Source organism: Agelaius phoeniceus, chromosome 24 (assembly GCF_051311805.1).
Source record: "Agelaius phoeniceus isolate bAgePho1 chromosome 24, bAgePho1.hap1, whole genome shotgun sequence".
In the NCBI taxonomy this organism is placed as follows: Eukaryota; Metazoa; Chordata; class Aves; order Passeriformes; family Icteridae; genus Agelaius; species Agelaius phoeniceus.
This window is the reverse complement of record NC_135288.1, coordinates 8,057,265-8,169,094: the sequence shown is the minus strand read 5'-3', so window position 1 is coordinate 8,169,094 and position 111,830 is coordinate 8,057,265. Positions and strand designations below refer to the sequence as shown.

The window sequence follows — 111,830 nt, the reverse complement described above, 5'->3', positions numbered from 1 at the left end:
TTTTCCTTAAACCCCTCAAGGATTCATCCCATTAATTTCCTGCGATTATTTCAATATCCCAAATAAAAATCTGGGAATTTGAAGGATCTGGAAAACCACGGGAACGGGAGGGAAAAACTGCTCGGAATTCCAGAGGGATTTCCCCATTTCTTCATTCTTTTATCTTTAAACACCTCAAGGATTTATCCTGTTACTTTCCCTTATTGTTTGAATATCCCATATAAATATTTTGGAATCTGAAGGATCTGGAAAAAGGAAAACCACAGGGAAAGGGAGGGAATTTCAGAGGGATTTCCCCATTTCTTCATTCTTTTATCCTTAAAATCCCTCAAGGATTCATCCCATTAATTTCCTGCGATTATTTCAATATCCCAAATAAAAATCAGAGAATTTGAAGGATCTGAAAAACCACAGGGAAAGGGAGAGAAAAACTGCCCAGAATTCCAGAGGGATCTCCCCATTTCTTTATTCTTTTATCTTTAAACACCTCAAGGATTTATCCCGTTATTTTCCCTGGATTGTCTGAATATCCCAAATAAAAATCTGGGAATTTAAAGGAATTCTGAAGGAAGAACACAGAACAGGAGGGTGAAACTGCCCAGAATTCCAGAGGGATTTCCCAATTTCTTCACTCTTTTATCCTTAAAACCCCTCACGGATTTATCCCATTAATTTCCTGGGATTATTTCAATATCCCAAATAAATTTCCCTGCACTCGTTTCACTTGCAAAGGAAATCAGGGAAGCTTTAAATCCCAGCAGGAAGATGGAATTCCAGGCAAAATTATTCAAATCCACATTTTTCCCTGCCCAAATGCTCATCCCTGGCACCTGCCACCCTTTCTTTTTGCCACGTGCTGCCCTAATTAATATTTAGTTATGCAAAATCCGATGTTAATTAGGGGAGCCGATGATTGCTTCTGCTGCTTCCCAAAGGTGAGTTCAAAAATCCCAGGAAAAGGAAGAAAAGTGAAAAGAAAATGGAATTTCTCTGCCCTGGGAGTTTTAAGGCAGATAAAATTCATTATTAAATTCCAAATCATGGAATTAGGGTGGGGTTTGGGAATTTTTCCTGTTGGGATTTGGGATTTTGGGAATTCATCTTTGGGATAAGCAGAAAACAGAGCAGAGGAAGCGAAATTCAGTGAAAATGGAGCTGGGGGATAGGAAAAATTCCCGAATTTTGAGATCTCAGCCTTGAAATCGGCATCTCCCCCCTCCCAAATATTCCCAAAGATTTTCCCAAAGATCCAGCCTGGATCTGGGTTGAGCTGCCCCTGCCCAGGGCCCAAAACCATTCCCAAATTTCCTCTTCCATCCCTTCCAACTCCATCCCACAGCAGGAATTACCAGGAATTTCCAGGAATTATGAGGAATAATCAGGAATTTCCAGGAATGATCAGGAAAAGTCACTAATTTCCAGGAATTATCAGGAATGATCAGGAATGCTCACCCCAGGCCCCAAACCCATTCCCAAATCTTCTTTTCCATTCTTTAAATCTCTATTCCACTGCAGAAATTACCAGGAATTGTCAGGAATTTCCAGAAATTCTCAGGAATTTCCAGGATTTCCATCCCACAGCTCCTGACCTGGCACGAGGCTCTGGGATGGATCCCAAAACCCCCAACCCTCCGGCTCCATCCCAAAAAAAGCATTCCCAGAAAAGCTCGGGAAGCAGGTGCTGCCTAACCCCAGCAGGATTTAAAAGGAAAAATTGGGAATTTTCAGCTCCCATCCGCCTGGACAGGGATCCAACCCCAAAAAACAGGAAAAGGCCGGATCCCAAAAACTGGGAGGGATTTTTGGCTCCTTCCCCATCCCGAAATTCCAGAAATTCAGGAGTTAACTCTGTGCCTGCACCTTTTATTTGCCTTGGATTTGCCCCAAGTTTGAGTCACGGAGTTCAAACAAAAGGAAAAAAAAAACCAACAAAAAACCCCAACCCTTTGTGTTTCATATCCCAGATATCCCTGGGAAAGGAGAATTTTGGGAATAATGAGGGCACATCTTTGTTTTATCCCAAAAAAAAACCCCAGGATGTGTTCAGAGCATTAAATAACCCCAATTTTCAGGTGCTGGAATTAATAAATTATGGCAAAATTCTGAATTTTCAGCAGCTCCATGGAAGTGCTGGAGGTGGGAGCGGGGTTTTTATAGGATCATGCTCCCAAAGGAACGTCAGGAATGTGGGGTGGAAACAGAGAGAAAAATAGAGAAAAATATGGATTTTTTTTTCCTCTGAAAGAGAGCAGAAAAACAGAGAAAAATACGGATTTTTTTGCTCTTCTCCCCATGAAACAGAGCAGAAAATCAGAGAAAAATCCGGATTTTTTTTCCCTGAAACAGAGTGGAAAACCAGAGAAAAATCTGGATTTTTCCCCGGAGAGAGAGCAGAAAAATAGAGAAAAATCCGGATTTCCCCCCTTTTTTCCTCTGAAAGAGATCAGAAAACCAGAGAAAAATGCCGATTTTTTCGCCCTTTCCCGCCTAAAACAGAGCAGAAGACCGAGAAAAATCCGTATTTTTCCCGCTGAAACAGAGCAGAAAAATAGAGAAAAATCCGGATTTTTTTTTTTTCCTCTGAAAGAGATCAGAAAACCAGAGAAAAATGGGATTTTTCCGGACTTTTCCTGCCGAAACAGAGCAGAAAAGCGATAAAAGCGCGGGTTTCCCCTTCCCCTCAGGGATCCCATGGAAACCGCGCCCGGCGCCGCTCCCGGATCCGGAGCCCGCGGCCTTTTCCGGCTCCCTCAGGAGCTCCGGGAGCGGCTCCGGCGGCGCTTGGGGCTTGGGCTGAGGGGAAAGAGCCCAAAGAGCCTTGAACCCTGCAGGGTTTGGTCCTCATTTATCCCGCAGAGCCCAAAGAAGCCCAAAGAGCCTTGAACCCTGCAGGGTTTTGTCCTCATTTATCCCGCAGAGCCCAAAGAAACCCGGCCTGCGTGGGGAATAACCGGGGCCGCCTTGGGGCTGCACCCCGGCTGTGAATTCAGGGGTCTGGGCGGGGATTGGAGGGACTTTTGGAAGGATTGTAGGGAACCTCTGGATTTTTTGAGGGATTTTTTTAGGATTTTAAGGATTTTTGCAGGATTTAAGGGAGCCTCTGGGTGATTTGAGGAGGATTTGAGGGATTTTTTGGATGATTTTAGGGAACATCTGGATGATTTCAGGGATTTTTAAAAATTATTTTAGGGATCTTTGGAGGATTTTAGTGATTTTTGGAGGATTTTAGGGGTTTTTTGATGATTTTAAGGATTTAAAAATTATTTTACAGAATTTTAGAGGATTTTAGGGACTTTCAGATGATTTTAGGGACCCCTGGATTGTTTTAGGAACCTTTGGAGCATTTTAGGGACCGTCTGGATCATTTTAGGAACTTTTGGATGAATTTAGGGAAATTCAATCGTGCCAAACGTCACAATAATTATTGTTATTGTTTTTCATCCCTAGGCTTTCAGCCCTTTCAGCAAATCCCGAAAAATCCAAGATTTCAATAAAATTCCCTCTTCTCCAGGCACATTTTAAGAAAGATTCCCACTTTTTTTTTGGCTCTGCAGGAAGAGCAGGGATTTGGGATTGTTCCAGGTTCCCACCAAAGTGGAAATCCCTGATTTTCCACCAGCTCCGAGACCCCTCAGAATGCTAAAATCCGGGAATATTCCAACACTCCAAGTTCCCTACAAACCACCCAAGATGTGATCCCAGACAACACCAACTACAACATATCCCCAGGATTCCAAACAACTGGGAAATAAGTGATTTATCCTAATAAATTTTCCAATGGGAATTCCCTCTCAAACAGCTGCATCCATGGCTGGGAATTTCCAGGAATCACCAGAAAACTGGGAAATACCTCTTTTAACCATTTTGCCCCCAAGAAGTTTCCCTGTTACAATTCACCCCAAGCACCTCAAAATCCAGGATTTGTCACCCATTTTGCTCCTAAACGCCCTATAAAAAATCCCAATCCAAGAATCCCTCAGAAAAAAAAAAATATCCTTCCTTAGGAGGGGATAAAGTCCAACACTTACTTGTGGCGCCCAGATCTCTTTGTCCTTGAAACTCCAACAAAACCCAGGAGAAGAGGTCAAATCCTGATCCCAAAAGGAGAAAAAGGAGGGAAAACGAGGTGGGAATAGGAGCTGCCGATGGAATTTGGGATTTCCTCCTACTCTGTTATCTCCAGGGAACGCTGGTGGAAATCTTTGCCTGGTACAGTCGGAGCCTCTGCTTCACAGGCCAGGAATTTTTACTTTGAATAATTTTTAACTTCGGCTCCCGGCGAGGAAAATGCTCCAAGGCTCTGCTTGGTTGGGTTTGTTATTTATTTCATGGGAGAGGATTTTTTATTGAGGGGGGAAATGCGGGAAATTCTCCTTTTTTTCCCATCGTTTCCCAGCTTCCAGGGGTGGAAGGGATGAGGGAAAAGGATTGGAACAATTTTCCTGGAAAAATGAGGAGATAACAGAGCTGGGAGAGAGGATCTTCAGGAACTTTAATCCTCTGAGCTCCATTTGTTTTCTGCTTTGTTTTAAAATAGAAATAATTTTCCTGGCCTGTGGCTGAAGCAGCGCAGTCCCCTCAGAGGTGCTGAAACAAAAGTAATTCACAATTGTGATACTGAAATTGATAAAAACGCCAATTTATTGTTATTCTTATTCTTTTTACCTCTTTGAGGATTGAAATTCAGACACGTTCCCCTCACAAACTGGGAGAAATCACCTTAAAACACAAAGGAAATTTTAAAAACTCCAGGCCAAGGAAAAGGCCCAAATCCCCTCAGAAGGGCTGAAATGAAACTGATTAACAATTCTGATCACTGAAATTGGTAAAAACAACAATTTACTGCTATTTTTACCTCTTTGAGGGTTGAAATTTAGACACATTCCCCTCACAAACGGGGAGAATTCACCTTAAAACAAAAAGAAAGTTCTAAAAACTCAAGGCCAAGAAAAAGGGCCCAAATCCCCTCAGAGGTGCTGAAATGAAACTAATTCACAATTGTGATCACTGAAATTGGTAGAAACGCCAATTTACTGTTATTTACATTCTTTTTACCTCTTTGAGGGTTGAAATTCAGGCACATTCCCCTCACAAATGGGGAGAATAAAACCTTAAAACACAAAGGAAATTTTAAAATAACTCCGGGCCAAGGAAAAGGCCCAAATCCCCTCAGAAGGGCTGAAACAAAACTAATTAACAAATGTGACCATTGAAATTGGAAAAAAACGCCAATTTACTGTTAACTTTATTGTTTTTACCTCTCTGAGGTTTGAAATTCAGGCACATTCCCCTCACAAACGGGGAGAATTCACCTTCAAACACAAAGGAAATTTTTAAAAATCCCAGCCAAAAAAAAGAGGCCCAAATCCCCTCAGCTCCCTGAGGAAGTCAAAAAAAAGTGGGAAAATTGGGATTAGACCTCAAACTGCACCCAGACACCTCAAAAAACAACTTTTAAACCAACTGAGGTGGAAACAACTGTGTAATTTTCCCACCTGGGAACAGGAAATTGAGGAAGGAGCTGGAACAAAGCACAGCAGGAAAATGGAGCGGGTTGATTTTTGTGGGGATTTTCCAGGGTTCTCTGATGAATTCCATGAAAAAATTGGATTTCTAAGGGATGTTTTCTTCCCAGGGTGAGGAGCCCTCAGCAAATCCCCCCAAAAATCAAAATACCCCATCCAAAGCTTGAAGAATTTCTGCCCCATCCCCGTTTTTTACCCTCACGCTCCTTCCTGGATGAGAAATTGATTTATTTTGTTTATTCCCACCCCAAATCCCAATAGAAAAACTCCTTTTTTTTTTTTGCTGGCACTGCCAGCTGAGCCCCACCACAAATATCCTGATGTTTTTATGGTGTTTGTCCTTGTTAAAGTCAAATTTAGCCCTTTTTTTTTCCTCTCAGCACCTGCCCTTTTCCACCCTGGGAGCTGCCAAGCACCTGCACAATTAAAGCTTCATTAAAACCGACTTTTTAATTGCCTCTGGGTCGTTGGAGCAGGAAAAACAGCTGGAAAAAAGCCTTGGACATTGTGAGGAAGCAGCAAAAATTCCATGTTTTCTTGTCAGTTTTACTGTTTTGTTATTTTTATTTTATATACTTGCCTTGGTGAACATGGAATTCACCAAATCGGAAGTGTCCGTCCTCAATAATGAACTGGAAATAGAGAATAAATAAAGATATTCCAGAGAAAAAGGGGAGAATGATAATGATAAATAAGGAATAATAATAAGTAAAATTCAATAATAATAATCATCATCAGGATATTCCAGAGAAAAAGGGAAGAATACTACTAATAAATAAGGAATAATAATAAATAAAATGTAATAATAATAATAATAAATAAAATGTAATAATAATAATAGTAGTGGAATAATAAATAAAATTTAATAACAATAATCAGGATATTCCAGAGAAAAAGGGAACTATCCCCTCAAAATACAAATTATCACCGCTCTTAACATTTACTCAGAGTTTTGTGATTAATTAAAGATATTTTTAAAGGTTTTTCTAAGCCTTGGGCAAACTTTTTTCTTACGCCAGGAATTTTTTTGGAGCTGGATTTGTCCCGGCCGAGCAAACAGCCCCAGCAGAGCGCAGCTTTTCATCAGGACCCATAAAATTGAAGATTTTTTATTGGGTTTCTGGCAACGCCCGGGAACGTTTGGTGCTTATCAGGCCCAGATAAGATAGCGGAGCTTGGGCTCGGCTCATTAAAGCCCGGCCTGGCAGCAGCAATTAACGAACTGGTTTTTTCCAGGGATGAGCAGCTCCAGAGCATTCCCGGGAAAAGCGCGGGAAAAGCTCCAAGCCCTGGGCCAGAATCCTGGGATTGCTGAGCCAGAGGCAAAATCCTGGGATTTGCTGAGCCAGAGGCAAAATCCTGGGATTTGCTGAGCCAGAGGCAAAATCCTGGGATTTGCTGAGCCAAAGCCAATAAACAAATTGGTTTTTCCCAGGGATTCTCTGGGACGAGCAGCTCCACAAGGCTTTCCCAAAAATTATTGGAAAATCCTGGTTCCAGCTCAATTTACCTGGGCCAAAATCCTGGGATTTTTCTGATCCAAAAGCAATGGACAAATTGGTTTTTTTCCAGGAATCCCAGAGGATGAGCAGCTCCAGAAAGGTTCACCTGTTCTTGGGAATCGTTGGGAAATTGAGCTCCCAGTTCAACTTCCCTGGACTCTCTTTGGCCTTTACTCCCCCCAGTGGCCACAGCTCCAGCGATTTCCAGAGATGAAATGAAATTAAATTAACAAGAAATCCATGAAACAAAATTAAAAAAAATGCGTGGAATGAAAGGAAATCAGTGGAATTGAAAAGAGATAAAAAGGAAATCCATGAAATTAAAAGGAAATCCACGAAATTAAAAGGAAATCTGTAGAGTGAAAAAGAAATCCAAAAGAAATCGGTGAAATTAAAAAGAAATCCATGAAATTCAAAGGAAATCCAAAAGAAATCCATGGAATTAAAAGGAAATCCATGAGATTCAAAAGAAATCAGCCAAAAATCGACAGTGGAAATGACATCACTGGGGACTGGGAATTGCAGTGGGAATTTCCCCAATCCCAACCCCAAAACCCCAAATCCAACCCCAGTGGGGAATTGGGAGGGAAAAAGGGAATTAAAGCCCAGCTTTACCTGCTTGATGTAAACATCTTAATTAAGCCCATGCTAATTGCTCGCTCCTAATTAAAGCTCTCCCAATTCCAGAGCCTCTGGAATTGCAGCTCCTGGAATTCTGGGATTTTCCACCAGGGAATTTCCCTGCTCAGCTCTCCCTGAGGGGCAGCACAGGCTTGGAATTGGATTTTTCCCAACATTTTTTCCCCAAAATCAACCCCCAAAAAAGCTGAAAAGCCAAACAAGAAAAGTTTAAATCTCTTTATTTTGGCACTGTTTACAAAGATACAAATGCAGGAAATATCGGGGGGTTAAAACCGAGTTTTAAACACAATTTTATTGTTTTCAACCCAAAGCAGCACTTTGGAAGAGGAACTTGATGGTGGAAAGGAAGGAGAAACCCAGAAAACTCAAATTAAACCCACAGAACCAAAACTGAAACCCAAACCCAAACCAACCCCACAAAGCTCAACCCCAAACCCAAACTAAACCCATAAAACCAAACTAAACCCACGAAATTCAGCCACAAAGCCCCAAATTAAACCCAAACCTTCACCCCAAATCCAAATCTAAACCCACCAACCTCAAGCACAAACCCAACCCCAAAACCCAAACCTACAAAACCCAAACTCCAAACCCCACAAAACTCAACCCCAACCAAACCTAAACTCAAAAAATCAAACGCCAAAACCCAAAATGAAACCCACAAAACCCAGACTTAAATCCAAACCCAAAGCTCAACCCCAAACCCAAACTAAACCCATAAAACCAAACCTAAACCCACAAAACCCAAAACCCAAACCCCATAAACTCAACCAGGAGTTCACAGCAATGACAAAGCTGAACCACACCCCAAAAATGAGTAAAAATTTGGGGATTTTAACATTTTCTGGGTATAAATCACTGAGAAAAACTCGATTTTAATCACACACAGAATTAGATTTTTAGATGTTTACACAAATCCCACTTTTAATGTCACAAATCCCATTTTTAATGACAAAAATCCCATTATTAGACAACAATTAAAGCAAATCCCACACAAGAAGAGACAGAAAAAGGAGCTGATCCTTCAATAAATTAAAATTTCAGCAATTAAGCAGGACAGGAATTAACACACAGGAATTCCCAGCTCCAGAGGTGTAATTCCTTGGAATTATTTGCATAGTTCCTCCTTTTTTTTTTCCCCTTTGGAATTCAGAAAATCCTCCGGAATTTGGAAAATCCTCAGGAATTCTGAATTCCAGGATAAAACCTTCCTGCTTGGGAAGGGAAAAAAATCTCAGCAGCACAAAAAAAAATGGAAATGATCAAAATTCCAAGTTGGAATTTCCCAAATCCTAAAAAAAAATGGGAATTTCAACTGGAATTCCTTGGCCAGGAGGAAAAGAATTTTATTTCTCATAATAAAGAGGAAAAATTTGGAATTTTTTGGCACAGGAGCCTCCCCATGATTTGGGTTTTATCCCTAAAAATTCCACCAAAATCTCATTGTTTTTTTAAGGAGATAAAAGCAAATCCAGCTGCCCCAAAATTCCCAGAAGAAATGGGAATATTCCATGGGATAAACGGATTTGTTCCCATCCCAAACTCTCCTCCTGGGAGGTTTGAAGCCCAGGGCAATGTGGATTCTCCAGGGAGGCAGAGCCAAGAGTTCTGTTCCCATTTTCCCATTCAAAAATTGGGGGAAAAGGGGAGAACCAAAGTTCCCATTCCCATCCCTGGCAGGGAATGCTGAGGAGCCAAAGGATTTCCCTGGGAATGCTCAGAGCTGGAGTTCAGGGGTGACACAGGAATTCCAGGGATTTGGGATGGATTTGGGATGGATTTGGGATGGATTTGGGATGGATTTGGGATGGATTTGGGATGGATCCCAAACCAGCCCAGCCAGGGGTAAAAGAGTTGGAATTCCAGGGGGTGACAGTGACTTTTCCATGGATTTAGGATGGATTTAGGACTTCTCCATGGATTTAGGACCCTCAGGCTTGGATGGAAATTCTGCAGGAGAGAGACCCAGCCAGGACAAAAAATCCTTTTCCAGCTCTTTGAACTTCCCAAAATCCCTCAGGCAGGAATGAGATCCATGCCTGGAATTGGGGAATGTCTCTGGAGCTCCAATTCCAGGCATTTCCCACCCCAAAAATCCCATTTTCCACTGGCAGGAGTTGTCCCAACCCCTGTGGCTCATCCCAAAAATCCCCGAGTGCCCCCAGAGCAGGAATTCCCAATTCCAGGAATGGATTCCCCCTTGGAGAACGTTGAATCCAAGGATTGAGCTGGAAAAATTCCCAAAAAATCCCAAGATTTGGGATCAGGCCTGGATTGAGCAGCAGGAGAGCTCCCAGTGGGATCTGGGATTTGCTTCCAAAGGATTCTGTCATAGTTAATTAGCATGGTTAGTTAGCATAATTAATTGCTGTCCCAGGTTAAAGCAGTGGCACTCGAGAGCATCCCTTGGCCAAGTGTCCAGCCCAGGATGGATCCACATCCCAAATCCCAGCGCCAGTTTTGGGCTCACATCCCAAGGAAAGTCCCCAAATTCCTGAAGGATTCTCTCCACAAGTCCCCAAATCCCTCAGGAATCCTCCCCAAACACCAAAAATCCCCCAAATCCTTCAGGAGTTCCCCCATCCTTGGGCAGGAACCCCCGGAGCAGCACCAGGACCCTCCAAAGGCCCCAGACGTCCCCGGGGCGGCGCCGCCGTGAGCTGGGGGTGAGACCAGGCACAGACCCTTGGGGTCGGGCACAGACCCTTTGGGATCAGGCACAGACCCTTGGGGTTCAGCACAGACCCTTTGGGATCAGGCACAGACCCTTTGGGATCAGGCACAGACCCTTGGGGTTGGGCACAAACCCTTTGGGATCAGGCACAGACCCTTTGGGATCAGGCACAGACCCTTGGGGTTGGGCACAGACCCTTTGGGATCAGGCACAGACCCTTGGGGTTCAGGCACAGACCCTTTGGGATCAGCACAGACCCTTGGGGTTGGGCACAGACCCTTGGGGTTGGGCACAAACCCTTTGGGGTTGGGCACAAACCCTTTGGGATCAGGCACAGACCCTTGGGGTTTGGCATAAACCCTTTGGGATCAGGCACAGACCCTTAGGGTTCGGCACAGACCCTTGGGGTTGGGCACAGACCCTTGGGGTTCGGCACAGACCCTTGGGGTTCGGCACAGACCCTTGGGGTTCGGCACAGACCCTCTGGGATCAGGCACAGACCCTCTGGGGTTCAGTACAGACCCTTGGGGTTCAGCACAGACCCTTTGGGATCAGGCACAGACCCTTGGGGATCAGGCACAGACCCTTTGGGGTTCCTGTGGGATCAGAGGCTCCCAGGGGATCAGCACAGACCCTTTGGGATCAGCACAGACCCTTTGGGGTTCCTGTGGGATCAGGCACAGACCCTTTGGGGTTCCTGTGGGATCAGAGGCTCCCAGGGGATCAGGCACAGACCCTTTGGGGATCAGCACAGACCCTTTGGGGTTCCTGTGGGATCAGAGGCTCCCAGGGGTTCAGCACAGACCCTGTGGGATCAGCACAGACCCTCTGGGGTTCCTGTGGGATCAGCACAGACCCTTTGGGTTCCTGTGGGATCAGAGGCTCCCAGGGTTTCCCGGCACGCTCCGGGCTCGCGCTCACACGTTGCTGACCCGGCTGTCGGCGGGGCCGGGCGGGACCGGGGCGCGCTCGCGGCGGACGTAGCGCGGCTTCCGCACTGCCGGGACAAAACACCCCAAAAACATCCCTGGGAATGGGGTCCCACAGGGAATTCCCAGAGGGACAGGGAGGTGGGATGTGGGGATTGAGGCGCAGCGGGGTTTGGGGTTTGGGCGTTTAGGGTTGGGATTTGGGATTGCGGTTGGGTTTCGGGTTTGAGCGCGGGTTCCACGCTGCCAGAGACAAAATATCCCAAAAAAAATCCCTGGGAATGGGACTGGGGAGGGAAATCCCACAGGGAGGAGGGGGCGGGATGTGGGGATTGAGCTGTGGGAGGGTTTGGGGTTGTGTTTTGTGGTTTTTAACCCCACAAAACCCAAACCTAAAACCCACAAACCCAAGTGTAAATCCCCAAACCCCAACGCCCCAAACTAAACCCACCAAACTCAACTCCAAACCCAAACTTAAACCCACAAAACTCAACCAAAAACCCAAAATTAAACCCACAAAACCCAAAATTAAACCCACAAAACCCAACCACAAACCCCAAACTAAGCCCACAAAACCCAGTCCCAACCCCAAAAAAACTCAAGCAGAACCCCAAGAATGGATTTCCCACCAGAAATCCCATCAATATTTTGCCCTGCATGAATTAAAGCAACAAATCCCATTAGAAAAATCAAATCCCACTGATTTCTGTTCCTTATCCCGGGAATTTTTGGGATTTTCTGTTTATTTTTAGCACATTCCAGGGGAAATTTCCTCACCTGAAGAAGCTGGAGGAGAGATCATGGATGCCTGTGGAATAGAAGGATAACGTCAAAAACAAACCCCCAAATTTTAACAGTTTTTCTTTTAAAAATCCAGGAATTTTTTAGGATTCCTATAATTTTCACTGAGTACAGAGTTTTTTCTTGGAAAAATCTCTTTTTTTTCCATTTCTGTCCCGGTTTGGATCCAAAGAACCCCAAAATATCTTTAATTTTATTTCAGCCTCATTCATCAATTAAGGAGTTGCTTAATAAAGTCCCAATTTAGTTAATTAAAATGGAAATTCTTGTTTATTTAATGTTCCTATAAAAGCAGAATTCACTCACTGTTTCACTGGGCTGGAGGACGGATGCTAAAAAAGAAGGAAAAAAAAAAAAGATTAATTAACATCATTTTAATTAATTGACGGCTGGAATTGTTCATTTTCCAAAAATACAGCCATGAAGGGAATATTTTCTTGTTTAAAAAGGAATTTTGTCTCAAAATCCAACCAAAATACTCAAAAATCCCATTTGGAGAATTTATTTGGTATAGGACTCTCAAGACTGGAGAATTTATTGGCACAAAATGGGGATTTTTCCACAGAAAATGGGAATTTTCTCCACAGAAAATGGGAATTTATTGGCACAAAATGGGAATTTTCAAGGAAAAAACCCCCATGTCAGTCAATGAACAGAGTGAAATTCATTAATTAATGGACAATTAAAGGGTTTTTTACCTTTGTTCCTTCTGTAGAAAATCTTTGGGAGTTTGTTGGCTCGTTTGAGGTAGAAGAAAGAAGCCACGGAAAGGATCAGGAACAAACTGAGGAAAAACGTGCCCAGAATCAGAGAAGCGGCGACTTCAGGGCCCCCTGGAAATGAAAAATGACCGAAAAAGAGAGAAAACCTGGTTTTGAGCAAAATTCTCTTTTTATTAAAGGATTAAACCCAAATAAAGAGCAAATTCCTGATTTTTGGGAGCTGTGGGATCATCCCCAGCGCCTGAAATTGAGCTTCAGTTTCAATGGCAGCTGCCAGGGACTCAATCAGTTTGAAAAAACTTTAATCAATTAAATCAGTTTTGACAAATTAAATCACTTTTTAAACTCATTAAATCCCTTTATAAAAACTCATTTTAACAAATGAAAACACTTTCATTGGTTAAACTCTTTTTGAAGCCATTAAATCACCATTAAAACTCATTTTAACAAATTCAAACACTTTTAACTCATAAAATCCCTTTATAAACTCATTTTAACACATTTAATCCTTTTAAATTCATTAAATCCCTTTTTAAACTCAATAAGTCACTTTTTAAAATCATTTTAAGAAATTCAATTGCTTTTAGACTCATTAAATTCCCTTTTAGACTCGTTAAATTCCTTTTTAAACTAATTTTAACATATTTAACTCATCAAATCCCTTCTTTCAGACCCGAAATCCTCCCAAAATCCCAGGTTCTCACCAAAGTTCTGGATGAAAGGAGAGCTCATGTTCACATGGGAATTCATCCCTCTGCTCCCAGCTGGGGAAAAAAGCAGAAAATGCACACCAAAAATTAAAATTAATTAAATTCAAATGAATTCCAGGACGTGGAGTAAAAATCTCCATTTTTTGCTGCCTTTTGGGGGAGTTTTTGCAGTCACTGGTACCAATTGATTAGGAAGAAATATTCCAATGAATTCCGATGAATTCCAATGAATTCCAATGAATTCCAATGAATTCCAATGAATTCCCATGAATTGAATTGAATGGATCGGATAAAAACGGGTGGAAAACTCACGGTTCCTGCACTCGCTGAGGTTGTGCCCGGAGGGGCTGGGCAGGGTCTCATTCCTGCACCTGATGCAGCTGCTGCTCCCATCCTCGTTCCACCTCCTGTAGCATCCTGCCCAAAAACCATGGAAAATGGATGAGACCAAGAGAATTCCCATTTCCTGGCAATTCCCAGGTTTTAGAGGGGGAAGAAAAGCAGAAATTCCCTTTTTTGGGGTGACAAACAGCACCTGATTCCCCTTTTCCCCACAATGAAGAGGTTTTAGTCTCAAATTTTATTCCCAATTTTTATCCCAGGAAAAACAAAAATTTCCCAAAGGGAAAAAGGAGAAGGAATTATGAGGAAATAATATTACTTAATTAATGAATTAATTAGCACTCCCCAGCTGCTGGATTTTGGTATTAAAGTCCAGAAAATCTGGAAGATTTTTATCCCTGGAATTCTCCAAGGCTCCAATGATTATCCCAGAAAAATAAAATTTCCAAGGGGAAAAAAGGAGCACAAATGAAAAGGGAATAACAAAAGTCTGGGGAACTTTGATCCCTGGAATTCTCCCAGTGATTATCCCAGAAAAACAAAATTTCCAAAGGGACAGAAGGAGGAGCAATTAGAAGGGAATGATAATTAATGGATTAATTAGCACTCCCCAGCTGCTGGATTTCGGTATTGAAGTCCAGAAAATCTGGGAATTTTCATTCCCTGGAATTGCCAAGGCCAGCTGGGTCTGTGCCCATGGAATAAATGACCCTGAAGGGCTTTTCCATGGATTTATCCCAAATAATTCCCTACCTGGGCTGCACTGGTGGGTGACTGGGCAGGAGCTGTTGGAATCCAACATTTCCACACAACATTCTGGGTCTGGCACCTGAGGAGAGAAATCCCCAGGGAATTCCCACTTTTCCATCGAGGAAATGACAATAAATATAACAAATAAATTTAAAATCTCCACAGAAATTAAGGGATGATACACTTAAAACCCACTGGAATTTTTTTCCAGCAAGAAGGAGAAAACTTGGTTTATTTTTAATTTTATTTTTATTTTATAAATTAATTTTATTTTTCTAAATCCATTTTATTTTTATTTTAGATATAAATTTTATTTTAAAAAATCGATTTTATTTTGCTGTTAGAAATCAATTTTATTTTTCTTTTCTAAATCCATCTGATTTTTAGTTTCCAAATAAAAATATAGAAAATTTGGAATAAAAAATAAAATAAAAATAAAATTAAAAAAAATTAGTAATAATGAAAATTAAATTAAATTCCTGGAGCACCCACTGAGTTTTCCGTGGATTTTCCTGCAACTTCTGCCACGAGCCTGGTCAGGAGAAGCACGAAGGGCACCTCCATTCCCAGGGAAACACAGATCTGGAGAAAATTTGGGAATAAATTCAAATTATTTATTCATGACACCGGAAGTCTGCTTCCCTTTAAAGAAGTTTAGGGAAAAAAGGGGAGGAAAAAAGGGGTGGGAAGAGTAGGAAACACAGATGAAAAAGGATTATTTATTATAAAATATAATAAAATTAAATTATTTAGATTTTTGTCAATATCTGAATATTCAAAGAATAAGGAAACACAGATGGAAAAAAAGGATTATTGATTATAAAACCATAATAAAATTAAATTAGCATTTAGATTTTTGTCAATGCCTGCTTATTCAAAGAGTAAGAAAGTACAGATGAGGAAGGATTATTGATTTAAACAACATACTAAAATTAAATTCTTATTTAAACAATCGATTGTTCTTACCTAGAAGAATCCCCTCGAGGAACAGGTCATAATAAAAGGGAAAACTTGGGTGGGAAAAGCCACTGGAAGTGCTGGATGCTCCTGGTGAGGGCTCAGCTCCCTCAGCTCAGTCCTGCTCGGGTTCCCATCCCTGGAACGGATCCGGACACAGAGGATGCCTGAGCCCAGCCCTGCAGCTCCCCAGCCCCTGGGCAATCACTGGATTCCAGCCACCAATAAATTTGGATTTCCAGCCACCAATAAATTTGATTTCCATCCGCCAATAATTTTGATTTCCATCAGCCAGAGAGAATTTGGAAACATTTGATGGATCTGGAGCTGTTGGGCTTTTTTATTGAACCAGTTTGAGAGCAAAGCTGAGCTCAAAACCTGCTCTAAAGCTTCTAAACATTTACAATATTCGGGGTTTTTTTACTTCATTTTCACTTAACTTTTAAAATTACTTCATTCCTACTTAATTCCTTCCAAGCCATCCCAAAATTGACAAATTTCCCACAAATTTGCTCAGGATCAAACATCCACAGCAAACTAAATTTGCCCAAAAATCTGTTCCATGTTTGGCAGCATTTTTTATGTGGATTTGGAAAAAAATAATTTTATATATATATATATATGTATATGTATATAGCCTCTGCCTGAATTAGAAGATATTTTTCCCTCAGGATTTTCCCGCCAGGGCAGGAAAATGTTGGAATTCCAACAAAGATTTCACAGCCTGGTAAGGAACAACATTTTCTGGCCAGACACAACATTTTGCTGCCTCCATGGAGGAGGTTTCACCTCATAAATTGAAATTTAGAGAGAAAAAAACAAACCCTAAAACCTTCAGGAGATTGAGGATCCAGGAGATGGAGGATCCAGCAACCCTGAGGAGAAGTGAAGCGTAAGGGGAGGTTTGGGCAGGAAATTGGGAAGGGATTGTGAGGGCCTGGGATGGAATTCAGAGAATTTGTGGCTCCCCCATCGCCGGAATTGTCCCAGGCCAGGTGGGAAAAACCTGGGATATTGGAAAGGATGAGTTTTAAATTCTCTCCATCCCATCCCAAAACTCTGTGCTACACAAATTTCCCACAAGTGTCCTCAGGATCAAACACCCACAGCAAAATAAAAATCTCTTCCATGTTTGGCAGTGTTTTCCCTGTGGGTTTTGGGGGAAAAAAAATTAATATATTATATTATATATACAATAACATACAATAATATTACATTATATTATTAATTATATTAATTAAATATATTATATATAATTGATTATATAAGACTATATTAGCTATTATACATATTTATATATATATTATATATAATTGATTATATAAGACTATATTATCTATGATACATATTTTTATATATATTATATATATATTTTTAAATATACCTTTATTTTTATATATATAAAAAGCCTCTGCCTGAATTAGAAGATATTTTTCCCTCAGGATTTTCCTGACAGCTCAGCTTGGGGCAGGCAGATTTCAGAATTCCAGCAAGGATTTCCCAGCCTGGGAGTCAGCTTTGGAACAAATCCCAGATCTCTGCCAGCCCAGACCCCATGGGAGTGAATCCCACGAGGGAATTCTGCCTCTTGTTGTGTCTCAGAAGCAACACAAACAGCTCAGGAACACCCAGGGCTTTCCTCCCACTCCTGCAGGCAAAATGTTCTCATTATCTCCACAGTTTCCAGTTGTTTCTGCTGCATTGGCAGCATTTTTCTTGTGGGAGCTTGGGAATTCCTTCAGTAGCTGGGAAAGGCTGGAAGTGGAGAGAAACTGTGCCTGAAATTCAGGTGGTTTCACAATTCCCTGCGTTTGGAACCACATCACACCCAAAAGCTGCTTAATTCTGGAGAGATAAGAAAGCTGGGAGCAGGACCAGAGAGGGCTGGAAAAGCTGAAAGGAAAAAAACTGAGGAGAAAAGCTGGAATGATAAAACTGAGAGAAGAATTAAAGGGTTTTAAATATTGAAATTATAAAGCTGAGAGAAGAATCGAGGGTTGGAAAGGCTGAAATGATAAAATAGAGCAGAATCAGAGAGGTTTTAAAAGTAGAAATGATAAAACTGAGGAGAAAAGTTGAAATGATAAAACTGAGAGAAGAATTTTAAAAGCTGAAATTATAAAACTGAGAAGAATGAAAGGGTTTTAAAAGCTAAAGTAACAAAACTGAAAACAGAACCAGAGAGGTTTTGAAAGTTGAAATGATGAAGCTGAGAGAAGAACTAAAGGGTTGGAAAAGCAGAACCAGAGAGGTTTTAAATCCTGAAACGATAAAACTGAGAGAAGAATGGAAGGGTTTTAAACACTGAAATGATAAAATTGAGAGAAGAATGGAAGGGTTTTAAACACTGAAATGATAAACCAGAGAAGAATGGAAGGGTTATGAACATTTAAATGATAAACCAGAGAAGAATGGAAGGGTTATGAACATTTAAATGATAACCCAAAGAAGAATGGAAGGGTTATGAACATTTAAATGGCAAACCAGAGAGGAATGGAAGGGTTATGAACATTTAAATGGCAAACCAGAGAGGAATGGAAGGTTTTAAACATTTAAACAATAAACCAGAGAGGAATGGAAGGTTTTAAACATTTAAATGACAAACCAGAGAGGAATGGAAGGTTTTAAACATTTAAATGACAAACCAGAGAGGAATGGAAGGTTTTAAACATTTAAATGACAAACCAGAGAGGAATGGAAGGGTTATGAACATTTAAACAATAAACCAGAGAGGAATGGAAGGTTTTGGGAGCTGTGAGTGTCACTCACCTGCAGGCTGCCGGGAGCCCTGTGCACCTTGCCCAGCTGCCAGCAAACACCTGAGGCTCCGGCTTTGCTGCTCATTTCACCAGGAACCTGCACAGGTTCAACAAAACAATCTTTTATCAGTCCCAGCTGGAGCAGGACTCGTTTTTCCAGCTTGGAGCTCAGTCCTGCCCTTTCCACGGCTGGGGTTTTGTAACAGCGCTCAGCAATTACAAGCTGGGTTTAATCAGAGCCACCTTGAGCCAGGCTTTGCTGTAAAAGCTGCTCCACACCTGCCTTGAGCAAACATTCATTCATATTCACTGCTGGGACACCTTCTGCTCTTACAGCGCTTGCTGCAGCATGGAAAATCAGGAGGGGAGATGAATATTCCACAGGGAAAAGTGAATATTCTGCAGGGAAAAGTGGTTTGGGGAAGAAGAAATGAATATTATACAAGGAAAAGTGATTTTGGGAAAGGAGAAATTCATATTCCACAGGGAAAAGTGGTTTGGGAAGGAGAAATTCATATTATACAGGGAAAAGTGGTATTGGGAAGGAGAAGTGAAAATTCCACAGGGAAAAGTGTTTTAGGAATGGGATAAAGGAATGGGTTGGGAGGGATTTAAAGGGTTCTCGGTGTCACCTTGCTGTGCCCCAGGCGGCTCCAAGCCCTGTCCAGCCTGGCCTGGGGCATTCCAGGGATGGGAAATCCTTGGGATAAGCAGTGCCAGGATCCCAGCAGCCTCACAGGGACGGAATTCTCCCCAAAATCCAACCTAAACCCACTCCTTGTGGCTTGGAATTAATCCCTCCTTGTCGTGTCCCTCCATCCCATGGAAATTCCCCTTCCTGCAGCTCGGGAAGGTCACAGTGAGGTCGCCCCAAAGCTTCCCCTCTCCAGGCTCAACAATCTCAGTGTTTCTATGATAAATTTGGGGTTTTTCACCCCTAAACGGTGCACCAAAACCCGTATTATTGGGATGTGCATTTGGGGGAAGCTCAGCCACGAAAAACACACCAAAATAATATCACCAAATCCCCACCACCCCAACAAGCTCAGATCGGCAAAAAATCCTCTTCAACCGAGTTAAATTATTAGGAAATAAAAGTTTCGGGGGGGTGGGACAAGTAGAGAATTCCTTTCCAAACGCAGCTGGCCCCAAAAGCGCTGGGGAAGGAGCAGGAACAAGGGGCGACTTTTAATCCCAAAGCCTTTTAATCCTAAAGCTTTTTAATCCCAAAGCCAAACCCCTCCGACCCCGCTGGTGCCGATCTCCCTGCAGAACTCGGTGACTCCATGAGGAACCGCTGCCCACCGCGAACAATGGGGCCCCACCCGGGGCTCGCCGCTCGCCCCGGGGCTCGCCGCCCGTTCTCCCTCCCGCTTCCTCGTCCTCCTCCTCCTCACCTGAGAGCTCCCCCGAGCATCCCCCCGCCACCGCCGAGGTTCCCGTTCGTACCCCCCGCCCTCCACCGGCGCCCAGCCCGCTGCACCCCGCGCCACCCTGGGAGTTGTAGTCCCGCGGCCACGCCCGCCTCGCCGCTTGGCTTAGCGGCCCCTCCGCTAAAAACCACAAATCCCAATAGCACCCGCGGCGCGCCCCACCTGTGCTCCGCTCCCCGCAGGTAAATGCGCTCTCTCAGCCTTTTCGCGCGGCGCCGCGATGCCTGCTGGGAAAGCCAGTCCCGCGCTGCCGGCGGCGCGCGGGGGCGGTGGGGCGTTCGCACTACAACTCCCGGCGTGCCCCGCGCGCGCGCCGCCATTTTAGGCGTTGCCTGGCAACGCTGACGCGGCGGGGTCGAGGCCTGTGCGCCCCAAAATCCCGGGAATTCGGGAAAATCGGGAAAATGGGGAAAAACAGCTGTGCCGGATGTGGCTGCCCCATCCCTGGCAGGGCCCGAGCCCAGCCTGGAGCAACCTGGGACAGGGGGAGGTGTCCCTGCCCAGGGAAAGGGGTGGGACTGGATGGGATTTAAGATCCCACCCAAACCATTCCATAATTCCATAAAGGAAACCGTGGGGTTTATTTCCCCTAAAAACCTCCTTCTTCTATGGTTTATTTCCCCCTACAAATCTCCTTTCATGTGATATTTTCCCTAAAAATCTCCTTTTAATGTGGTTTATTTCCCCTAAAGATCTCCTTTCATGTGGTTTATTTCCCCTTTTAACCCCTTGTTATTTTGCATTCGGATGAGGAGCAGCTCCTTCCGCAATCCCAGAATTTTCCTCATTCCTTGGAGCACAAATCCATTTAAATTTGGCATTTCCAAGCCAGCTCCTGAATTCCCTCAGGGTTTTTTTTTCTGACGAAAGCGTAAATAAACCTCAAAGGCCTCATTTAGACAAATTTGGAGCTGCTCCTCACCTTTATTTTGAGGGAAATCTGTTTTTTCTGCTTAAATTATCATGGAAAACATTCCTGGAGGTTTTGGATGTCTTCCTTAAACTTTTTTAGTATTGGAAGTTGCAAATTATACACAAAATATGGATTGGCTTTGTCAGATTTTTCTTTATTTCAAATCAAGACTGCCTCGAAATGCAAATATTTGTAAAGGTAGGAGGTAAAAAATGCCATGAATATTCATGAAATATGATAATTATCCCAATTACAGCTAACAAGGTAATCTTGCTTCATTTCCATAGCTTTGTAAATATTATTTTTTAAAATAAAAGGGAAGGAGGGAGAAAAGGAGATGGGGAATCCCTCCTGAAGCTCCAAAATGAAATCTAAAAAAATTATAAATATAAAAATAAAAAAATCCATGAAGGATTTCCCAACTTATTTCCCTGAATAAAGGGGGAAAAATCCCTGGAAGTGGGAGAGGCTCGAAATTCCAGGGGTTTGGGGTCGACCAGGAATTCCTGGATGGATTTCCGTGTTGCTTCATGTGCTGGAACTTTTAATTTTTAATTTTTTTTTCAGGAAAAATCCATCCCTTGGGGCTGGAAAGGGCTGGGTTGAGCAGGGATTGGGATTGTCCCAACATTTGTGTCCAGTTGTAGGAACGGGAATATGGGAATGGGAAATGGGAAAGGGAATGGGAATATGGGAAATTGGGAATGTGGGAATGGGATTGGGAATTGATGGGGATGGGAATATGGGAAAGGGAATGGAGAATTCCTGAATTCACGGAATTCCTGATCCCTTGGAATCCCAGCTCCTCCTTCCTACCTGGGTGTGCTCTGGGCAGTGCAAACCATCCTGGGAATCCTTGGGCTGTGAGGATCCCATGGATCCAGGCTGGAAAAGTGGGAATGGGGAATCCTTGGCTGTGAGGATCCCATGGATCCAGGCTGGAAAAGCAGGAATGGGGAATCCTTGGCTGTGAGGATCCCATGGATCCAGGCTGGAAAAGCGGGAATGGGGAATCCTCGGCTGTGAGGATCCCATGGATCCAGGCTGGAAGAGCAGGAATGGGGAATCCTTGGCTGTGAGGATCCCGTGGATCCAGGCTGGAAAAGCAGGAATGGGGAATCCTTTTGCCAGGAGAATCCCATGGATCCAGGCTGGAAGAGCAGGAATTCTGCCAGCAGAGGGCCGGAGGGTTTGGCTGGGGCAGGAAAAGCGGGAGAGGAGCGGCGGGAGGGCCCCGGAGGCATCGCGGGCTCTGCCGGCGCATTCCCGGGCCCGGAGTCATTCCCGGGCCATTCCCGAGCCATTCCCGAGCCATTCCCGAGCCCGGAGTCATTCCCGAGCCATGCCCGGGCAGAGGGAAGTGACTCAGAGCCGCGGGATGGCACCGGGACAGGCACGGGACAGGCACGGGACAATGAGAGAGCTCCCAGCGCCTCAGAGATCCAGGGTTTAGGAGGAGTTGAAATGTCATGGATAGATCCTATTAATAAACAACAACATCATAAATATTTTGTACCGATTCTATATTTAATATTTCTGATTTATTTCTGATTTCTCAGCTGCATCCACGCTCCCCAGCTCCTGGAATCCAGGGACACCACACAGGAAATTTCCAGGGAAAACTCTGAGCTCTCCTCCTCCCCCTTGGCAGCTTCTCCCGAGGCACCATTCCCACCTCTGTCCCTGCAGCATTCCCGGGAATTCCGTCTGCAGGGAATTCCCAGAGAAACAATTCCCTGAGCTCAGCTCCTCACCCCCGCGTCATTCCTGGGAATTCCCGCTCCGGGCTGGACACAGGGAACGGCTCCCGGCCTTGTTCTGCTCCTGCCTCCAGAGGAAAATCCCCTGAGCTCAGGTCCGTCCTCGCAGCATTCCCGGGAATTCCAGGGGCTCAGCTCCATCCGGGAACGGCTCCCGGCCTTGTTCTGCTCCTGCCTCCAGAGGAAAATCCCCTGAGCTCAGGTCCGTCCTCGCAGCATTCCCGGGAATTCCAGGGGCTCAGCTCCATCCGGGAACGGCTCCCGGCCTTGTTCTGCTCCCGGCTCCAGATAAACAATTCCCAGCTCTGTCCCCGCAGCATTCCCAGGAATCTGGGGCCAGGAATTCCCGCTCCAGGCTGGAAGCAGGGAATGGTTCCCGGCCTTGTTCTGCTCCCGGCTCCAGATAAACAATTCCCAGCTCTGTCCCTGCAGCGCTCCCAGAAACCCGAGGCCGGGACTTCCCCGCTCCAGGAGTGGAACCAGGGAAAGGTTCCCAAACTTTCTCCTCCTGGCCCGGACAGACAATTCCCGGCTTTGCTGGAATTCCAGCCCCGCGTACACAGATCTGTGAGGGAATGGATCCCAGCCTTGTTCTGCTCCTGGCTCCAGAGAAACAATTCCCAGCTCTGTCCCTGCAGCATTCCCAGGAATCTGAGGCCGGGAATTCCCGCTCCAGGCTGGAAGCAGGGAATGGATCCCAGCCTTGTTCTGCTCCCAGCTCCAGATAAACAATTCCCAGCTCTGTCCCCGCAGCATTCCCGGAATTCCCGGTGCTCCAGCAGGGAACGGTTCCCAGGCTTTCCCCTCCTGGCTGGGGTTGGCTCTGCAGGTCCCAGGATGCCAAATTCCAATGGGAATTCCAGAGGCTGTGCTGGCTCCTGGCAGGAAGGAGCTGGTGAGTCACCAGATCAACCTGGAGCTGGCCCTGGCATGGATTTTATTTATTTTATTTATTTTATTTTATTTTATTTTATTTTATTTTATTTTATTTTATTTTATTTTATTTTATTTTAATGTTATGTTTTATTATTTTATTATTTTATTCTATTTTAATATTTTATTTTATTTTATTTTATTTTTTCTTTTATTTTTTTTATTTCTAACATTTATTTTATATTATTTTTATTTTTTATTTTACTTTACTTTAGATTTTATATTATATATATATTTTAAACTTTATTGTATTGTATATTATATTGTATATTTTAATTTATTTTCCCCTGCTCTGTTCCTGCCAGACAATCTCAAGAGGGATCAATGAAACTGAATTTTCCATCAATGGAAATTGATGGAAAACAACAGAAAATTTTGAAAACCTCTCAAAAGCAGAATTTCCCAGCCTTTGACTTCCAGGGACTCTGGAAGAAAAGGATAAATTATGGAAATTTTAAAAAATCCTTAAAATTTGAATTTCCCAACCTGGAAAAGAGGGATCAATGATGGACATTGACAGAAAGTTTGGAAAACCCCTGGAAACCAGAATTTCCAACCTGGAAAAGAGGGATAAATTATGGAAAATAACAATAATAATTAAAAACAAAAACAAACCAAAAAATCCCCTCAAAAATCAAATATCCCCACCTGGAAAGGAGGGATCATGATGGAAAATTTTTTAAAATCTGAATTTCCCAGGCTGGAAAAGAGGGCTCAGTGATGGAAATTGATAAAAAAATGAGAGAAAATTTTTTTAAACCCTCAAAAATCGAATTTTCCAGGCTGGGAAAGAGGGACCCCAGAGGAAATGTTTCAAACCCCCCAAACTGGGATTTCCTGAAAAAGAGGGAATAAATCAGGGAAAATTTTAAAAAACCCTTCAAAAATCGAATATCCCCGCCTGGAAAAGAGGGCTCAGTGATGGAAACTGATGAAAAATGAGAGAAAAATCTATAAAACCCCTCAAAACGCGAATTTCCTAGGCTGGAAAAGAGGGAATAAATCAGGGAAAATTTAAAAAAACCCTTCAAACATCGAATTTCCTAGGCTGGAAAAGAGGGAATAAATTAGGGAAAATTTTAAAAAACCCTCAGAAATCGAATTTCCCAGGCTGGGAAAGAGGCACCCCAGAGGGAAATGGATGGGGAAGGAGAGGAAATGTTCCAGACCCCCCAAACTGGGATTTCCCAGCCTGAAAAAGAGGGAATAAATCAGGGAAAATTAAAAAAAAAACCCTCAGAAATCGAATTTCCCGGGCTGGGAAAGAGGCACCCCAGAGGGAAATGGATGGGGAAGGAGAGGGGATGTTTCAGACCCCCCAAATTGGGATTTCCCAGCCTGAAAAAGAGGGAATAAATCAGGGAAATTTTAAAAAACCCCTCAGAAATCGAATTTCCCGGGCTGGAAAAGAGGGACCCAGAGGGAAATGGATGGGGAAGGAGAGGGAATGTTCCGGAGCCCCCGAGCCGGGTCCCGGTGCCCCCAGCGCTCCCGGGCGGCTCCGGCCGCGATCCCGGCCGTGATTCAGCCCCGGGGCCGGGCAGGCGGAGCAGGAAAAGTCACCTGGGCAGGAAGGGACGGATAAAATCAGCCGGGCGGGCAGCGCTGGGGTTTCCTGCTCGGGAGAGCCTCAGCACAGCCCGGCCCGGCCCGGGACACAGCCCCGCGGGATTCGGGGGGATTCGGGGGCATTCCGGGGGATTCCGGGGATTCCTGAGGATCCCGGGGCATTCCTGAGGATCCCGGGGCGCTGGCAGAGCAGGAGATGCTTCGGTTCCTCTGACAGCACCTGGACAGGTACTGATGGGGCTGGGGGGGAAATCCCACTGAGCCATCGCTGGGACTGGGAATTGCTGGGACTGGGATCAGTGGGACTGGGAGAGCTGGGACTGGGATCACTGGGACTGGGGAACTGGGATTGGGACTGTTGGGACTGGGATTGCTGGAACTGGGATCTGTGGGACTGGGAGAGCTGGGACCGGGATTGTAGGACAGGGATTGTTGGAACTGGGATCGCTGGGACTGGGGAACTGGGACTGGGGAACTGGAATAGGGACTGTTGGGACTGGGATTGCTGGAACTGGGATCAGTGGAATTTGGATTGTTGGAACTGGGATTGCTGGGACCAGGATCACTGGGACTGGGATCTGTGGAACTGGGGAACTGGAATTGGGATTGCTGGGGCTTAACTGGGATCACTGGGACAGGGATTTTTGGAACTGGGATCAGTGGAACTGGGACTGGTGGGACTGGGATCACTGGGACGGGGATTTTTGGAACTGGGATTGTAGGAGTAGGATCAGTGGAACTGGGATTGTAGGAACTGGGATTGCTGGTACAGGGATCGTTGGAACTGAGCTGGGATTGTTGGAATGGGAATCTGGGACTGGGGTCACTGGGACAGGGCAAATCCTAAATCCTGAGTCCTAAACCCCGTCCAAACCGTGGCCCCTCTCTCTGCTCTTGTGGTGCAAAAAGATCCCTGGAATTTACAAAAATCATGGAATTCCTCCCTCTGTATCCCTCTCCTGGATGGTTTCGTTATTTCCCAAAGCTCCTGGAAATTCCCAGTAAATACCTGGGAAAAGGGGAGGCTCTGAATTGAAAAAAGATCAGAAAATCAAACAAAAAGCCCCTAAAATTCAAATAATTCTGTTAAAAAGGTGCAGGAGGGGGAAGTTATGGAATTTAAAATGTCCCATCCTCAGCTTGATCCAAATCCCTGCATTCCAACTGGTCCACAAGCCCCAAAAATCAAAATATCAAACAAAAAATAAGCAGAATAAAAGGATAAAAATGAGGAAAATCTCAATTTAATCAAACCAAGAAACTTCTGTAATGGCCCAATTGCATTTAGCAAATAGCAAAGTTTGAATTTTTATTTAAAAGCAAATTTTGGGGTAAATTTAAGGTTTAATTCAGGATTCTGCTGGGCTGGAGCTGACGTAGGCCAGACCAATAAAAAGCTCCTGAGAGCAGCTGAAATTTCATAATTCATCATTAATAATTTCATAATTCATAATTGTGCAATAAGAGCTCGGGCAAGCCAAGGCTTCTCCCTTTCTCAGCTGCTCAGAATTCCTGAAAATCCCTGAAAAACTCCCAGGAACTGCAAAAAAAGTGCATTTAGGGGATGGGGAAAAAGGGAATATTTAGCAAAAAAAATAAAGATAAAAAGGAAAAAACTCCCTCAGGTTTTCCTCATCTTTGGGCCAGTTTGGGCTTGGATTTGGGATTTATCTGTAAGCAGGAAAAAAAATTTTAAAATAGATTAAAACCCATTAAAATTAGCTGGAAATGCAGAAAATTTAACCTCAGGAGAAGCTGCACCCTAAAAAAAAATTTTAAAAATCCATTTTTAAATGAAGGGAAGCACAAAAAAGGGGAATTATATAATAAATAAATATATAAATATATAATTAGAAATCTATAAATATATAAATAGGTATTTGAATATATTTGAATATATTTAAATATATGCACTATACATAAATAAATAAATAGAAATATCTTTTATATAAATGTGTAAATAAATATACACACTATATAAATATATAAACAATTTAGATTAATAAATAGATATCGAGATAATAATAGAAATAATGGGAAAATAATATAATTATTATAAATTTAAAAATATAAATTGCAATAATTATAAATAATGCACTATAAATAATGGAGGTTTATTTTTTTTTCCATTTTTTCCTTGTGGAATGTCAGGAATATTTGGTGTTTCCCAATTTAAATTCAGGTTTAATTGCTGGGGCAGGCTGTAATTACAGGAACCAGCTGAGCATTGCAAACCTCGGTGACGCAGCCCAGGGAAATCCAGCCCGGAGCCGTCACCAGGAATTTCCTGCAGCTCTCGGGGACAGGAGCTGCAGGGGTCCCGAAATGATCGGAATTCAGGGGCATCTCAAAAAGGGTGAAACTCAAAATTCGGGTCTGGGTGCAGGTGGTCCCTAAAATACCCCAAATTTTGGGACATTCCAGGAAAGATGAAGGGACAGGAGCTGAAATTCTGGGTCTGGGTGCAGATGTTGCTGAAATAATCTGAATTTTGGGTGATTCCAAGAGGGATGAAGGAGCAGGAGCTGAAATTTGGCTCTGGATGCCGATGTTGCCTAAAATACCCCAAATTCTGGAGGATTCTGAGGGGGGTGAAGGGACAGGAGCCTTTTCCTCCTCACAGTCACAGCCCAGAGCTGCAGCTCCGGGCTGAGAATTCCACACTTTTAACGGGAAAAACCTGAATTTCCTTCCTTCCCTGGGTGGTTTTTCTGGAATTCCAGCTCCCCAGAGCCAGGACCACAAATCTCCCCCAAAAAAGCTTTTTTTTCCCCCATTATCTCCCTCCCCACTGAAAACGTTGTCTGTCTCTTAGGCCGGGCTCAGCTCCATAAGCCCAGAATTAAGAGATTCCCCATGGAATCCTCTGCTCTCCTCCCAGCTCCCAGCACCCGGGGTAGGTCCAGTTCTGGTTTTTCTGCCCCAAAAGGAGGAACTGGGTGGGAATTTCGCTCCTGTCCCTGCAATCCCAGCGGATTTCCTGCTGGGAAGGCTCTGGGGGCATCTCTGAGGCTTCTTGGCTTTTCTTGATGGGATTTTTGGGGCTGCCTAAGAGTGAGGCCAGATAAAATTAGGAGAATTAAAGGAAAAAAATAAGTACATTAAATTAAATTAAAAGTGGGTGATTCTGAATAAATAAGATAATAAAATAAAATAACATAGAATAAATAAAATAGAAAGTGGGTGATGCTGAATAAATAAGGAAATAAAATAAAATAAAATAAAATAAAATAAATAAAATAAAAAGTGGATGATTCTGAATAGATAAATAGAATAGAATAAAATAAATAAAAGAAAATAAAAAGTGGGTTATTCTGAGTAAATAAATAGATAAATAAAATAAAAAGTGGGTGATTCTGAATAAATAAATAAAATTAATTTAAAAAATAAAATAAATAAAAGGAAATAAAAAGTGGGTGATTCTAAATAAATTATATAAATAAAGAATTAATAAATATATAAATCTAAATAAATAAATATACAAATATAAATAAATATATAAATAAAGAATAAATATAATATAAATAAAGAATAAATAAATAAAGAAATAAATAGACTAGAAGAATAAAATAAATAATAAAATAATGTAAAATAAAATAATAAAATAAATAAAAATAAATTAAATAAATTAGAATAGAATAGAATAGAATAGAATAGAATAGAATAGAATAAAATAGAATAAAATAAAATAAAATAATGAGACAAAATTAAAAAAATGCAATGACACGAATGCCATTCTGTTGTTCTCTTGCAGAGCCTGCCCGGGCTCCGTTCCCCTCGGGGGGCTCCATCATGTCCTGCTTCCCTCAGCTCTGGCACTCCAGCACCCCGGAGTCGCCGTCCAGCCCCGCTCCGGCCCCGCCGGGCTCGGTGCCGGTGCCGCTGAGCCCCCTCGTGCTGCCGTCGCCGGGCGATGCCCGCAGGAAGGGCCGGTCCCCCGCGGGCTCCCCGAGCTGCGCCAGCCCCGGCTCGCCCAAGCCGGCCTCGCCCGTCGAGTGCTCCATCTGCTTCAACACCTACGACAACACCTTCAAGACGCCCAAGCTGCTGCAGTGCTCGCACGTGTTCTGCCTGGAGTGCGTGGCGCGGCTGAGCGCGGCGCTGGGCGCCGGCCAGGAGCTGCTGCCGTGCCCCTTCTGCCGCCAGCCCACCAGCCTGCCCAGCCAGGGCGCGCCCGGCCTGCGCACCAGCAAGGAGCTGCTGGCCACGCTGCCGCCCGAGCTGCAGCGCGAACGCGAGCTCTGGATGGACGGCACCAAGCTCTGCTGCCGCCGCGCCTCCGACGGCGACGCCGAGAACCCCGAGTCCTGCGTGTCCATCGACGTGGCCCTGAGCAAGGCCGAGAGCGCCGAGGCGGCCCCGGCGGGGCTGGCGGGGCGGCTGTCGCGCTGCGAGCTCTGCGACGACTGGAAGCGCATCGTGCTGCTCTCGGCGCTCCTCATCATCCTCTTCTGCATCATCCTGTGGCCCGTGCAGTGCGCGCTCAAGACGGGCAACCTGCGCTGCTTCACGCGGACTGCGGCCGTCAGCCGGCCCGAGCTGCTGCCCCCCAAAGCCACCGCGGGCCCCATGGCCGTGACACGGCCGCTGTTCCAATAGGGACCACTGGGGCTGCTCGGGGATGGCACCTGCTGTGACACGGCTGCCGTTCCAATAGGGACCACTGGGGCTGCTCGGGGATGGGGACAGGGACAGGACCTGCTGTCCTGACAGGATCTGTCACACAGCCACCGTTCCAATAGGGACCACTGGGGCTGCTCAGGGATGGCACCTGCGGTGACACGGCCGCTGTTCCAATAGGGACCACTGGGGCTGCTCAGGGATGGGGACAGGGACAGGTTCTGCTGTCCTGACAGGATCTGTCACACAGCCACCGTTCCAATAGGGGCTACTGGGGCTGCTCAGGGATGGCACCTGCTGAGCCCTGGCAGCTGCAGTGACACGGCCACCGTTCCAATAGGGACAGGGCCCTGAGGCTGCTCAGGGACGGGGACAAGGACGGGACCTTCTGTCCTGACCACTTCAGTGACACGGCCACCGTTCCAGTAGGGACAGGGCTCTGGGGCTGCTCAGGGATGGAACCTTTTGTCCTGACAGAATCTGTCACATGGATGCCCTTCCATAGTGCCAGAGCCCCTGGATCTGCTCAGGGATGGGGACAGGGACAGGACCTGTTGTCCTCACAGAATCTGGGGCAAAATCCCCATTCCAGTAGAGCCAGAGTCCCTAGATCTGCTCAGCTCCATGGGGACAAGGGACAGGACCTGCAGTCCTTTCAGGATTTGGGACAAAACCCCTCTGGATCTGCTCAGCTCCATGGGGACAAGGGACAGGACAAAGCCTTTCCTGGATCTCGGCTCCATCCGGTGCCAAGCAGGACCTGCTGCATTCCTGGGATTGCCGGCAGATCCCGCATCCCGCTCACCGCGCTCCCGTGCCTCTGGAATGTCCTTCCCTGCCTCTGGAATGTCCTTGTGCCACTGGAATGTCCTTCCCGTGCCTCTGGAATGTCCTTCCCGTGCCTCCATCCCGCTGCTCTCCACGGAATCCAGGGCTGGGAATGCACCCAGAGCTCCCCAGGCTCCCCCTTCCTCCTGCTCCTGAGGGAATAAAGGGATTTTTTTTTCCTGGAGCAGCTCCGTGATTATTCCTGTGAGGAGCTGGGATGGGAGGGCTGGATGGACAGATGGGAAACAGCAGAATTCCAGAGGCTGGGAGGGTGAGTCCTGAATTCCAGAGGTTGGGAAGGTGAAACCCAAATTCCAGAGGTTGGGAAGGTGAAACCCAAATTCCAGAGGCTGGGAAGGCTCCCTGGTGCTGAGGGGGATAAAAGAGACAAAGAAGGAAATGTGGAGACTCCCACCAGCTGAAACCACAGAGGAGGGGAAGGAAAGACACAAAAATCCTGCAAAACCCTGGGACTGGGGTTGGAATTCCTGGAAAAACTGAATTTAGGAGATGCAGGAGCTTCCCCCGCCTCTGCCCAGCAAACAGCACCAAGAAAAGCAGGATTCTCCTTTACCTAGGGAAAAAAGGAAAGAAGCAGAAGGCCCCTTAAAAACCTCTTTAATCGTTTCCAACCTTTATTTCTGGGTGATTTGACGAAAGACACGAGTTAGTAATGGTTACATCATGCTGCTCCTCTACTGCGCATCGCCCGCCACAGCTCAGCCAGCAGCTCCCCAAGGCAGGGATTCACCCTCTCCACAGACACCTCAGGGGTTTCAATTAAAAAAAAAAAAAGCCAAAAAAAATCAAATCCAGAAAAAAAACCCCAACCTTATGTTCTCTTTTTCTCTTTTTTTTTTTTGGTTATTTTTTTGCATGTTCTGTGGTAGAAATGTTGATAAAAATAAAGCCCAGGTGAATGTGCTGCTGGAAATTCCAAATGCTCCCCCATGAGGACACAAAATCCCGGTTTAAGGCATTTCCAAGCCCCAGCAAAAGCAAAATGAGTTTTTATATTTATTTTTGTTCAATTCTTGGGGTTTGTTTTTTTTGCTCTTTCTTGACTTTATCCTGGAAATCAGCAGCTTCCCCATCCCTGTGGAGCTGGAACACCAGCCCAGCTGGGAATGCCACTCCAAACTCCCAAAATAGGGACTGGGGGGCTCCCAGCCCAGCCCAGCCCAGCATTTCCCACCAGGAATCCCAGTTTGGACCCAGCAGCCCCAAAAAATGGGAATTTTGGCACTCAGGGAACGCCCCAGGCACAGCAGAGCCCCCATCCCACGCAGGGCACAGCCCCCCATGGAATGTTTAACCCTGCATTTTCCACAGGAATGTCACAGGTTGGGAATATTTATTTTTTTAAAAATCAAATAAACTAAATCAAAGCAGATCCAAGTGGTTTTTCCATTGGTTTTCCCTCTTGGTTCCACCTTTGTTCAGAGCTCACCCTGAGAGAAGAAATTTGACCTTTCCTGGCTCAAAAGTTGGTGCCAAAACTCCCATTTCAAAGGGTGCCCTGCAAGGCGGGGTAGAAATTTAGGGAAAAAAAAGCCAAATTCCGGCACCTTGGGCAGGAACTCCCACCCAGCACCTGGTGGGGTCCTGCAGATGAATCCCCAAAGTTGTTTTTCCACAGAGAAATCCCAGCTGAGGGTGGGGAAGGGACACAGAGGCCACAAACCGGCAGGAACTCCTTCCATGGAGAAGGAATCCCATGGAAGATGGGATTTCTTCCAGGGCTGGGACCCATCTGTTCTTCTCCACATCCAGGAGACCCCGAGCTGCAGCCAGAGGTGCAGCCACACCCCAGAAACTTCACAACTGGCCCCAAAATTTTCCTGTCCTGGAAGAAAATGCTTCAAATTCCCCCCAAATCCTCCCCAGCCCTGCTCCTGCTCCTGTTGGAGCCGTTCCTGCTGGGCTGGCAGCATCCAGAGGATGTGGAAGACCCAAAAACTCCCAAGTCCAAGGTGAAAAATTCCCAATTTTCTTGGTGGGAGAGGCTCCAGTGGCAGCTCTGCATTCCCAGGCTGGGAGCCAGAGGCTGGAGAAGGCTGTGGGGCGTGGAGGACACATCCAGGAGACCTCTGAGGAGGGGACAGGGAATCTCCTGGTCCTCTTGGGAGAGGGAGAGAATTCCCAGCTCTGGGACAGGAGCTCCGAGTGATCCCCAGCATGAGGGAGGCCAAGGCTCGGGGGCCGGGGAGGGTCAGGACGCGTCTGGATGAACACAAAATGTGGGAATGAGGTTTCACAGCTGCTCCTGCACGTGTCCAAGAGGAAGAGGAGGAGGAGAACCGCTGGAAAAATCCACATTTTTGCCTCTCCCCAGCACCTCTGAGTCCAGCAAAGAGTCCCGAGGCGAGCGCAGAGCGAAGCTTGGGCCTGGCTCTCTCCCTTCCAGTGCGTGGCATCCCTGATTTGAGCAGAGCTCGGAGGAGAAAAGCACTTGAGATCCTTACACACATAAATTACAGTGAGAGGAACGGGGGGCAGCAGGAATCAGGTGAACACGGGGCCAGGAGAAGGTTTGGAAGAGCCAGAGCCCGGAGCAGGGTGGGAATTCCCACCCCGCAAATCCGTGAAGGCCTCGCCAGCACCAGCAGCGTTTCCCCCACAGGAAAACAGGGTTGTTTTGGGAACAAACCCCCCAGAAACACCAGGAAAAAAGGGGGAAAACGACCCCAAAACAAAAGAAGCTTCAAGTATGAAGAAGATCGACGCTGCAGTGGGAGAGTTCTGGTGTCACTTCTCGAGCTTTGTTCCGTTGCTCGGGCCGAGAGCCCGAAAGCAAAAAGGGTTTCCTGCCCTCCCTGTCCCCCCCAAAAATATAAAAAGCAATAAGTTTACAAAAATAGAAAATAATTACAGCAATAGGCAGGAGGGAGGGAGGAGGGAGGCGGGAGGGAGGTCCCTGGGCTCATTTGGCCGAGCAGTGCAATATCCGGGGCTGGTTCAGGGCATCCTCCAGCAGGTGCAGCTCCCGCCGGTCCACGAGCACGTCCCGCATGCAGCCCACGAAACCCGTGCTGAACGCCTTGGGCAGGCGCTGGGGCACGCTCAGCTTGTCCAGGCCCCCTGGAACAGAGCAGGGCTCAGCTGGGGCGGGGACAGAGCTGGGGACAGGGGACAGAGCTGGGGACAGAGCTGGGGACAGAGCTGGGGACAGAGCTGGGGACAGGGACAGAGCTGGGGACAGAGCTGGGGACAGAGCTGGGGACAGGGGACAGAGCTGGGGACAGGGGACAGAGCTGGGGACAGAGCTGGGGACAGGGACAGAGCTGGGGACAGGGGACAGAGCTGGGGACAGGGACAGAGCTGGGGACGGGGGACAGAGCTGGGGACAGAGCTGGGGACAGAGCTGGGGACGGGGGACAGAGCTGAGGACAGAGCTGGGGACAGAGCTGGGGACTGGGGACAGAGCTGGGGACAGAGCTGGGGACAGAGCTGGGGACTGGGGACAGAGCTGGGGACAGAGCTGGGGACAGAGCTGGGGACGGGGACAGAGCTGGGGACAGAGCTGGGGACAGAGCTGGGGACAGGGGACAGAGCTGGGGACAGAGCTGGGGACAGAGCTGGGGACAGAGCTGGGGACAGCACCCCTGGGAATGGCACAGGGTCAGCTGGGATTGAGGACAGAGCAGGGATGGCACAGGGGGCAGGGGACAGTGCAGGGGACAGGGGACAGTGCAGGGGACAGGGACAGCCCCCCTGCAATGGCAGGGGATAGGGGACAGGGCATTTTTCAGCCACCTGAGAGGGCTGAAGGGAGGGAGGGAGGGACATCCCCAACGTCCCCACCCCGCTGCAGCCCCCAGGGGACACGGGCCTGTCCCTCCCCAGACTCACCCAGCCACAGCGCCCCGTCCGTGTCCAGCTGGGTGGCCCCGAGGGGCGAGGAGCCGGCGATGGGGGCCTCGTTCCCAACCTGCAGGGAGCCTTCCCTCTGCACCCTGCTCCCGAGGGGCAACAGCAGGGATTCAGCAACAGCAGGGATTCAGCAATGGCCCCCAGAGCCAGCCCAGAGCTGCTCCCTGCAAATCCTGACCCTGGGAACCACTGGGGGGCAGATTTTGGGATAATCTCCACCCCATTCCTGGGATATCCCCACCAGTAGGGCTGTAGTTACTTTATTTTTTCTGTATCTTAAACTCTAAAACTCTAAACTTTCCTTTACTTAACGTGTCTGTGCTTTAAACTCTAAATCCACATTCTCGCTTCTGGCACCTAAGTCTGGAAGCCTTTTCCACGGTCTCAGATCAAATCCTGAGTTTAATTCTAATCTTTGGCTTCCAGACCCAAAGTTCTGAGAGTTCTTATGCAAAGAGAGCTCCTTGGGGATCATGGGGCTCACCTGCCTCATTCCCAGCTTTTCCACCCTGATCCCAATCCCAATCCAGATCCTGACCCCAATCCCAATCCAGATCCCGATCCCAATCCCAATCCCAATCCCGATCCCGATCCCGATCCCGATCCCAGTGCAGACCCTGCCCGCAGTCCCGGCCCCACTGATGCTGTGGCCATGCTGACCTGGAGGCCCTGATGTGCACCCACTGGTTGGTGTTGACGGGCACGCTGGAGCGCAGGGTGACGGCCTTGGAGCCCAGGTCGTAGCTGAGCTGCACGCGGCCGTCCACGATGGCCAGGGCGATGTAATCCGAGCGCTCCAGCCCCTTCCCGCTCCACAGCAGCAGCCCCTGCGTCGCCTCCGTCTTGATGCTCAGCTCAAAGTGGTTGGACTGCAGGGCCTTCTCACTGCGGGGAAAGGCCATGGGCAGCTCCTCCTCCTCCTCCTCCTCCCTGGGAGATGAACCCCCCGCCTGTCCCCACCTGCTGCCCTAAAGGTGCCAGATTCTGGGATAATCTCCATCCTGTTCCTGGGATACACAGGAAGGGGCTAAGCCCACCTGCTGCCCTAAAAGTGGCAGATTCTGGGATAATCTCCATCCCAACCCTGGGATACACAAGAAGGGTCTGTCCCCATCTGCTGCCCTAGAGGAGCCAGATTTTGGGATAATCTCCATCCTACTCCTGGGGTTGGGATACACAGGAAGGAGATTCTTTGGAGATTCCTTGCTTTTATCCTCATGGAGCACAAGGATCAATCCCTGCCAGCTGTGGCACAGCAGCCATGGCACCCTGGGGATGGTCACAGGAAGGGCATGGAGGCAACAAAACCTTTTCCCAAGGGAGGAGGAGGGAAGGACAGATGGGATTTTCCCCAGGTTGGAATCCTGATTCTTGCCTCTGGAACAGGCACGAGGCTCCTGGCCACAGCTGGAGTGGGACACACAGAGACACCACAGAGAGCTTTTTATTGCTGAGGGATGCTGCATGCAGGGGGTGGGACACAGCCCTGCTGTCCCTGCAGGGTCCCTCAGCCTTGGTGGCTCTTTGCTGTCCCTGCAGGGTCCCTCAGGCTGGGGCTGGTGGCTCTTTGCCACCCCCCTGTGCAGAGCTCATCCCTCACGGATAAAAGGCCAGGACAGGGACACAGAGGACACACACAGGGACATAGGGACATGCTGAGGCACAGGCAGAGCAGGGGACAGGCACACCTGGGCACTCACCTGGGCTCCGAGGGGAAATCCAGCGCCTCGGGACTCGGATGGGAGAAAAGGGGAGCGAGCCATAAGCGAGGGGCAGCGAGGAGGCCCTTCCTGCCTTCCCTTTTCCCTTTTCCCTTTCCTTTCCTTTCCCTTCCTTTCCCTAGAGCTTCCCCAGAGGAGGAAAAATCCACTTTTATGGGCAGCCAAATCCAGCATAGGGGTGTGGGAGAAGCACAGCCCAAAGTGGCTGGGAAAAGCCTGGGAAAAGGCTGGGAATGGTGACATTCCCTCTGCAGGGACACAAGGCAGCAGGGATGTGGCTCCGGGAGGGGACACAGGGACAGTTCTGAGCTCACATTGCTGGAGGGCACTGCCCAGCTTAGGAGGATGCTCAGGATAATCCTGAAATTCCTAAAAATCCCTTTGCAGCCCTTCCCAATGGTTTGGACATGCAGGTGGTGGCTCTGCAGCCCCCATGCACAGGCACAGCTCAGCCCCCAGAGCCCTGAGGGCACACAATGAGGTGGGATGGGATGGGATGGGACAGGCAGGGATCCCCCCCCCAAATCCCCCAAATTCCCCCCTTCCCACAGCAGGGAATGCTCTGCATGGAGCAGGGAATTTTAGGATTCCTTTTAGGGCTTCCCTTCCACGCAGGACAGACCCACAGCAAATCTCAGCTGTGCAGGGATTGGGATTTCTCCCCATCCTCCTTCCCTGACCCTTTTTCTGACCCCTCATCCACACTGGAGATGTTCTGAGGGGTTCCACATCCACACTGAAAAAATCAAGGATCAGCACCCCCAGTTTTCCATCTCCAACACCTCAGGCTGCTGCTGCAGCAGGAAACCACAGGGATTCTCCTTCCCTGTGCTCATCCTTATTAAAACCATGCTTAAAAATTCCTCCCCCAGCCCTACCCTGAGCTGCCCCGGGGTTTGGGGTGACAATGGGGACGTGGGGTGAGGGTGGCAGGGCCGTACTTACGCTGGGATCTCATTGCTCAGGTGGCTTGGAAACAGAGAAACAGTGACATTGAGAAGGGACAGACAGACAGACAGAGACAGACACCCAGGGAGGGACAGACAGCAGCTCCACACGGACACCCCCCCCAGCAGGGCTGGGACACCGGGAATGGGACAGGCAGAAGGACCCAGGAGTCTCCTGAAGGAGGAAATTCCAGCCTGGAGGAGCTCAGGGGGAGCTCTGCTCATTCCCAGAGGGAATTCCCAAGGACAAGGAGGAATTCCCAGCCTGGAGCAGCTCTGCTCATTCCCAGAGGGAGCTCCCAAGGAGCAGCACATCCATGGCCAGCCCAGGGTCCTCCCCAGCGCGGGGTTGGGACAGTCCCACGTGTCCCATCCCTGAGGGACACTCAGGATCCACCCCCACCCCATTCCCAGCCAGGCCTGGAGCTGGGAACCTGGGGGAAATCAAGAGGGGAGAGCCAGGAACATCCAGCCCCGTTTGGAGCTCCTGGATCCCAGCTTTTCCTCCCCAGATCAGCCCTGGTGGGGCAGGTACCTCTTGGTGATGCTGTTGTGGTACTCCAGGTACGTGCGGCCATCGAAGGCCACGGCCTCGGTGTCCCCGGCTGCCTTCTCGATGATCACTGGGGAGAGACAGGGAGGTGGGAAAGGAACAGCCAGGAAACCCAGGGAATTCCTGGGAGATGGGAAAGGAACAGCCAGGAAACCCAGGGAATTCCTGGGAGATGGGAAAGGAACAGCCAGGAAACCCAGGGAATTCCTGGGAGATGGGAAAGGAGCAGCCAGGAAACCCAGGGAATTCCTGGGAGATGGGAAAGGAACAGCCAGGAAACCCAGGGAATTTCTGGGAGATGGGAAAGGAACAGCCAGGAAACCCAGGGAATTCCTGGGAGGTGGGAAAGGAACAGCCAGGAAACCCAGGGAATTCCTGGGAGATGGGAAAGGAACAGCCAGGAAACCCAGGGAATTCCTGGGAGATGGGAAAGGAACGGCCAGGAAACCCAGGGAATTCCTGGGAGGTGGGAAAGGAACAGCCAGGAAAGGCTCCCCATGGCCACCTCCAACCCCCTGTGCCACCTCCACATTTCCTGTGGCATCTCCAGCTCCCCATGGCCACCTCCAACCTTGTGGGCCATCCCCAGCCCCCTGTGGCCCCCTCCAGCCTCCTGTGCCACCTCCACTTTGCCATGGCCACCTCCACCTTCCCTGTGGCACCCTCCTGTCGCTGTGGCACCCCAGCCCTGGTGGCACCCCAGCCCTGGTGGCACCCCAGCCCTGGTGGCACTCACCCTTCTCGCAGTGTGCCCCCGAGAAGCCCCTGTGGCAGGAGCACTGGTAGCTGCCCAGGCTGGGGCTGCAGGTGCCCCCGTGCTGGCACGGGTTGGGTTTCTGGGTGCAGGGGTGCCCCCGGAACGGGGACACCTCCCTGGCACTGCGGATGTTCTGCTCCTTCAGCACGGGCACGCCACCCACGGAGATCTGAGGGGCAGGAAGGGTCAGCCAGGAGCTGCTCAGGGCCAAAAAATCCAAAAACGGGGAATTCCCGTCCCTGGCAGGGCTGGATGGGCTGGGATGGTGGAAGGCGTCCCTGCCCATGGCACACGGGGAGCCTGAACGTTCCTCCAACCCAAACCAGGCTGGGATCTTCTGAGGGTCCATGGCCACCCACCTCTGGTGAGCCAGGGACACCGGGGGACACCAGGCAGTGGGGACAAGAGGAGATGCAAACCCATCCCTGAGGTGGGAACCCATTCCTGAGGTGAGAAACCACCCCTAAGATGATGGGAATCTATCCATAAAGTGGGAGTCCATCCCTAAGATGATGGAAATCCATCCCTAAGATGATGGAAATCCATCCCTGAAATGGGAATCCATCCCTAGGGTGGGAATCCATCCAAGTGTTCCCAACCTCCCCTTCTGTTCCCCACTGGTGCCACTTTCCCATCACCAGGACAGCTCCCAGGTCCATCCCAGGACAGGTGGGACACTGGAATGACCAGCAGGACACTGGGCTGTCCCAGCTGGACACTGGGCTGACCAGCAGGACCTCACCCTCTGCACAGCTCCCTCGAAGCCGCTGGAGATGGCAGCTGCTCGGGCCAGCCTGGAGAAGTCGGGGGCTCCCCCCACGTAGAAAGGCTCCTTCAGGTTCAGCACCATGTGAGGCACCTGGGGGAACAGGGGCAGCAAGGACAAGGTGTCAGCTCGTCCCTGCTGCCCCACGCAGGGCCAGGAGCTGGCCTTGATGGTCCTCGTGGCTCCCTCCGTTTGGGAGACTGATGATAATTTATTTTATGGTAATTTATTTGATGATATTTTATTTATGATTCCACAGATGGAGCCTCCAGGGAACCTCCTCATGCCAAGGACTGCCAGGTCCCTCCCCCAGCAGGCACCTGGGAAAGGTTTCCCCTGGATTGAATTTTTGGGGAGAGGCTCTTCCCGCACCCTCAGGCCTGGAGGGGGGGCTCTGCTCTCGTGTGCCCCCCAAAATTGGGGTCCCCAGGCCTTGCTGAGAGCCCCTGTGGGGCTGAGGCTCAATCCCAGCCCGTTCCAGAGGGATCCAGCCTGGCTGCCCCAAGGTTTGAGGAGCAGGTCCAGGTTTTCTCCTGCACCCCATGGCTTGAGGAGGTTCTCCTGCACCCCACGTGGTGGTTCTGGAGGAGGAAATTCCCTCCTTGCTGTCACCAGCCTCAGGATTCCTGGGAAATCTCTGGGATGGAGGCAGGGCCACAGCAAGGACGGGGTGACATGGAGCACTAACTAATGCTTTGTGGGATTAACACAAAATAAATGACCAGATTAATTAATTGAAATGGTCCCAAAAACAGAAGGTGACAACTGGCTGGGAATGAAGGACTAAACTACAGGGATCCTAAACCAGATGGGGAAGATGAAAAACACAAAAATAGGAAGGAAAGGAAGGAGGGAGGTGCCAATGGCAGATGAGATGGAGGCGTGGGGGGGGTCATACTTATCTGTACCTTACGGGATTTCTGGGATCCAGACAGCAGGGGAGGGGAAATACAAAGGAAAATCAAAGGGAGAGAGAAGAAAAAAAAAACAAAAAAAGAGAGAAAAGGGCCATCAGTGGGTGCCATTGCAACGGGCAGGGCTGCCACAGCCCCGCTGCCACCAGGGCTGGGTGGCTCTGGGGGTGGCAGGAGGGTCACTGCCACCCAGGGCTCTGCTCTGCTCAGAGAGGAGCTGGGACAGAGGAGAGTGAGGGCAGGAAAATGCCAGGTCGGGTTCTGGGGGTTTGGGGGTGAGCTCAGCAGCCAGCAGGGCTTTTCCTGCCTCCTCCTGGAGAGGGAGGGAAGGGAGCCCAGGAATGCAGGGAAGGGAGAGACCCCCAGGAAATGCAGGGAAGGGACCCCAGGAATGCAGGGACAGCACAGGGAGGGACAGGGAGAGGCTGGAACTGCAGAATTCCCAGCTGAGAGAGAGCAGAGCAAGCACCAAGGGATGCAGCAGCAGGGCCTGGGGTTTTCCTGCTCCCTGAGCTCCTCTCACTGCTGGGGGCTCTTAATTAACCATTAATTACTGACCCAGGGGTGCCTCATGTGGCTGTTCCAACAGGGGACAGGTGAGGACCTGGAATAAGGGAGAGGGGTCCAGGAGAGGTGGGGGGCTCATCCAAGGTATCCCTGAAACCTGGCTGAGATCCTGGGCAGGGACAGGGGGGACAGGGGCTGCAGGGATCCTTCCCTGCCTGCTTCTCCACCCTCAAAGCCACAATTTAAACCCCAGAAACCTGAGAAATTCCACTTTTCCACCTTCATTCCACTCTTCCACCTTCAAATTCATGATTTAAAGCCCAGGAACCCGAGAAATTCCACTCAAAGCCACAATTTAAAGCCCAGGAACCTGAGAAACTCCACTCAAACCCACAATTTAAAGCCCAGGAACCTGAGAAACTCCACTCAAACCCACAATTTAAAGGCCGGGAGCCTCAGGAGCTCCTCCCCAGGAGAGCAGGGCAGGGCTGGGTCCCCCCACTCACCGGGGACTCCCCTGTCACCCTGTGGCCGTTGTTGACCCTCAGGACGCCCTTGCGGCCGCTCCTCTCCAGCAGGACACTGACCCACGTGTTCAGGGGCACGGGCTCCTTGCTCCTGAGGGGGAAAAAAAGCTTAAGAAACCTTCTAAAATCAGGCCTTGCTCAGCTGAATGAACATGTGAAGTTCCCATGAGAAAGAATCACAGGAATGAAAATCAGTTTGCAGAACAATCTGTTCTGGTAAGAAAAGCAGGCTTGCAGCTGTGGCAAATAAAAAGTCTGTGAGAAACTGTGAAGAAAATATTAAAAACATATAAAAATCATATTAAAAGTATAAAAATAAAAAAATGTAAAGATAATATCAAAAATATATCTCTCTGTGTAAAGAGTCTCAGCATGTACACACACAAGCACCTCCTAAGCAATGAACTGAGCAGCAAGCAAGTTGAAATTAGAAAAAACACAATAACTGAAATTAGAAATTAAACACAGTAACTTGGAAAACTGGATAAAAACAGGTTGTAACATCAAAGTGAGGCTTTTGCTGCTGAAACTTTGAAAATTGTCATTATTTGCTGGTAATGTTATAAACTCTGCCCTCAGAACCTACAAAATCAGCCTGGAAAGGTGCCCTGAGCAGGTGATGCTTTAAGTTTTGGCTTTTCTATTTTTAAGATTCTGTGCTGATGTCTCAGGTTGAGCAGGGCAGAGTGCCCCCAGTGCCCTCAGCACCCTCACCTGGGCAGTGCCCCCAGTGCCCTCACCTGAGCAGGGCAGAGTGCCCCCAGCACCCTCACCTGGGCAGTGCCCCCAGTGCCCCCAGCACCCTCACCTGGGCAGTGCCCCCAGTGCCCTCACCTGAGCAGGGCTGGCCCTTTGCCCAGGTCGTATCTGTACTCCAGGTGGCCCTCGTGCAGTGCCAGGGACACAAAGTCCCCTTTGCCATCGGTCTTCTGGCCATTGTAGAAGATCATCCCGCTGGGCTTCTTGGCCAGGAACACCACCTCCATGGACATCTTGTCCCTGGGAGAGCAGGGGTGGAGTTATTGATTATTGATTGTGGGTTAGGGATTGTGGGTTAGGGATTACGGGTTATTGGTTATGGATTATGGGTTGTTGGTTATGGATTATGGGTTGTGGACTGTGGGTTATGGATTATGGATAATTGATTATGGATTTTGGATTGTGGGTTATGGATTGTGGATTGTGGGTTGTGGATTTTTATGGATTATTGATTATGGGTTATGGATTGTGGGTTATGGACTGTGGGATACAGATTGTGGATAATGGATTCCCTCCCATCCAGCTGCTCAGGATAACCCCGAGGCCGTGGGTGTGGCAGCCATGGCAGCCCTGCCAGCTGTGGGGTGCCCAGGGTGCTGTGGGTGGGGTTTGTCCCTCCGTGTCCCTGCACTCACTGCAGGTCGGGCACAAAGCTCTGCAGCCCGTTGAGCTCCAGGTAGGAGAAGCCGTTGAACTCGGGCAGGAAGGGCACGGACTGGTCCTGCTCTGTCACTGGGCACAAAGCGGGCAGCGTGAGGGACACGGGGCGTGGCAGGCGTCCCAAGGTCACGGCGGGCTGGGGACACCCCTGCTGCCCCACCTCGCTCGCACAGGTCCCCCTCACGGCCCACGGGACAGGCGCACAGGGCCCCCCCGGCGGGCAGCACCAGGCAGGTGGCAGAGGCGTGGCACGGAGAGGGCTCGCACGGGTTCCTCTCGAAGGCACACGTGGGGCCTGCGGGACGGGACATTGTCACCAACCTCCTGACACATGGCCCCAGGGTCCCCCATGTACTCAACGTCCCCCATGGGCGTGTAGGCATCGAGGCACTGGCACAATGACCCCAAAAACTCCCACAGAACCCCCCAGAAATGGTGAAAACCCCACAATCCCCATCTCCGTACCTCAAAAACCCCCTCAGAACCCTGCAATGCCCATCCCATACCCCAAAAACCCCCTCAGAACCCCCCAGAGGGACGAAAACCTCACAATGCCCATCCCTATACCCCAAAACCCCCCTCAGCACCCCACAATGCACACCCCATACCCCAAAAACCCCCTCAGACCCCCTTGGTGCCCACCCCATACCACAAAACCCCCTCAGACACCTCAATGCACACCCCACACCCCAAAAACCCTCTCAAACCCCCTTGGTGCCCATCCCATACCCCAAAAAGCCCCTCAGACCCCACAGTTCCCACCCCATACCCCAAAAACCCGCTGGGTGCCCGCGCCGTACCCGTGTAGGCCTCGGGGCACTGGCAGTGGAACATGTCGTCCTCCCTGGCATGGCAGGTGCCGCCGTGGTGGCAGGGGCTGGGCTGGCAGGGGTCGGTGCCACACTGGCCCACGGCCGTGGCGTACAGGACGTCGCTGGAGCCCTGGTGCAGCTCGTGCCCGCGGTTGTTGATGGCCAGGGCCCGCACGCAGCCCCGCAGGCCGCTCGTGGCACCCGTGCGCTCTGCCACCCTGAGGGGACAAGTGCCAGGGTTTGTCACCAAGGGAGTGGCAGGGCCCCCCTGTGCTCAGCCACCCTGAGGGGACAAGTGCCAGGGTTTGTCACCAAGGGAGTGGCAGGGCCCCCCTGTGCTCAGCCACCCTGAGGGGACAAGTGCCAGGGTTTGTCACCAAGGGAGTGGCAGGGCCCCCCTGTGCTCAGCCACCCTGAGGGGACAGGGGCACAGGGTTTGTCACCAAGGGAGTGGCAGGGCCCCCCTGTGCTCAGCCACCCTGAGGGGACAGGGGCACAGGGTTTGTCACCAAGGGAGTGGCAGGGCCCCCGTGCGCTCAGCCACCCTGAGGGGACAGGGGCACAGGGTTTGTCACCAAGGGAGTGGCAGGGCCCCAATCATGAGGGCAGCGCCACCCTCACAGTACCACACTCAAGGGGCAGTGCCACCCTCCCAGGGGCAGTGCCACACAAGAGTGCCACCCTCACAGGGCCAGTGCCCCCCTCATGGGGCAGTGTCACACTCCTAGGCCCAGTGTCACCCTCATAGTAGACGTGCCACCCTTGCAGGCCCTGTGCCACCTCCCTGTCCCCATGCCCCACTCCCAGTGCCACCCACCAGCCCAGTGCCACCTCCCTGTCCCCGTGCCCCACTCCCAGCGCCACCCATCAGCCCTGTGCCACCTCCCTGTCCCTGTGCCCCACTCACAGCGTCACCCACCAGCCCAGTGCCACTTCCCTGTCCCCGTGCCCCACTCCCAGTGCCACCCATCAGCCCTGTGCCACCTCCCTGTCCCTGTGCCCCACTCCCAGTGCCACCCATCATCCCAGTGTCACCTCCCTGTCCCCGTGCCCCATTCCCAGTGCCACCCATCATCCCAGTGTCACCTCCCTGTCCCTGTGCCCCACTCCCATCACCACCCATCAGCCCAGTGTCACCTCCCTGTCCCCGTGCCCCATTCCTAGTGCCACCCACCAGCCCAGTGTCACCTCCCTGTCCCCGTGCCCCACTCCCAGTGCCACCCACCAGCCCAGTGTCACCTCCCTGTCCCCGTGCCCCACTCCCAGTGCCACCCATCAGCCCAGTGTCACCTCCCTGTCCCCGTGCCCCATTCTCAGTGCCACCCATCAGCCCAGTGTCACCTCCCTGTCCCTGTGCCCCACTCACAGCGCCATGTGCTCGTGGGGCACTCCCCCGATGAAGAGCTCGGTGTCCAGGTTGAGCCCGTCGGTGCCCGGGGGGCTGTGCCCGCTCACCGGGGGCTCCCCGTCCACGGCCAGCGTCCCCGTGCGCCGGTTCCGTGTCACCAGCAGCCGGTGCCAGCGCCCCGGCTCCACCGGCACGCGGCTGGTGACCGTGCCCGTGCCAGAGCCCGTGTCAAACCTGACAAAACACGGCCTTGGTGTTCTCCAAGGTGCCAGCTGGGCTGTGCCCGGCGTGACTGGCACTGGGAGCACTTGGGGACCCCCTTCTTCCCTCCCTCCTTCTCTCCCTCCCTCCCTCTTTCCTTCCCTTCTCTCCTCCTTGTCTCCTTCCTCTCCCTCTTTCTCTTCTTCCCTCCTTCCTCTCCCTCTTTCTCTCCTTCCCTCCCTCCTTCTCTTCTTGTCTCCTTCCCCTCCCTCCTCTCCCACTCTCCCTCTCTCTCCCCTTCCTTCATCTTTGCCCCCTTCTCTCCCCATCTTTCCATCTCTCTTCCCCTCCCTCCCCCTCCCTCACTCCAAACCCGTATCCGTTGGATTCTGGAATACAAAAAAAGCCACTCTGGCTCTTTCCTCCCTTCCCTTTTCCCCCCCCCCTCCACATTTCTCATCCCAGTTAAAAAAAACCCTACCAAAAAAAGATGTCTCAAAAAACCCCCAAACCTGCCAAAAAAACCCCAAACCTGCCAAAAAACCAACCTGCCAAAAAACCCAACCTCCCACACTTCAGAGCTTTTTGAACTCACTCAAAGTTAGTTCACTTCACTGAAAAGAAGGAATGAGCTCCCTCAGTATTCCAGCCACACACACCCCAAAAAATCCTGATTTTTGTCCACTTTGAGGCCTTTTAGGATGCAAATTCCCTGTCCTAGAGCTCACCTGAGCTCAGCCACACCTGATTCCAGCCACATCCCTCCCCCCAAAAAAATCCCGATTTTTGTCCACTTTTGCGGCCTTTTAGGACAGAAATCTCCCCCGCTGGGATGCCAGCTCTCCCTGCTGGGACACCATTGCCCCTTGGGGACACAATCCCCTCGCAGCCTGACCTGAGCTCCACGAAGCCCCCGAGCAGCGCCAGCGAGATGAAGTCCTTGCCGTGGCGCTGGGCGTTGTAGAGGAGCAGCCCCCGGGGCTCCAGCGCGCGGAACTCCAGGGAGATCCTGACCGTGTGGTAGGCGCGCATGGTCCGGAACGCCAGCACCGAGGAGCCCCCGAAACTGGGCACGGACCCGCCCGGGGCTGGGGGAAACAGCGGGAAATGGGGGCAGAAATGGGGGCAGAAATGAGGGGGAAAGGGGAGGAGAACAGGGGAAGAAAGGGGGAGAGAACGGGGAGAGAACAGGGGGAAGAGAGGGGGAAAAAGGGGGGGGAAAAGGAGGGGGAATGGGGGGGAATGGAGGAAAAGGGGGAAAAATGGGGAGGAGAACAGGGGAAAAAAGGGGGCAAAGAATAGGGGGAAAGAATGGGGGGAGAACAGGAGGGGAAAGGGGGAAGAGAGGGGGAAAAAGGGGAAAATGGGGGAAAAGGGGGAAAAATGGGGGAAATGGGAGGGGAAAGGGGGAAGAAAGGGGGAGAAACGAGGCAGAGGGGGGGAAGAGGGGGGAAGAGAGTGGGGAAAGAAAGGAAGGAAGAAGAAAGAAAAGGAAGAAGAAAGAAAGGAAGAAGAAAGAAAGGAAGAAGAAAGAAAGGAAGAAGAAAGAAAGGAAGAAGAAAGAAAGGAAGAAGAAAGAAAGGAAGAAGAAAGAAAGGAAGAAGAAAGAAAGTGGGGGGAAAAGGGAGGGAGGAAAGCAAGGGAAAAAGGGGGTGAAAAGGCAACTTTTATTGACCTTGGGTTTATGAAAAGGGAAACTTGTTTGTGCCTCCCTTGAGGAGATCCGGGACTCCAAATCCCATTAAACCAGCAGGGCTGGACACCCACTGTCATTTTCCAAGGGATTTGTGAGATCAAATCCCATAAAACCAACAGGGCTGGACAGCCACTGATGTCTTCCATGGGATTTGGGAGGTCAAATCCCCTTAAACCAGCAGAGCTGGACACCCACATCTTGCAGAGCTCCAGGTGAGTGGGTTTTTAGCTATTTTCCCATCTCTGGAAATGCCCCAATCCAGCCTGGCACAACCTGGCACAGGGTGGGTGGCATCCGACCCACATCAAAGGATGGGAAGCGACTTTTAAGCCCCCAGATTTGTGATTTCTCACATCACCACCTACATTTCTCACAGAGAGCCCCTCCTGTGCCCGCGGGGCAGCTGCAGGTGAAGTGGTGCCCGTCGTCCTGGCAGGTGCCACCGTGCAGGCAGGGCTGGGACTCGCAGGGCCGTGCCAGGGCCGTGCCAGGGGGCAGCTGAGTGGGCTTCATCCTCCTGCTGCTGCCAGGGCTGCGGGTGGTGCTGCCCCCGGGGCTGTGGGTGCTGCCCCCGGGGCTGTGGGTGCTGCCAGGGCTGTGGGTGCTGCCCCCGGGGCTGTGGGTGCTGCCCCCGGGGCTGTGGGTGCTGCCCCCGGGCTCGCCGTGCTGCCCCAGGGCCGCGGTGGCCGCGGGCGCCCTGCGCGTGGTGCCAGGGGCCATGGTGGTGGCCGTGGTGGTGGTGACGGTGGTGGTGAAGAGCCGGGGGATCCAGTCTGGAACACAGCAGGGATGGGGTCAGCTGGGGGCATTGGGGGCAGATGGGGGGGTTGGGGGCAGATGGGGGCACTGGGGGCAGATGGGGGGGGTGGTTTTAGGGTCAGATGTGGGATAAGGTTGGGGTCAGGTATGGGTTAGTTTTAGGGACAAGTGTGGGTCAGGTTTAGGGTCAGGTATGGGTTAGTTTTAGGGTCAATGTGGGTTAGGGTCAGGTATGGATTTGGGTTAAAGTTAGCATTAGGGTTAGTGTCAGGTATGGGTTAGTTTTAGGGCCAGGTATGGGTTAGTTTTAGGGTCAGGTGTGGGTCTGGAAGTGTCCAAGCACCCTCTGGAAGATCGCTGCCCATGTCCAGACCCCTCTAAGGTCCCTCCCAACCCCAAACATTCTGGGACCTACCCAGGGAAGCTTTTGAGGGGTTGGCAAGACCAGCAGAGCCCCCCTGGCATTCTGAAACCCCAAAGCCAGCGAGGGGGACTCACCAAAGTCCATGAATTTGATGTGCTCCTGCTGGGGCCTCTTCACCAGGATGGTTTTTCTCTTGGCAGCTCGGAGCTGCTTCAGCAGGGCCCCCTGGACATCAGTGGCCGTGTAGGACGTGGCTGAGCCCAGCCAGGAGGGCAAAGGAGGGGAGCAACAGTGAGCATTCCAACAGGAATTTCCTTCCCACGACCTCCCCAAACCCCTCCTTTCCCAAGGAAATAATCCTCCTTTCCAAGGAAATAATCCTCCTTTCCAAGGAAAATAATTCTCCTTCCCAAGGAAAATAATCCTTTCCTAATGAAACTAACTCTCCTTTCCCAAGGAAAATAATACGCTGTCCCAAAGAAAATAACCCTCCTTTCCCAAGGAAAAGAAACCTCCATTCCCAAGGAAAATAATCCTCCTTTCCAAGGAAAATAAGCCTCTATTCTCAAGAAAAATAAACCACCTTTACCAAGGAAAATGACTCTCCTTCCTTAACGAAAATAATCTTCCATTCCAAAGAAAATAATCTTCCTTTCCAAGAAAAATAATCTTCCTTCCCCAAGGAAAATAACTCTCCTTTCCAAGGAAAATAATCCCTCCATTCCCGAGGAAAATAACCCTCCTTTCCCATGGAAATAATCTTCCTTTTCCAAGGAAAATAATCCCTCAATTCCCACAGAAAATAATTCCTCCTTCCCAAGGAAAACCCTTCCAGCTTCCTTAGTGTGCAGCTCCTCCCATCTCCGCTCACACAGAAATTTTGCAGGATAAAAGACCCAACCCCAGTGAATTTTAGGATGGTTCTTCCCTTCTCCTCCCCAGCCAGAATTCCCTCTGGGAATGGCCCCACCTGGGTCAAAGTGAGCCTCCACGATGACCCTGACGGCGCTGCTCTGGCCCAGGTCCCGCACTCGGATGCTCCTGAAATCCTTCCTGACATCAGAACCCCGGAACAGCTCGTCCAGCTGGGGAAGGAAAGGGTTAACGGGAAGATCCTGGCACGGGGATCCTGCCAGGGAAAGATCCAGGATAGGATTCACTTCCCAGCCTTTGCAAGGCAGCCCGGTGACAGGGAGGGGACAGGGGACAATTCCAGCTGCTCTTCAGGGCCAGGGGAAGAACAGGATCCACAAATAAAGTGGGACAGGGATGGGCTGTGACAGTTCCAGCTGTGCTTTAGGACCAAGGCAAGAACAGGATCCACAAATAAAATGGGACAGGGATGTTCTGTGACAGTTCCAGTTGCTCTTTAGGACCAAGGCAAGAACAGGATCCACAAATAAAGTGGGACAGGGATGTTCTGTGACAATTCCACCTGTGCTTTAGGGCCAAGAAAAAATGGGATCCATAAACAATTCCAGCTGTTCTCTAGGGACAAGGCAAGAACAGGATCCATAAATAAAGTGGGACAGGGATGTTCTGTGACAGTTCCAGCTGCCCTTTAGGGCCAAGGGAAGAATGGGATCCATAAATCCATTGGGACAGGGAACCATCGTCCATTTTGTGACCATTTGGGTTCATCTTGAGCGTAGGCCCAAGGTGTATCCATTGAGGAGATCCCTTTAACAAACCCCTGCTTCACTGTGTAACTCTGTTCTGGGGCAGCCCCTCAGGGCACCTGCAGGGTCCCCTCGGTGCCAGCTGTGCCCCCACCAGGGGCACGGAGCTCACCGCGCTCTCGATGCTCCGCGCCGTCTCCCCGAAGAGCTCGGATTTGGGGTCGGCCATCTCCGGGGTGTAGAACAGCTCCTGGCCCTCCACCTCCTCCAGGATCAGCACTCCTTGGAACACTTTGGTGGCTGCGGGAGGAGGGAACACAAGACAAAGCCCTTGAGCTGGGCAGGGGCGGCGAGGGAGCGCCGCGGTCCCTGGCAGGGGGGATGGCAGTGTGGGGGTAGTGCCAGTGCCGGGTTAGTGGGGATGGGACGGGCACAGCCATGGAGGATTAGTGCTGGAGCAGATGGCAAGGACCAGGCTGGAGATGGCAGCTTTTACCAGACGGGTTCCTGCGAGCTCCGGCGCGGAGAGCAGCCCCCCTGCACCGCTGGGTGACAAGAGAGACACGTTAGAGGACAGGGGACACGCCAGGGCCCAGGGGCACCCACGGGCACCCACGGGGCACTGCCCGGGGCTGGGGGCCAGGGGGACACAGGGCAACCACAGCCCTGCCAAACCAGCCTGGAGCTGCAGCAGGAGTGCCAGGGCTGGATCCTGCCCTGGGGCTGCAGAGGATGGAGAGATCCCGCTGTGGGAACCACACAGGAGGTTCCTCTTCCTTTCCATTTTCCCTTTTCCCTTTTTCTTTCCCTTTCCCTTTTCCCCTTCTCTCTCCCTTTCCATTTTCCCTCTCCCTCTTCCTTTTCCCTTTTTCTTCCCCTTTCCCTCTCCCTTTCTCTTTTCCCTTCTGCTTTTCCCTTTCCCCTCTCCTTTTCCCTTCCCTTTCCCTTCACACAGGGCTGTCCTTTATGGGTTAAAAGGGAAAGTGCTGGTTTTTTTTCCTAGAGGCAAAGGGGATGTCCCACTAGAAACTTCAAAGAACAAGGAAGGACTTGAGTGAGAAAAAATCTGGGACATGGCCCCTGAGGAATAATTTTCAGGATAACGAAGATATTCTGACAGAGCAGAGGTGGGGCTGTGCTTCCTCAGACTGCGGGAAGGAGGAGAAATCCCAGCGGGATCAGGGGACAGCAAACACCCCCAGGAAGTGATCCCAATTCTTCCTCCAGCCCCAAATCCACCTGGGCAGTTCTGTGTGTCACTCCCCTTGAGAGATCCCAATTCCTGACCCCAAAGGGATCCCAAACCAGCCCCAAATCCAGCTGGGCAGTTCCGTGTGTCACTCCCCTTGAGAGATCCCAATTCCTGACCCCAAAGGGATCCCAAACCAGCCCCAAATCCACCCAGAGAGCTCTGTGTGTCACCCCCCTTGAGAGATCCCAAACTCCTGACCCCAAAGGGATTCCAACCCTTCCTCCAAGTCCCAAATCCAGCTGGGCAGTTCTGTGTCCTCCCACCCTGAGGGATCCCCAACTCCTGACCCCAAGGGACCCCAAGGGACCCCAGTCCCCCATTCCAGTCTCACCAGGGCAGTTGGTGCCCTCGCTGTCAGCGGCTGCGGTTTTGCCGTCGGAGCAGCAGCCCAGGGCGCTGTTGTAGCACGTGGCCCTCTCGATGGCAGGCGTGGGTGGCACCTGGCCCTCGTCAGGCTCCTCCTCGCCTGGGGGACAGACAGGGGACACTGAGCAGTGACACCTCTGCATGGCACCCGCCCTGCTCGTGGTGACACCCAGGGCGGGGCTGAGGACACCAGGGGACAGCCCCCAGTGGCCTGGGGACACTCGGTGTGGCATTGCCCAGGGGACACTGAGCATGGCACTGCCCAGGGGACACTCAGCGTGGCATTGCCCAGGGGACACTCAGCGTGGCATTGCCCAGGGGACACTGAGCATGGCACTGCCCTGGGGACACTCAGGGGCACTGCCCAAGGGACACTGAGCATGGCACTGCCCTGGGGACACTCAGTGGCACTGCCCAGGGGACACTCAGCGTGGCATTGCCCAAGGGACACTGAGCATGGCACTGCCCTGGGGACACTGAGCATGGCACTGCCCAGGGGACACTCAGTGTGGCATTGCCCAAGGGACACTGAGCATGGCACTGCCCTGGGGACACTGAGCATGGCACTGCCCTGGGGACACTCAGTGTGGCACTGCCCAGGGGACACTCAGAGCCCCCCCAGAGCCCCGGGGGTGGCACTCACCAGCAGATCCTGCCCCGCTGGCCTCCTGGTCCCCGCTGGCGCCCATGTCCTGGTCCCCGCTGCCCTCGGCGCTGCCGGACTCGCTGTAGCCGGGCTGGCTGGTGGCCGCCACCACGGGGACAGTGGCCAGCGGGCGGATGGTGGCCTTGTGCACGCCGTGGGTGACCCAGGCCGTGGTGGTGGCCGGCCTGGCCGTTGTCACACGCCTGGTGGTGGGGTGGCCCCGCTCCGTGGGCCTGGCCGGTGGCAGGGACGGGCTGGTGGCCGCCCCGGTGGGCAGGGGGGACCATGGGGTGGCCCCAGGGGGCGCGGGCAGCTCCAGGGGCACCGTGGGCAGCAGCGTGGGGGGCACCGGGGGGCTCGTGTGGGTGATGGACTCTGCAGGGACACAGACACGGAGGTGAGGGGGTGGCACTGGGAGGGGGGGACAAAGCTTGGGAAGGGCAGATGCTGTGCCAGGGGATGTCCTGTGGGGTGGCAGGGCCAGCCTGAGGACATGGGGCTGACACTGCCCTGGGGACACTGAGTGTGGCACTGTGCAGGGGACATTGAGTGTGGCACTGTGCAGGGGACATTGAGTGTGGCACTGCCCCGGGGACACTCACCATGCACTGCCCAGGGGACACTCACCATGGCACTGCCCTGGGGACACTCACCATGGCACTGCCCAGGGGACACTCACCATGGCACTGCCCCAGGGGACACTCACCATGGCACTGCCCTGGGGACACTCAGTGGCACTGCCCCAGGGGACACTCACCATGGCACTGCCCTGGGGACACTCAGTGGCACTGCCCCAGGGGACACTCACCATGGCACTGCTCCGGGGACACTCAGTGGCACTGCCCCAGGGGACACTCACCATGGCACTGCCCAGGGGACACTCAGTGGCACTGCCCAGGGGACACTCACCATGGCACTGCTCTGGGGACACTCACCATGGCACTGCCCAGGGGACACTCACCATGGCACTGCCCCACATGCTTGACCGTGATGTGCTGGCCCTGCCTGCAGGCGATGGTCCGCAGCTGGCACTGGTCCCCGTAGGTGACACCATCAGAGCCACACACCTGGGGACACAGGGGACACCGGAGCTGCACCTCTGGGTGCACTGCATCTCCCAGTGACACTAATGGGTCACTGGGAATGATGGCAGCGTTTTTGGGGGGCTCCTTTGGGGCACAGAGTGACCCAGGGCGGCTCAGGAGTGCCAGGGGACATCTGTGACCCGTGTGTCCCCCTTGCCCAGCAGGGAACAGCTCCTGCAGGATTTTGTGCCCCACCCCAAAGCCCCCCAGAGGGGTGTCCCCAAACCTTGGTGGTGTTGGCCTCGGGGCACAGCGGGGACGGGCACTCGCAGTGGGCGAAGCCGTTCAGCTCCACGCACGAGGCCCCGAAGTCACAGCTCAGCTCCTTGCACGACCTGGGGGCTGAGGGGTCTGGGCAGGGAGAGAGGGATCCGGGAAAACATCCCAGTTAGGCAGGAGCCAAAACCCCAAACAGACAGGAGCCAAAATCCCAAACTGACAGGTGCCAAAACCCCAAACAGACAGGTGCCAAACCCCCAAATTCACACGACCCAAAACCCCAAATAGACAGGAGCCAAAACCCCAAACAGACAGGAGCCAAAACCCCAAACAGACAGGAGCCAAAACCCCAAACAGACAGGACCCAAACCCCAAATAGACAGGTGCCAAAATCTCAAATAGATAGGAGCCAAACCCCAAATAGACAGGACCCAAACCCCACATAAACAGAACCCCAAACAACCAAGACCCCAAATGCCAAATACAGAGGACCCAAACCCCCAAATAAACAGGACCCCAAATAAACAAGACTCCAAACCCCAAATAAGCAGGACCCAAAACCCCCAGTACTGCAGGACCCAAACCCCAAATAACCAGGACCCAAACCCCAAACCATCAGGAGCCAGGGCCCCTCACCCTTGTGGCAGCCCGTGGTGCCCAGGCTGCTGCCGTCGGGGCACTGGGTGCACTTCATGCCCGTGATGCCCGTCCTGCAGGAGCACAGCCCCGACATCTGCTCGCAGTCATCCCGCACCGAGCCCACGGGGTCACAGTGGCACGCTGCAACGGGGACAGGGCACGGCGTGGGGACGGGGGACAGCAGTTATGGGGTGGGGAATGGGGGAAAGAACACAGTTATGGGGTGGGAAAGGGGAATGAACACAGTTATGGGGTGGGGAAGGGGAAAATGCAGTTATAGGGTGGGAAAGGGGGAAGGGGGGCCTGACAGCCATGTGGGAAGGGGGGTGGTGATGTGCCATCCCTGTCCCTCAGGGAAGTGTCCCACCCCTGTCCCACCCTTGGGCAGTGTCCCCTCACTGTCCCTGTCCCCGTCACTCACGGGCGACACCCCTGTCCCTCAGCAGCGTCCCTGTCCCCATCACTCACAGGTGACACCCCTGTCCCTCAGCAGTGTCCCCTCACTGTCCCTGTCCCTGTCCCCGTCACTCACGGGTGACACCCCTGTCCCTCAGCAGTGTCCCTGTCCCCGTCACTCACGGGTGACACCCCTGTCCCTCAGCAGTGTCCCTCACTGTCCCTGTCCCCATCACTCGCAGGTGACACCCCTGTCCCTCAGCAGTGTCCCTCACTGTCCCTGTCCCCGTCACTCACGGGTGCAGCCGCTGCGGCCGTCGGTGACGATGCCGCGGAAGTTCCAGAAGCCGGGCTCGCAGCGGTCGCACTTGAGGCCGCCCACGCCGGGCTTGCAGGAGCACTGCCCCGTGCCCGGGTCACAGGAGCCACCGTAGGAGCCGTAGGGGTTGCACTGGCACGTGCCTGAGGGCAGGGACACAGGGGACACCCGTGTCACCACCCTGTGCCACCCCTGCTCTCCTCCATCGGCCCCCGGGCTGTCACCAGGAGCTCGATGCCATCAAGAGCTCATCTCTCATTAACATCAAAGGGGAAGGAAGCTATTAGAGGGTGATTATTAATTCATTAACGAGCAGCTTGATGGAGGGGAGGCAGCCAAGGATAGACAGGCAGGCTCTGTCCTTGTCCCAGCGGGGAGGTGACAGAAAGGGACAGAGAGGGGCACAAAGGGACACCTGGGGAGGGGGCGAGGACACCCCAGGAACAGGGAAAGGGAAAGTCCATGGATAAACCCGGCCCAGGGGGCTCAAACTGCTCCTTGAGTGGTGAGGGACACGGGTGGGACACGGGTGGGACACGGGGGGACACGGGTGGGACACAGACTGGTGACATTGGATTTCCATTGGAATCATCAGTCCGGGGGAGCTGTGTCCATGGATTTCATGGATGGGGGAACAGGATTTCCACCAGAAAACCCAAAGATCATCACTGCCAGAGCAATGGAAATGCTCCTGTCCCCTGGAGCATCCCCCTGGACAACACCCCCACAGCTCCTGCAGCCGCTCCCATTATCCAGCTGCTTTCCCCCCATTATCCAGGTGTTTTTCCCCCCATTATCCAGCTGCTTTTTCCCCATTTTTCAGCTGCTTTTCCCCCCATTATCCAGCTGTTTTTCCCCCATTATCCAGCTGTTTTTCCCTCCATTATCCAGCTGATTTTTTCCCATTATCCAGCTGTTTTTCCCCCATTATCCAGCTCTCCCTGCTCAGCATTACCCCACCCTGGAGTTGTGTCTCCACGGCTGATGTTTCCCCCATCAGGCAGCCACAGCCTCAGCTGTTGAGAGCCTTTCAAAACGCTCCTGCTGGCTTGGATAATTAGTGAATAAATATTAATGAGCCCCTGGCCAGCTCAGCTTCCTGCACAGGGGGTCACCCAGCTGTCACTGGGCCTCTGCAAGGTCTCAGGTGACACCTTTCCCTCCGTGGAATATTCCTGTCACTCTGGCAGGTGGAAATGCCTGAGCCCAGTAATGGGTTGAGGGCACCGAGGCCCTGGAGGCACCTCTGGGGACACCCAAAGTGTCCCCTCCAGCATTCCCAAGGGATTGAGGCCTGGGAGGTGGCTCAGGGATTCTGGAGGATCATCAGTGGAAGGCTGTGGGGCAGGAGGGGTCAAGTCCCTTCTCCCAGGGACAAGGGACAGGACCAGAGGAAAAGGGGAGGTTCAGGGTGGATATTTGGGAAGATTTGTTCACTGGAAGAGTGGTCAGGGTTTGGAATGGGCTGCCCAGGGAAGCAATGGAATCACCAACCCTGGAAATGCTCAAAACCCTGAGCATGAGGCTCAGGGGTGGCGTGTGACACTTGGGGACGGGATTTTGTGACCACGGTGGTGCTGCAGCTCAGGAGAGCTTTTCCACCTTGAATATCCCATGATCCTACATCTGGGGGGTGTCCAGCTTCATCTCCCGGGGCCAGCACCCCAGATCCTGCCCAGCCCCTGTGAGGGTCCCCGGGGGTGGCACTCACTGGGACATCCAGCAGCTCCCACGCCCAGCGCCAGGGTGACGTTGTCGGGGCAGCAGCCGTAGACGCTCTGGCTGCAGTGCACGACCAGCAGGGGTGGCGGGGTGGTGGCCAGGGCTGCGGGGGGGACACAGGGACACAGGGGTCACCTCGGCACCCAGGATCCCGCAGCATTCCCATAAATCCTCCTGGAGATGCTGGGAAGTGGAGGGGAGGCCCAGGGGACAGCAGAGCACGGGGACAGGGGGTGGAATTCCTGCTTATGGGCAGGGAAAGGACAGCAGGGACACAGCTGGGGACAAAGCCAGCAGGGAGGGGTGGCTGCCCGCAGGGGACATGCCCGGGGACACACCTGGGGACACACCCAGGGACACACCCAGCAGGGAGGGCATGGCTTCATTTAGGGGACACACCCAGTGACACAATGAGGGACACACCCAGAAGGAAGGGCGTGGCTTCCTTTAGGGGACATAGCTGGGGACACACCCAGTGACACAATGACGACACACCCAGCAGCGAGGGCGTGGCTTCCTTCAGGGGACACACCCAGGGACACACCCAGAGCGGGGATGGCCTCCCCAGGGCACTCACCCCGGCAGGCTCCCTGGCTGGTGACCAAGAGCTCCTGGCGCTTCTCACACCGCGTCTTCTTCAGCTCGCACTCGTTGCCGTAGGTGACGCCGTCAGAGCCGCACACCTGCCAGCAGCAGGGCCAGGGCACGGCTCAGGGCAGCCCCTGGCAGGGCTGTGCCAGCCAGGAGAGGACAGAAGGAGGGCAGGGCTCACCGGGCTGCGGGGCACGGCCACGCAGGTGAAGTCACAGACGCAGGGCTCGTCCTCGGCGTCCTCGTCCCACCAGCCCCCGAAGTGGCGGCAGCGCTCCTGCTCACACTCACTGCCATCCCCCGAGCCTGAGCCTCCTGAGCCACACTCTGGGCACACAGAGAGAGGGAAGGAAAGGGTTCAACCCCTGAGCTTGGCTCCTGCTCACACTCACTGCCATCCCCCGAGCCTGAGCCTCCTGAGCCACACTCTGGGCACACAGAGAGAGGAAAGGAAAGGGTTCAATCCCTGAGCTTGGCTCCTGCTCACACTCACTGCCATCCCCCGAGCCTGAGCCTCCTGAGCCACACTCTGGGCACACAGAGAGAGATGCAATGGGTTCAATCCCTGAGCTTGGCTCCTGCTCACACTCACTGCCATCCCCCGAGGCCCCTGAGCCGCACTCTGGGCACACAGAGAGAGGGAAGGGGGTTAGGGTGACGTGGAGCTGGGGAAGGGCTGGGATTTGGGGCTGGGATTTGGGGCTGGGAGAGGACTGAAGCCCCTGGGGCTCTGCAGGATGAGCTGCAGCAGCAGCAGCAGAGCTGTGGCTGATTTCAAAGGCTGCTGGAAGGGGAGAAGGGATGGGGGAAGGGGAACCTGGCCCTTTCTCTGGTGTGATCAAAGGCTGGGCTTTGGCATTACACACAGAATTATTCAGGCTCTGCCTGAGGAGGGACAGCAACCTGAAATCCCCCGAGCAGGGCTGTGATCAAACACCCTGCTCTGCCTTCTGCCTCAGCTCTGCCCTGCTCTGACGTCCTCCCCCACGTGTGCCAGGCAACCTCAGCTCCCTCCCTGTGCCAGCAGGAGCCCACAGCTTCCCCTGAGTGGGAAAACTCTGCAGGTTCTTTATTTTTAGGCTCACCAAGCCGACCCCAAAACCTTCCCTGGAGCTCTGCTGAGGCAACAGAGCCATGGGATGGGAGGGGTTGGAAGGGAGCTTAAAAATCATCCAGGACCAAAGCCCTGCCAGGGGCCAGGGATGGCACTGGAGAGGGAAAATTTACATTGGATGCAGAGACAGGACAAGGGGGAATAGGTTCCAACGGAAAACCAGGAAATTTAGGTGGGATATGGGGAAAAAAATCCTCCCTGTACTTTGGCTAGAATTTGGCTAGAATAAAAAACTGGGATAGCAGAATGGGGGCTGGAACTGGAAGGGGGCTGGCGCAGGACTGGGGGTGCTGGGGGTCCTTTGGGCAGTGAGGGAAACATGGCTGGCACAGGATCTGCTATTTTGGGGGGGTTTTGGGGTCTCACAGGGCACAGAGGAAGCACAGCTGGCACAGGATCTGCTGTTTGGGTGGTTTTTGGGGTCTCACAGGGCACAGAGGGACAGTGAGAGAAGCATGGCTGGCACAGGATCTGCTGATTTGGGTGCCTGGGGTCTCCCAGAGCACAGTGGGGTCCTGTGGGGCACAGAGGGAAGCATGGCTGGCACAGGACCTGCCGTTTTGGGGTGTCTGGGGTCTCACAGGGCACAAAGGAAGCACGGCTGGCACAGGACCTGCTGCTCCGAGGGGGTTTAGGGTCTCACAGTGCACAGCAAATGAAGCTCCCTCCCTCCTCCTTCCCTTTCCCCCAGCCCCTGCAGAACCAGGGCCAGCCTACCGTCCTCACAAGGTCCCATCCTGGCCACCTCGATGCTCTTCTGCAGCTGGCACGAGGCCTCCTGCAGCTGGCAGGGGCTGCCGTAGGTGACGCCGTCGGTGCCGCAGACGGGGGCCGGGGGCTGGCGCTGGCAGCGCGGGCACAGGCACTGCCCGGCCACGCAGCGGCTGCCAAAGGAGCACACGGAGCTGCCACACGACTCTGGGACACAGGGAGGGACACGCTCAGCCCCCCGAGCGGCGCCCGCGGCCGCCAGGGTGTTGTCACTGAGCTGGGACCCTTACCGCTATTAATTCGTTATTCATTTAATTTGTTACTCCTTATTTAATCCGTGCAAACTGGATGCCCACCCTGAGTATTCTGGATACCCGGCAGCTCTTTCTGGAGGGAAATAAATCCCATTTCATCATCTATTCTGGGAGGCAGCTGCCACCCTCAGCCATCCTCCCCCAAACTGTTGGGGAATCTCAGCCCAGCTGGACAGGTTTGTATGAGGCTGAAATCATCACCACAGCTTTTGTAATAATGAAGGAGCTGAGCAGGGCTTTTAATTCATTAAGAAATTAGCCCAGACAGCTCCACGGGCTGGGGAGTGGGGAGGAAAGGAGGAACAAAGAGGAATTGACCCCAGGGGATGGAGGGGAGGGAGGGGATCAGACACAGCCCTGCTCTCACTTCTGCTGCTGGCTGTTAACACATTTTTATCCTAATTCCTACCCTGGCCCCATGGACATTAATCCAATTTCTCTGCTTGGCTCAGACAAATAACACAGGGGGCACTTCCAGCGAGGAGGGGGGAAACCAAACCAAAGCTGCTGGGGAGCCTGGAAATATCAAATTATCCCCCAGGTAAAAGGGAAAATCACCCAGGCAGGGCGTGAGAGCGACCAAATCCGCGCAATGGAGCAGCGGGGCTGAGTGCTGGCGACACAGGGGACAAAGAGGGGGACAAAGAGGGGGACAAAGAGGGGAACACGGTGACACTCACTGCAGTGGCCCTGGGCAGCCACCAGGATGTCCTTCTGCTGGGTGCAGGCCCTGACGTGCAGCTCGCACTCGCTGCCGTAGGTGTTGCCGTCGGTGCCGCAGACGGGCTGCGCCGAGGGCACGCACTCGGTGGGGCACACGCAGCGCCCCGTCTCTGCCTCACAGATGGCACCAAACTGGCACTTCCCGCAGGGCTCTGGGCACGGCAGGGCAAAAATCAGAGTTAGAGCAGCTCTGGAGGCTGGGCTGCACTGCTGAGGGGTGCTCTGGGCTGCAGGTAAAGCTCATTTTGAGCGTGATGCAACTTGGATGCTCCCAGGGATGAGGCAGGCACGGATTCTCTGGCAACCTTCCCAAAATCTTTTACTAAATACCTATTATTAGGTAGTATTAGGAAATACTTATATTTTTATATATTTGTGCATAAATTGTCTGGGTTGGAGTTAAAGCCCATTTTTGAGGGATGGCTTCTGCTCTTCAACCCGGATGCTCCCAGGGATGAGGCAGGCACGGATTCTCTGGCAACCTCCCCACTATCTGTTATTAAATACCTATAATTAGGTAGTATTATATATATTTGTATAATATTAATTAGGCAATACTAGTATATTTTTATATATCTATATATAAATTGTCTGGGTTGGAGTTAAGGCTCATTTTTGAGGGATGGCTTCTGCTCTTCAACCCGGATGCTCCCAGGGATGACGCAGGCACAGATTCTCTGGCAACCTCCCCAAAATCTTTTACTAAATGCCTATTATTAGGTACTATTAGGAAATATGATATTTTATATATTTATATTTTATATTAATATTTATATAATGTAACTATTTTTTTCCTATTATTAGGAAATTTTTAGAATAGAGACTTGACAAGGTAAAGGCCTTGTCGAGCTTCTAAAGCAGGGAAATGAAAGCCTCAGCTTTTGGCTTTTCTATTTTTCAGGTTCTGCACTGATGCCTCAGGTTTCAGCTTTTCTAATTTTCAGATTCCGTGCTGCTTTCATGTGTGTATTTCTGAGCTTCATATTAAGGTTCACATTAGATTTTTTCTGGGGGCATAGAAAAACCTTGATTTTGTATATTAAAAAAAAAAAAAAGCCTCTCCAAGCAGCTCTCCCTGCTTGCAGAAGACAGCAGCAAGCACATCCCCTGACTCCTGGGTATTCACTGATTCATCCTCCCCTCCCAACACCTCCCTCCCTCCCTGCCAGTCATTTCACCAGGAATTTGGCTCCAAGGTGCTTTTCCTGCTTTTCTCCTGCACACAGCAGCTGCTGCCTTGGCATGGGGGAGGAGGAGGCACCAACCCCCTGCTCAGTTCCTGCTGTTGGCCTGGAGGCTTTTATTCTGCTCTGGAGGTTTTTATTCTGGTTTTTTTCCTGGCTTGGTGGGTTTTATTCTGGCCTGGTGGCTTTTATTCTGGTTTTTATCCTGGACTGGTGTTTTTTATCCTGGCCTGGAGGTTTTTATCCCGACCAGGAGGTTTTCATCCCGGCCTGGAGGTTTTTATTCTGGCCTGGAGGTTTTTATCCCCACCAGAAGGTTTTCGTCTCAGCCTGGACGTTTTCATCCCGGCCTGGAGGTTTTCATCCCAGCCTGGAGGGTTTTATCCCGGTCTGGAGATTTTTCTTTTAACAACCACAAAATAATCCCCCTGCCCAAGTCTCATCACATCCTTTGTCCTTCACCCTGGTGTTCCTTTTGACGACACAGGCCAACAACAACAACAACAACAACAACAACAACAACAACAAAACAACAATCCCAGCCCAAATCTCACATCACGGCCCCTTGTCCTTCACTTCAATGTCCCTTCAGAGGACACAGCCACCACCACCACCACCACCGTCACCACAATCCCAGCCCAAATCTCACCACAGGGTCCCCTGTGACGGATGCTGATGTTCCTTTTGGGGACACAGCCACCCCCAAGCCCAGCCCCAGCCGTGTCTCACCGCAGGCCCCGTGTCCCTGGTGTCCCTTTGGTGACACACCCAGCCCTGGTGCCCAGCCCCAGCCGTGTCTCACCGCAGGCCCCATGTCCCTGGTGTCCCTTTGGTGACACACCCAGCCCTGGTGCCCAGCCCCAGCCGTGTCTCACCACAGGCCCCGTGTCCCTGGTGTCCCTTTGGTGACACACCCAGCCCAGCCCAGCCCCAGCCGTGTCTCACCGCAGGCCCCATGTCCCTGGTGTCCCTTTGGTGACACACCCACCCTGAGCCCAGCCCCAGCCGTGTCTCACCACAGGCCCAATGTCCCTGGTGTCCCTTTGGTGACACACCCAGCCCTGGTGCCCAGCCCCAGCCATGTCTCACCGCAGGGCCCCTTGTGCTTGACGCCGATGTCCCTCTGCAGCAGGCAGGCCATGGCCTGCAGCTCGCAGGGGCTGCCGTAGCTGCGCTGGTCGGTGCCGCACACGGGGTCGTAGCGGCCCTGGCACTGCTGCTGGCACTCGCACACGGCCTCCTGGTTCTTCACCACGCACGTGGCCCCGAAGGAGCACTCCACGCTCAGGCAGGGGCTGGGAGCACCCAGGTCTGCAGGGGACAGGGATGGCACGGCTGGCACGGGGCAGGATGTGACAGTGTCCCATGGGGGGCACCCGCCCGCCCCGAGCCATGGTGGGTTCAGAGCTGCTGGGCCCTGTGCCCTCCTGCCACCCTGCCATGCCCGGCTCAGCACAGTGCCCGGGCCTGGCAGAGGTGAGGGATGGGCACGGGGACAGGGACAGGGTGGCCACCTTGTCCCCTGGCCAGAAAGCACTGGCAGAACCTTCCAGAGAGCTCCCACGGGGAGGGCTCACTGCTGGGATCCACTGCTGCCTGAAAATCAGCTCCCTTCCCTGGGATCCACTGCTCCCTTCCCTGGGATCCACTGCTCCCTTCCCTGGGATCCACACTTCTCCCTTCCCTGGGATCCACTGCTCCCTGCAAAGCTCCCGGGGCTCCCCAGGAGGAGCTGCCTGGGGAGGACACACCTGGTTCCTGCTCATTGCCCACCCCATCCTCTTCCCTCCTCTTCCCAGGGAGCTGCTGTGGGGCAGGATGGGCACATCCCGTGTCCCTCCCTCAGCCCAGATTCCCCCTGGATGCACAGCCCCAGCCCAGCAGTGCCACCTCCCCTGAGGATGCCCAGGGGTGACAAAGTGACAGCAGAGGCCGTGTCCCACTCCCTGCTGGCAGGGACATGCCAGGGGTTCACCCCCAGCACCCAGGAGCCGAGGAAGGAGGGGCTGTGCTGCTGGGGACAGAGCCAGCACTGCCCAGTGACCCTCTGGGACAAGGAAAGGACACCACGGGTTTCACCTGGGCTGGACAGTGACAAGGACACAGGACAAGGACACAGGTGGGGACAGACAATGCAGCCTGGAGGAGATGGAGCGACAGCAGACACAGCACAGCCCTGGCAGCGAGGCAGAGCTGGGCAAGGTCCCTCTGCAGGGGCCCTGGTCATCTCCCCTGCCAGCAGCACCGTGGTGGCACCTCTGTGGCACCTGTGCCAGGCAGCCAGGAAGGGCCTGGAGCAGGATCTGCCTACCTAGGGCCAGGGTCTGCAAAGGAACAGGGACAGGGGACAGCTCAGGCACAAGGACACAGCTCTGTCCCCAAATTCAGGCACAAGGACACGACTCCACCTCCGTCCCCAACTTCCCTGCAGCTCTGAGCTCTCCCCAGGCACCAGGAATTGCTCCCTGGGCTGCTGTCCCCACGTTTGTTTCTTTTTTGCCCCCATACCATGTCCCCTGCACACAGAGACACCAATTCCACAGGGGAACATTCCCAGGAGAAGCCAACTGTGAGCAGAACCAGCTCCTGTGAGCCTGGCAGAGGGAGCTGGGAGCCCTGGGACAGGGGACAAGCAGGACACAGAGCACAGCTGGGGCAGCACGGGGCAGGCAGAACTCCAGGCAGGAGGATCTGGGGAAGCCATGGGGGCCATTTGGGAGCAGAAGGAGAGGGAAAATCAACCAGGAGCAGTCCAGGGTGATGCAGCAGCCCTGGGGAGGGGCTGGCTGAGGAGTGGGGGGCTCCCAGCACCCACCTCTGCTCCCTCTCTCCTTTGCCTGGAGGGCACAGCGGGCACCGGGCAAGAGCAATTTCCACTCCAGCAGGGTTTGGGGCCAGGGATGGGACAAAGGCCAGGGCAAGCTCTCCATCCTGGGGCTCTCAGGGCAAGCTCTCCATCCTGGGGGCTCTCAGGCCCAGCTAGAGCCAGGTGGGAGCAGTGAGAGGGGGCCACGGAGCAGGGGCGAGCTCCCAGCAGAGGTGTCCGGGCAGGGAGCAGGAGGGTGGTGCCAGGACAGAATTCCTTCCTCCACACAGGCAACACTGTAAAACACAAGACACAGACAAAAGAGGAAAGAGAGAGAGAGAGAAAGAGAGGACAGCAGAGAGAGGAAAAGACAGATGCAACTACAGACACCTTCCTTCCTTCTTTCCTGCACTCCTGGCCATGTCAGCCTCATCCCATCCCTTCTTTCTGAGCTGCAGCACCCAGAATGACTCAAACCAAGAAATTTGACGATGAATGCTTATCAAGAATTATTATTTTACCAATTAAAATTGCAAAACTTGTTTTTGAATGAAGACCTGAGCTGAAAACAAGCAAACAAGCAAGCTTGTAACAGCTACTACAAAATAGAAATTCCTGTGTGATGTATTTTCCAATTGTTCTTCCAATCACTTTCTCCCTTTTAATGGCTTGGATGGTTTTGTTTGGCTTTGCCTCCCTGGCCTGGCTGCTGGAAAAGGCGGCAGAGCTCAGGGTTTGTCAGGCAGGTGCTTGTGAGGGGTTAAAAAGCTGCCAAGCCTTGCCCAGCTCTGCATTCCCACAGCTCCCAGGCACGGATGAGCTCCCCAGCTCTGAGCTCAGAGCTTTTCCTTTTCCTTTCCAGAGCTGACAGGACTAAAAAAAATCTGCTCACACCTCCTGGGGATGGGCTCCAGGGCTGCCTGGAGCTGTCACAGGCACTCTGCAACCCCACTTTTGGCAGACACAGCCCTGGTTTTGATTCATTCCCCCAGTTTTTGCTCGTGTCCCACCAGGATGCAGCTCCTGGAAGCAGATGTGCGCTGGGCAGGAGGGAGGGGAGCTGAAATCAAGGAGAGGGAGGTGGAGGGAGGGATGGCAGGTGCACCAGGACCTCACCCTGCTGCTCCTGGCCTTTTTCCACAGAACACGGTGGAAATGATGCGTGGCTGATGCTCAGAGCAGCGTGAATTCCCTGCTCATCCCAGAAATTTGGGAATTTTCAGCCTCTCAAGGAGGCACAGGGGAGGGTTTGAGGAGAGCCAGGGCTGCAAAAAATCCCCCCTGATGGGATCACAGCCCTTCCCACAGGGAAAACCTGGGGGATTGACTCCCAGCCATTCATTCCCCCACCAGGAACACAGGGAAATGGAGGCTTAAAAATAACAGCTGTGATTATTCTGAGTGGGATTTTGGGAACCTGACAAATTCTTTTCCAGCAGCTGGGTCTGGCAGCCTCGAAATCCTCCAGCAGGAGCACAAAGCCAACAAAACACATCCCCAGCGTGGGATCCTGATTGCCAGGCACTTCAGGAGGCTCAACCCAGCTGATACCTGATCAAACATCAGCTTAAAAGAACAGGACGCAGTTCCAGAGGTGGGAAAAACCCAAAGTGAGCCGAAATGAGCAACTTGTAACTCATCCAAATGAGTGCAGGGGCTGCTTTAACCTCCTGCACTTCCCAGGGGAGAACCTCACACCTGGACACTCCTAAGGATCCAAAGCCCCATCCCATCCCATCCTCCTGAGAAAGGTCCATGGGGGAGCTTCTCCTAGAGACGAGACAAAGACACGGTGAGAGCGGCAGAGAGGGCACAGAGGGAAGAGTTCCCGGTGGAGAGAAGCAGGCAGGCATGGAAGGGAGAGCATGGATGGATTTGGAGACTGGCACTACCCTGGGAGGAGCAATGGATGGCATGGGTCGAGGGGGACGTGGTGGGGAGGGACAGAAACCAGCAGGAGGTCACAGACAGTGGCTCAAACACAGATGGGTGTCCCCTGTGCCACACAGCAGACAGAGACAGGAGACGTGCACACAGCGGGGCTGCTGCAAGGACAGAAACACGGGACAGGGACGTGCCAGGCTGGGCCCAGGGCTTGCTCAGGGGGCACCCACGCAGCCTCAGCCATCCTGCCTGGAGAGGGCCCGGGGAGGTGGGGGATCAGCATTCCCACAGGACAGGGGAGCAGCATCCCCGTGGGACAGCATCGCTGCAGGACAATCTGGGGACCAACATCCCTATGAGACAGGAGGGAACAGCATCCCCATGGGACAATTTGGGGACCAGAATTCCTGTGGGACAGGGCGGGACCAGCATCCCTGTGGGATGGCAGGGACCAGCATCTCCATAGGACAGCATCCCCATCCAGGACAATTTGGTGACCACCATCCCTTCCCTGTGGGACAACTTGGGGACCACCATCCTTACAGGACAACTTGGGGACCACCACCCCTACAGGACACCAACCCTACAGGACAAGTTGGGTACCACCATCCCTACAGGACAACTCGGGGCCCACCACCCCCACATGACACCATCCCTGTGGGACAGCTTGGGGACCACCAACTTCACAGGACAGCATCCCCATGGGAAAACTTGGGGCCCACCATCCCTACATGACACAACCCCTACTGGACAATTTAGGGCCCACCATCGCTACAGGACACCACCCCCATGGGACAGCTTGGGGCCCACCATCCCTACAGGCCAACCTGGGGCCCACCATCCCTACAGGCCAACCTGGGGCCCACCACCCCTACAGGACAATTTAGGGCCCACCACCCCTACAGGCCAATTTAGGGCCCACCATCCCTAGAGGACACCACCCCCGTGGGACAGCCTGGGGCCCACCATCCCCGTTGGGCACCTTGGGGCCCACCATCCCTACAGACCAGCCTGGGCCCCCCAGCCTCCCGTGGCCCCGTGGTGCAGGCCTGGTCGCAGGCCCCGCGGCGGCGCTCACCGCAGGGCCCGCTGTGGCGGGTGGGGATGTGCTGCTGCTGCAGGCACTCGGCGCGCCGGCGCTGGCAGTCGCTGCCGTAGGTGCGGCCGTCGCGGGCGCACAGGGGCCGGAAGGCGCCGTCGCAGGCGATGCGCTCGCAGGAGCAGCGCGCGGCCCCGCGCCGGTTCAGGCACACGGCGCCCAGCCGGCACGGCTCCGGGCACTGGTCTGTGGGACACGCCAGGCAGGGTTAGTGCGGGTTTCTTAATATTCTCCAGGTTCTCTACTGATTTTTTTTAGATATATTTTTCAGGTTGTCTACTGATGCTTTAGTATTTTTCTTAATATTTTTCAGGTTCTGTATTGATGCTTTAGCATTCTTTTTTATTATTTTTCAGGTTCTATACTTTTTAAAAAAATTTTTTTTCAGGTTCTGTACTGATGCTTTAGTATTTTTTTTTAGTATTTTTTTTAGTATTTTTTCAAATATTTTTCAGGTTCTGTACTGATGCCTCAGGCTTTAAGTTTTATGTTTTTCAGGTACTGGACTGATGCCTCAAGTTTTATGTTAATATATAGAGTATTATAATAAATTATACTTATTATATATTATTATATAATGTATTGTATATGTATTTATTATGTGAACCTATATAATGTGCTACATAATATGATTAATATATTATATTGTATTTAATATATATTTTTATATTTCTATATTTTATATATTATAATATAGTTATTTTATATAATTACTTTATCTATTTCTATATTTATATATAGTATTATTACTTTATATATTTGATTTATATTATGTACTATATATTATATAAAATATATTACATATTATATAAAATATATTGTAAAAGTAATACATTAAATAAATATATTAATAAAATATATAATACATTATATAGAGCATTAATATATTAATAAAATATATAATGTATTATGCGATATTAATTATGTTTATATATTTATTTATTAGATACTTTATTAAAAGAACATATTAATACATTAAACAAAGAACTACTACTATTTTAAACAGAATAGAGCCTCTAGGCTCTGTTTGAGGCAGCCTCTTTGGGCAGCCAGGGGATGCTGTGAGAGAGGAGGATGAGGATGAGGAGGGCGGGCACTCACCCTGCGGCTGGCACTGCCCCGAGCGCACCTTCTGGATGTCCATGCCGCGGATGGCCCCCGAGCGGGCCATGGCGCACTCGCTCTCGTAGGTGACGCCGTCGTCGCCGCACACGGGGTCCCTGCCCGGGGGACAGCCCTCGGGCCGGGGCAGCAGCTCCGCCCGCCGCGTCCGCGGATTCACCCGGCACACGCGGCCCGGCTCGCTCGGCACGGCCTGGCACGGGTCTGGCACGGGCGGGAGGCACGGCTCGCTCCCTGCCCTCTGCCATCGTCACTCCCCGCCCGAACCGGGGCTTCCCAGGCTCTGCTCCATCCCTTTGGGGCCCCCAAATCTTCCTTTCTGCCCCAAGGAGTCACTCCCTGCCCAAACCCTGCCCAGATCGGGGCTTCCCAGGCTCTGCTCCATCCCTGCACTGCCCCAAGAGCCCCCAGATCTTCCTTTGTGCTCCAGGGAATCACTCCCTGCCCAAACCATGGCTTCCCAGGCTCTGTTCCTTCCCCAAGAGCCCCCAAATCTTCCTTTGTGCTCCATGGAGTCACTCCCTGCCCTCTGGCACTGTCACTCCCTGCCCAAACTGGGGCGTCCCAGGCTCTGCTCCTTCCCCAAGAGCCCCCAGATCTTCCTTTGTGCTCCTAAGGACTCAGTCCTTACGGAGCCCATTTCCAAAGGGAACAGCACTGGGATAAACTCTGCCTTTTTCCCCATCCTGAGCTGCTTTTGGGATGCTCCAATTCCAGGAGCTGTTTGGGATTCTCCAATTCCAGGATGTTTTGGCTCCAGGATCTCTTTAGGAAGCCAGGCAGCAGCAGCAGCAGCATTTCCCTGCCCCAAGCAGGGCCAGGGCAGCAGCAGGAGGAGCTGACCCCGGTGCTGGAGTCGCTCTCTGGCTCAGCAGGGTTGGAGCACAAACACCCGGGGGAAGGAGGCACTGCCTGGTTCTTGGCTCAGCAGCTGTCACCAAAGTGACCTTCAACTGTCCAGAGTGACCTTTCACTGCCCACAGTGACCTTCTACTGTCCACAGTGACCTTCTACTGCCCAGAGTGACCTTCTACTGCCCAGAGTGACCGTCTACTGTCCAGAGTGACCGTCTACTGTCCAGAGTGACCTTTCACTGTCCACAGTGACCTTCTACTGCCCAGAGTGACCTTTTTCCTACCCAAACCACCCATTTCTTACCCAAACCACCCCTTTTCTGCCCTTTTCCTCTCCAAACCACCCTTTCCCACCCCCTGACCCACCAGCCCTTTCCTCCTCCACTCTCCCGCCTCTCCTTCCCCCCGCACCCCTACCCCAGCTGGGCACATTTTTTAACCCCCTCCTCCCCGAGACACTTAACGCCCTCCTCACCACAGGGGCCATCGAACTTCTTGAAGACGTTCTCCTGCTTGTCACAGGCGTGCTTGTTGAGGTGGCACTGGCTGCGGTAGTCGCGGCCGTCGCTGCCGCACACGGGGCTCTCGGCGACGCCGCTGCACGACGAGGGACACACGCACCGGGCGCCCTGGCCGTCAGGGGAGGGGACACACGTGCTGCCAAAGCTGCAGGTGACCTCGGCACAGGGGTCCTTGGAGCCTGGGGACACGGCAGGGGACGGGGGTGAGGGCACGGAGCAGGTGAGAGCGCGGCACGGGATGTCCCGCTTCTCTCCTGGAATAACCCAAATGTATCCCAAGATCCCCCAAATTGTCCCTCTAAATGCCCCAATTCAGCAGCAATGGAGACAATTTTCCATAATTTCCCTCCTCACAGTTTGCTGACCTCCAAAGCAGAGCTGGTGATTCCTCAGCTTCCCTTCCCAGCCTTTGGTGTCCCTGGCCCAGCCCATGGCCATCATTTCTCCATAATTTTCCCACCATTTCTCCATCACTTTCCCACCATTTCTCCATCACTTCTCCACCATTTCTCCTCCTTACCACACTCTCCTGAGCCCCAAGGCAGCTCTGATGATCCCCCAGTGTCGCCAGCCCTGTCCCCACCCCTCCAGCCACAGCCCAAGGTGTCCCTGCCTGCCCTGGGGCCAGCCAGGGTCCCTCACTCACCGCAGGGTCCCTTGCTGACCACCTTGATCCTCCTCTGCTGGTTGCACTGGGCCCTGTCCAGCTCGCACTCGTTGCTGTAGGTGGAGTGGTCGGAGCCGCACACCGGGGCCACCACGGGGGCACAGGGACCCTTCTTGCACACGCACGAGGCCTGGCCCGGCTCCGAGGGGCTGCGCTCGCACACGGCCCCGAAGCCACAGAGCATCCCCCGGCACCCTGCGGGCACAGGGACATCCCATGGGGGTCACCAAACCCACAGAGCATCCCCCGGCACCCTGCGGGCACAGGGACATCCCATGGGGGTCACCAAACCCACCAAACCCACACAGCATCCCCCGGCACCCTGCGGGCATAGGGACATCCCATGGGGGTCACCAAACCCACCAAACCCACAGAGCATCCCCCAGCACCCTGCGGGCACAGGGACACACACATGGGGGTCACCAAACCCACCAAACCCACACAGCATCCCCCGGCACCCTGCGGGCACAGGGACACACACACGGGGGTCACCAAACCCACCAAACCCACACAGCATCCCCTGGCACCCTGCGGGCACAGGGACATCCCATGGGGGTCACCAAACCCACACAGCATCCCCCGGCACCCTGCGGGCACAGGGACACACACACGGGGGTCACCAAACCCACCAAACCCACACAGCATCCCCTGGCACCCTGCGGGCACAGGGACACACACATGGGGGTCACCAAACCCACACAGCATCCCCCGGCATCCTGAGGGCACAGGGACATCCCATGGGGGTCACCAAACCCACAGAGCATCCCCCGGCACCCTGCGGGCACAGGGACATCCCATGGGCATGGAGACACCCAATGGGCATGGAGATATCCCACGGGCATGGAGACACCCAATGGGCATGGGGACACCCCAATGGGCATGGAGACACCCCAATGGGCATGGAGACACCCCAATGGGCACGGAGACACATGGCCCCAAGCCCACAGAGCATCCCCCGGCACCCCAATGGGCATGGAGACACCCAATGGGCACGGAGACACCCCAATGGGCACAGAGACATCCCAATGGGCACAGAGACATCCCAATGGGCACGGAGACACCCCAATGGGCACAGAGACATCCCAATGGGCACAGAGACATCCCAATGGGCACAGAGACACCCCAATGGGCACGGGGACATCCCAATGGGCATGGAGACATCCCAATGGGCATGGAGACATCCCAATGGGCATGGAGACATCCCAATGGGCACGGAGACACCCCAATGGGCACGGAGACACATGAGGGGCACAGGGACATGCCAGGGGGCACAGGGAAACACACACACACAGTCAGCCCCCAAACCTTTCCCTAAAATCCGATTCTCCCCTTCCCTGGGACAGCCCCATCCATTCCCTGAGGTGCTCCCTGCCCCAGTGCCCCCTCCCAGTGCCCCCCACACGTCAGAACCAGAGCCTGACCTACATAAAAGGGAAAAGAGGAATCCTAAAAGGAAAATCAAACTCCTCATTTACACTTCAATTCCCAGGCGTCTGCCTTTGACTGCCTGGAGATTCTGGAGCTGCAAACCCAGAGATAAATCCCAGGAAATCAAAAGGAAAAGGATTCTCCCCCTCTCCTGCCCCAGCGCAAGATAAATCCCATAAATCCCGGGAAATCAAAAGGAAAAGAATTCTCCTCCTCTCCCAGCGGTATCTAAAGGGATTCATCATTTTTCTGAAGAGTCTGAGTCTCTCCTGCACTTCCCAGAGCTGCTCCTTCCCTCTCTTTGGGGTTTTTCTAAAAAATGCAGATGAGGTGTAAAAATTCCAGGGGAAGGGAATTGTGGGATTCATCCTGAAGGAAGGGGATGGGGAGAGGGAATGGAGCTGGGGCTGGCTTGGCCATGGCCATGGCCTGAGACACACAGTTAATTCTGAACTTAAAGCAAAAATCCATTTCCTATTTAAATGGAGAATGGGATTATTCCCAATGATTTGAATGAGTGGTTTAAATTATTTAGTTTGCAGTTTGCTCACATAGGTGAAATATGTTGTTTTAACCTGTTTCATCTCTTACATTTACTGTGCTCAAAAAAAGCTCATATTGGATAAAAAAAAATTGTGCCCAAAAGGGGCAGTGGGAACGGCAGGGCTGAGCATTAATTAATTTGGGGTGGGCATTAATTAATTAATTCGGGCTGGGCATTAATTAATTCGGGCTGAGCGAGGTGCCCGTTGCCATGGAGAGTGGCTGGGCCGGTGCTCCTGTCCCCCAGCCCAGCCCCGCTCATCAACATTCAAATATTCAGCCCCGCCCTACCAATATTCAAATATTCAGCCCCACTCCTCAATATTCAAATATTCAGCCCCCCTCATCAGTATTCAAATATTTATTGCATCACCCGGGGTGGGGAGTGAGGAGGAGCCCCTTTCTTCACCCCAAACCTGATCCCCGGCTTTGTCAGGCCGGACAGTGACCCTGCCCAGCCCTTTCTGCACCCCAAACCTGAGCCCTGGCTTTGTTAGGCCGGACAGTGACCCTGCCCAGCCCTTTCCTCACCCAAACCTGATCCCCGGCTTTGTTAGGCCGGACAGTGACCCTGCCCAGCCCTTTCTTCACCCCAGACCTGATCCCCGGCTTTGTTAGGCCGGACAGTGACCCTGCCCAGCCCTTTCCTCACCCAAACCTGAGCCCTGGCTTTGTTAGGCCGGACAGTGACCCTGCCCAGCCCTTTCTGCACCCCAAACCTGAGCTCTGGCTTTGTTAGGCCGGACAGTGACCCTGCCCAGCCCTTTCTGCACCCCAGACCTGATCCCCAGCTTTGTTAGGCCGGACAGTGACCCTGCCCAGCCCTTTCTGCACCCCAGACCTGAGTCCTGGCTTTGTTAGGCCGGACAGTGACCCTGCCCAGCTTTGGGAGGGGAAGGGACCTCCCCGACCCTCCAGGTTGATCCAACCCTTCCTCCCCCAGCTCCTGAGCAAACCTCATCCAAATCCCAGCATTTTCCCAGCCCAAACCCTGTCCCAGAGCCAGCCCAGGAACACAAGCAGCACAAACCCATCCCCTCCCCGTGTCCCCCAAACCCCTCCTGCACCCTGGCAGCCCCCAGAACAGGCCCTTGCCCATCTCCTGGGGGATCTTTGGGAAGTCTGGCATCTGCCTGGGCTGGGCTCTTCATGTTTTGGAGCCCTGAGCAAGGAGTTCCACCCACGTGGGGGTTTATTTTTCGCTCGAGATGCCTTTCCCTGGGCCAATTATAGATTAATCACATTTTATCTCACATCCTTGTCTCCCCCACCCCCAGCAGGGGAGGCAAAAATGAGGGAAAAAAATAAAAAAATAAATTAAATAAAAAAAAAAAAAGGCAACAAGCAGGTTATTAATTGGCTGCTGTTTTCTGTTTGCTGGGCTCTTATCTGTGCACGTGGAGGTGGGGGAAGAGCTGCCAGCAGAGGCAGAGGGTTTAAGCCTGGCTTTAAAAAGGGAACAAAGCTCCTGTGATGGTTTTATCTCAGCCTGGGCTTGCCTGCCCTGCATCCAGCAGCTCCTGAAGCTGATAAGAACCTCACAAAGAAAAAAAAATAACAAAAAACCAAACCCAAAGTTCTCAGTGAAACCAGAGGAAAGGTGGGAGAAAATGCAAGGCTGCAGAAATTCACCTTTTGCAGCCCTTCCCTGCTTCCAGCCAGGAAAATATCTGGGAAAAGGGAGCCCTGAGGGGCACTGCCCTCCTTCCTCACCCAAATCATGGATCCCCAGGAAAATGGGAGCACAATCCCATGAAAATCCCTGGAAAGGGGAGCACTGAGGGGGAACTGCCTTCCTTCCTCACCCAAATCCTGCATCCCAAAAAAATCCCTGGAAAATAGGAGCACTGAGGGGCTCCTGCTTTCCCTCCTCACCCAAATCCTGAATCCCCAGAAAATCCCTGGAAAAGGGAGCCCTTTTCCTCCCTCCTCACCCAAATCCTGCACCCCCAGCACTGCCCCAGGGCTTTGGGCACACTCTGCACCCAGCCCCAGGGATTTAGGCACACTCTGCACCCAGCCCCAGGGCTTTGGGCACACTCTGCACCCAGCCCCAGGGATTTGGGCACACTCTGCACCCAGCCCCAGGGCTTTGGGCACACTCTGCACCCAGCCCCAGGGATTTGGGCACACTCTGCACCCAGCCCCAGGGATTTGGGCACACTCTGCACCCAGCCCCAGGGATTTGGGCACACTCTGCACTCACCATCCCGCGGCGGCGGCGGCGTCTGCGTGAAGTAACTGTTGGGTTTGTCTGCAAGGAAACAAAAACCCGGGAGCTGTCACAATCCTGCCCCAGCCCTTTTTGGGATGCTGTTTATCCCTCCGTGAGGAGATCTGGCCCCCAGGAGCTCCTGGAAGCTGGCAGGAAGGGGAGCCAGGATTACCCAAACTGAGTTTGGGATAGTCCCAGGTGCTGATGGAGCTGTCATGGGTTCCTTGGGATGGTGTTTCATCCCTCCTTGAGCAGGTGTGGCTCCCAGGAGGTCCCAGGATCACCCAAAGCCACTTTGGGCCAGCCCCAGGTACTGGGCAAGCGCCTCTGGGAGCAGCCCCCGGTGCCTGGCAGGGCTGGACCTGCCCCAGCCTGTCCTGCCCCATCTCCTGGGGCCAATCCTGCTGTGGATCACCCCACACACAGCTGGCCTCACAGCCAGCCCAGAGCAGGAATGCTGCAGCCCCTGCATCATCTCGTGCTCCTTCCAAATCCTCACATCCCACAGTCATCACTTGCAGCAGCCCTTCCAGATCCTCACATCTCCCAGTCATCTCCAGCCCTTCCCAGATCCTCACATCTCCCAGTCATCTCCAGCCCTTCCAGATCCTCACATCCCCCAAATCATCACCTGCACCAGCCCTTCCTGAATCCTCAGATTCCCCCAATCAGCCCCCAAAAAGTGGGAGGAAGGGGCAGCAGAACTGCAAGGTCCCCAAGCAAGGGTCCCCTGCCAGCCCCTGTTTGGGGACCCTGATGGAGCATGGGGGAGCTGAGCTGAGCTCCCTCAGCTCCAGAACCCCTCTGGAACACCCAGAACCCAGGGTTGGGGCTGGGGCTGGGCTGTGGCAGAGGTGAGCCCAGCACAGCACGCTCCAGGCTCCTGGGGGACACCCCTGGGTTCATCCCTGAGCACCGGAGGAGCTGCACACCCCAAAATGGGGCTGGGGGCTCTGCCAGGCCTCAGGAGGGGGAGCAGGAGCCTGGCACAGACACCTGGATCCACAGCCAGGGTGGGATGGACTCAGCTGCACCAGGGATCACATTCACAGCCAGAGCTCAGGGGAAATCTCACATCCCCCAACCATCAGCAGCCTTTACAAATTCCTGACATCCCCCAGATCATCTCCTGCCCTTCCCAAATTCCCACATCCCTCAGATCATCACCAGCACCTCCCAAATCCTCACATCCCCCCAGTCATCACCTGCCTCTCCCAAATCCTCACATCCCCCATACCATCATTTGCACCAGCCCTTCCAGATCCTCACATCTCCCAATCATCTCCAGCCCTTCCCAAATCCTCAGGTCCCCCTGATCCTCACCTGCACCTGCCCTTCCCAAATCCTCACATCCTCCTGATCATCATCTGCCCTTCCCAAAGCCTCACATCCCCCTGACCATCACCCCCAGCAGCCCTTCCCAAAGCCTCACATCCCCCCAGTCACCTGCATCAACCTTTCTCAATCCTCAGATCCCCCTGATCCTCACCTGCACCAGCCCTTCCCAAATTCCCACATCCCCTGGATCATCCCCAGCCCTTCCCAGATCCCCCATGCCCAGATCCCCACCCGGATTTGGGATGGAGCCTGCCAGGAGCAGCAGCAGCAGCAGGTAGGAGCTGTCCTGGCCCACGCAGAGCCGCCCTCACAGCTCTGCTCCCTCTTCCCTGCCAGGCAAAAGTGGGACAGGGAGCCCAAATCCCGGGACTGTCCCCAGGGCAGCCCCAATCCTGGGACTGTCCCCAGGGCAGCCCCAATCCCGGGATTGTCCCCAAGGCATCCGGGAGGAGCCCATCTGGTGGCCCTGGGATCCATCCTGCCCCCTCAGGGACACCTACAGTTGTTGAGGAAGAGCAGCACAGCGAATCCCAGCGTGGAGGTGGCCAGCAGGATGAGGCAGATGTTGCAGGGGATCATGAAATACCTCACCACCAGGGACACCTTGTGCTGGTACAGCCGGTCCCGCTCCAGGGCTCCCGGCGCCATGGGGTGCTGGCACGCTGTCATGCTGGGCTCTCACACCCCAGGAGGCACCACCAGGCTCTCAGGGATCCCTGTCCTCTGTCCCCGGCTGGGTTTGGCAGTTTAGGTTTTCCCAGAGGTTCCCATCTCGGCTGGCAGCAGGATGGGGGCACCCTCAGGACTCCGTGCCCGGCGGTGCCATGGCAGAGGCGCGGCCCTGGGGACAGCCTGGGGACAGCTCCGGAGGCACGGGGACACTCAGGCAGCCCCCGAGGTGTCAATCCACGGGTGCTCGCAGAGAGCAAACCAAAACGACTGGAAAGCAAAACAAAATGCCCAGAAAGCAAACCAAAATCCTGGTGCAGAGGGCTCCAAATCCGTGGCTGAGCCCACCAGGACAATGACACGCCGGGGTGGGAATGGTGGGAATGTCACAGCAGGAGCAGAGCTGGGACAGGGACAGTGCCAGCACAGGAACGCTCCCAGGCTTGGCAATATTGCTGTTGTCTGGGATAATGGCTGAGATCCTCCAGGATAACCCCTGAGATCCTCTGGGATGATCTTTCAGATCCTCCAGGATAAACCCTGAGATCCTCTGGGGTATCTTCTGGGATAAACCCTGAGATCCTCTGGGATATCTTCTAGGATCCTCAAGGATAACTGCTGAGATCCTCCACGATAACCTCTCAGCTCCTCCAGGATCACCTCTCAGATTCTCCAGGATGTCCTCTCAGATCCTCCAGGGCAATCTCTGGGATCCTCTCAGATCCACGCCAGTCTCACCCCAGGCTCACGGGGCTCCCTCGCTGTCCAGCGGCTCCTCCAGGACACGTCCGGCGGCCTCTGACCCTCTGCAGGTCCTCACAGCCAGGAGCGGCCAAGATTCCGGGAGAAACCCAAAATTCTGGGAGAAACCCAAAATTCCGGGAGCAGCCAAATTTCCAGGATCGGCCAAGATTCTGAGAGCAGCAAGGATTCCAGGAGCAGCCCAAGGATTCCGGGAGAATCTCAGAATTCCAGGATCAGTCCAAGGATTCTGGGAGCAGCCAAGATTCGGGATCAGCCCAAGGGTTCCAGGAGAAACTCAAAATTCCAGGAGCAGCCCAAGGACTCCGGGAGCAGCCCAAGGGTTCTGGGAGCAACCCAAAATTCCGGGAGCAGCCAAGATTCGGGATCAGCCCAAGGATTCCAGGAGCAGCAGCCAAGATTCGGGATCAGCCCGAGGATTCCAGGAGCAGCCAAGATTCGGGATCAGCCCGAGGATTCCGGGATCAGCCCGAGGATTCCGGGAGCAGCCCGAGCATTCAGGGCTGCGGCTCAGCCCAAGGCAGGCGCTCCTCTCGGCTCCATCCCCGCTCCCTGCCCAGGCCAGCCCGGCTCTCCGGGAGCCGCCCGCGGCTCGGCCCGGCGCGCGGGGGCCCGGCTCGGCTCGGCTCGGCCCGGCTGCCCGGCTCAGTGCCCGCCTGACGCCGCTCGGACATGCCGGTGCCTCCCGGCCGGAGCGCGGCTCGGCGGCATGGAGCGGCTGCGAGGGAGGGAGGATGGATGGGAGGGAGGATGGATGGGAGGGAGGATGGATGGGAGGGAGGATGGATGGGAGGGAGGATGGATCCCTAATCCCGGTGGTCTCCGTGCGCCCCCCGCGCGGGGATGGGGCCGCGCAGGATCAGACAAGGGAGCGGCAGCGCGGAGCGAGCCCGGAGCTCCCCCCGCCCCGCATCCCTCCCCTCCCCTCCCCTCCCCTCCCTTCCCTTCCCTCCCTCCGCCCTCCCCTCGGCCCGACCCCGGCGAGGGGGGGCCCGGCGAGCCAACAAAGGGGAGCGGGGGCGCAGGGGCGCGGCGCAGACAAAGAGCGGGGGCGGCGGGGGTCGCGCAGGAGCCGCTCCCCACCCGGGCACGGCGTGGGCAGCGCAGGGAAGGGCGGGGGACCCTCCCCAGGACCCCCGGGATGAGCACGGAGGGGTGGGAGGGGGCCCGGCCCCCCCGGCTGCTCGCAGCTCTGCCGGCATCGCCCCCGAGAGAGCCCCGGGGACGGCAGGGAAAACCCGGCCATTGGCTTTGGGGTGTTACCGGCACCGACTGCCCGAAACCAGCCCGAAGGAACAGCAGGGAAAACCCGGCCATTGGCTTTGGGGTGTTACCGGCACCGACTGCCCGAAACCAGCCCGAAAGAGCAGCAGGGAAAACCCGGCCATTGGCTTTAGGGTGTTACCGGCACCGACTGCCCGAAACCAGCCCGAAAGAGCAGCAGGGAAAACCCGGTTATTGATTTTTGGGACGTTATCGGCACCGACTCCCCCAAACCAGCCGGGAAAAAGGAGCAGGGATGGAACTGCTCCATCGCTGCGGGCTCCCGGCTGTTCCTGCTTCCCGCAGGGATGGGAAGGTGCCACCAGCAGGGCTGGGTGGAAGCCAGAGGAAGGTGAAGGTCCAACAATGGGCTGGGAGCGCTGCCACAGCCCCGGGCAGGGATCGCTGCCGCCCCAAACACAAACCCGGGAGCTCGCCCTGCCCTGCCAGGGGGGCATTCCCGGCAAAACACAAATTCCCCGGGCTGGAACGGCACTTTGAGGGCACCAGGACACGCTGGGTCATTGCCCAGCCACCAGGGAGGAGCTGGGCAGCTCTGGGGGCTGCAGGAGAGCCCCTCGAGAGGAAAAGAGGAAGGCGAGAGAGAACCTGGGCTGTGCCACACCAGGGGCTGGGTTATCCCCAAAACCAGGGCAGGAGGTGCTGCAGAGGGGCTGGCAGCAGCCAGCGGCACCAGCAGGGACCCTGCAAGCCCTCCCAGGACAGACGGACACCGTGGGGTGTGGGGAGGGAGGGCAGAGCAGCTGCTCCGAGCCCCTCGGCAGCAGGGAGGGGAGCTCAGCTTCCCCTGCAGCCTCCGGGAGCTGCCCCCTCTCCCTCTGGGGGCTGGGGATCCATCGAGGCAGCTCTGGGAGCTGCTCACAAGCTCTGCTCCCACTGCATTCCTGCTCCCCGCTCCTCCAAAAGCAACAGCTCGGGACAAAAACCTTTGCCAGGGGCAGGTTCTGCTCCCAGCCCTTGCAAGAATCCCTCCCTCACCTTGGCAATGCACCTGCAGCCCCAGGGACACAGAGATGAGAGAATCCTCCCACGGGGACACCTGGGGGACACTGGGTGGTCCCCGAGCAGGGCAGGGCTGTGCCCATCCCACAGCAGCTCCCTGTGGGATGGGCACAAATTGCCCCCCAGCCACCCCACAAACCCCCCCTGCTCCTCTCCGAGGGCTGCGAGCGTCCCGAGGTGCAAATCCAAGAAAAAAAATCACAGAAAAAAGGGGGAAAAACCCCAAGTCACATCCAGGAGATTGCTCCTCTTGAAACCTGCCGTGCTCCCTGCATCCTTCTGCTGCTCCTGCATCCTTCAGTGCCTTCTCCTGCATCCTTCTCCTGTTCCTGCATCCTTCCCATCCCAGCTCCTCCATCATTCCTGTCCCCGCTCCCCAGCCCTTCCCATCCCAGCTCCTGCATCCTTCTCCTGTTCCTGCATCCTTCCCATGTTTTCCCCTTCCATCCTTCCCATCCCAGCCCCTCCACCCTTCCTGTGCCACAGGTGCCCAATTCCTGCCCACTCTGTGCCCATCCCTGGCCCCTCCCCAGGGCAGGTTCCAGAGCCAGCCCAGCAATCCAGGGTAGGGCCCAGGCTTGGCTGTGAACAATTCCCGGAGGGGATCGAGCTCTGCCTCCTCCCCGTGCTGTTTTCACATGCAAATCAGCCCCGGCCCTCCCTGTCCCCTGCAGCCACCGCGGGGCCGCTTTCAGGGGCAGCTTTTGTGTCCCCAGCCCCAGCGCGGCCACGCTGGCTCCTGATCCTGCCGGGAAACCCCAACACCAGGAATCTGGGATGGGATCTGACACTCCCAGGCTCCCTCTGCCCTGCTGTGACCCCAGTGGGGTCCGTCGGTGTCCCTGTGCCCAGAGCTGCCACCCCTCTGGTGACAGTGACAGCAGGGACACCCCAGGTGCCACCTGCTCCCTTGGCCAGCCAGGGACACTTTGGGAATGAGGGGCCAGGAAGGAGAACCCAGCAAGAGATGGCCAAGCAAAAAAGGCCGGAAAAGCAAAAAATAAAAAGAGCAAAAAGGCAAAACAAAAACAAAATGAAACAAAAAAAAACAACAAAAAACCCCAAACAAACAACAACAAAAAAAGGCCAAAATGGCCATAAAAGCCAAAATAGGCATAGAAGCAAAAAAAAAAAAAAAGCCATAAAAGCAAAAAAAAAAAAGGATCTAAAAGTCACCTTTGGCTCCTGACCTGCCAGGAGTATATATTCTATATATTCTATTATATACAGAATATATATAATAAAATATAAAGAATATGTCATATTCTATATCATATAGAATACTATAGATATATAATATTATTGTATATATTATTGTATTATTATAATATTATTGTATATATATACAATATTATTGCATATCTACAATATATATTATCTCTAATATATAGTATATATCTATATAATATATAATATACTATTATATATTATATATACGTTCTATATAAAATAGAATATATATATATATTCTATTATATAGAGAATATATATAGAATATATATATATATAGATAGAATATATATGCTGCTCTATGGGAGCAGCAGCCTGAGCTTGAGCTTAAATTCCTTCCCGTTTCTCCCAGCTCCCAAAAAACCCGATCTGCTGCTCGGGGGGATGATTGACAGCTGTCAGTCACGCCCTCCGAGGCGCAGCTCCTGCTGTTGCCAGGCTGATTCCCCACCTGGCTGCCTTCCCGCTAATCCTGTTTGGCAGGGAGCTAATTGGGATTTATCTGACAGCACCCAGAGCCTGCCGAGCGCTCAGCGCTTCCTCCCCGAGGCCAGCAGGAGGAGGAGGAGGAGGAGGAGGAGGAGGAGGAGGAGGGAGCCTGCGAAAGGCGCTCGCTCCTTCTCCCTTTCCCCATCGCCTCCCGCATTTTCCCCCGGCTAATTACCGGAGAGAGGAGCTGGGCGAGGAGGGGGGAAAGCGGGGATTTTAATTATTTCATTTAACACTTGGCAGGACCCAGCTTGACTCCCCGCTGAGCAGCGCCTGGAAATAAAGAGCTTTTAAAGGAATAAAGAGCTTTTAGAGGAATAAAGAGCTTTTAGAGGAATAAAGAGCTTTTAGAGGAATAAAGAGCTTTTAGAGGAATAAAGAGCTTTTAGAGGCTCTCGGCGGGAGAGGAGCGAGCGGGGGCGGGAGACGGGGCTGGCGTGTGCGGGGAGGGGTGGGGCCGGTAATTCACACCATTCCCAGGAAACATTCCCAAAACGCGCTCCCAATAAACGCCACCGCTCCCAGAGCGCTGGGTAAGCGCTGCCACTCCAGAAAAAGGGAATTTTCCCCACGAAACATTCCCAAAACACATTCCCGATAAACGCTGCCTCGTCTGAAAAACGGGATTTTCCCCATGGAACATTCCAAATAAACGCTGCCCCTCCTGGAGTGCTGGATAAACGCTGCCCCTTCTGAAAAAAGGGAATTTTCCCCATGAAACATTCCCAAAACACATTCCCGATAAAGGCTGCCCCTCCTGGAGTGCTGGATAAAGGCTGCCCCTTCTGAAAAAGGGAATTTTTTCCCCCCACTGAAGAACTTTGTCCAAGCAAATCCAAGACTGCGCCACACGGGTGGGCTCAGGGATGGAAAATCCCTGGAAAAGGGAGGAAGAAGCTCCCGAACGGATCCAGGTGCTCCTCTCCCAGCCCAGCAGAGCCCTCCCTGCTCTCCCTGTGCTGTCACAGCCCAGGGACCCCACAAACCCCCCCAGCATCGGGGCTGCCTCGCCCCTAAACCCAGAGAAATCGCACGGAGTTCACACACAGAGCTCGGAGGGCCTGGAAGGACAAAACGCCGTCCCAGAGGGAACCTGGGGAAGCGCCTCGAGCCAAAGGCACACAATTCCTGCAATTCCTGCTGTTCCAGGGGCTCGGAGCATCCCCTCACCCCAGCCCTCCCCAAGCCGAGCTCACACGGAGCCGGGACCCCGTTCCCGGCTGGAACCGCAGCTCCAGAGGCTTTTCCTGAGCAAGGCAGCAAATCTGGGATGTCACAGCCTCGGCAGGGACAGCGGGAGAGGCGCTGGGGACAGCGGCCAGGGGAGGGGCAGGGCAGGGATGGGGACAATGCCCCGAGCGTGTCCCCTGTGCCCAACAGCAGCCAGGACAGAGCAGGGCGGTGCCGGGGACACCTCCCGATGCTGCCGTCCCCTGTCCCCTGTCCCGCCGCGATGCTCGGAGAGCGGAGCCCGGCACCGCCCGGAGGGGAAACTGCGCTCCTGAGCGGGCCCGCACCGCCACCTGCTGCCCTTAGCGAGACTGTCCTGGCTTTATAGAGCCTGTCCTGACTTTACCGAGCCTGTCCTGACTTTACCGAGCCTGTCCTGACTTTACCGAGCCTCTCCTGGCTTTACCGAGCCTGTCCTGACCTTACCGAGCCTCTCCTGCTGCCCTTAGCGAGCCTGTCCTGACCTTACCGAGCCTCTCCTGCTGCCCTTAGCGAGCCTGTCCTGACCTTACCGAGCCTCTCCTGCTGCCCTTAGCGAGCTTCTCCTGCTGCCCTGATCCAGCCTCTCCTGCCCTGATCCAGCCTCTCCTGCCCCTACCCAGCCTCTCCTGCCCCGACCCAGCCTCTCCGGCCCTGCCCGAGCCCGTCCCGCCTCCAGGAGCTCCAGAAGGAGCGGGGCATAGCCCGGAGCAGCTCCAGAGACCCGCGCACAGGAGGGGACACGCAGGGGACGCACAGGGGACGCACAGGGGACACACGGGACCCTTCCATCAGTTGCCCATCGCACCCGGAGGGGTTCGAGGGCTGCACGGAGCACAGCCAGGGCACTGCCAGCACCCCAGCCCCTTTTCCAGCGGCTCCGGGAGAGGCAGGAGCAGCCAGCCCCGGCCCCAGCCGCAGCCCTGGCACAGGAACGCCTCGGGAAGCACCCGGGATCCGCGGGGAGCAGCAGCCAGCAGAGGATGCTGTGGGCTCGGGAACCGTCCCCGGGCTCCTCCCGCAGCCACCCCGGGCTCGGTGTCCCCGTGTCCCCCCCGGGCAGCGGGGCTCGTTCCCAGCCCTCGGGATCGCTCCCGCCGGGATCAGGGAGGAAACGCGGCTTTATCCAGCTCCCCCCGCAGCTGGGGCTGCTTCCATCCCCTGGCAACGAGGGGCAGCTGAGCTGGCACAGCCTCGTCCCACCCACACCACCCCAAAATCTGCTTTGGGCTGGCAGTGGGCCCAAAAGTCCTGGGGTGAGCAGAGAAGGGAAGAGGAGCAGCTCTAGCCCCAAATTTGGGGCAGTCCTGGTTCAATCCCTTCTCCTCAGCTCCTTTGGCACCCGAGGGCAGAGCTGGCACAGCTTTGTCCCACCCCACTCCAAAAAATGATCCCAAAGTTCTGGGGTGAGCACAGAAGTAGGAAGAGGAGCAGTTCCAGCCCCAAACCTGGGGCACCCCTGTTTCAAAACCTTCTCAGCTCCTTTGGCAGCCAAACCTTGTCCAGCCTGGCCCTGGGCACTTCCAGGATTGTGCCAGCTCCTCTGGGCACCAGTGCCAGCGTTTACCACCCTCACTGTTAAATTTATTCTATTCATTCTATCGAATCTAAACCCTCCCTCCTCCAGCTTAAACACATCCCTGCTTCTCTTTCCTTTTCCCTAAAATTTCCCAAGGAATTCCTGCACACCTGGAGCTCCCCAGCTCAGCCAGAATTCCCTGGATCTGAGCAATGCCCCAACCCCCCCACCCTGAGCAGCCCAGTGCTCCCAGTTTGCCCCAGTGCCAGCCCAGAGAGCCCTGCCCGCCCTCCCAGGCCGCTGGTGGAGGTGAGAGGCTGAGGATGGAGAGGAAGATGAGGTGAGCACGAGGATGGAGAGGAAGATGGAGACGAGGTGAGGAGCTCCCATTGCTCCAGCACATCCCAAGGGATGAGGATGACAGGGACTAAGCCAGCCAGGCTGATGGTGGATGGAGAAAATGGCAATTTTGGGGTTTTTTGGGTTTTTTTGGTGTGACAGCCCCACCACTTACCGGCCAGAAGCTTCCTATGTTCTTTAGAAAGCAGAGGAGGAGAAAAAGGAGAGAAGAAATCAGGTTAGAAGCAGGAAAAACAGGAGCAGCCCCCAAGCTTTCCTCCTCCCCAAGCCCCCTCTGCCACCTGCTAGGGAGGAACTGTCCCCAGGGGGACAAGGAGGGGACAGCAGGGAAATGTCCCACAGCTCATGGGAGCTGTGGTGGCATCTCAGGGGACACCAGGGACACAGGGAGGGGACAGCAGGGCTGGCTGCTGGGGGTTTTGGGGACATTAACCCTGACAAGGAGGAACTGTCCCCAGGGGACACCAGGGACACAGGGAGGGGACAGCAGGGCTGGCTGCTGGGGGTTTTGGGGACATTCCTGTTTGCTGGGGGGTGTCAGCTCTGTCTGTCACCTCGGGGACAGTGGCACAGTGCCCGGTGCCACATCAGGGCCACGCGCCAGGAGCTGTGCCTGGCACAGGAGCTGCTGCCACCACCCCTGGCACTCCCTGGTGTCCCCTGGCACGCCACCACACCCCTGAGGGCAGCCCGGATGTGCCCGGGACAGGTGACAGGTGACACGGGACAATGACACGGGACAGGTGACACGGGACAATGACACGGGACAGGTGACACGGGACACGGGCCCAAGGCCAGCAGGGAGGAGCAGTGCCAGGGGCACACAGCCCCATTCCTGGGCATTCCCAAACTCCCCCAGCCCCGTCCCCCTGGGCTGCGGTGGCCCCAGGGCTCGGTGCTGGTGACAAAGCGTCAGTGCCACCTCCCGGTGTGAGCAGCTGGGAATGTCCTCCCCGGGATCCAGGGGAGTCAGGGCAGGGGGGAGACGGGGCTGCCTGGCCAGGAGCCCCCAGAGCTTCCCCAGGGAATGGGAACTGCAGCTCTGAGCACCGGGAGGGGACGGGAGGGACAAACCCCAAACCTGCCCTCAGGGTGGGAGAGCACCCGGAGAGAGGGGGAAATGGGGAGATGGGGAAAAGGGTCAGGAGAGCTGCTGGGGCTGCCTCAGGGCAGGGAACGCGGCCCCACAAGGGTTAAAAGGGCCTTGGGTGCCCCTCGGCCATGCTGGACACTTGACCACGAGCCAAGGGTCACTCCTGGGGCCACCAGACCATTCCTGTGCTCACCCACAGCTCCAGACAGACATCCCAGCCCCTTCCCACACAATTCCTGCCCTCCCCACGGCCCCTGTCCCCTGGGAGACCCCACAGCCACACTGGACACTTGACCACAAGCCAGACTGGACACTTGACCCCATGGATGACTCCAGACAATTCCTGTGCTCGGCCACATCCACCCAGAGCTCCAGACAGACATCCCAACCCCTTCCCACACAATTCCCATCCAGAGCCCCCCCAGCCCAGCAGGGCTCCCACATCCCCCTCTGATTTCCAGAACAAGAGTGCCATTGAGCCCAGCCTGCCTCTCCTTTCAACCCCTGCAAAATTCCCCTGGAGTTTTGATTTTCCCCTGCTGGAGCTGCAGCTCCGTGGGGCAGCTGTGAACAGCGAGGAGAGAGGCAGAGAAGTTTGTTTTGGCCCAGGTTAAATAAATCCAAACCTGAAAGAGGGCGGGAGGCCCTGTGCCAAGGCCAGGGGGAAGTTTCCTGTCGCAGACATCTTTTATGAAAAATCCTTTCCTTAGGATTTTTCCTCCTGAGGAGCTGAGAGGCCTCAGGAACAAAATGCAAACAATGGTTATCTGCTGCTGTGGAATGCAACAGGTGGAGCTGGGATTGGGCTCATGTGGATGTTTCTCATTAATGGCCAATCACAGCCCAGCTGGCTCGGACAGAGAGCTGAGCCATAAAACTTTGTTATCATTCTTTGCTATTCTATTCTTAGCCAGCCTTCTGGTGAAACCCTTTCTTCTATTCTTTTGGTATAGTTTTAATGTAATATATATCATAAAATAATAAGTCAGCCTTGTGAACCATGGAGTCAGATCCTCGTCTGTCCCCCACCCCAAGAACCCCTGTGAGCACCATCACAGCCTCCCTGGGCACAGGGAGCAGCCCTGGGGAGGGGGCACGAGGGTGCTGGGCCATGGATGGGGCACAAAGCCCTTCCCCGCCCGTCCCTTCCCTCCCGAGGCACCCAGGACGTGCCTTTGACTCAGTGGCACTGCTGGGAAGCCACGTGTGGCCTGGCCGAGCCAGCCTGGGGCTGCTCCTGAGTCACTGCCGGGGGCAAAGCTCAGCCGGGCAAAGCTGCTCTGGGAAAGCCTGCACGGAGATGCCAGCCTGGAGAGGAGGCTCTGGAAGCGGCCTCAGCCCAGCCACGGGCAGGGCACGGTGACTGTCACGGTGACTGTCATGGTGACTGTCATGGTGACTCTCATGGTGACTGTCATGGTGACTGTCACGGTGACTGTCACGGTGACTGTCACGGTGACTCTCATGGTGACTCTCACGGTGACTGTCACGGTGACTGTCATGGTGACTGTCACGGTGACTGTCATGGTTACTGTCACGGTGACTGTCACGGTGACTCTCATGGTGACTCTCACAGTGACTGTCACGGTGACTGTCACGGTGACTGTCACGGTGACTCTCATGGTGACTCTCACGGTGACTGTCACGGTGACTGTCACGGTGACTGTCATGGTTACTGTCACGGTGACTCTCATGGTTACTGTCACGGTGACTCTCATGGTGACTGTCACGGTGACTGTCACGGTGACTCTCATGGTTACTGTCATGGTGACTGTCATGGTGACTCTCATGGTTACTGTCATGGTGACTGTCATGGTGACTGTCACGGTGACTGTCACGGTGACTGTCACGGTGACTCTCATGGTGACTCTCACGGTGACTGTCACGGTGACTGTCACGGTGACTGTCACGGTGACTCTCATGGTTACTGTCACGGTGACTCTCATGGTGACTGTCACGGTGACTGTCACGGTGACTCTCATGGTTACTGTCACGGTGACTGTCATGGTGACTGTCATGGTGACTGTCACGGTGACTGTCACGGTGACTGTCATGGTGACTCTCATGGTGACTGTCACGGTGACTCTCATGGTTACTGTCACGGTGACTCTCATGGTGACTCTCATGGTGACTCTCATGGGATTGGGCAGCTGGCAGCGCCCAGAGCCAGCACAAGGGGCTGGGAAGGTCAGGACACCTCCAGCCACCGCTCTGGATTTGGAGCAGCCACCTGATACTGACACTTCATGACGTTGATGATTATTCCTCTACATTTCCATCTACTGATGAGGCTCTAACTCTTCCAGTACATTCATTACAATCGACTTCCAATCCTTAGAATCTGCTTTAACTCCAGAGAAGAGTAATAAATGCAATCTTATTCATACTAATCCTATGGCTAACCCTAAGCATCCTCCTGACTTCACTAAAGTCTTGACTCGCCCAAATAACCCCTGACTCAGAAAAACCATCCCCATACGAGTGCAGATCCAACCCCTGGGATCTGCTCGACTCCTCCTCTCAATCTGCTTCTTCCTGGTAGCCATTCTCCTCCTCCTCCTCCTGGACTTGGAAATCGCCCTACTCCGAATGATGCCCAGGAGGGGAAGCAGCTGCTGCCTCCAGGGAATGGCATTGGGCACCTGGCAGTGCCCGGAGCCAGCACAAGCGGCTGCCAAAAAATCAGGACAGGCACAAACAGCTCCAGCAGCTTCATCTCGCAATCCCTCTGAGGGTTCCTCCCTTTCCCTCGAGCCTGGCAAGGGATTGAGGAATTTTCTGAAGTCTGAGGGCACGCTTTTGTTAATTAGGCACTAATTAGGCACGTTACAGCACATCAGCACCAAACACCGACCCTGCCTCTCTGCAGAGCTGGGATTTTGGGATTGGGAGAGGAGATTTTGGGACAGGGAGATGGGATGGGAGCTCAGGAGCATCCCCAGAATCAGGATGGGAGCTCAGGAGCAGCCCCAGAGCCACATCAGGACAGGGGGAGAGGAAGAGGCCGGCACTGCCCCACCTTCCTCCCTTCCCCAGCTCTGCAAGTCCCCGAAAGGCTGCCAGGATTGAAACCAGATGTGTAGGAAGTGTCTCATTAGCAGTAATTGCTTCGGGAGGATTTGAGGTTTCCCCTCTCTGCCACCACCACCAAAAACACTCGGAAGGAGCGGGACAAGGGGAAAAAACAACCCCTCAAGGCAGAGCTTGTGCTGCACAAACGTTTGGGGTGGAAGGCAGGGGAAGTTTATTCAGCCGGGGCTGGCAGCAGGCTGAGGGATCTGAAACCACCCCGGCAGATTAGGCTGGAAAAACTCCGCCTAAATCCCACTTTCCTGCCTCAGCAGGGCCAAATGAGCCGTGAAATGGGCTCAGAGCTCAGGCCCTGGCACCCTCCTGGCTTCCAGAGGGGGAAAACAGGCACGGGACACGGCAGGAGCTCCATCCCAAAGTCTGGGACACTCCAGGAGCTCCCTCCCATGAGCTCTTTCCTCAGGAGCTCCTTCCCCGCAGCCCAGGGCTCTCCAGGGACGTGGCAGCAGCTCCAGGCATCCCTGGCCCATGCCTGGGTTCCAGGGTTTCTCCTGGGGTCACAGGGCTGCATCCAAGCACTCAGAGCAGGCAGGTCCTGGCAGGGACCGGGCTCAGAGCAGGGGGACCCAAAGCAAGACAGGATTCGGAGTTTCCTGGGGCCTGGATGGGATCCAAGCTCTTCCCAAGGCCCCGCGGCACCCAGGGCCAATCCTGCCCTGTGCTGCACAAGGTTCCCAGGCCAGGTGTGATTTTCCACCTGCTCCCTAAATCACCTCCTTGTTCTCGGGCTGAATTCCCACTGCCCCCCACGAAACCACCGCAGAATCCCCAATTTACGGCACGGATCTCTCCACACCTCGCCCCACCAGTGCTGGATTTGATCCCTCCTCCCTCAGGGAGCAGAGCAGAGCCACCCTGCAGTCCCCAGCTCTGGGTCCATGCCCAGCCCTGCTGAGGGGTCTGAGCACAGACAGAAAATCCCAGGAAGCAGCTCCCTGCATCCCAAACCCCACCAGAAGTGTCCCCATCTGTGTGTGGGGCTGTGCCTGTCCCTGTGTCCCCATCCTGTCCCCATCTGTGTGCGGGGCTGTGCCTGTCCCTGTGTCCCCATCTGTGTGCAGGGCTGTGCCTGTCCCTGTGTCCCCATCCTGTCCCCATCTGTGTGCAGGGCTGTGCCTGTCCCTGTGTCCCCATCTGTGTGCAGGGCTGTGCCTGTCCCTGTGTCCCCATGTCCTCACCTGTTGTCCCCTTTGCTGGGGACACCATGCCTGCCACCAGCCCTGGGTGGGGACAGCAATGGTGGCTCAAAGGAGGAGCTGCAGCCCCCTGGTTTTGGTGGGAGCAGCACAAGGGGGGCCAGCAGGGCTGTGGGGCTCCTCCGGGGGTGTCCCTGTCCCTGTCCCCAGCGCAGCCCCCGGCGCTGGCAGCACAAAGGGCGCCTGTGTTGGAGCCTGGCGCTGGTTTCTGGGCAGGCAGCCAGGGCTGGCAGCTCCCAGCAGAGCAATCAAAGCCCTGCTTGTGCTGCCGAGCCCCCCGAGCAGGGCTGGGGCACCCACGCAGGGAGGCAAGGCCACAGCAGCCTGCTGGGGACAGCCCTGCACACAGATGGGGACACGATGGGGACACAGGGACAGCCCTGCACACAGATGGGGACACAGGGACAGCCAGAGCCTTGCACACAGATGGGGACACAGGGACAGGATGGGGACACAGGGACAGGATGGGGACACAGGCACAGCCCTGCACACAGATGGGGACATGGGGAGAGGATGGGGACACAGGGACAGGCACAGCCCTGCACACAGATGGGGACACGATGGGGACACGAGCCAGCCTGAGGAAAGGCTGTGCCACGGGCACGGGAGGGCTCCAGGATCCCTAAAAACCCCTTCCCTTCGCAGGTCAGGAACTGGGAATGGATCCAGGATGGATCCCTGCTCCACCATTCCAGCACGGACACCCCCAGATCCCTCCTGGGTCAGGGAATTCAGAATTCCCAGGGAATTCTGTGGGCCCACATTCCCAGCCCACATTCCCAGCCCTTGGGCTCCAGGATCCCTAAAAACCCCTCCCAGGTCAGGAACTGGGAACGATGTCCCAGGCCAGGATTCATCCCTGTCCCCACCATTCCAGCACGGAGACCCCCAATCCCTCCTGCTGCTGGCACAGATCTGGTGATGCCAAAACCGGGCAGGAGCAGCTCCCGGCGGGAATTCTGCGCCCACATTCCCAGCACAGCCCCAGCCCCTTACCCCTGCCCCAGGCAATGCATCCCAACCTCCCTCCTCCCCAGCAGCAGAGCCTTTGAGTGTCCCCATTTCCCTGCAGTGTCCCCAAATGCCAGCTCCCCCCAGGAGTCCCACTGGCCTCTCCTGTTCCTTTGCTGCTTTAAAGTCACTTTTCCGCCGCGCTGAATAATTGACGGGAACATGAAAATTTAAACTCTTTCAAGATTCCATTAAAATTCATTCCCTTCCCCTTTGGAGAATCGCCACTGCCAGAGTCCCGTGTAGGGCAGCTGCCTCCCTTCCCAGGATTCACCTCCGGAGCAAATTCCCTTGGAATTGGTTCATGGAGACCCCAAAACAGCATCCTGCATCCCCCCCATCAGCCTGCCCACCCCAGCCCCTCCTGATGCCAGCAGCAATCCTGCAGCTCTGCCTCCCCCTGCCCACTGAGGAGCCTGCATTTTCCAGAATTCCCAGGATAATGGGATCCAACATTTTCCAGAATTCCCACGATGATGGGATCCTGCATTCCCCTGCATTCCCAGCATGGTGGGATCCTGCTGTGATCCAGGACTGCAGCCCCTCACTCTCTTCCTCACAGGAATTGTGGGCTGGGATTCCCAAAATCCCTCATTCCCAGCTATTCCTGTTCTGCATCCCATCTTCCCTGACCCTGAGGAATAACTGAGGAATAACCTCAGGAATAACCTCAGGAATAATCAAAGGAATAAACTCAGGAATAACTGAAGAATAATTTAAGGAATAATCTAAGGAATAACTGAGGATCACCCTGAGGAATAACCTAAGGAATGACCTGAGGAATACCCTAAAGAATAACCTGAGGAATAACCTGAGGAATAATCTCAGGAACAACTGAGAAATAATCTAAGGAATAAACTGAGGAATAACCTAAAGAATAATCTGAGGAATAACTGAGGAATGACCTGAGGAATGACTGAGGAAACCATCATACAGCATTAAAAAAAAAAAAAACAGTAAAAATAAAGGCCAGAGCTGCTTTCAGTGCTCTTAAAATGCCACCAAGGCCATCAAACCCTTTTCTGGGAGCACCCTCTGCTTCCCAGCTGCTTCCCAGCCCCTTCCAGCCCTCCGGGGGCTGCCGGCCGGGCTCGGGTTTCGCAGGGAAGCTGGAGTTAATTAACGGTCACACCCTCGGGCAGAGCCCTCCCAATTTACCCCACTTGACCAAGTGACCCCGAGGATTTGGAGCAGGCCCCATAAATCCCAGGGCCACGTGGGGTTTGTTTTCCTGGAGGGAATTACAGGGAGTTCACACCTCCCTTTCCAGCACCAGGGCACTCCACCCTCGGCATCCCCGAGATTTTCATACCCACACTCCTGTAGTGAGGAGAGAGGGGTTTTATCCTGTCCCCTCCGTGCCTCCTGCCCGAGGGAGATCCAGGGAAAAGGCAAATCCAAGGAATCCTCCCACCACAGAACCTCAGCAGCCACACACACCACCCCTGTGTGGCTTTTCCTGCCCCACTTTCCATCCCAAAGAGAAGAGGAATGATGTTCTTACCTAATGAATAATCCACAATCCACCAGGGACGGGGCAGCACATGGAAAAAAAGAAAAAAACACAGGGAAAAACAGTTGGATCAGATCCAGGGGAAAATCCTGCCCAGGAAAAGGGCCCAGCCCTGCTCCTGCCCGGGCATGGACAGGAGCTGGACCCTCACCCCAAAAATGCTGCAGCCCCTCCTCCCTCTAGAGCAGAGATCCCCCCTAAAAAGGTGCAGAACCTCAGGGAAGAGATTTCCCCCAAAAAGCTCCAGCCCGCCCTGCAGAAATTCCCCCCAAAAAAAGCTGCACCCCCAGAGATTCACCCCAAAAATCTGCAGTGTCGTAGATCAAGGGCTCACCCAATACATCTGCAGCCCCCCAGGGTAAAGATTCACCCAAAAAAACCCTGCATTTTCCCCTAAAAATTCACCCCAAAAATCCTGCATTTTACCCCCAGAGATTCACCCCAAAAATCCTGCAATTTTCCTGAGAGATTCGCCCCAAAAAACCTGCATTTCCCCCCAGCGATTCACCCCAAAATTCCCACATTTCCCCCCAGAGATTCACCCCAAAAAACCTGCATTTCCCCCCAGAGATTCGCCCCAAAAAAACTGCATTTTCCCCCAGAGATTCACCCCAAAAAACCTGCATTTTCCCCCAGAGATTCGCCCCAAAAAACCTGCATTTCCCCCCAGAGATTCACCCCAAAAAGCTGCAATTCCTCACAGAGATTCACCCAAAAACCCCTGCAATTCCCCCCAGAATTCCCGCATTTCCCCCAAGGTTGAGCCCCCAGAGCAGGGATCGCCCCAGCAGCTGCAGCCCCGAGGGGCAGGGAAGGGCTCCTGTCCCTGCCCAGGGGCAGCAGGGCCAGGCCCAGCGGAGCAGCTGCTGCCAGGGCCCCTGCCAGGGTTGCCGGGGCTGCCGGGCTCTGTTATCCACCAACAGCCTTTGAAGTCAGGGCCCAGGAATGTCCCCGTGCCAGGGAGGGAGGGACGGGGAGCCCAGAGCCAGCAGAGCCACCTGAGCATCCCGGGGCACATCCCCTGCGCGGGGACACGCAGCAGGGCCAGCGGGGACTCATGGAGTCACAGAGTCCACAGAATTCACAGAATCCACAAATTCACAGAATCCATAGAACTCACAGAATCCACAGAATCACAGAATCCACAGAACTCACAGAATCAGAGAATTCACAGAATCACTGAATCCACAGAGTCCACAGAATCACAGAATCAGAGAATCAGAGTATTCACAAATCCACAGAATCCACAGAACTCACAGAATCCACAGAATCTACAGAATCACAGAACTCACAGAATCCACAAAATCCACAGAACTCACAGAATCACAGAATCCACAGAATCACAGAATTCACAGAATCCACAGAATCACAGAATTCACAGAACTCACAGAATCCACAGAATTCTCAGAATGAAATCACAGAATCACAGAATTCTCAGAATGAATTCACAGAATCCACAGAATTCCAGGTTGGAAGAGCCCTTCAAGACCATGGAGTCCAGCTCTCAACTCAACCCTGGCACCCAGTGCCACATCCAGGCTTTGTTAAACACCCCCAGGGATGGGGACTCCAGCACCTCCCTGGGCAGCCATTCCAGAGCTTTATCCCCTTTCTGTAAAACACTTCATCACCTTTCTGTAAAACACTTTTCCCCAACATCCAGCCTGAATTTCCCCACTGGAGGGGAATGAGGCGTTCCCGGAGGAACTGAGGCCTGACCTTGTTGTGGCACAGCTGGAGCCACCCAGCAGAGCCAATTTTCCATTTTTCATCCATTTTCCATCCATTTTTTGCCCATTCTCCACCCATTCCAGGGCTGAGATGTGGTTTCCCCCCCTCTCTGGCCACACCACCCTCAGCCTGGATTGCAGCACCCTGAGCTCCCCCAGGCCATTCCCGGGTCACAGCTCCCGGGGCCACATTCCAGCCTTTTCCTGACAGGGCCACCCGCTGGGAGCCCTCTGGACAGACAGACAGACAGACAGCTGGGACGTGTCCGTCCTGCAGACCATGGGGTCAGGCTTCTGAGCTCTCATGTTAAAAAAATTCCCTTCTGGAAAAAGGAGCACAAGGCCCGGGCTGTGTGCGTGGGGAACGCAGGACTCTGGACTTGGAGCTGGGCCCTTCTCTTATCAACAGGACAGATGTGGTGGCCAGAGGGTCCCCAGGGTGCCCAGAGCAGCAGCTCCAGCCCCCTCTGCTCCCTCCTTCCACCCTCAGCCTGCTCTGGGATGGATTCCAGAGCTCCTCTGAAGGGTTCCCACGCCTGCAGGGGCTGGAATGGCCAAAATCCTCCCCTGGGGATGGAGCAAGGCTGTCAGCACTCAGCACAGGCCGTGGAAACACCAGGGCCCAGCGCTCCCAGTGCTCCCAGAGCTCCCAGTGCCCTGGGAGGCTCCCGTGGGATGCTCCTGAGGAGGAGGAGGATGAGGAGGGATAATGCAGCAGCAGGAATGTCCCTCACCCTCCTAAAGGTTTCCTCCACTCCTCTTTTCCCCAGGGTGGAAAATGCCAGCCTGAAGGACCAAACGTCCATGGAAAAGGAGGATCTGGGCTGGGAATGTCCCCACCATACACAGCCTCCCCATGCCAGAGCCTGAAACCCCAAACCCAGAGCAGGGACGTGGCTGGGGCAGCCTGGCAGCCCCAGGGAGCCAAGCACTCCCAGAAAAGGCTGGAAAAGGCTGGAAAAGTGCAGGGTCTGAGCAGGGCTGGGAGAAAGGGAAAACCAGTTCCAGCTGGGATTTCAGTGCCTGGGAACTGGGGCTTCCACGAGCCACAGCAGCATGGAAGGGCCAGCTGCAGGCAGGAGAGGCTTTGGGATGCAGGGTTTAAAGGGAATTTGGCAGGGATGCTCAGTGTGGAGCGGAGCAAACCCCTCCCAAACCTCCCAGCAGTTTTTATCCATCACTCCCAAGTGGGAGAATCCTCTTGTGTCCAAAGGGATTTGGACATGGAATCCTGACAGGTTCCTGGTGCTGCATCCCCAAAAGAGATCCATGCCACTGCAGCAGCAGGGAAATTCCAGCTCCTTCTCCCTCCCCTGAGCAAATCCTGGGCAAGCAGAGCAGGAACCTGGGCCTGTCTGCCCAAGGCAGGAAAAAGAAGGCAGCAGGATTGGGATTAAAGCAGCTCTGGACTAAAAAATAGCCCTGCACCAAAAAAGTGTATCTGGACCCAAAAAAACAGCCCTGGACCCCAAAAACCAGCCCTGGCCCCAAACCCAGCCCAGCCCCCAGTGTTTTCCTGAGTGAGTGGGTGGGAAAATCCAGCCTTTGATGTTCCACTGAGCGGCTCCAGAACAAAGCTGGGCCACGGGAGATAAAAACACCAAACAAACCTCGCCACGGGACACATCCGGGAGATGGGGTGGGAAAGAATTCCCTGGCCATGGAGGGCACGGCTGCCCCAGCGGCGTGGAAAAACCACAGCACAGCTGCTTTCCTCTCCCAGCAAAGCAGGAGAGCCCCAAACCCAGGACGGTGGGAAAAACCATCCTGAAAAAGCTGCTCTGGGCAAGGCAGGTGCCTCCCCAGTGTTCCCTGGGCATGCCTTGGTGAGCTCTGGCATTGCCCAAATTCCCTGGAATTGAGGTACCACGGTGCCTTCCTGATATTGCCCCAACATCCCTGGAAAGTGCCCAAATTCCCTGGAGCAGGCGGCAGTGGCACCTCCCCAAAATTCCTTTTGCATCCCTTGAAATTGCCCAAATTCCCTGGAAATGAGGTACCCATGGTGCCTTCCTGATATTCCCCTAACTTCCCTGGAAATTGCCCAAATTCCCTGGAACTGAGGCACCAGTGGTGCCCCCCAGTATCCCACTTACACCCCTGGAAGTTCCCCAAATTCCATGGAAGAAGCACCAATGGGGCTCCTCAATATCCCCCTCACAATTCTGGAAATTGCCCAAATTTCCTGGAAGAGGCACCAGCAGTGCCTCCCTGATTTCCCTTCACACCCCTTGGCGAGCTCTGGCATTGCCCAAATTCCCTGGAATCGAGGAACCAGTGATAATCCTATTAATCCTCTCACACCCCTGGAAATTGCCCAAATTCCCTGGAGCAGGCAGCAGTGGCACCTCCCCAAAATTCCTCATGCATCCCCTGAAAATGCCCAAATTCCCTGGAATTGAGGCACCAGTGGTGCCTCCCCAGTATCCCACTCACATCCCTGGATGTTCCCCAAATTCCATGGAAGAGGCACCAATGGGGCTCCTCAATATCCCCCTCACAATTCTGGAAATTGCCCAAATTCCCTGCAAAAGGCACCAGTGGGGCTCCCCAATATTCCCCTGGAAACCCCCCAAATTCCCCAGAACTGAGGCACCAATGATAATGATCCTCTCACACCCCTGGAAAGTGCCCAAATTCCCTGGAGCAGGCAGCAGTGGCACCTCCCCAAAATTCCTCCTGCATCCCTTGAAATTCCCCGAATTCCCTGGAACGGAGGCACCAGTGGGGCTCCCCTGGAAAGCCCAAATTCCACTTACACCCCTGGAAATTGCCCAAATTCCCTGGAGTTTCTCCCAAGCCCTGGCACTGCCCAGATTCCTGGGAAGTGCCCGGAGCTGCTGGCAGGGCCCCAAGGCGAGGCTGCCCTGGATCCCAGGGATGCATTGCTGGAATTCCAGGCGGGCAGGGCAGCATCCGTGCCAGGACAGGGCATGGGAACACGGCTCGGGCAGGGGGAACTGGGCAGGGACTGGGCAGGGACTGGGCACAGACTGGGCACGGACTGGGCAGAGAGAAACTGGTCAGGCCAGAGCTACTGGGCAAAAACTGGTCAGGGCTACTGGGCAGAGAGTGACCAGTCCAGGGCTACTGGACAGAAAGAAACTGGTCAGGCCAGGGCTACTGGGCAGAGAGAAACTGGGCAGAGACTGGTCAGGGCTACTGGGAAAAGAACTGACCAGTCCAGGTCTACTGGGCAGGGAGAAACTGGTCAGGCCAGGGTTACTGGGCAGGGGAAACTGGTCAGGGCTACTGGGAAAAGATTGGCCAGTGCAGGGATGCTGGACAGAAACTGGTCAGTGCAGGGCTTCTGGGCAGGGGGAATGGCCTGGCTGCCTCGGGAGCTGAGCCTGCAGGAAGTGCTGCAGGATGTCCCAGCCTCCCACTCCAGATTAAAATTCCACAGGAATTTGCTCAACAAATGGAGCCTCTCAGCTCCTGCCACCAGCCCGGGGACGTTTCACATTTCTGCCACAGGGAGGGAGGGAAGGGACCGTGGGGCTTGGGGGGGACAGGGATGGGGCAGGGCAGGGATCCTAAATAATCACCTGCCCATCATCCACCGACCCCAAAATCAGTGCCACCACCCAAAACCAGGACAATGCCCCTCAACCACCACCCCTGCCCATCCAGGGGCTGGGAACCCCACAAAAAATCCCAAAAAACCCCAAAAAACCCCAGAACAGCCTCACCTTCCACGCAGTGCTCCACCTCCTCCAGGTTGCGCAGGGTGATGCGCATCAGGCTGGAGTTGAGCATGAGCTCGTTGCGGTGCGCCGGCCACAGCGCCTGCGGCGCGGGGTTGACGAAGAAGATGCGCGTGTCCCCCGTGGCCACCTGGTTGTCGCAGATCAGGGGGTCCCCGAAGCCCCCGATCACCACCTTGTTGCCCCCGTCCAGCAGGATCTCGTGGGTGACGATGTCCTTGCCCTTCAGGTAGCGCCAGACCCGCACCTGCCACGGGGACGGGAGAGGGGAGAGGTCACCGCGTTGCTGCGGGTTGGGGCAGCCTGTTGTGCTCTCTGGGCTCCTCTTTCCTCTTCCTGGGTTCCTCTTTTCCTCCCTGGGCTCCTCTTTTCCCTCTCTGGACTCTCATTTTCCCTTCCTGAGCCATTATTTCCCCTCCCTGGGATCCTATTTCCCCTCTCAGGGTTCCTCTTTCCCCTTCTTGGGTTCCTGTTTTCCTCCCTGGACTCCTCTTTCCTCTTCTGGGCTCCCATTTCCTCTCCCTGGACTCCTCTTTCCCCTCCCTGGTCTCTTCTTGCCCTTCCTGGACTCCTCTTTTCCCTCTCAGGACTCCCCTTTTCCCTTCCTGAGCCATTCTTTTCGCCCTCTGGGCTCTGATTTTCTCTCTCTGGGCTCCTCTTTCCCCTCTCTGGGTTTCTGTTTCCCCTCCCTGGTCTCTTCTTGCCCTTCCTGGACTCCTCTTTTCCCTCCCTGGTCTCCCCTTTTCCCTTCCTGAGCCGTTCTTTCCCCTCTCTGGGCTCCCCTTTCCCCTCTCTGGGTTCCTGGTGGCAAGGAACCATTCCCAGTTTTCTGCCTGTGCTCCAGGTGTCCCCCCCAGACCCGAGGGGCTGTTCAGACCCAGAGATTTCTCCCCAGTGCCAAATTCCTCGCTGAGCTCACAGAGTTCAAACCAGGGGCTGAAACACAAATCCTGTGATCCCTGATCAACCTCGCAAATTTAATTTTTTTTTGTTTTGTTTTGGGGTTTTTTTGGGGGGGGGGGTTTATGGTTGGGTTTTTTTGGGTTCTTTTTTTGGGGGGGGGGAGTTTTGGTTTGGTTTTTTTGTTTGTTTGTTTGGGTGGGTTTTTTTGTTTGGTTGGTTGGTTTTTTTAGCCTGAGCTCCAGAATTTCAGCCCTGATGGAAAAGGCTTCAAAGCTCACACTGAGCCTGAGCCAAGCTCCCCCAGCGTGTCCCTGGCAGGCTGGAAGGACGGGAACGGGGTCATTCCCACATTCCCTGTGGCCACGGAGCCGCCTGCTCAGCCCCACCTGCCAAGCAGGAAAAGGGAATAAATTCAGCACAGATTCAGCGCTGCCTGTGCCCTGCAGGCACAAACCAAGGCGAAGAACCGAGCTGAGGAGTTCATCTCCCCCTGCTCCCCTCACACTTTCTCCTGCTGGTGAAACATTGGGAGCAGGACCTCAGGCTTGGGGGGTCTGAGCTCTGAGGCAGCGCAGCCGCCCAAGAAAAGCAATAAATTACCCCAATTATCATCCCAACAACTGCACCCTCCCTGCCCTGCTGCATACCTGAGCCGCGGGAGCAGCCCAGGTGCAGGCAGGGCTGGGACAGCTCCTCTGGGGCCGCACATGCCCCGGCTGCTCCCGGGCATGGAGAGCTCAGCCACGGCTCCACTCTGCCCCATGCTGCAGCAGCAGAGCTGGGGCACCCGGGGCTGAGCCACCCCAAAGCTACAGCATTTACAAACAGAGAAAATACAGAATGGTAAAAATAGGGTTATAAAAGTATAATTTAAAAATAGAATTATAAAAGTAGAATTTAAAAATAGGATTATAAAAGTATAATTTAAAAATAGAATTATAAAAGTAGAATTTAAAAATAGGATTATAAAAGTATAATTTAAAAATAGGATTTAAAAATATAATTTAAAAATAGGATTTAAAACTAGACTTATAAATATAGAATTTTCCATTATTTTAAAATATATTTTAAGTATATTTTAATTAAATATATTTAAATATATTTTTAAATGCTAAATATAGAATTTTAAAATAGAAGTATAAAAATATAATTTAAAAATAGAATGATAAATATAGAAGAATAAATATAGAATTAAAAAAACAGAATTATAAAAATAGAATTATTATAAAAATAGAATTATCATAAAAACTAGAATTATTATAAAAACTAGAATTATCATAAAAACTAGAATTATTATAAAAATAGAATTATTATAAAAACTAGAATTATTATAAAAACTAGAATTATTATAAAAATGTATTTTTACAAAAATGCCTTTTCATAAAAAATAAATGATAATGGAAAAATTCCTAGGTGGGATGTGTCCCTCCCTGCACATCCCAGATCCAAGCTGATGGGGAGGAACAGGGACAGGGGCAAAGTTTTGCTGCCCCGAGGTCTCCATGGGATTTTCTCTCCTCTGTGGTCCTCCAGCACAAGCTCGGCTCCCAGCAGGGTGAACGGAGCGCTTAAACCCCAAATCCCACCAGAGAGGGCAGAAATCTCCCTGAAATTTGCTGAGGTTTAACTCAAGCAAGCCCCACTCGCACTCATCCTCCTCCTCATCCTCCCCTGGAGCGAGGAAGGAGCAGGGCCTGCATTTCCATGGACATTTGGGACTGAGCGGGGCCTGAAAGGGACAACTCTGGTTTCTACTGGCTGGGAGCAGGGACAGCACCTGAGGGAACACCTGAAGGAACGGGCCAGGAGGGGTTTGGGATGGAGAGAGGTTCGGGATGGAGAGAGGTTTGGGATGGAGAGAGGTTTAGGTTTGGGATGGAGAGGTTCAGGATGAAGATATCTGGGTTGGAGAGGTTTGGGTTCAGGATGGAGAGGTTCAGGATGGAGAGGTTTGTGTTCAGGATGGAGAGGTTTAGATTCAGGGTGGAGAGGTTTAGATTTAGGATGGAGAGGTTTGGATTTAGGATGGAGAGGTTTGGGTTCAGGGTGGAGAGGTTTAGGATTGAGAGAGGTTCAGGATGGAGAGGTTTGGGTTCAGGGTGGAGAGGTTTGGGATGGAGACCAGGACATTTCCTTCCCGCAGAGGCTGCTGGGACACTGGAATTTCCCCAGTTGCCCCCAGGGATGCCCAGGTGGGATTTTCGCAGCGATACGAGCCCGATAAGAGCCCGAGGAGCCTCCCTGCCCTGACCCCACAGAAACCGCGGCACCCCCAGCACTCCCAGCCCAGGGGCCAGCCCAGGTGAGCCTGGGGAGGGTGTGCAGGGCAGGAGGGCACAGCCCCGCTCCCAGCCAGCCCAGGTGAGCCTGGGGAAGGTGTTCAGGGCACAGCCCCGCTCCCAGCCAGCCCCGCTGCCTCCCCAGCCGCTCCTCCTGCCTCCCTGCCCGCAGTCAAGCCCAGACACCTTCCCCAGCCGCACCTCCTGCAGCCCCGGGGCAGGTGAGCAGCAAACCAGGGCAAAGACCCAGCCAGACAAAGCAGGAAAAATAGGGGAAAAAAAAAACCAACAAAACCACCCCTCCTCCAGCAGCAGAAAACACAGCCCGGGGCTGCTCCGGCGTGCGGGGCATTTTCACAGCTCGGGGTTTGGGGTTTTGTTGGATTTTTTTTTTTTTTGGGTGGGGAAAAAGCCGAATTCTCCTGCAGCTCCGCAGCAGATGGGGACTGGCGTTAATTGGCGTGGCTGGGGCGCTCCGAGGCAGGGCACAGAAACATCAGAGTCCGGCGGCCTCCTCCCCGCCCTAATGAATGGGCGAGCGCGGCTCCGCAGCCCGGCCGTCACCTGCGGGGCATCCCCTTCATCAGGCGCCGCAATCAAGACTTTGTCACCGCTGACTCACCGGCGGCAGCGAGCACCGCCGAGAAAAGGAAGGGAGGGAGGGAGAAAAAATGGGGCCGGGACCTGCTGGGAGGAGGACACTGCCCTGGAGAGCTCTGCTCCTCCGGAGAGAGCAGAAAACGCCGAGTTTCAAGGGGGTTTTAAAGCTCCGCGGAGGCACAACTTTGTCCAGGCACGGGTGTGTTTTAAAGGCAGGGGGAAAAGTTAAAACCCCAAAGATAAAAGGGGTTTCCAGCACGCCAGGGGGGTGCAGGCCATAGGAAGGAAGGGGACCACCTGTACAGAACATTCCTGCCCGGAAAAGGCCGGGAAATGCCGGGACTGGTTGTGTAAAGCCAGGTGGGAAGTTGGAGCAAAGTCCCCTCTGGAGGAGCTGTCACCCGGGAGGGGAAGCACCAAAACGGGTCAGCAGGAAACTGTGGGAATTTTGGGAGATAAAAGTCACTTTCAGCTCTGCTTCCACGAATTCTTGGGAGATAAGAGCCAGAATCAGCTCTGCTTCCACGAAATTTTGGGGAGTTTGGGAGAGAAAAGCCGGGATCAGCTTTGCTTCCACGAATTTTTGGGAATTTTGGGAGATAAAAGTCACTTTCAGCTCTGATTTCCAATCCTTCCCCCTCCCCTTTTTTGTCCCTCCCTGTGCCTTTTCCCTGCCCCTTCCCCAGGACCCAGCAATTCCCACAAAACCCCCCCAAAATCTGTGCTCCATTGTCCCGAACAGGATCCACATCCTCTTCCACACTTCCTAGGGCCCCCACAGAACCTGGATTTACCCTATAAATAGCAGCTGCCTCGCTAACCATGGGGACAGCCCAGAAAAAGGCGCTTCAGGGGGCAGGAAGGGACAATGCCAGCAGCAGCAGCAGCTTTGGGCAGAGCTCAGAAACGGCACTCAGGAGTGCCAAATCCCTCGGGAAAAGGGCACGGCAGCCACTTCTTGGGAATTCTGTCAGCCCGTTCCTCCTGCCCCCAGCTCCCCTGGCAGCCCAGGCACGGCTGGCAGCTATTCCGGGCTGTTTGTCTAACATCAACTTCACATTTCTCCTCCCGCTGCTTATCTGGTGCTTATCTGCCTCTATCGAAGCGCTCAGCTGGGAGGGTTTGGGAAGAACAATGCCCCAAGCACGGAATTCACGGATCCCCACGCGCCGCTGCCTCAGGACCACCCAGCTCCAGCCAAACTCGGGATTTTTGGGTGTGGGAGCTCCAGCCAAACTGGGATTTTTGGGTGTGGGAGCTCCCCACACTCTGCCTTTCCTCTGCAGATAAGGAAGAGGCTGACAGGAGATAACGGAGGGGGCTCCGAGGGCAGGACAGGAGGAATCGGGGCAGGAATTTCCTCAGCACAAGATCCTGGATTTCTCCCAGCTGCCCCGAGGGCAGTGCAAGGACAGCAGGAGCCAGGGGTCAGGTTTAATCCCGAGCTGCTGCTGCTGGAATTTAGGTTAAAAACAAAACAAAACCAAACCAAAACAAACTGCAGGCATGGCAAATGCACACAGTTCCCATTCCAAGACTTGGGAAGATGCGAGGAGGGCAATGAGCCAAGAGCTGCTGCAAAGCTGCACATCCCGAGTCACTGCAGTGACAGCAGATTCATCTGCTCCCAGCTCCTCGGGACACCCCAAATCCCATTCCAAAGCTGCTTTTCCCTGCAAAGACACCATGGAATGCCACTAAAAATGGCACAGGAAGGGCTGATGGGCAGGGAAAGGGACAGGGAGTTGCTGTCCTGTGAAAATTCCCGAATGTCACAGCACTGCCACGACGGGATGGGATGGGATGGGATGGGATGGGATGGGATGGGATGGGGTGAAAGCTTTCCTGCTTTCACTTTCACACCACTCCAAGGCTGGAATGATCTCTCAGGAACCTGTCCTGGCCCTTCTGTGCTCTTTGGAGAGCAGGAACGGGCAGGAGCAAAATCCCAAACTCCAGAGCAAGCAGCACAAACCTCACCCTGCTCAGGGAGAGGCAGGGAAGAGATTCCCTTCCCAGTGTGAGGAACTCAGATTGTGCTTCCCAGAACGGCACCACGGGCAGCCCCATCCCACTGCTGGCTGCTCCAGCTGGGGCTGGATTGCACCTTGCAAAGGCAGAGCTGCTTCTCCCAACCCAGCTTTTCCTTTTCCCAGCTTTTCCTTTTCCCAGCTTTTCCTTATCCCAGCTTCTCCCATCCCAGCTTTTCCTTATCCCAGCTTTTCCTTATCCCAGCTTTTCCCATCCCAGCTTTCCCCATCCCAGCTTTCCCCATCTCACCTTTTCCCCATCCCAGCTTTTCCTTATCCCAGCTTTCCCCATCTCACCTTTTCCTTATCCCAGCTTTCCCCATCCCAGCCTCCTGCCCTGCTGCTGCAGGATGATTTTCCTGCCAGGCAGACTCACTGCGAGTCAGCAGCGGGGAGAAAAATGGGTTCATTTCTCACCCTGGCACTTCTGCCTCGCCACCAGCGCCCCTGGGCCACCTCCCGTGGCCACCTCGCTCCGGCCTCAGGTGGCCACATCCATCTGAGCCCCAGCGCGGGCACAGCTCATTAATGCTCGGCGCAGCACCCAGGATGTGCCAGACACGCTGCAAACAGACGGTGCCGGGGGGGCTGCGAGCTGCAGATGGGTCGGGGGGCGCTGGCAGCGGGCAGGGGCTGGGGGATGCTCGGGGGATGCTCCAGAGCTCCGCAGGGAGAGTTCTGCGAAGGGAAAGTTCAAATTCTTCTCCTCCACCAAAGCATCGCCCCCGGCCCCGTAAAATCGGGGTTTTCAGGAGGAAAAGGGGAGTGAGGAGAAAAGGGAAAGGCAAGGGAGGAGCGTGTCCTTGCAAGCGAGATTCCTGCCCTGGCAAGGGTTAAGGCATCCGGCACGTTTTCTGTCAAGCGGGCGGATGGGATTTCAGGTTGCTCGGGACTCCAGCGTCTCTCCGCTTCGGGGGGAGATAAAAACCCCCAGAGCCCGAGGCCAGGTTGGTGGTTAAACAATAGCTCGGGCTGCAGGAAAACTCGAGATGCTGCTAAAGTCAACAGGAGAGGCTCCCAGCACCTCGCGGAAAGTTGGGAGGCAGCTCCGCATCGCGCCAGAGCCAAAGAGGGAAATGCCCATAAAAAGCAACCTCTGGAGATCCCCCCCGCCCCCCCGGCCACACGGTAGCTGGAACCTCTCACAGCTTAAAAAAGAAAAAAGCCCCGATTCCAGCCCAAAGCGCACGCGGGGCGAAAGTTCTACCTTGCACGAGTAGGTGTGGTGCACCGGGTCCACGTTCATGATCTCCTCCACCGTGCCCGTCAGCACCACGTTGGCCTCCTCCTCGCGGCGCTCCAGCTCCCGCTCGGGGCAGCCGGCCCGGGCCGGCCGTGCCAGCGGTGCCAGCAGCGCCAGCAGCGCCAGCAGCGTCGGTGCCAGCCGCGGCCCCATGGCGGTGGCGGTGCCGCCGGGCCCGGCAGACAAAGCGGCCCCGCTCGCAGGCAGCGCTGGCGCAGCAGCCGAAAGGGCCACTTTTGTTCCAGGGAGGTGAAAAGGAGGAAAGAAAGAGAGGGGAGGGAGGGAAAGGGAGGCAGCGAGGGGAGGGGAGAAGGAGGAAAATCCCAGGAGGAGGAGGAGGAGGAGGAGGAGGAGGAGGAGGAGATCTGGAAGGCGCTCGGCGCTCGCTGCCGTGGCCCGGGAAGAAAGCGCGCAGATTTGCATGCAATCTGAATTGCTGATAAGGAGGGAGCGGGGGTTAGGGGGGAGAGAGGAGGGAGGAAGGGAGAAAGGAAGGGAGGAAGGCAGCGCGGCCGCCCGCCCTGCTGGCAGCGCTCGGTGCGAACGCCGCCCCCAGGAAAGGGAGCCGCGGTTAATGGATAATCAGCGCCGCAACGTGAGGAGACTTTTAAAGGTGTAGGGACCGCAGCCGGCCCCGCCACCCCCTCGCCGTGAGGGGCAGCTGTCCCCAGCCCTGGCCCGGGGTGTCCCTGGCTCCGTCCCGCACCCCCGAGATGCCCAAAGTGGGGCTTTGTCCCTCCCTGTCACCCCCACTGTGAGTGGCAGCTGTCCCCAGCCCTTTTCTTGGCTGTCCTCTCTCCATCCTGCACCCTGCGGTGCTCAAAAAGGGGTGGCATTTCCCTCCCTGGCACCTCCAGCCCTGTTCCGGGGTGTCCCTCACTCCATCCCACACCCCCGAGATGCCAAAGAGCGGTGACACCCCGGCATTTCCCTCCCTGTCACCCCCACTATGAGTGCCAGCTGTCCCCAGCCCTGTCCTGGAGTGTCCCTGGCTCCATCCTGCACCCCCGAGGTGCCCAAAGAGCGGTGACACCCCAACATTTCCCTCTCTGTCACCCCCAGCCCTGTTCCGGGGTGTCCCTCTCTCCATCCCGCACCCCTGAGGTGCTCAAAGAGCGGTGACACCCCGGCGTTTCCCTCCCTGTCACCCCCAGTTCCACCCCAAAGATGCTCCCGTGTTTTCCGCACAGGGAAACTGAGGCAGGGCTGGTCCTGCTTTGCTGGGACCCCACAGATCCATCCCTGGGCACAGGGGTGACCCGCACTGGGGACAGGAGCTGTGACAGAGCCACCCGTGGGACCATGGAGTGGCTGGAAAATAACTTTAAAATCAACTCATCCCACCCCTTTCTCCACCCCAGGCCGTCCCAAGCCCCGTGGCCCCGCTCCCCGGGGGCTGCAGGGTGATTTCCCCACATGTCCCAGAAAATGAAAAGTTAAAAAGTTAAGTGGCACCGGGGGAGGGATGGTGTTTGTGCCCTCCATAAATCAGCCAGCCCCCAGAGGCGTTTTACGAGACCGTTTCACTTGATGGCCCTAAAAATTCTCCTTGTTCCACTTGATGGCCCTAAAAAATCTCCTGGTGTGACCCAGCCGAGCTCCTGGTCCCAGGGTGAAGTTTAACCACGAGGATGTGGCACTTGAGGTGTCCCCTGTCCTCCTGTGATGAACAAATTCCAAGCCACAGAGCATCCTCCCCTGTGTGCTCCTCTCCTTCCCGAAATTCTCAAATAATTTATTCCCCAAATCCCGAGCGCTCTGTGCTGTTTGCCCCTGGGGGTGCCACACTCCTTTTCCTCCCCTTCTCTCATTTGTTTAAGATGTAGAAATAAATGAATCTTGCTGAGTGTTCCAAAGTTTGTCCCTGAAGAGGATGGAGCAGCAGAGATCCCATAAATCTGCCTGGAAATGTCCCAGATCCTGTGGGATTTGCAGGGAAAGCACCTTGGACGTTTTATGCCCTAACCCATTCCCACAGTGTAACCCCACAGCTCCTCCCAGTTCTCTTTCCACTCAAAACTTCCATTTCTCCTCTGAAAATCTGAATTTCCCAGGTCAGCACTAAGGGAAGGCTGCCTGATCCAAAGCAGGCCAGGTTTTATCACCTCAGGGATAAAATCCTTATCAAAAAGGGCTTCAGGGAGATCATTTTCACCAAAAAAAGTGGCCCAGAGCCTGCTCAGGCCTGCAGGAAACCTCTTAGTAAATAATTTCCAAATCCACCAGACTTCCCTACGCTGTAAAACCCCCAAAAAAGTGTAGGATGAAGTAACCTGAAGAAAATTCTTATTTTCTCACCAAAAACTTCCCCAAAACTCCTGGATTTTGGCTGAGGGGTACGGGGAGACCTCTGTCCCTCAAGGCCAAGGCCAGGCCCCACAGACTGCGCATCCCAGAGCTCTTTCCACTCAAAACTTCCCCCAGAAAGTTCCAGGATGAAGTGAGCTGAAGAAAATCCTCATAACTCAATTTTCTCACCCCAAAACTTCCCCTAAAAACCTGGATATTTTTTGGCTGAGGGGCACTGGGAAACCCCCATCCCTCAAGGCCGAGGCCAGGCCCCACAGCTCCTGACAGAGGAGCTCCATTGCTCCACTTCTGTGGTTGTTCTAAACTCCAGCAATCAGCTAAAAATATTTCAGTGCCCTGGCAGCCGATATTTTTTTTTTTTTATCCTGCTGTTTTAATAATTAATTTTTATTGTATTCCTCGAGCACTGCTGGAGTGGAAATCCCAGAAAGAAGCTCAGCTCGAGGTGGAAGGAACCAGCTGGGACTCCCTGCTCCAGAGCCTGGCAGGGGAGGAGAGGGGAGGAATTATTTCTGCTGAATTTTGACAATTTGCTGGGTTTGAGATGTCTCCTTTTAGCCCCACCCCTCCATCTGCTTCCAGAGCTGGGATGTGAGGAGAAAAATGGATTTCACAGGTTTTTTTTTGATGTTTTTTGCCCCAATCTGGTGTGGTTTGAATGGAATTAGTTGGCCTTGAGGGGTTTTTTGGTGGAGGTGAGGTGTGAGGAGCTCGAGCTGCTTGTGGGGGTTTCATGGGATTCAGAAGGACAAGGATTTCCCCAAAGGCAGGAAAAGAATCAAATCACCTTTTTTAGGGCCAGTGGTGCAGGGAGCAGCACGATCCCGCTGGGAATTGCTGAGCCTCAAGCTGATAAAAGGAGAAACAGGAGAAAAAAACCTGGGATGTTTCTGTGGGAAAACCGAGGCGAATTCCTCGGCAAATCAGCGCCCAAAACAAATAAACAGCAGCTCCCAAAAGCACTCAAAACACCGGGGTTTGTCCCAGCTCTTCCTTGTGAACCTGGGGCTCGGGAAAACTTCTGGAAATGCCTTTGGAGGTGGCTCAGTCGGCCCCGGAAAATCAAAATATCTCGGAAAAACCGTGAGGAATGGGGCAGGGTTTGCTTCCTCACACCGCTGCGTGATTTTGGGTGGGAATTCCAAGGGTTTGTTTTGGAGGGAGTGGGGGCTAAAGGGAGGAGGGAAAAGAAGGGAAGGGAGGGCCTGGCACTGCCCACATGTCAGGGCAGGAACCCCTCAGGGTTCGGGGCCAAATATTTGCCTGCAAAGCAAATAAAGGCCCTGGTGAGGAAAACCCAGCCCCAGAGGTGACAGCAGCGTCCCCATCCCTGATTTCCAGCGTCCCCATCCTTGCTTCCCTCCCTGCTCCCACTGCTGTAAGCTCTAAAATGATTTAATGTGATTTTTCCCCTTATTTCTCTTTCAAGTTTAATCCCTCCCGGTGCTTTCCTGCCGCTGTCAAATTCCTTTTGTGTGCTGTTAGAAACCCTCTGGATGTCACTCAGGAGCAGCTGGAACAAGCAGCCCCTGGGATGCTCCGGGATAATGAGTCCCAAATTAGTAAATCTGTTAATTAGAGCGGGGCTGAGGGCTGGGAGCAGCCCCACACTCGGGGGTTTCACCCCACAGCAGCTTCGTCCCCAAGGGGGTCCCTCTGTCCCTCTGCTCTGCTGGGGGACAGGAAAATTTGGGCCTTTCCCCCAAAAAATCAAGGAACTCACAGGAAAATTTGGGCCTTTCCCCCAAAAAATCAAGGAACTCACAGGAAAATTTGGGCTTTTCCCCCCAAAAATCAAGGGACTCACAGGGAGCTGTCACATCCTGGAGGAAAAAAAAAAAAGGAGAATTTGGCTTTTTCCTCACCAAATTCCAGAGGAACTCCTGCGTTCAGTGTAAAGGGCACTGGGAGTTTTGTCCAGATGGAATTGGGCATCCCCAGTCACTGCTCTCATCCCAGAGTTCTCTGGGTTGTCCCAGGATTGGATGTGGGATGGATGCAGAGATGAAGAATATCTGGAGTGGAACACCAAAAACCTTTTCTGGTTTAAATTCACATCCTGGAGAAAAAAGAAAAAAAGAGAATTCAGTGCTTTCCTCCCCAAATTGGCGGCCTTGAATTGGGTTAAAAACTGGGTGAAAACAGGGTTAAAAATTCCCAGCTGATCTCCTGGAGCCACTGGGATCCAGGCTTTGTCCCCAGGCAGGAAAAGCAGGGAATTGTGCTGAATGTGCCCAAATTCCCTGGACTCCGGGGGAAAACCCCAAACCAGGGCGGGTTCTGAGCTCTAATGACAGGGTGGCAGGAATTCAGCCTGGAATGGGATCAAGGGCCGGGATTTCTGGGATTTTCAGCCCCAAATCCTTGGGATCAGAGCCCCCCACACCCCTACCAGGTGTTTTAGGGCTGGGTTTAGCAGCCCTGAGCCTCCAGCAGGGTTTAACTTAACCCCAGCTCAGGGGCCAAAGCACCCAGTGAACCACAAGGAACCAAATTCAAAAGGGAAAAAGGGAGAGGAGCAGAAGGAAAACCCAGCGCGAGCCTGAGGGCGAACGATGCCCCAGGATCAAATCCCATCCTCAGAAACGCCTGGGGGCTGCTGGAATTCCTCCTGCTGGAATTCCTCCTGCTGGAATTCCTCCTGCTGGAATTCTGTGTGGCCACGGAGCCTCCCTAATGTGGATTGATGGCCTCAATCTGCTCTCCCTGCAGGGAAAAGAGAGCCCTGGCCCCTGGTATCCATTTTTCCCCTCCCAGCAATCCCAGCCTGAGTGGGTTCCCCGCGCTGCATCCAGGAGAAAACGTCTCCATCCATCCCCCAGGCCAGGCAGCAGCAGAGGGAAGCGTTCCCACCTGATCCTCCCTCCCCTGATTGATTACAGCCACCCAGGATTAATTGGGGAGAGTGAAAATGCTTCTCTGGGCCATCCATCTTCCCCCGCTTCCCTCACCTTGTCATCCTCTCATAAGTGGGAAATCAAAATTCCCCTCCTGGCTGCCTCGTGCCTGCAAATGGATTTCTCTGCTGCATTGCTGGGAATCCTTAAAAGGCGTTTTGGGAGCAGCCAGGAGACAAATGGGATTAGCTGGGCAGGGAAAGTGCAGCCACAGCATTTCTGCACTGCCAGCGAGGGGAAATTCAGCTCTGGCAGGTCCAGGGGATGGGGGAGAGCCTCGGGGTGGGGAGCAGGATTTGGGGTGGATGCATCGGTGGGGCTGAGGAATGTTGGAATGGATCACAACAAATCCTTTCCTGGTTTGAATTCCAGAGGGATTCCTGCGTTCAGTGTAAGGGAATTTTGTCCAGGAATTTGGACATCACTCCTCTTATCCCACCCACTGGATTCAGTGTGGGAGCTGTGGACACAGAGATGAAGAATATTTGGAATCAAACACCAAAAACCTTTCCTGCTTTAAATTCCAGAGAATTTCTGAGTCCATTTTCTGTGGAAGGGGCATTGGGAATTTTGTGCAGCTGGAACTGGACATCCCCAGTCTCTCCTGTCATCCCACCCCAGAATTCCCAGGATCTGATGTGGGAGCCGTGGATGCAGAGATGGAAAATATTTGGAGTCAAACACCAAAAACCTTTCCTGCTTTAAATTCCAGAATCCCCTGCCTTGTCCCAATGTGTTCCCAGCTGTTTGGGTTTGGATTTCCCAGCTGGCCACGCCATGCCAAGGACATTTGGGGGATGTCACCATCTCTGGAACATCAAATTCGGCTCAAATTTATCACAAGGAGCTGAGCACCCGGCCCTGTCCGAGGGAAATGGGGAATCCTGGGATGGTTTGGGTGGGAAGGGACCTCAGAGTTGATCCCATCCCTCCCCCTGCATTCCAGGGACACCTTCCACCATCCCAGGTTGCTCCTTGGACAATTCTGGGGGCGAATCCACAGCTCCTCCTGGCAAATCCCACTTATTTCCTTCTGCCACGAATGTTAACCCACAGGAATCTGGGGAATCCCACAGCCAGGGCAGTCCCAGCTCCCTCCAGTGACATTCCCCGTGCTCTGGGGATCCCAGGGGGCCCCTGGCTGCCCAGGGCTGGCACTGCCCCATCCCACAGAGGCTCCCAAAGCTCCCAGGGCTTTCCCCGATGGAAAACACAGATTGTGCTGGGGAGCAGAAGGACCTGAAAGAGGAAAGATTGAGATTCAGAGCATGCAGGGATCCAGCTTTTCCCTTTCTCCCTCTTTTTTTTTTTTTTGGAGGATTGAAGGAGCCAAGGTTTTCCCCGTCCCTCCGAGGGCCCTTGGCAACCCTTGGGAAGCTGCTGGAGCCTCTCCCAGCAGGGCTGGAATGCCCAGGGCTGGGCACAGAGGGACCCAGCCCTCCCAAATCGTGGTTTCACACTCCCCCGACCCCATTTCATCCTCCAAGCAGGATTTATTGGCCCAGGCTCTCCAGGAGATGAAGGCTTTTGTGTGGAATTTTGTCCCAAACCCTTCCTGCAGCTGCTGCGTGGGCAAAAGAAAAATAAAAAAAAAAAAAAAAAAGAGAAAGAGAGAGAGAAGGGGGGGTTGGGGGGGGAAGAATAAAAAGACATTGAAAGTGCGAGGTTTGAAAAGATTTCTCCTCTCTGGGATCAGTTTGTGAGTCACACAGAGGGGATGACCAGGGAATATTTCATCCTTCATCCTGCCGGGGCCACGCTGAGAGGAGGCAGCGCCGGGATCTGAACCTGCCCCGAGCTCGGCTCCGCATTCGTCATTCCGAGCACACACGCGGAGCGGGCAGAGGGGTTTAACCTCTTCCTGCCCGCTCCTCCCGGGGTCCTGCCCTGCCTGTGCCACTGAGCGCTCTCCTCCTGCTTTTACCTGGTTTGAAATGGGGATAACGCCGGGGATGCTGTCCCAGAGAGGCTGAAACACCAACAACCCCCGGGAATCATTCCCTGCCTCAGTCCTGGCTCAGCTCAGGCCCTGCAGGGAGAGGGGGAGCAGGAAAAGGGGAGCTGAGGGTGCTCTGCACCTGCTGGGCCTGGGAGCGAGCGGGGTTTGGGGGAAAAGATGGAACAGCCCCAGGGAGAGCCAAGGAATTGGCAGATGGAGGATGAGGAGCATGGAGGGAGGGAAGGAGGGATCCATGGATAGATGGGAGATGCATGGATGGATGGATGGATCCATGGAAAGATGGATCCATGGATGAATGGATGGATGGATCCATAGAGGGATGGAGGGAGGAATGGGTCCATGGATGGATCCACAGATGGATGGAGGAATCCATGGATGGATGGAGGAATCCATGGATGGATGGAGGAATCCATGGATGGATGGATGGGTGGAAGGGTCCATGGAGGGATGCAGAGCAGCCTGCTCCTTTCCCTGGATCTGCCTCTTGGATCCCCTGCAAAGTGCTGAATCCAAATTTTAGAACCCCGACAAAAAGTGGCAAGAGAGGAAGGGGAAAATCCAGGGAAAATCTCAGAGCAGGGACATGGAGCTGGCTGAGCTCTAAGGGGCCCTTCCAACCCAACCCATTCCACGATTCCCTGATCCTTCCCCTCCAAAACTCCTTTGCTGGGCTGTGGAAGAGAAAGGGAAGCCAAGGGAAGCTCCCTCAGCTCTGCCAGCACCCAGAGCTGCCCCGAGCCCTCAGCTAAGCTGAAAGCACCTGGCGAGGCTGCCCGGTCCCCCCAAGGCCGCCGAGTTTGCTGCAGGCAGCGGGAGAGGAGCCAGGGAGGCTCC

At 53.7% G+C, this 111,830-nt stretch overlaps 3 protein-coding genes across 12 annotated transcripts; 1 reads left to right on the top strand and 2 right to left on the bottom strand.

Moving 5' to 3' along the window:
• Window positions 1-10,911: 10,911 nt before the first annotated feature.
• Window positions 10,912-19,986, bottom strand: C24H1orf159 (chromosome 24 C1orf159 homolog). 3 transcript variants are annotated; one of them, XR_013185114.1, is made up of 12 exons: window positions 19,711-19,792; window positions 18,324-18,410; window positions 15,564-15,693; window positions 15,090-15,179; window positions 14,601-14,676; window positions 13,818-13,922; window positions 13,500-13,559; window positions 12,772-12,906; window positions 12,380-12,405; window positions 12,050-12,080; window positions 11,200-11,340; window positions 10,913-11,149 (listed from the first exon to the last, which is right to left on the bottom strand). XR_013185114.1 is itself a non-coding variant. In XM_077190333.1 (11 exons), the coding sequence occupies exons 4-11, from the start codon at window positions 15,159-15,161 to the stop codon at window positions 11,261-11,263; spliced, it is 585 nt and encodes a 194-aa protein (XP_077046448.1). In that variant the 5' UTR covers window positions 15,162-15,179; window positions 15,564-15,693; window positions 18,324-18,410; window positions 19,909-19,986; the 3' UTR covers window positions 10,912-11,260. The 3 variants fall into 3 exon arrangements, 2 of the variants coding, with proteins under 2 accessions (XP_077046448.1, XP_077046447.1); XM_077190333.1 differs by lacking the exon at window positions 19,711-19,792 and adding an exon at window positions 19,909-19,986 and having other exon boundaries at window positions 10,912-11,340; XM_077190332.1 differs by having other exon boundaries at window positions 10,912-11,340.
• Window positions 19,987-27,777: 7,791 nt separating this feature from the next.
• Window positions 27,778-29,520, top strand: RNF223 (ring finger protein 223). Its single transcript, XM_054647993.2, has 2 exons — window positions 27,778-27,817; window positions 28,676-29,520. Exons 1-2 carry the CDS (start codon window positions 27,778-27,780, stop codon window positions 29,518-29,520), a joined length of 885 nt encoding a protein of 294 aa, XP_054503968.2.
• A 1,455-nt stretch (window positions 29,521-30,975) lies between these two features.
• On the bottom strand, window positions 30,976-104,381 carry AGRN (agrin). Of its 8 annotated transcripts, XM_077190424.1 has the most exons (40): window positions 103,794-104,381; window positions 96,760-97,021; window positions 83,589-83,609; window positions 73,564-73,611; window positions 69,366-69,581; window positions 68,674-68,898; window positions 67,324-67,548; window positions 66,202-66,408; window positions 61,523-61,744; window positions 59,207-59,401; window positions 58,219-58,419; window positions 56,569-56,714; window positions 56,374-56,479; window positions 55,786-55,899; window positions 54,053-54,217; window positions 53,357-53,500; window positions 52,728-52,852; window positions 52,378-52,483; window positions 51,414-51,791; window positions 50,736-50,870; window positions 49,325-49,452; window positions 48,504-48,618; window positions 47,668-47,787; window positions 46,776-47,183; window positions 45,610-45,802; window positions 44,532-44,747; window positions 43,154-43,383; window positions 42,514-42,648; window positions 42,329-42,425; window positions 41,769-41,933; window positions 40,914-41,025; window positions 39,895-39,906; window positions 38,963-39,079; window positions 38,200-38,389; window positions 37,446-37,533; window positions 36,909-36,932; window positions 35,943-35,975; window positions 34,903-35,127; window positions 34,222-34,325; window positions 30,976-33,450 (listed from the first exon to the last, which is right to left on the bottom strand). In XM_077190424.1, exons 1-40 carry the CDS (start codon window positions 104,250-104,252, stop codon window positions 33,293-33,295), a joined length of 6,570 nt encoding a protein of 2,189 aa, XP_077046539.1. In that variant the 5' UTR covers window positions 104,253-104,381; the 3' UTR covers window positions 30,976-33,292. The 8 variants fall into 8 exon arrangements, with proteins under 8 accessions (XP_077046539.1, XP_077046540.1, XP_077046541.1 ...); XM_077190425.1 differs by lacking the exon at window positions 39,895-39,906; XM_077190426.1 differs by lacking the exon at window positions 83,589-83,609.
• Between the last annotated feature and the right edge of the window lie 7,449 nt (window positions 104,382-111,830).

Excerpts from the sequence above, each read along its gene's own strand:
- RNF223 (XM_054647993.2), top strand. The coding sequence starts at position 27,778 with ATGGAATCCTCTGCTCTCCTCCCAGCTCCCAGCACCCGGG. Across the intron at positions 27,818-28,675 it reads CCCAGCTCCCAGCACCCGGG|AGCCTGCCCGGGCTCCGTTC; the intron begins GTAGGTCCAGTT and ends GTTCTCTTGCAG.
- AGRN (XM_077190424.1), bottom strand. The coding sequence starts at position 104,252 with ATGCAAATCTGCGCGCTTTCTTCCCGGGCCACGGCAGCGAGCGCCGAG. Across the intron at positions 49,453-50,735 it reads CGAGGGCACCAACTGCCCTG|CCACCAAAGTGTTCCAAGGA; the intron begins GTGAGACTGGAA and ends CTCCTCCCGCAG. Across the intron at positions 33,451-34,221 it reads GGACGGGGCGCTGTGGCTGG|GGGGCCTGGACAAGCTGAGC; the intron begins GTGAGTCTGGGG and ends GCTCTGTTCCAG.
- C24H1orf159 (XM_077190333.1), bottom strand. The coding sequence starts at position 15,161 with ATGGAGGTGCCCTTCGTGCTTCTCCTGACCAGGCTCGTGGCAGAAGTT. Across the intron at positions 13,560-13,817 it reads CCTCAGCGAGTGCAGGAACC|CTGGGAGCAGAGGGATGAAT; the intron begins GTGAGTTTTCCA and ends TTTTTTCCCCAG. Across the intron at positions 11,341-12,049 it reads CTCTCCTCCAGCTTCTTCAG|TGCGGAAGCCGCGCTACGTC; the intron begins GTGAGGAAATTT and ends TTGTCCCGGCAG.